Genomic DNA, 117003 nt, shown 5'->3' on the forward strand with positions numbered 1-117003 from the left:
TTTGTGATAGTCCAAAAAAAACTTATTCATATTATTATTGTGTCACAGTATCTAATGTAACCCATCATATACTGTCAATAGGAAGAAAAACTGTGCAGTGCTATGTTTTCTGAGTAATGCAACTAGTGTTGTAGCTGGTAATCTGTATTACAGTTGCTATAGAGCAAAGTATTTTCTATCATATGGAATTAATACTATAGTACTATTTAACCAAACATTTTGTAGAAATTAATGGCAGGATTTTGTCAATTTAAGTTCTAGAATTAAGTTCTAAAACCAAATATCTGGAATTCATTTTTCTCACAGGATTCCATCATACAGTATCTGTGCTGCCACTGGGCTTCACTTTTAGCAAGTATTCATTGGAAGGACAACAAAACTATTTTGAGTAAGGTATAATGAGCATTGCCAGGCAGGAAAAGACATTATACAAAAATATAAGCCTCAGGCTTATGCTATTTATGACATCCTGAGTTTGAAGAAGTGACTTTGCAAATCAAACTGATAAAGTGAGGGAAGGTCATGAAAGCTACATGGATATTGATGCTCATAAAACATAAACCCAGGTTACCAGTGGCATTAAGCAACATCAGTTTCCATTGAAAGATATACTGGACTGAAAATCAGGTCAGTATTTCATGAATTAAAAACTTGAAGAGAACGGCCTGTAAAAGACATGTCAGTTGATCTTGTGAGAAGACATTCAGCTCCAAGTAAAAGAAACCCTAAGGAATTCTTGGGATGTGATACCTTAATTTACAATAAACTTAGATGGTCATGCTTCATGTGTGTGTACAATGCAAAACTCTGAGTGATTGCTGCCGCAACAGCATTACCAGCTGCTGCTGATGACTGTCTCATTTATGCCATACAACAACATGGCAGGCAGGCAGCAGGTCCTGCTATTGCACTCTTTCCTAGTGTGTATATAGTAAAGATCACCTGGCTATAGCACAACTTGTGGTCATCTCTACTTACTTTGGTTTACTTTCTGTTGAGGCAGGTAACTCAGGTCAGAGCAATCTACCATTTGTTTTAACCCTGTCAAAGCATTTCCGAGCTTCAACAAAATTTCAGTAAGTATCCCATATCAGTTTCTGGTCAGGGTTCAGGTCAATATTCTGAGTAGGACCCAGTTTCCTGTGCAATCTGGGATGTCTTTGAAGATGAGCAAAGTCCTGGCATCAGAATATTCCAATGAGCCATGCTGAACTTTTGATTCTTAGCCCCTCCTCTCCTCCTTGGCTGGCTGTGTTGCACCATTGTCTGTCTTTAGGAATAATGCATCAAGCATTATTATTATAACCCTTAATACATCAATGGCTCTTGCAATACAGTATATTTTGTTTTCTCTTGATAAGATCTAATGCTCAACTAGTGTTTATATATTTTATGCTATGACTAATATGCCATTTTACAGAAGCAGGCACAGAAAAGTGAAGTAACACAAGCAATATTATTTTTATTAGGCTCTTCATACCATGCCACTTATATCACAGCAGTAAGTTGTTTTCTTGCTCTGAAAACCTTACTGTCTTCTTGCAATATGTCACAACAGGCAGGATTATAAAAAGCTATTTAAAAAAAAAAAAGCCAGATAAGGTCCTAGAACTGTATGAACTCGTGATTTATGCAACTCCTGCATATTTCCCCAAAACTGCTTTTGTAACTCAGTAGCAGAACTTTGTAAAGAGCATACTCAAAAGCATCACTGTATACAGTCAACACAAATGCTTGAGCCTTCTTAGATATGAACCTTGTTATTTACAAATGGATAAGATGTATGTAAGCTATACCTGTTCTGTTACCCTGTACAGGGACCAAGGAGACACACCTTCCCTCTTGGTTGTATTCAAGCCTCAAAGTGACAAAATGACAAGAATTCAACCATGCAGGCTGCATCCAGCCTCATGCCTTTAGCTTCAAAGGGAACAGGGAATAGTTACTAGAGCTGCTCTTAAAAACTAGTGACAATATCCTCTACTGTGCATAAACCTTTATGTCCACAGAGAATGAAGAATGATAAATGCACCTTTCCTGCTATGGCTGTTTGTGCCAGCAGGATGCCTAATGTGTAAATAAAGGTAGAACTTGCACGTGGCATAGATATTTAATTCTTTGGAACGCAGACACTTTTTTCTGGATTTACTCTAATGTTTATTTAGTTACCTAGGTAATTGTAAAGGTTGAAAATCATGTACCTCAGGATGGTATGTAAGTAGATGGATAGGCAGCAGCTGGTTGGGAGTTTTGAGGATTTTTATTTTTGCAGTTAGATGTATGGGTGCAGTTTGGTGGCTTTTAGTGTTTAAATCCTTTAGTTTATCCAGTGAAAGGTCTGTTAGTAATAAACAGTACTTGACTCCAAACTTGACACTTCCCATAATCACTGGAGGGAGATACATCCATTTGTGCCTGTCTGGGTTACTGTAGAGTTGGATCTGCTTGGTTTACATATTTACTTGTGATCATGGATACAAATGGCCACACACATCACAGTTAAAGAGCCGGGCACACTGATATTTCAATCCTTTGCAGAAAGAACTGGGACCTGATGCACAATGTAAATGCAAAGCTCTAGTGGCAGGGCTCTGACAAGCTAAATGCTCTATCAAACAGTTTTCACGTAGAATTAGCAACAAAGACATGTTCAAGGAAGTACAGATTCTAAAGGTAATTGTTTCCATTCAAGACACTGATGCTTGAAAAATTATATACTTAAGATCATAAATCAGATAATCTATGTTCATGCTTAGCAGAGTATTTTTATGATAGCTTTAAACATATCTTAGTTCCATGTTGGAATTATAGCAAGTGCAGGAAACAGGCAGAATTACTCAAAGCTAATTGGATTAAATTGATCCTAAATACAAAAACACTACAAAGTTTAAGCAGTATTTAGTCCCTCGAGTAATACAACATGGTTTTTTTATAAATCAAGCTGATGAGGAGGAGTTGCTCCATTTTGTACTACTCAGCATCCCATGATTGTATCAGCTCTGATTTCAGTTACAGCAGCAAATTTCAAACTGCATGAAAAATTACAGTCCCCTTGTTCTGTGTTTTTAATAGACTCGATGTTCAGTCTAGAAATGACATTGCATACAAATCAAGGGAAACATCTTCTCATCATGCTGTGACAAGTAACAAAAAAAAACATGCAGAAGTCCATTTGAAAGCAAAAAATCTTGCCATATAATTGAGGAAGATACAAAAGGTAATCACATGTCAACTCTCTTTCTGAGATATACAGGCTCTGCCCAGAATTACAAAGATGGCTGCATCAAAACAGCTTCTGCCTTAACATTCTGCACACAATAATTCCAGTTCAGACTTGAAGTTTTGCTGCTGGTTTCTATGCACCCAGCTCATGGCAAGGGATTAAATCCCATTTCTGTCAGCTGATGACTCATTGACTCCTACTCATTGATAACTCTTACTACCTTATAGGTTTTGCTCTTGTCTTAAAATACTCTGTCCAACATCCACATTGTCTGTCAGATCGGAGCATGGGAAGAATTTTTTCCTCATGTAACTATTTACCAATTTGACTAATCCAGCTAAGAGATTTCTAGCTGTCTGCATAACTATACATTGGGTAGCTTTGACTTCATGCAAACCCATAGACTACAATGAGTAATGACTGTTTACCATAGCATAATCCAAGTTGAAAATTACTGCAGGTGGTCACTTATTCCAGTCTTCTGCTAAGGTTAGTTTAACAGTTCAGGATGGAATATGCTTCCATATTTCTTAGCACTGACCTGGTTGATCTCCTTTTTACACTTGCTGCTTTTTTTTCTGTCCATTCCTTATTACGGGCTTCTTGGGCGTATCTAATTCTTGGTATCTCAGTAATCACTGTAGAATGTCTCTGGGTCCAGAGGCTGAAATAAGTTTATGGTTTGTAGGTTTTGTGCACAAAGACTAAAAATACCACAGATGTGAAAAATCATGACCCTGACTTTAGCAGAACAATTGACAATACTACCTATTTACATGTAGCTTGGCTTCATCCTGACCTGGATTCCACTTATGTATTTTCAGTGAGCTTTCACTGTTTAGTTGGAATTTCAGTTTCCTTTCTGTTGATGATGCCAATGAGTGGGACAGGTATCTGACATTTAGTTTTATTGTAACTGGAAACTGAAAGCCTCTATGCATGTGCTTATTTATTTGGATGTATACCCATTTTGAAAAGACATGGTTTCTACAAATGTGTTTTCATGACTGTTCTGGCCTTTTGAATCCCATATTTTGCAATAAAATTACCAAGGAGCTGCTGAAGCAAAAGTGATGATCTGGAACAACTCCAGTAATCCAGCTGTCTCATACCATCACAGCATGCAGTTTTAGCATTGCAGAGCTTTGCAGCTGACAGCAGCAGGAATTGCAAAGTCAGCCAGATTTGTTTCCATGTGGAACACTGACTGTTTCTCTATTTGCTTAAAAACAGTGCTCAGCCTCATCTCAATGTGTTGAGAATTTAATCCATTATACAATATGTTTCATTTGTCGTCATCCCTTGGTAAGTTACTGCCTTCACTTACCAGAATCATTGTTCTGTGTCCTTACTTCCAGAGGCAATGGCTATTTCCAAGCCTATACACCAGGTTTTTTCATGTGAATTAAATGTGCTGAAAAATTAGTGTTACCTAACAGACTGTGAGAGTTGATAAAGCACAAAGACATATATATTTACATATCTCTGTTCCACCGTTTTGTCGGCTGTGCATAAAAAAACTTACTAATACTGAAAAATTGAGAGAGTCTTTTCTAATGCAACTTTTAGCAGCCTGTAGTGCTGAAAATGTAAGTCTGGGTTTCTACCACAGCCATGGTAGAGATATGAACTTAGCTGAACCCCATGTCAGTCTATGTGGAGTTTCAGCTGAGTTACTGATCTATTAGAGCAGCCACATACACATCAGCCCAGTCTCCTCAATGTCTGTACCATCTCAATGACATGAATGACTTGTGTACCATAGGAGCTACTCTGTATTATAACCTTCCTTTGCCTGTTCTTCCAAAACTCAGGCAGTAATGGGTTCCTGTTCACAACTCAGCTATGGCATCACCAGTTGCTTTTTATGCCTACAGGTAATAATTTTTGTGTGGTATCAGTATACCCGTCTGCAATATTTTCTGCTTGCTAGATAGAATTATGTCTGCAGTTCAACATCAGTGAGCCCTTGGAGATTTCAGTCTGCATGGTAGATAAAGGCAAATGGTCATATTCTTCCACTGATGCAGTTACTGAATTATGCTGGCAGCTTAGAATCAGTGACTTCACTTCTTTTTTGAAGTTGCTGTTTAGGAAGCCATAAATAACAGGGTTGACACAGGTGGAAGCCATAGCTACCAGGTGGCACAATGAGAAGATCAGATTGTGGTAGCAAGGCAAAATGATTTTGTAATTCCAGTCCACAATGGTGTTGAAAACATGCAGTGGTAGCCAGCAAAGAGCAAAAGCAGCAACCATGGATGCTAACAATATATTTATCCTTCTCAGCTGAACTGCTCGGTTGCTGTATTCACTCTTCTCAAACATGTCCTTTCTCTTCTGCAGACGTAAGTAGATACGCAGGTAGCAAAGTATAATGAAGAAAAGTGGGATGCAATATTGCAAAAGCAGTAAAGTGGTGGTGTAGATTAGTCTGTGTTGCTCAGAAGGCCACGAGTCAATGCATATGGCCTTGTCAGTAGAAAAATTCATGATGTGTGAGAGCTGCTTATACAAATCATTAGACAAGATGGATGTGGTCAAAAAAGGTAGGGACATGAGACATGCTAAAGTCCAAATTACTCCAATTCCTAGATAGGCTTGGGAGATGCTTGGCCTCCAACCAGTCGGGTTTATGATGAGCTGGTGTCTTTCCAGAGCAATAAGAACAAGAGAGAGAATTGATACTGTCACAGATGTACACTGAGTGAAAGAGGTCATTTTGCACATGACTTCTCCAAATATCCAGTAGTCCATCATGGTGTAAACAACAGTGAAAGGCAGACAGACAAGACACATAAACAAGTCTGAAATAATTAAGTTGGAAATTAGGATGTTGGTGACGTTGGCCTTTTCCTTCTGCCTGGCAATGACAGCAACCAAACAGATGTTTCCCACAATACCTAGGACAGTCTCCAAGCTGTAAGAGGTGGCCAGAAAGACAGTAAGGTCAGTGATGTTCCTACACTGATTAGAAATATGCATGGGGAAGCTTCGGTTTGAGCTCCAGTTCTTACTGTTCAGGAAAGGAAAGCCATCGTTAACAGCCCTTGTCTTATTCATCGTGAATCCTAAAAATGTGGTAGTCAAATAGAATCTGAGTCTTCTGGAGCCAGTCTAAGAAAGATTTTTCTCTGTTCTGTTTGGCTATGGAAATCTAGGTATATCTGCAAAGGAAAGGAAAGAAATATTGCTTAGTTATGTTACAAGAAATTAGTCAAAAGGGTACGGGGAGAGGCAGGGAAGTAAATGCCAAGGAATCTGTGTATATTTTCATCTCCCTTTTGTATAGTTTATTAGACTATAAAATGGAGCTTTTGGCTAAACGGTGGTGTGGAAGTCTGTGTAACTCTGAATTATGGCTGTGTTTACTCATTGTGAGGTTGTCCTATGGATTTAAGAACATCTTCATAGTTTAACTCAGTGCAGTTTTATGAACCTCACTGACGCAGTAAAGTGATGATTCAAGAAAGCTTGATCAAAACACACTTAGGGATAAAAATTTGTGTAATTATGCTTTTGTAAGATTCTGATCCAAAACTGAGGAAAAGACACACTGTGGAGCTGCACTTCAATTGAGCTAAACATCAATGTGAAAAGTAAGGCGTATTAGGTACATAAAGTCAGCACTAAAATATCTTACATAAATTAATCTGTGAAATACATTTGTGATTGCAGCTGGAACCAAAATTTGGTTGAGACAATCACCAAGCAAAAATTCAGGCTTATATTCTCAGGAGAGATAAGACAGGACAATTTTGAAAAAGTCTAAAAGAAGTCAAAATAGTTTCAACATTTTTCAGCTTCTACATAGTTGTGATAGGTCACAGGAAACACAGTCCAAATTCCCTGCTTCCCACTTGTAGATAAACTCATGTGGCATGAAGCATTGCTGTCTCCCTCAGGGTGACTAAAGTGGCCATCACAGGGTTTACCAGAAATATAGTCCAATCTCCTGATTTTGGCTTCAAGAGTGGTTCCTTTTGACTACATCTCTTAATTTCTTATGAGAAGCTTCTTATTGATTCCTCATCAGCCTAATTTTGCTTTTTTTAACCAACAGAATTCAAGTGTTATAATAGTATGTGCCATCTCCTGGGTACTCTTCTTGCACAGGCAGATGGGTCTGCTTCTTAGCCACTGCTGCAAGCCCTGAGCTGGGATTTTCAATGAGGTCTTAGGGACCTGAGCCCACGGAGTTAGTTTGGGTTACACTATTTTGAAAATCTCAGCCATAGGGCTGCATGAACTCTACCAGATGGCTCCTTGGAGGCTGTCATGATCCCCTTAGCAGAGTCTGCTTTATAATCCTGACCCTGGAGTCCAAATCCTCTATGTCCAGGAATCAAAGAAAAAATCTGACTCTGCTGGGAGTTCTCAGGCCAGAGGCAGTTCCATGCTGTGCAAAGACTTGTAATGCGAAAAGTAAACAAATATTCAGGGAAGGACGTGATTTACCCACTGCATGACCATTTCCTCAGCAATAAAACACCACTCAAGATTATGGAGTTGTGAAAAAGCTTCTGAGCTTTAGAAAAATAAGTGGTCAAGATATTAATACATAAACAAAACGGTGTAGTGAGCTTATTGTTTTGAGTAGCATTTACTGCTGAGCAACTGCATACATACAGGTAACCAACACTGTCAAAAAAAGTGCCTACCATCCCACAATTTTTTGTTTGCCTTGTCTTTCTCTGTAGGAATTGTGTGCTTCTTGAGACATTGCCTCTCAGGAACTAACACATGCAATATGGTATGGTCAATAAAAATGGCTTGAGATGTATTTTCTGCTTGATGAGCAAAAATTATTACAGTTAATTCTTTTGTTGCTTTGATAGACCTGCTGATTTATCTATCTGCATCTACCCGTATCTGTCACCTATCTGTATCTATCATCTGAGACAGTCAAGACAGTCACAGAAGTAAGATACAGTAACCTTTTCTTTCTTCTGTTCTCTCATTTCTTTAGAAGTTTAAATCTTAATTAAAGAGGGCAAAGGTAATTTTCTGAATTGTCTATTTAAGAATGCTTCTTTCTGTCAACTCACTTTTATGTTGTTATTCAACCCATGTGAACAGATTGCTGCTTCTTTTAGTTCCAGAAAATAAACCAATCGTGATACGTGAATTGCAAGATCATATTTGGGGGTGTAGGGTGATTTGTTTCAACATAAAATGGATATAGAATAAAAAGCCATTGACCTGTCCCTCATCTGTTAGTGATTGCTGGCCAGTGGAGACACTGCATATAAAATAAAGGGATTGGCAGCCAGCAATATTATGAGGTACCAGTCAAAGGAGCTCAGTCTTGGCATTTGGACGGGACAAACAGACTCTGCTGTAAATGAATACGTGAGTTTTTTACTACAGTCCTAGCCTAGTGTCCTTAGCTACAGTATCCTTGACAACAAACACATGGTTCTCTTTGTTCCTTGAAAAATATGTGCTGAGTTATTACAAACATCCGTGCCCCATAGAGTAAGCCCTCTCCAGGGTCCCAGACACCTCTGGACATGCTAAGGTGTTAGTGAGGGGAGCTGATGGTGTGTTGAAGCCAAAAAAGAAATTAGTGGAGCTGTCTGAAAACCAGAAACCAGACGCCACAACTTTAAGGAGCCCATTCCCAAGAGAAATGCCAAAGGCAGAGCATGGCTGTGCATCTGTCAAAAGTGGCAAACATGGTGGGGTAAAGAGCTTCTCTCAAAGTGCTGCAATCCACTTTGATGGATTAGGAACTCTTTTTTTAACACTTTGCATTCTGTGGTGTCTCCCACAAGGTGACTGTCACGTGCTTCCTGGACATTCATTGTCCTAGTTCCACCCAGAGATAAATAAGGAATAGTCACCCTCTTATCACAGGTAAGGGGACTGAGAAACGGAGGTGAGACATGAGTTGTCCAGTGTCTCAAGGGAACCTGTGGTGCACTGTGCAGGGCTTAAATCTGCTTTCCAAGCTGATGTCTTGGGAAGTCTGTATCACCTAGGTCCATAGCTTTCCATATATCTTATTCCAGCAACCATAATGTAAAAAGCAGTTCTAGAAAAATAAATGTTGTGGTGATCTTATACTTACATATTACATCATGGTATCCTTGGATGGCAGATACTCAAGGTCAGTCCCTGCCAAATGCTGTGTTATCTCAGTGTTTGGCTGCCTTTCAGTTTGGTGTAAATTAAGAGCCAGTAATAAACAATGTGTACGTGTTCTGTTTAAACAAATGTGACTTAATAGACTGAATCACCAATACAGTGAGGAAAAGTGTTAGTCCCCTAGCTGTATTGAAGGTTGGTCAAATACTTATGGACTAAGAGAAACAGCTTTTGTCTCCAGAAAGTGAAGCAATGCTTTACTCAACTTGTAGGAGTAAGAGGCATCCCTTCTAAATCAGTTTGCAGAAGGAGCCAGGGGGAAAGTTGGATCAGTTTTCTTTGCTTGTTTATTTTTAAAATGGAAAGAGGAATCCTGTTTGGAACCCTTCATGAACTTCAGGAAAGGGGTCAGTAACAAAAGCTAGCATTCTTGAAACGCAAGGGTTTTCTTTAATGGATGCAGCATGAGATAGTTTCTCTAAAAAGTCTGTCACAAAAGTCTTCAGCAAATTAACAGGATACAAAAGGAAAAAGAGAAGGAGGTTTCAGGTTTAATCTTAGTGTAAGTTAAATCCCTCATTTACATCTTTTATAGACATCCCTCCCTCTCCTGTGTGTGTTGGAAGTAAGGAAGTAGAGTAGGCAAGGTATGAAAGGTTTGTTGTGCTGAACAACACAACCTTATAAATTAACAAATGCCACTCAGGTTGCCTAAAAAAAACAACCAAACAACAACAAAAAAGAAACAACAATTATTGCTAGTCAGCTTGAAAGTCTTGCCCCAGAGGGCTATCCTTTGTTTCCTGGAAAAACTCCTCAAAGGAAAGGGAATTCTGCAGAGATGGGTAAGGGAAGGAAATTAAACCCTCAGTGGGTAATGGGTTTCATGGAGACTGCTAGACAATAAGTGGCCCCAAGTAGCTAATGGATGACTGCTGTTTTGAGACATCTCTGGAAGTGGAAGCATCCTATGAAACGTCAATAAAATCTGGGGTTGGTCATTCTTGCAAAGCTAACCCTGTCATCAAAAAACAGTTTCCATAGTTGTAATGGACAGCGTGGATCAATTTGCACATTAGACATAAGTAGAAGAAAAAAATGTTTGTAGTCTTTGTCTTAATTATCTGGGTTTTAGAAGCATTTGCTGATATGGCTCAGAATTTAAGCAGTTGCTCAAGCTATGTTTGCTGTTTTCAGTCCATAAGTCTTCTGGAGAGAAGCAGTTCTTAAAGACAGACTTGAAATTATTGTATTACTTATTTAAAGAGTAAATTATCTGGAGAAAAGCAACTGTTGTCTGCCTCTTACAAACTAGAAATAAATGAGCAGTGGAAAGTTTTAACAGAACTCTGAAATTCATATTGAAGATACTAATTGAGGTGGTGGTAACTGACTAACAGTAGAACTCTTTTTTTTTTGTTGGCAGTGACATTACCTCTGTAAAATAGATTTGTCCTGTTTAAACTTTTATCTTGGAGAAAGGTTAAAAATCAGTTGATTATCCTTACAGATTCCCAGGAAGGTACCATTTAACTAGAACAGGAAACCTGTCACTGAGTAAGCACAGACATCCCACAGCAGTATTAAATCCATAAGGGATTTTGTACAACAAAATTTATTGCTGTACTCAGTGTTGTAAAAATACTGAGAATTACTATGCTAGGTCATTGAAAAAGCTATATATGTTAAGCATTTCTAAGTCCTACATAATTAGGGTATAGAACAAGTTGTGTCTATTTATACATTACCAGTCTATAACATGGGCACATGGTATAAGTTCCCAGAAAAGTGAGTATTTCCCCTCTCCTCTCGCATTTGCATGTTTTCAGAAGTGTAAAACTTTTAAGGGGTATGAACTTATATTACAAACTGGCCTTCTTTGATTTTGCAGAAATCAGGAAAGTTTTATAACCTGACTTTTTGTTTTCTGGTTAAATTCATAATAACCTTACCAAAGACACAGAGACAGCTTCCAAAGGTAGGATGGGGCTAGCAGGTCAGCAGACTGGAGAACCATAGTTAGTCCCTGATCCTCTAAAGATAAAAGGCCATAGTGACTTGTCCTGTAGCCAAGAGGAAAAAAAAATATATTTTTTTTTACAAAGGTAATATTTATCAAAGGAGATGGAGAATCCATAAATGATTGTAACAGGCTCCTTAGCAGACAGCCAGTTAGGATTTCTGGAGAATGACATGAGGTATAGGACAGAAACTCCATGGGTTGGTTGAGGAGCAAGAAGTCACGAGGACTAGGAGATCAGAAGTGTTTTCCAGTAACCAGTGGTCACCAGGAAGGCTTTTTCTCACACTGCAAGGGGGATAGGAAGCACACCTGGATCCCAAAGATTCCCCAAGAAGTTGCCATCTCCTTCTTGCATCCTTAAAGCTTGCAAAGCTCTGCTCCGTAGATACAAGGGTTGGGCTTTTCAGGACAAGTAAGATTGTATCCATTTGTCAAAAATAGTCACGTGCTTGGTGGAAAATGCTGGTTCAGTGTACCCACACTCTGTGAACGTATGATGAAATTGAGAGATGTCACTTCTAATGTTGTTTTTTTTTTTTCTGAATCAGATGGAGAAGGGAGAACTCAAATAATCATTGGGCTCCATAGAGTTAAACACCGGGTTGGATATTGTGATGTCCTGCACAGTGGTTCAAGCTCTTTGCTTTTGGAGACTGATCACATTTTTCTGCTTTCCAGTGAAACAAAATATTGCATTCATACCAAAATAATATTTTTTTAATCTGAAAATGCCTTCTTTTCATAAAGAAAATCCAGTCTTTCACAACTATATGTTTAATATTTTGGTTCAGGCACTCACTGATCAAAGCAACTGTTTGTACAGCCCTAATCAAAGCTGAATAGTAAACAGTAAAGGCCTCTCTTGTTTTTATAACCCTTTTTTCTAAACTATTACAATTAATAATTATATTAATGTTTGTTATGGTGGTATTAAAAAAACTGATTAAGAATAGGTCCTTCTGTGGATGATGCTGTGCAGGTCTAGAGAAGCAGACAAGTCTCTCTCTTGACAGACCTTAAAAAGTATACAAAGAGAACAGAGTATTTATTACTGTTTTTCCTTGCCTTGTGACTGGATTCAAAGTGCATTGATTATAGTGGACTTTGAATCAGGTTGACTTAATATTTTTGCCCTTGTTTTTGTATTGCTCTAAAACAATAAATAAATCCATGGGTTTTTTTTTAACTGAAGGGCAATGCAAGAATTCTGTGCTCTTAAGAATCTGATATCTTTAAATCCATGGCTTGTCTTGAATTTAAATTTCATGTCCTTGTCCATTTCAGTGGATCAATTTTAGAAGTTAAATGCTAATACTTTTATCTCCTGCTTATCTTAATATTCATATGAATGAAGAATCATATTTGAACTGCTTCTGATCCATATTTTCATGTTCGTCTAAAATATGTTTCTTTAAATTATATTAATGTAGCAACTACTCAGTAACTCTCCCTTAAGGATTTCTGATATATAACTTTTGCCTTGGATCTTAGGTTACCTTTTAGGTGAATCCTTACTTAACATTTTCTGACCAGAAATCAGTCGGTTATCAGAGGAAATCAGAGAAAGATTTGAGCAGAAATGGTATTAGCAGTGATGGCATCAGCTGTTAGTGACTCAAGTGAAAGTTGAATAAAATTTTACAATCAGAAGTGGTAACTTTAATACAGAGATCTGAGCTCTTATCAATCTGACAAACATAATTTCGAAAATTCTTACCTGTTATTGAGAAAACCACTGCTGTTGCCGCATATTTCTCTCTTGGAAGAATGAAGGAATGTTGTAGCAGCAAAGTAAGGTCTCCCGTTTTGTAGCAATCCAAAAATAATCTCTGCTCACTGTTTTTGTAGGTAATTTGGATGGCATCTCCTTCTTCCCCTCTGTACCCCCACCTCCTTCCTTCCCTCCCTTCAGTGTAGCCAATGAAGTCTGCTTCTGCTGTATGGTTATGGTCTGGCTTTGAAGTTCTGGCTCCCTCTGCTGTTATATAAATAGAGAAATTCTAGAGATATTTGAGGGGGATAGTAACTTCAGGAAAAAGCTCTGAAGCACGGCATGCTGCCCCCCCTGTGCTGCACACAAGTGTGGACTCAAGTAGGTGCACACTAAAGCAAAGGGACAAAATACAGGAACAGAACCTAGTCCTGTTCTCCTTGCTGAGGCAAGATTTCAGCTAGGCTCAAGGACAAGTTTGCCTGAAGCGTTTGGAAAGGTTTGCAGTATCAGTTTTCCCAATTTTTCCATTCAATCACAGACTGGTAGTGAAATTTTATTTTTGAAGGATCCAGGCTGCAAGTCCTTAAATTGTGAAGGAGAAGAGATGCACTGTTAGTCGGACAAAGAACCAGGAACCTAAGACCATTGAGAAAGTCTGAAATAGAGGAAAATAAGGATTTGGAAAAGTGCCAGTTTTCATTTATTTTCCCCAGGTCTTTCTCATGAAATACTGAGGCAGAAATCAGAGTTATATTTTTTTCTTTTGCATTGAGAAAATAGATAAATAGAATATTTTCAAGTGCTGTATAAGAATAACCTGATTTTGGTTTTTATTTAAAGTGGGTTTTAAGCAAAGTTCAACTACTTTACTAGTCCAGTGGCTAAGGCTATTTCGGGGCCTGTCTAAAGGTGTGGTAAGTAGTTGTAGCAAATATGTGTTTTCATTTGTAGGTATGTGGTATGTCAACAGAAACCAAAAATTTCTATATCAAAATAAGTACAAGGTCTTATAAACTGTGAAAATAGTATTTCTTTTGTGCTAGATTCTTCTTTTCATTTTTTTCTGATACCAGCTATTATACATATGCCTATGTGCTTCAAGTTTTAGCTGTCATCTTTCATCACTAGAAAAATAATCACAGCAGAAGCAGGAATATTTAGGGTCTTTTTAGGGTATTCTGGCATTTCTCATATTCTATGACATTGAGAAGCATAAAGCTGGAGTCTGTGTAATGAATTATGTAAGCTGGAGAGTTGTACTTAGTTACTGGTCATTTATTCAGGGCATCCCTGATTTACTTATTATTTTATATTACTTATTTTCCCAGCCTTCTTTTCAGGAGCTTTATTTACTAGCTAGTTTCAACCAACACCCTCCATCCAATCATTTCCCTTTTATCCAGATGCCTCAGAAGGAGACAACCCTTTCTGATATGGTTAGGGACGGGGACATGAAGTCTATACTCCAGCTGAGAAGGCATCGGCCCACCCAGATCTTGAGCTTCTTGCCAGCTCCTTAGGAGCCAGAAAAGCTGAAATTATTAATTAAGCTGGTCTGTTCACTTCTGTTTCTTCCTTAATTTATTTATCATCTGTTTATTTGTTCTGCTGTTCAAAGCATTAAAGAAAGGGGAGGAAAGTCACTAGGAAACAGTCCTTTTACTGGGAAATGTTTTGATTTGTGTAGCTGTTCTTCCATCACCCTCATCTTGCAGCATTCCTCAGCCAGCCTTGTCTGCACACCTTCCAAACATACAAAGATATGCTGTGTCACTTTTATTCTTTCAATTCAGACCTCTCGGCAGAGCCTGAAAACTAGCAAATTAGCATCTACTCTCTTTTTAAAGTCAGCAGGGAACAGCTGTAGAACTGTTCCTGAAGGACTACTCAGTGCTTTGTTGCCCAGGGGTCAGGAAATGAACTATCAATATTTTTCTATGGTATCTGGGACTTTCTTCTTGTCGTATTTTTAGGATGAACTGCTGTAGGACAGTTCTGCGTTACGATCCTATTACACACATATTTTTACCACATCCTGTCCAGACCATAGGGTAAAAATGTTCACTATTAAGAATATAATGTGGGAGCAGCACACGGGTGGATCATTCCAACCCTGCACTAGTTTGTGCAGCTGGGACTTACACCCACACAGCAGTCATGCAGTGTAAGTCAATAAATGCTTTGGGGCTGCCATGCAGTAGCTGTCAGGACTGAAGCATAAAGAGGACAATAATGGAGCTAGCTTGGAGAGAGAACAGCTGCAGTGCAACAAAGGTGCAGATGCCTGTTTCCTCATCCAGGTGGGTCTTGTATGCTTATTTCAGCACCTTGCTGAATTTAAAGCCAGTGACTGAAATGGCTGGTTTGAATCTGAACATGTTTAATTTAAATCTCCAATGTGAACTACTGTTTATCTGTGGAGAGCCTATGTGAAGATCCTGACTCAAAAAGCCTTCTGAAAAATGCACAAGTAGTATTTGTATGAGGGTGCATAAGGGTAGAAATTCTTCTATGTGTAGGACACTTGCTGCTGGGAAGCAACATGAAAGTACTGTAGTTCCAGCTATTGCTAGTCTTGTACTGGTCAGACTGGCTGTTTCTGCTCATATTGGTAGGCTTGCATTGACTCTAGAAACCAATGGACCAGCCCATGTTCACTGTGGATTGCGAATGGAGCCAAGAAACTAGCTGGCATGGTATGGGGCTGTCCTAGTACCCACACAGCATGTGCTCCTGTTACAGAAAGACACTGGGGACCTGTCCTGTTTTCTCTGCAGTTTATTAGATAAGACAGTTGGACTCCATGGGGATGATGTGTTTCAAGGGGGTACAGATACATGGGGAAATAATCCTCTCTGTTCTGGCCAGAGAACTCCTTCCTGCAAGTAGGTATGCTGACAGCAAGGTCTCTACCAACAAACATTCATCAGGTGCAACTAAGCATTTCCCTGGAGTGGCAGGATTGTCACAGCTGTGGGATTACAGCTGCACTCTGGATGACTTGAGGGTCTCCTCCAGTGCTTTTGTGTCAGATCTTCAGCCATATCAGCCTTTGCTGATGGAGCCCTGATGTTCTGTCCCTTTCCTTCCTCTGAGCATGGAATTTCAGAGGCCAATTCTCTTACAGCACATTTAGCAAATCTAATTGTGGTCCAGCATCTGGAGTCTTGCTCTCTCTGTTAAGCACTGTTAAGCAGAGAGAAAACAGTGTCCACGAAGAACAGTACTAGGTACTAGATGAAAAAAGTATGGAAAAAATGTACCATGTACATAGTCCATGTGTATGCTAAGCTTAGCAGGTCTCCCTGGCATGCACAAGTTTCATTTTGCTTTATTTTGTCAGAATCTTTACAACTGTCTGAAGCAGAATTGATATTTTAACCATTTTCAGCCTTCTCCAGTTTGTTCATAACCCTCCTCCCATGGGGTGGAGCTATGAAACTGATATATCTCCCCAAGTTCTTCTGAACTGTTTAAATTCTTTTCAAGTCTTTAGGAAAACCCTGTTACTCCTGGCCCCCAAGGCAGGCCCTTATAAATGCATCTAGTGTTTAGGAAGCTGACAGAATGATTCCTCAGCAGCGGAAAGATGTGGACTTTCTGGAGTGGGTACTGAGGAGGGTCATAAAAATGATCAGAGGGATGGAGCACCTCCCCTATGAGGAAAGGCTGAGAGAGTTGGGGTTGTTCAGGCTGGAGAAGGGAAGGCTCTGAGGAGACCTTATAGCAGCCTTCCAGTACTTAGAGGGGGCTTATGAGAAAGACAGGGACAAACTTTTAAGCAGGGCCTGTATTGATAGGACAAGGTGTGATGGTTTTAAATTAAAAGAGGGTAGACTCAGACTAGACATAAGGAAGAAATTTTTTACAATGAGGGTGGTGGTACACTGGCACAGGTTGCCCAAAGAGGTGGCAGATGCCCCATCTCTGGAAACATTAAAGGTCAGGCTGGATGGGATTCTGAGGAACCTTGTCTAGTCAAAGATGTTCCTGCTCACTACAGGGGACTTGGACTAGATGACCTTTAAAGATCCCTTCCAATCCAAACTATGATTCTATGATTTTATGATTCTATCTTTGTATCTCCTTATATATATATAACTGGATGAAACCCTCAGCAATTGGAAAAGTGAAGGCCCCTCCAGTGTCTGTTGCTCAAAGGTTGTTGGAAGTCATGTTCAGCTCCACTGATGTCCACTCCATTACTACCAAGAAGGCACAGGTGAATATTGTTAAAGGGACCTCCTACTAGCCACTTCTAACTAAACTTGAGGGCCAAAGTTTTGAGAAGCTACATTTGTATTTATCATTTTACCTGCTTCTCTGAAACAGTTTAATGACTTTCTGGTAGCACCTGGAGCCATAGATGGGTTTTCTTCCAACCACTGGTAAGCTGTTCTCTTTAGTATGTGCAGGTTTTCCACTTGTATGCTCTCTGTACTGCACTTGAAAATAGACCATATGACTATGGTTTTCCACAGTACTACAGCTGAAATATTTCATTGTAATGCACTTGACAAGACAGAGGAAAGGCAGATTAAGAAAGCACCTATGATGTCAGTGTTGAATAAACTGAATGCACTCAAATCATTTATTTGAGCCTTTTAAGCTGTACAGCACTCATTATAATTGCTATTAATATTGTCTAAATATGTTTTATAGGATATTTCTTATATAAACCACTTTCATGAACTTTGTACCAGACACAATGTAGTGCCTGAACTCTACTGGCTAAACATGTTTTACAGTCTAGGTTTTCTGTACAAACAGCTTTCATGGGGTTGTTTGTCAGTGGACTTTGATCCAAACAAGATTATTGCAGGAAATTCAACCCTGATATGGTAGGCTACAGAGCTATTTATATGGCATTTCTTTGCAGCAGGTTGGACATTCAGGCATGAGCTTGCCTTTTTTGTAATGTATGCGTCATCTCCTGGAGACTAAGTTTCCCTGAGCATCTGCACTAATGTATTGACCTACACAGAGCACCAGGGTAGGGGAGGTTTTCAAAGGGCTGTTTTCTGCTTTGTTTCATCCCATTCTTCTAGTACTTGTGTTCTTGAGGGAATGTCAATGAGTGTATTAGCATAATGAATCTGTTTGTCTGGCAACAATTTATATAATACCTGTTACTCTAAAAGCTAGATTATTTCCAAATCAGTAATTAGATTTACAAACATTTACAGACACCATGAGTTATTCTGTTTTCAACAAGACCAACCAGTGACTACTTAGAAGGAAAAGCAGTGTTCTGATGTATGTGAAAATTTATTTAACTCTGGATCCCAACAGGAAAAAAAGTCACAAAGTTATCTGTGATAAAGCTTCATTACAAATGTGCATGTTACAAGACACCTAGTGTCAGAAACAAGATAGTTTTGGCACAATTAAAGCTGTGAAAGTCACAAAGCAAACTCATTCCTCCTGAACCTATGCTGCTTTCCTCTAAAGGAGAGATCCAGAGCATGTTCAACTCCTAGGGCAGGCGCAGAAGAAATTAAACACATCGTGGCATCTTAACCAATGCCATTGTAGACTTTGCAGCTTATGTCAGGATTAGTCTTCTTCACCACACGAACAGAACAGCTTTTCTTGTGGAACAGGCCAACACAGTTCACCCTGTCATAGTACTTGGGAATTGAAACCCTGAAATGGAGAAAAGCAAAGAGAAAATCAGCAGGAACACATGAGATTTAGAGCAGTACATGTGTGTCCTGTTTTGGTAGCAGGAAGGGTGGGCTCTTTGCAGTATGGGAAGGATGTGGAGCAGCTCTGGCCTGATGAGATGCTTGCGGACAGGCCACTGGTCTGGTGCACAGCTGCAGAAGCCCCATTATGTATGTGTGTTGTTGGGTATTCAGGCATCTGGAGACAAGCTGCTGAATAGAAGGAGGAAGAAAATTGAGGCTAAAGGAAGTCATACACCCAGATTGTGTCAGAATCAAAACAAGGACCAGGTGATGAGGAAGAGTTGTATGCTGGGAATACCCTAACTGTGTTTCACCTTGTTTCTTCTCAAAGAAATCTAGGTGATTGCCAGATTATTCTGCTTAGTCACTATTAGAGCTACCTAGGAAACAGGAATTTTGCTCATGGGGATATGAAATTCTAACATACAGTTTCAACAATATTCTTTAAGTCTAAACATTTCAACCAGTTCTTGAATAAGCAAACAAATTTGAACAAACTTACAAGCTACAGCAAATCATTGCAGACATCTTACACCTGCACTGGTAACAATCTTCATTCTTCCACACTGCACCAAACACATAGAGGTTTCTGTTTGAAAGGCACCCTGCATGCACACACCAGAAAATGATAGATAGTAGATCAGTACGAACATGTATCAGTAGACATAGACCACAGTCTTTATGTTTATGGACTAGCAGTCGTGTACTGATTTCCATACAGTCACACTAGGGAAGAATCTAACCCAGTCCTCTGCAAATGAGACACCATGTCTTTGTTCCTGAAGTTTGCATGAATGTATGACATGGCATGATAAAGTCATAGCAACCACATACCAGAGACGAGCTATGCTGCTATGGTGAAAGATTTGAGAAATATCTTAGCTTATGGCTGCAGTAAGATCTTTCTGTCCTTTCTCATATTCAACACACAGGTCTATTATTTCTCCCTCCTCCCAATTATTATTAGACTTCACTTTGCTCTGCTAAACTGAATTTAAACACCAGCTGTCTTGTCTTTGCTTTGATTTTAGTGGCAGGTACCCACTTCAGGCTAGCCAATGCTGCTTGAAGGCACATGGTTTCTTGCCACATGGGCAAGGACTTCAGTTATACATCAGACTAGAGGCTAACTATTGAACTTAATAGAGTCACTCTTTCTGTGTCCAGAGATGCCTCCAGGTGGGTTGATTCCCGAGTAAGCAGCTATTTGGATCATTCCTCAGCAAAGAATGCATTGTACCATTAACACTTTTCCAAGAGGAAAAATAAAAATAAAAAAATAAATAAATGCCACTTTGAATCTCTGAATTAACGCTTCAGGGATGTCTAATATATTTGCCATTCTTACCATACTTGCTTGCTGGTCTAAAGTAACAGTGAGCATCACACAGAGTCCTTGACAAGAGAAGGATCAAGCAAAAAATCGGCAAGAATTTCTAGAAAAGAAAAAAGAATCTTTCTTTAAAATTAGGTGTTTTTTTCAAAGGTCTAGCAGACTGACTTGTACAGAATTAAAGATTAGTCCTACTATTCCAAATAAACTCAGATTAAAAAATACTTTCAGTTTATATACACACAGACACTATAAGCTACTAACTTACCATACTTGCATGGGCTGCTCGCGTTTTGTAGTGAGGAGCTGTGCATATTTATATACAGTGGGGAAACAATGGTCAGTGCAAAGGGAGGTGATGTAAATGTGAGCACCATGGGTGCCAATGGACATTCTAACCTCTTCTGATCATCGATCAGAATGTGGCACCTCAAAAAGTCTTGCACAGGCTTCTTTTGTGCACCGACACACGTTGGCATCATGATCACCATTGTGCTGGTATAAATCTGAAGAAACTCCAGTAGATAGAATATTTATTCCACATCAATATTCATGTCAGTAGAAGGGACTGACCCCCAGAAAGCTGCACCTCCAGAACTGGCAGACCATCAAGGAACAGTGGGGAAAGGGCACATGCTAAGAAAGGCAGGGCACTATTGTTCAGCTGACCCGCTGCAAGGAGATCGCCCCCAACTATGGAACAGGCCATTCATACAGTGCAGTGGTGTGGAGAGTCCACTGTTCTTGGACTGATTTATTATAATTTCAATTATTTTAGGAGACATACATTATTTTGCCCATATTTAGCAACCTGCAGGGACTAGCTGCGGTTTCATATTTTCCAGTTGCTGAAGCAAAGCTGGGCCTGGGGAATAGAAGTAGATCACCATGAGCCAAGAGCACTTTTTTAGGCAACAAAAGTGACATGAGCATTGTCTCAGTCCAGAAATTAACACAACAGTCAAAATTATTGTCCCTCATGGCTCCCTTCCTGACAGCAACAACAGCGATGCTAAGAATTGGGAGTGGCAAAGAAAGAAAAAGTTCAAGTTTTCTTTCACCACATGCATGCCCTGCCTCTAACATAGCTAGAATGGGACACCACCTGTAGTGTTCTTTCTGCAACACTAAAATTAGGACATTCCTTTCAATACACATCTTGCCACAGGTGTTCAGGTCTTTAGGTAGTTAAACCATTGCAACACACAGTATGTGGGACCGCATCTCAAAACCAGCCAGAAAAACTAGCACAGATCCCTGTGGCTGCATCAGGGGCTATTGGGATCCAGTGTTTTCCTGAATTGTTTTAAAAGTTACCAAAGGATTCCCACCATAATGAGTCACACCGGATTCATTAGCATGGCTCTTTCAGCACGCTTGGTTTTATTTAGATGGCTTGACTGGTATAGTTGAACTTCATTAGCTTCCACTGATTGACAAATAGCTGCCCTGGAAGTGGTTTCTGGATAAAAGGGACAGTGGCAGAAGGATTGTGGTCTCCTGAGGGAGATGGAGTAAAGGAAGTGCTGTGGAGGAAGTACTCGCTGTTTGTTGTGACAGATTTTATTTATGTAAGTTGCTTTTTGTTATTTATGTGTACTTAGTGAGAGGCTTCAGAGCTTCTGTTGTAGTTTGCTTTTAACTTGGCAGTACAGCTGTCAAGTTTCATGTTGATGTTGTGATTTTGGTCGATTATGCTCTGTGTGTAGTTCTGCTGTAGGAAACAGTTGTGTTTCATTTGCAAAAATACTACTCTGGTAATCCTTAAATGAATGAACTTCTATTTGAAGGGAACGATTTGCTCAAAATTACTTTCTTCAGAGGCAAGAAGGTGAAAAATCTAATATATCTCTAAAACTCTTATGCCTTTGAGTATACAGTAGGAATTTTTTTAATTGAAGCCATTTGATTAGGCTCTAGTGTAGCTAGAGGCCAGACCCACTTCTCACCTGTCCCTGCAATAACTCTAGACAAATCTTGTGCTGCTTCTTGAAGAGGGATAAACACTAGCATGAATAATACCTTTAAAAAGAGTACAGTCACAGGAATGTAACAAGGAACTTCTGATTTGAGAGGCATGCTGATTCCTAAATTATTCTCTTAAGATTATTAGTTAATTATCCTTTATTCCTCAGAGAGAAGTAATTATTAATAACTTTATAGTTCTTACTGTTTCTCAAGTAGACAAATTTATAAAATATACATATAAAATAGGGAACTGAAGCGTAGAGTGATAAGTCTACTGCTGCCCCAAATGCCTGGGTAGTTCTACCTCCTTAGCCTGAAGTGTATAATAAAGCATGGTGTGGGCATTTTTCCTTAAATATATATGTAAAAAACAAACATATTGGATTGCAGACTCGAGAATGAACAGACCAAGTGTTTATGAAAACCTGTAATATTGAATGATTTGTCTATGGGTTCTGTAGCAGAGCAGAGGCTGAACTTGTCTCTGTTCATGTTCTTGTTGACCTGCTTGGAATACAAGGTTTTTCAGGTCAAATGGGTAATAAAGGAGAAGTTTCTCTGTTTTGCAGATGTAAATGAAGTTACTTTTTGGGACTGCAACATTAAGCAAATGTCCCCTGGGAGTTCCTCTGTTAAGGGAAGGTCAAGTTGTCCTAGCCTTGCTTGCCTAGCTAATGGCTGTGACAGATGAGAAAGCTGAGTAGTTCTGAGACATGGAGACCATAGCAGTTTGCTACTTTCCCTCTGTAACTGCTCACTTAGAGTCTGTTGTGCTGGAAAGGCTTGTAGCCCACCCTACTCTAGACATACAGACTGAAGTCAGCTAACTTCTTTCACTGCCAGTGGGGGTATGGCAACAGCTCAGGTTGAGGTCCGTGAAGCGCTGCCTTTCTCTGTTTACCTTCTTCTTGTGTCTGCCAAGAAAGCTGCCAAAATAAACTGGTCAAGTAATGTAGTGGCTTTATTAAAACAGTGACTCTGTGCCAAGCCAAGGAGGCAATTCTGTCCTGGAAAGCTTTTGCCAATTAGAAGGATTAAAAGTTTTCTGTGGAGATGCCTGTAGTTGGAGGGTCTGAGCTGTGGTCATCCCTCAAGCCAGAGGAGGTGACTGGATGGTGGCTGAAGGTCACCAAGGTTCTGACTAGATTATCAATTCCATAATTTGCCTAAACCTTGCTCACATCAAAACCTTGTCATGATATGAAGAGACCGTTAATGACCATATTTAGAAGACAGTGCCCCTGGGTCACTGCTCGGGGATGGATGAACTGGACTCTGCCGGGCTGGAATAGCAGTGTCTGTCTTCCTGTTAGACAGGAAAAAAACACTGGAAGAGCAGAGTTATTGCCTCTGTTACTATTTTCAGTGTAATCTATCCTGAATGATCATAAAAGAGATTAAATCTAGCCTAGGTTTGTCATTGAAAGCTTGCATGTGCCAGTGATATCAAAGTGCAGATGGCAGAGAAAAACAAGGATAAACATTTTTTCCACTGTCTCTGACCTAGTGAGTGAGAGCTCTGTCTTTTTTCAGCAGTGCAGACCTGCAGATAACTGACCACAGCCACTGCTTGCCTTCATCCAGAGGAGTGTCTTGCTCCATTTCTTGAGGCAGTTTCAAGTAGGCAGTAGGAGAAGCAATAACTAACTGCTCATGAACCTCTGAATTTTTCCCCTCTGATCCCAAAGATAAGAGGAGCCCAAATGCCTGAAGTGTAGTTACTTTTGCAGGAGGCTGGGAGTAGGGTTTGGTGGCTGTAGGTGCAGATGGAGCCAGCCCCATGCTGGCCCTGAAACTGTGTGAACCAGTAACGGCAGGTCTGGGAAGATGTCTTGGCATTCCTCAGCATTTCAGAGCTGAACTGAGCCTTTACCTCCTTGGGTGTGACTTGTTCCACATGTCATAAACAACTACACTGGCACCACTGTAATGTACTCCTAAAATGTCTGGGCTTTGAAGGGCTCCCTTCTAAGCTAATGCAACCAACCCTGATTTCCACTCTCACTCTACTCCTATGTGAGTCTCTTCTACCCTAGCCAAACTTTTGTCCCTCAGATTTACTCTTAAACTAAGTTTCAGCTATCAGCTTGGTGTTAGGCAATGCACTATTTTGGCAAATAACTTCCTGGAACTGCAGTAAGAGGCTAAAATATCTCAACACCATCCATTAGTTTGATAACTCTCAACACCGGTATTTATCAACTTTACTGAACACATAAAGGAGACTGGAAAGTTCTTGTCTCTTGCCTGACTGGAAACCGGCAAGGCCAAACCATTTTGTGTGCTGCATTCTCCTGTGCCGAGTGCAGCCAGAGCTGCATCCTTGGCTCCTTCTGGGGTCTTGAGTAGGTGCACATGGCCCAAACCAAGCTGAGGATGAAACCCCTTCAGGAAAGAAGCTAAAGCAATACAAGGGCTCATTAAAAGTGTTAAAAGTTCTCTGCTAGAGACATATTTCTCTAAGAGGACTGAAAGCTGTTTTGCAGTGACAGAGGGCTGCCAGAAGCTCTAAGGTAGTGATGGAGGTCTACTTGATTACTTGCTGTCACAAGACAACAATCTTCATTAAGGCCAAAGAGACAACAACTGTGCATGAGCTGAAAAAGATGGTGGAGGGAATACTGAAGAGGCACCAGAGGAGCAGCAAGTCTACAGAGATGACCAGCTGCTGGATAATGATTACAGGTCTTTGTTATACTGTGGCTTACGCCAAAGCTTCCTCCCTTATGTTCCTGCCATGGTGGGCTTGACTTTATTTAAACCTGGCAATATCACCTTTGAACTGTTGTGTATTGACCCTTCTCAAGCAGCCCAGAGCTACCTAATATTATAAAGTCACAGGAGTCTGGTAGCCATTCTTGTGAGCAAACCTTGCACTAAAATCAGCATCTCCTGCAGACAGGGTGCTGGTCTTGTCTATGTATCCTACATCCATCCACACCCTTCCAAATATGTCTATCTGACAATGAAGTATTGCAAATCGATTACATGATGTCAGTGTGCTGTAATGCCCAGGCAGCCATCAGAACTTTTTCCTGGAATTCTTCCCTGAAATTAGTGCTTGAGGAGAAAGGTGGCAGTAGCTACATGTGCACCTCCTGAACTTTAAATGGCAATATTCTGCCACTTGTGTTTCCTCTAGCCAATGTCTGTGGCTTTATCAGCTCTGAGCTGCTGTTTTTTTTTGGAGGGGAGGAAGCTCTGCACAGACTAACTATATCATACTATACTAATGGTATACAAGCATTTCTTTCTCTGTCTTCATCTTGACAGTAGTGCTTCTGAAGAGTTTGGTTAGAAATCTTGGGGGTAAAGGGTGCAGAATTAACTTCTAGTCCTGCTTTGAGCAAAATCTTCAGAAAGACCAGAACCTTAAGATCTGAGTGGAGGAAAGGTTAACAAATGGAGCTTATTGCCTCCAAAGTTAAGGGACACTGGACTAATACAATGCACAACACTGAATGTAGAGTTGACATGAAGTACGGTACTGGCATGGACTGCTGAAAACTTCTATCAACGGGGCAAAAATTATTCTTCAAAGTATTAGGAGTTCACTTTCTGGCCTTCTCCATTCTTGAAATGCAAGATAAATGCAGTGGGAAAAGGGAGCTACAGCCAGAAAATGATATAATAAAACTACAGAGAGGTCTGTAAGAAATAAATTGTTTACCATAGCCATGAGATCAATCTTATCAATGCTTTTACTGTTAAGAAAACTTAAGTTACTTCTCTTCCCCAATAGAATTGACTTCAGTACTGTTTTGTTTTTTTTATGAACCAGATTCTCTATTTCAGAGTTAGTATTAGACTTCACTTCTACTCATGATTTCATAAGCAATCACATCTGACTCAAATCACATGGCTGGTCTGCAAAGAAAAAACATTAATTTTTGCTCTGTTAACAATCAGAGGTGCTAATGCATTTAGTTCCTCAATAACACTGTGAAGTAGTGTTACTGATAAGTTTTTGTTCTCCTGTACCTGGGGTAATTCGGGCAGGCCAACCTATGTACAACTACTCAGTCCTGTCCATGAGACCCCATTGGAAATTCCTCACCATACTGGTGAGCAGTTCTAAAATGGTGCTTACATTCTTAAACCTCGCTGGAGCAAACAAATTCAGCTCAAGTCTGTCAGCTGAATCTAGGTTTTTGTGCTCTCTGTAGCTCTGACTTGCCCACCCTCTCCTTCCAGCACAGGGGCACTGTGGCAGAAGCAGGATGCCACCTAGTGACTGTACTGAATTCATCGGAGAGAAAAAAGAAAAACAAACAAAACCTCAGCAACAACAGAAAAATAAAGTCCCAGAGCTGTCATACATGTAGATAAATAAGCTGTGCCAATGCAGCCGGGCTCAATCAAGCTCCTGATGCTACCCACTAGGGTTGCTGAAAAGCTTAAGTCCTCTCTGAAATTCTTGTCTGGCAGTGAGCACCAAGCAGAGAATACTGGCATACTTCTCACACAATTTTGGTCACACTGACTTCCAGACTTCTCCTTGCTGAAAAGAGATATAAGAGTCCCCCATTCAGAAAAGATACTCGGAAGAAAGTAAAGTGGGTTGTTAATGAGGAATATTGGCTGCTCCTAACAGAGGCCAAACCAGATACTGGACTCCTGTGTGCCGTGCTCCCAAATGTCTCTGCCAGCATTCGCAAAGATGTTAGTTTATCTCTTATATAGCTCATTCTTATAATTAGAGAACAATACTTCACGCTATGAATGCATACATTCAACAATCTGCCTTACACATTCGAATATTACAAATACAAAAAAACAACTGAAAAAAAGATAATTTTGTTAAATTTTCTAGGCTATTACCTCAGGAGTCTGAAGAATTTTTAATGAATGGCTGCACCAAATCAGACCACTGCTTGCCTCTCCTTGACCGTCACCTTTGGTGCACAGGGCAGCATCCCTTTGTTCAGGAGCTGGGCAAAGGCAAGAGAGCACCCAAAAAAATAAGCTTTTGCAGCTCCCAGGAACTTTCTTTCCTGTGTAGGACCTGGGGAGACTAAGGGATAGTGCTGTTAGAAGAGATCAGGCAAGGCCCAAACTAGAAACTGAAAAGGGGAGACAGAGTGCCTCGGGGAGCTATTGTACTCTGATGAGACTGTAATTCGGCTCAGTATAGCACCTCAGGGAAGTTTCTTGTTTCTGTCTCTGGAGATGTGCCCCACATTTGGCAGGCCAGGGCAGCAATGGGAGAAACCTCTGGAATTACAGTGGAGAAAATACTGGAATACTTTGGAGGAGGTTATCACCTTGTGGTGGCAAAGGAGTGCAGTTCCAGTGCTCCATAATGGAGATCTACTTGAAGTATTGACTACGCAAAAACACTGAAGCACTGGAAAAGTGTAAAATGCGTGAGTCAGTGGTTGAGACTTACATATCAAAAGAAAAGAGATGTGAAAAAGGGGTTTTGGGATAGGGAGAAGCTGTAAAGTAACCTGGTCTTGTTGAGTATTTTAGATTCGTTATATGATTTGTATATTCTAGGGTTCCTTTTAAATACCTTTTATAAAAAAAAGCAGTTTGTCCTAAAATAAACCACAGCTTCGCCCAGGGATACAAGCACACAACAATAGCTTTGAACAGAAACATTCAGGCTTTCAAAAGGTGCCAAGGCAAACTGTCCTGCATACCAACAGATGAGTTAACTAAGAGCGAAGTGAACTCATAATGAACTGAATTTATCTAAGTTTTTAAAACTGGCATGAAGCAGAATGTGAACTGCAAATCTCTAGCTTCTTTGGTATGCATAATGTAAATGATATGCACTTCCCTTTTTTATGGTTGTTTAAGCTAGATTTTATTTTTAAGACCGGTGAAAAAATCTTAATGGAAACAAAACATGCATGTACTAAGCCATTATTTTTTAGGTAATAAACACTGTTTCATAGAAAAAACTTCCATGAGATTTATGTCGTGTTCTAGTGTTTAGTTTAGAACACTTGGTAGTTGATACGCTAAGCACTAGCTTTCATTTTTACAGCAAAAATTCCATTTTGGAAATAAAAAACTTGCCTTGAAAGAATGATTAGGGAAAGAGGGACCAGGACAGCCAATCCAAGACTACCTGTCTCTCTATTAGGGCTGGTGGGAGAGCTGTGTGCTACCGGGTGGAGACCTCTAATGTGTCAGGATAATTAAGGAAGCTCTTATGTGAATGTTTCCTTCCCACTATGTAGAGCTAGAGGTGTTATGACCCAAGGATTTGAGTGTGGGAGGATGTGGTCTTTGTTGGGACTGTAGCACCATGTGTTGAAGTACTGAAATGCCAAGACAAAAGTCACTTGGAAAAAGTGGAAAAAACAAAGCAGAGCTTTGTACACTCTGCCTCTGCTTTCTCAGTTTTGAGAGTTTTATCACCCTCCCACAGCTAGACTCCTTGCTGCAGAAGGAAGCCAAGTCCCTGCTGTGCTTCTGGCATTACCAAACTAGATGCAATAGGTAACATCATCTCTTTCCATGTTGAAACTTGGAGAAGACAAGAGAGAATCAGACTGCTTCCTGGGGGATTTTTTAATTAGACATGAAATGAATCTTTCCTACTTCTGCATAGCAGACTGGGTAGATCCACATATCATAACAAGACTTGGCAGATGGTAGAGGAATGTGCTCCGGTGTTTTTAAGATGTGGTTAAATAGTTCTGGATCATGCAGGAGTGCTGGTGAGGCTGACTTTTCTGGGTGCCTAGGTCTATTCAGCCTTTAAAAGGAAAGTAAATACTTGGTCACAGTTTAGTTGAGACTTGGTGTTATCTATGGACAAGCCTTGCAGCTGAACCTGGAAGTCTCTTGCAGACAGAAAGGCATCTGTAGAATGGTTTGGGCTGGAAGGGACCCTTTAAAGAGCATCTAGTTCTTCTTGACAGGGAAACTTTGTTGGTCCTCCCTGTTGTATATTGGGACAGGCTGTAAATCTGAATGCACTACCTGCTGGAAACAGCAATATTCACATCTGAGAACAGATGTAGAGGGTGTGTGGCAGGCAATTTAAAAAATAGTGTAGCCAACTGGGTTCTCTTCCAGGGGAAAGGGAAGCTGAGGTGGAATAAAGCACTGGGTTGTTATACCTAGAGTCCTGTGTTGCTTCCAGGAACACATGTGGTTAAGGCTGAGAGAAGATGAGTTTGCCTTGACCCTGGAGACAGCAAGACCAGGATGAGAAGGTGTGTGTGTGCTCCCATTCCATGCTTGAGATGAGAAACTACAGATGCTCTGACAACCTTTTTCTGTTACAGGGAAATAAAACATGAAAACATAGGATACTCCTAGCCACTTGTGGAAAGAGGCAACCGAACAAACGTACTCATAAAGATATGAAGTGGCACCCCAAGCAAGAGCTTACACCAGCGTGTGTACCCCTCACAGATACTGTTTCTCAATTTGCTGAGTGTCTTCTCTGTCTGAGCTCAGTCCAGGTCAGTCTCTTCATCCAGTCACAATCCTTTCCATTAGCCCATGTAATAACTTGGATTTCTTAATAGTTAATCTGAATAAAAGACCCTTTTTACCCAAAGCCCATGTTGAGGACTGAGTCTGCAGTGCTGTGGATGCAATGGAAGTACAGTGCTGGGTTAGAGTAGGTAGCTGGTGGCTCTTGCAGGCTGCGCAGGCTTCAGGGCACCACATAGGATAACACAAGATCATCATATAAATATAACATTGTCCTAGAAAGGAGTGTGTTCAGAAATATTAACTTGCTTTTTTATTTCTTTCCCGTGTTTTTGAATGTTCATTTTTTAGGTTTCAATCCTCAAATAAAAAAAAATATTTCACAGGAATTTCTGATGCTTAATCTGATTTTATTTTAGCTTTAAGATGCAGCTGTGCACAAGTAACAGAATATACTCCCTGGGACTGAAAAAATTAAAATTAGCAGCTACTGAAAATGCTTTAAAAGGTTGGCTTTAATTTCTGCTCTCAAGGAACAAGTCAGTTCTATCTTCATGGTGAGGCAGAAGGCAGAGAAACCAAGGGAGTGTTTTGTGAGCAGATACTCAATTTTATTAAGTATTAGATTTTATGAGCAGATTTCACTCAACAGCTGCATTTTTCAGTGTCTCTGAATTTATGTGGGAGAATCCTTTAAAAAAAGGGAGGGAATATCCTCCAATACACCATCCTTCTTTGCTAACCCACCCAGCTATGGACTGGGCATTCTTTTGAGTGATCATCTTTCTCCACTACTTTGTAAGTGCAGGCCTCTTGATTGAAAATGCTTTCACACTTCTCTGTATCATAGTCAACTGGTGTTACATAGCTGTCAGTGGAAAAAGATAAAGAAGTGATGAGACAAAGAAGTAAACAACTTCCATTTGAGATGGTATCCATGCTTTTAATGGCAAAAGACTACTGAGGAGGTGTTAAGAAGCAGAAAAGGGAGCCCACACGAAGCTCCCAGCTCAAAAGTTACTTAGCCTGCTGTAGGATTAGAGTTGTTATTTATGGATCTGTTTTACACCCAAACGATATTTGTTGTGTTTATTTGCTATGCAGACGTCGTTGATTTTTCTTCTCAGCCACAATATGGAACATGAATTGCAGGAGTGAGCAGGTGTCACTATAGTCAAAATTGCAAACAGGCCAGCGTATCTTGAGCTGCTTCTCAGAGTAAAGAGGGGCTCTGTGTGGCTTTGGGAAGATTGGGATTAGAGCAGCAGAAAACACTTAAGTAACTACTTAGGTTCTTTCTTGAATCAGTTACTCGCCTGAAATTCTATACCCAAGAAGAATCAAGTCCTTTTTAAAATGAGGTATATTTGTCAGAGGAACTTCTGTCATGCTCAGTTGTGATGGTGTTGGGTTAATGCATCATAACTTTGTGATAGGAAGTGAGAGAATGTCGTGGTCATTTCTCAGGGACCTCTGAGTGCAGTGAAGTGCTTTGTGCTGTATCGTGACAGTGGAGGAAAGCCCCTACTGCTGCTCTTACTCTGAACTCACCTGGAGCAGCAGTTCATTCCGATCTCGTCACAGGTGCAATCATTGCAGTCTGCATCTCTCCAGCTGGAACCAAATTTATGCAGCTCTCCATCTGCGTCACGGCAGCCTGAAAATGCACAAAGCAGCCTTCACTGTCAGACTTGTTGCACTAACAATGCTATGGCTTGCACAAAATGGGTGGGATCTTTGTTAGCTTTTTATATTAACATCCCTGGCAAGCCCAAAGGGTCCCCAACAGAGCAGGACTGATACTATTCTAATGCCTGGAGAAGGGTCTATTGTCTCCCTGTTTGTTCTGCTTCTTGGAGTGATTCATCTTTAAGTACAGGGATCGCAGCACCCAGCAGAAAGACAACTAGACACAGTTGGTCAGAAATAAGAAAAGGTTTGGACTTCCCCCTCCTTAACATCAACTATTGTTGACTTTTCATTTAGAGACTAAATCTGTCTGGAAAGCTTTTCCTAATTCTCAGCTGCAGAAATAAAACCAAACACATATATTTGGATATAAAGTTCCTGTCCAACTGTCACTTTAGACTTTCTAAATGAGTGATCTGGAGTGGTCATGGGATATGAGGACAGGGCAAGGCAGGACAAGAAGGATTTTGGGGTTCTAGGTTGTGTCTTTGCCTATAAATATGTTGTTTCTTTGGCAATACTAACTCATTTTTCTAGTAGTAACACTAGCTTTCCCAGAAGAAAAACTATTTGGGGGCACTCTGTTTTTGTATACTGGCACACATCAGGTTGTCTTGTGCCCAAATAATTGCATGTTTCTTTTGAGTGTGATTTTTCCTTCATCTCCACTCATCTGCAAACCGACAGACTAGCTGTGTTCAGGAAAAGCAGTACCACACTCCAGAGGAACAACCAGTCTGTTAAGAACTTTCCTTGGGATAGGGAAAAAAAAAGGAGTAGGTTCATCGGTGTGCTGAACACTTGCCAATCTGTTCACCCCCATTTCCAGGTGGTTTCTCTCTACTGTTTTTATTTATTCCTAAATTAAGATAAATTGCAGTGATTGGACAAATCAAATCAAGCAGCGTTTGTGGTGGTGCCTTCAAGTTCAAGATAGCTGACTTTTTACCTATGATCTTACCATCAGTCTCTCCTGGCTCCAATGGCTGCAAGAAGCAAGCAGCATTGGACAGTGGCACACTAACAGCAAGAACAAGGAGGCAGACCAAGATGGTTTTCTGAAGAAGAAAGCAGAATTAATATGAATACTTAAGTAGCTATTAAGATGCCTTGCTAATAAATACTACCATTATAAACAGGAAAAAACATTGCTATTTCAAATAAATATCTACTGTCTTTTGCTGTCCAGACACTTTTAACACGCAATTGGGAAGAAGCAGAGGCAGAGCATCTTGTAGAATGGGGGAAAAAAAAGTGTCTTTCCAAGTTGTTAAAATCAAGCATTGCCTGATACAGGACTAGTAGATATTATTTGTGAAAGGAGTAGATTCCTTCCTCCTCCCTGTTCATTTTTCTTGTCCTTGTTTTCTCCATAGGATTGATCACCAACTGCCTTTACCGCTAACCTCACTCACAGTTTTAAAAACTTCTTCACTGGAGTCTGATGAACCCACTGGATGTTTCACCCTAATATTGAAGGATTAGGAACAAGCTGAGGAACTTAAGCTGAAGTTGAACCCCTAAGACCTGGCCTTGCTTTGAGCAGGAATTTGGAAGAAATTGCCTGCAGGTATCCCTTCCAAACTAGATAATTCTGTATTTCATTACCTTTGTCAGCAGCTTTTTCTGAAAACCCAAATTCCTCAATTAGTCTCTTATCCTTCAATACCAGATTTAAATGTTTCAAGGATTTTTACTTGGGATATGAAGTAAGTGCAAGAACTCCAGGCTGGAAGCTGTGATGAATTTAAAATCTTGGCAAGAGTGGGAAAGGTAGATGAGGAATAAACAATGACAAATACACACACAAATATTTATATGTGAGGGTTTTGGACAGAGTAGAACTGGTGACTTATAAAAAGAAGTCATAACTGTGAGATGGAAGGAGCAAAAACCAGCATTTAATTTTTCTAGGAGAGGCTAAAATCCACAGAGCTGCAAGTGAGTGAAAATCAAGATAACGTTTTTGAGTTTAACTAGATATTAGACATTATGCGGACTTTTCACAAAAATGAAGGCCAGTTCTAAGTTGAGACATAACAGAGCTGCTTTCTGCCAGAAAAGAGATTACTTCTAAACATTACACGTAAGTGAAAACAGGTTATAATAAAAAGTCTTAGGTGGAGTCCTGTTAGACATCTCCTGCCATATAAATGCTGATATATTTTACCCAGGGTTCTTACTTGCCAGTGCCTACCTATTTGACTTCTGCTTTCAAAATATAGTTTTTATTTCCTCAGAGTTGTTTAGATCTGAACACTCAGATAAATGCAACAGAATGTCCTTTAAAATCTATAGCAACATACCATAGTCTCTTACAATATAAGATGTAAAGACTCACCATTCTTGCAGAATTATGAGGCTTCCTGTAAGAAGCCCATCTTCTCAGGGAACTTATATAGAGAAGGAATTGATGATAACAGTCCTTGAGCAAACTGAACTTGCATGCATAACTCCAATCACGTTTCTGAAAAATTACCTCATGGGCCAGACATTGCTAAAACCAACCAATTATATAAAGGAAGGTTTGTTTTCCTAAAGGTACTAAAGAAATAGGTGTGGGTTTTGTGCCACACCAGATCTGAAAGGCAGTTATAGTAGGTACTTCAAGAGGAATTCCAAGCCTGTGAGGAATGCTTAGCACTTATTCTGAGAAACCCATTAGAGACTGTGTGGCTGTCACTCACAACAAAATTTGCATGCTTAGTTTGAACCACCTAGCTTTTAAAAGAGGGGAACCTTGAACAATCATTCAGCATTCTTGTTCATCAGTCGAAGAAGAAAGAGGGCTCTTGCAGAAAACTATTGCTGGTTGGAAAGGTTACATGTAGAGCAGGGTTTCTGTGGAGAGTGACTGGCATCTGTAGACTCTTAGAAGAACACAGTAGATAACCATTTTCTTATTTATTTTTTCATCATGTAGAAGAACCAGTAACTCACTGTCAAATTTTCTTCCTTAATCCTTGTAGCCAGTCCTTTTTCTGTAGAGGCTGTACATGTCTGGGGCAGGCACTGTTTACAAATGCTTAGCACAGTAATTTTATAGTAAAGGAGTCAAGTACATCCTTTGGTTAACTTTGATCTAGTTGGCTCAGATATTTCAAACTGTAGCCCTGGTAGGTGAAGGAGTTTTCCTGTTATTATGAGTGCTGCACAGTTTGCAATACCTAAACTAACTTCTCTGCCTGCCTTATTGGGTGGATTTGAGGTTGAACTCCAAGCTGAGGTGGCTTTTCTATGTTTTCTGTCCAAATGCCAGAGAGCTAACTCAGGAAGTCCATGGGAGAAGGCCAGCATGATTGCAATATCAGTCACAGTGAGATCATGACTTGCAGGGACAGCCTTAGCTAGCTTTCAACTGGATAGGTTGCATGAATAGCCACCACAGTGTGGACAGAGAGCTTTTCTGTAAATCCCTTTTGGTTTTTCATTCGGTTACTGAATCTTTCATGGTTTGGGATACTGTCAGTCTTTCAGAAGAGGTATTTCAGAGCATATGTACTGTCCTGGTTTTGGCTGGGATAGAGTAAATTTTATTCCTACTAGCTAGTAGTGTTCTGTGTTTTGGATTTAGTATGAGAATAATTTTGATAACATGCTGATGTTTTCCTTGTCGCTAAGCACCAAGTCAAGGACTTTTCAGCCTTGTCAGTGAGAAGGCTAGAGGTGCACAAGAAGCTGGAAAGGGAGCACAGCCAGGACACCTGAACCCAACTGACCAAAATGATATTTCATACCATACAACACCATACTCAGTTTATAGACCGAGGGAGTTGGATGGAGGGCAGCAGTCTCTGCCTGGGAACTGGTTGCTCATTGGTCAGTGGGTTGTGAGCAATTTCATTGTGCATCACTTGTTTTGTATAATCTACTAATACCAATAGTATTTTCTCTTCTGGCCTATTGAAATGTTTTTATCTCAACTCAAAAATCTACTCTCTCTATTTTTTTTATTATTGTTTTCCCCAATTCTCTCCCCCATCCCAGTAGAGTAGGGGAGTGAGCAAACAGCTGTGTTGTGTTTAGCTGCCTGCTGGATTAGATCACAACATGCATTTTTCTATTAAAAGGGCAAAAAAGGTTCAGCAGGGTAAGTAAATACTAGGCCAAAGCCACTTCAGTGTTGGTTGCAGTGAAGATGAGAAGAACTCACATGCTTTCCTACAATGTCCTGCTCCTATACTGCCTCACCTAGCTGATTTATATTTATGGGATGGCTAAGGATGGGTCTTAGCTTTGCATGTTTGCTGTTTGTAAACTTTATGTGCTGAGAAATAACTATTTCACCTCAGCTGAAAATACTGTGGGAAGTACCACAGAGTCTGCTCAAGACATTTGTCCATCACTGCCCTCAAAGGTAATCTAGAGCAAGTATTCCAGTATAGTTTGGAAGAAATTATATTGTCTTAATTATGTTAGTAACACTGGGCTATTTAAGTTTCTTCTTCTTGCATGTTGTGGAGTTTGCATACAAAATTTTGCTTGACAGGCACCATGCAGCATGTGAAAAAAGTCACCAGAAACCAGCAGTTTCTGATGCTGGTGTAGTGGAGTGAAATTTGTGGTATTTGTCACAGCCAAAATCCTGACAACTTGCTGCTTTGGTGCCAAGTAATAGAGTATAACCTTGTCGCCCAACTCCAAAAAACAAAAATCCAACCAATGCACTAGTGTGTTCTCTCTCTCAACTTTTCAGGCAAGCAGATCTCCCATTACAGAGTCCACCCTATTTTCTAGGTGCAAGCTATACCAGGAATGGAGAGAAGCTTTCTTTGGAAGGCAGCAGGGAGCTACCTCTTTAAGCCTGGGCAGTGTCTAAGGACAGAGAAGAAGCTCTTTGTGTGATCTGTGAACCCAGGGGACCTTGAAAATACACTGAAATCAGAACTCCAAACTCAATGTGCATAGTCCATTCATATATTGATTACTGAGGTAATCTGTGGCCCATATGATGTTGCATTTCTTCTTCATGTTGTTTTAGTAGAGGATAATCTGTGCCACTTGTGTGGGGAACAGGTATCTCCAACAGACATTCTCTGTTGAAATCTCATGTTGTCTTCCCAACCAGTGTATTTCTTACTAAAAACATTCTAAGAATATCAGTGCTCTGCCCAGTTCTGTGCCTTCTTTCCCCTTATGCTGATTAACAGAATGTTGGTTCTTCCTAAGGTGGGGAAAAATCTTGGGGACTTTACAGAAGATTTACCTCACTATTTTACTCAGCCATTCTTCAGCTGGGATTTCTGGTTGTATCTCACTGGTGACCACAGAGATAATGAGAGCAATTCAAGATTATCAGCCTTGTTTTTTCTGTATCTTTCAGTGCTAGACAATCAACAGAGAGAAATATGGCATTATTTCAGAGCACTAATATTATTTAAAAAAACCCAAACCAACAAACTAGTAGATATCTATGTAAAGTGTTATTCTGTGATTGATGTAAAGCTAGAGGAGAGGCACTAGAAAGAAAGTGGTTCTGGAACCTTGCTTCTTAATCCAGCATTTCAATTCTCTTTTCCCGTTCTTGAGAGGGATCAGCTTTCTGGATGAGAGAGAAATTGCAGGACTTCTTAAGGAAGGTAAGTTCATGTATCCAGCCATCCAGTAGGTTGACTACGACTGCCATTGAGAGGGGAAGGCAAGAGGAAGCATGAGGCTTGTCAGCTCAGATATAAGTAAACACAATTTTCAGATAAATTTGTCTTGACCTTAAGAAACGACAATGCCATGTATAACTTACGTTGCTTTTACCGTTGTTAAACAAAGTCTGCCACATTTGCATGTGAGAAAGGACAACTGTTTTAAGGAAAGGCACAAGCAAACAACACTAAAATATACAATGCCATGTTGACAGAGAAACATATTGTAAGTGCAGAAGAAGGAAGTTTTGTCTTGGTGAGAACATTTTTGTTGGCTCTGAGGTTTTCATACACCCACAAACCTCAAAGTCTGTGCCCTCAAATCTCCCCTGGTATAATTAGCAAATAATTGTGTTAAATTTACAGGCAAGGAGCACAGATGGTGTGCATGAATTGCCCCAGGTAACATGTGGCACAGCAGAAATTTGAATTGAGGTCTCAATTTAAGCTGGGAGGCCCAAGCTCTAGACAACAATGCCATTTCCCCTCTGATCTGAATATACCAGTCTCCTTTCACAGGTAGTAGAATCCCTATCGCTGGGGCAAATTTCAGTTTTAATTCAATGCAATTTCAGTGGGATAAGAAATATTTTCCCCCCTGTTTAGTTCTGCAGATAAGCAAAGATCCCTCTTATTAAAATGTAAATGCATTTTTTAAAAATGCATCTTAATTCCTCAGCTAGTCTGGAGAATCCTACCAGGATTTTACCAGGATCCCCAGATGAAGGATCAGTGTTACACAAGGGACACAGAGACAAACAAGAAGATCTAAAGAACCAATCATGAAAGTCAGGCTGTGTTTGCAAGAAGGAGACTTCTATCTCTGCAGTGTGGGTAGCACTGAGGGAAATAGCCACAGATACTATAGCAGCAAGGACGAAAGTCCGGAGGCAGAGAAGCGAAATGGATAGGGGTTATAGAGTGAGCCAAAAAGAGATCCCTAATTATGGGAAGTGTAATATTTCCTATGCTTTTAACTTTCAACTCAAACCACATTGTAACAAAATGACCCTAGAAAGCTTCAGTGAACCAGAAAATGACAGAAAATTTTATTCCAGAAGTGAAAAAACACAGTTATTCCAAACCCATCTTGTCATCTCAACCTTGCAGCTGGTCAAGAAAATGAAGATTATAAGTCTATGAAAAAGTAAAGACTTCTTGCTGGAGATGTGACTTACAGAGTAAGCTATAGGAAGGATTGCAGGTGGGAGTGTTGCTGCGGAACTTTTTGAAATTTGCTCTGGCTCTGTGGAACTTGCATGGTGCAACAGTGGACTCTGCTCTGGATCCAGGGACACTGAAGGCATGCCTCCCCTTCTCAACCGGACAGCTGAGAGAAAATATAAAAAAAAGCTCATGGGTTGAGAGAAGGACAGGGAAAGATTATTTGCCTATTACAGTTGTGGGCCAGACAGGCTTGACTTGATGAAATGCTAGATTTCTTGGTTCAGTCACTCATGCTTTTACTGATACTGTCAGCAAATCCAAAATCTTCTTGCAATGAGGAAGGTGTCTTCATCTGCAAGAAAACTTGACACCTAGATACTACAGAAACTCTTGGGACTCTAGGAGGTAATAAGGCCCCAAATTATAAATAAATAAATAAAGTTCCAAATAAGGTAATATGTAAAATGAAATTCTATTTAATTTAAAAGCGAACTAAGATCTGTAAATAACTTAAAATATGAACTCTTACTGAGGAACTACTAATATGAAGAACATAATATGACCTTACAATATGATAAACCAACTTTCATAAGTTTTAGAAGAAAAATGAAGCCTTAATTTGTAAGACTGTGATAGGGAAAAACTTGGAATTCTGAAATAATTCCAGTATCACATGGCACAGTTCTAGACTACAACAAACTGGCTGTTAGTCTTGATGTGTGCACTCCTCTGTGGTTTGAATTAAAAAATAGTCCATGAGGAAACTTCAAGACACTTTTGTTAGCCATGCAAATGTTTATTCTTAAAACTAGGGTTTAAAAAAAATAAATATGCCAACCAATTTTCTCAACAAACAGCTCTGTGAGCTGCTCAGGTAGGAAGTCTTTAGATCTCCATGCTGAAAATATTACTTCCCGAAAAAGCTGCAGCTGTTTATTCTATAAATTAAAACATTCCCTCAGATACCAGTTAGTTTCTGTTCTGTGCAATTTTGACACAAACTGGCAGAAAAGGAGAAAAGTAATTCAGGACAATTTTCAAAACTGTTCCGTTCCTCCAGGATATGAAAACTTTTTGGAGAAAACTTATCTTAGGACCTTAAGCAATGTGAGAACACTCATTTCCACATGCTGTTTAGAGGAATGACATGATTAAATCAGTGAATGCAAGTCAGATTTTTAGAAGTCATATGCAAATGTTGATACTGGAAAAAGCTGAAGTGACTCCAATTCTGGCTGGTCACATTTTATTTTTTTTCAGTTTTGCAGGAACTAATTGTACGGTCACACAGAGTTATTGACTGATATCCAGCCTGCAGTTCTGAAAACTTTAAAAGGAGAAGTATGAAATACCAGTGCTTGCAAAACACTTGGATTTTTTTCCCAAAAGGAGGTATCTTAAGTGAAGCCATAAGAAAGTTTAAAACAATCGTCATAGGCAAATTACCAAAAACAAAGCCAGAGAAAACATACCACGTTAAATCCTTCTGATTTTACTGATGGTTTGCAGAGCTTGACGTGGGTCATCTTGAACAGCAAGTATTCAGCTGAATAAACATAGGCTGACAATTGATTTTGAGCCAAGCGAGGATCCCTGCTCTAAGAATGCTTTAGCGTAACTTCTTACTGTTACAAGACAACAGACTTGTTGTGATTATGGAGCATCATTAAACAGTCCACTTGTCCTGGAAGTTGTGTTTCTTTTCAAACCACACATCAGTTGACTGCTGTGGCTTCTTGCTACTCAGTTCTGTAGTAAAGAGGCGATTTAGAAGTTGCATTTTGTAGGGCATTGCTGCCTGGTCCCTATATGTAGCCAGAGTTAAGATATTACCAATTGCCAGGTGGGAGATTCAGTTTTGAAACCCATCACTGAACTTCTCAGCAATTGTAGGGAATTTTTATACTGAAGAGACAGAAGGTATCTGCCTTGCAGTACAGTGTGTGCAGACTTCCAGGAGTGGGGCCTGGAGAAGGACACCTGGCAGTAGGTCAGAGTGGGCACTGGAGAGGAACAGTCACTGCTATTGGGTGATGCCATGGCTGAAAAGAAGGGGGAGGAAGGAGAAAAAAGACTATGGTCTTCCAACTTCGCTCTTTTTTCAGAGGTCCTAGATGTTAACAGCATGGGTCTTGCCAAAACTCCTGCAGCAGTTCAAGCGTGTCCTGTGTGCCCTGAGTAGTATGCCCATAGTACAGCATCTCTCAAACAGTGCATGTCCCCCAAGTGGTAATTGCTTTCAACACTTGGTGAGCTAAAATGTCCGCTCTGACCCTTGGCTAGAATAGAACATGCAAAGTGGGAAAGCAGCTTGTGCCAGGATACTTGTGTACAGCATGTCAGAGTGGCGAGGTGAGTGCATTCCTTTCTCAAAGAAGATGACATTGCCCCTTGTTATTACATAAAATGAACCACCCCTATGAAGCAATTCTGGATTATTCATCTGGATTTATTGTCTTCAAAAAAGCTCAGTGGTACCAATGTTAAGTATTGACAGAAATGAGATGTATCTGATTATTCATCTTGTATACTGAATTAGAATAAGTAGATTAGAAGTAAGCTGCTGGAGTACTCTCTCTTACAAGATCCCCTATGTCTTCAAGCTTCACCGCGATGACAAAGCATCTGTAGGAAGGGGAGGAACTCCACAGTGCCGAGAGGTTAGGAGCAGGTGGGTTGTTAGCCCACACGAGAATAGACAACACACTCCTCTGAGGGGTCACTCTTCTGCACCACTTCATAGTCACAGCTTTTCTTGTTAAATATGACTTTGCAGTTCACTTCGTCAAAACCAACAGGAGTATGAAAGCTGTCATTGGCAGAGAGAAAGCAAGTGTTAGACTGAGAGCAATAAAAGATTTGCTGGTTCAGTGGTTATAGCTTGAATTGATGCTGAGTGATATATTTCTGGAGCTGTGGCTAAGACCAAACTAGCTAGCTTGACTGCCACCCAGCTACAGCTTCCTGGGCCTCAAAGATGCCTCGCTGCATTGCACAGTGCAGATGTACCAGCATGCTCAGCACTACCATAGGGATTTATAGCACAGCACTCTTGGCATGTCTTATCTCTTTTCCATTAATTTTTCATTATTGCCAGTTTGCTTAGAATGTCACAGGGGTTTCCTGATACATTGAGTGTCACCTGAGCAAAGGTGATGATCATAATCAAGCTGTTTTGGTCCTTTGAGAAGGCAGGTTAAGAGGAAAGGAGGATGTTGGAGATAGGTACTTCAGAGCAGTGCCTTGTTACCCTAGGGTCAGCATATTCACTGGAGAAAAGCAACTCCAGAAAGGGATTCAAGTCATTATAAGCCCTTTCGAGGAGCTTCACTTAAGTGCTCTGTAGAATAAACTTCTTTCTACCCCCACTTTCCCTGCTAAGGAAAAACTTAACTACAGGGTAAGAGGGGGTTCCAAGTTCCTCAGAATTACAGGCAAGCACCAGCTGGATGTGTCTGGAAGGGTCTGTGTCCACTCTAGTCAGCAGAAAGTGAACAAAGGTAAAGGATCCAAGTGATCAAGAGCTATCTCTGGCTGTCCCTAGCTCTGTGACATGGGCAAGGAAGGCCCTCTTGTGCTCCCCAGCAAAAGGAAGCTGTGGTCTTCCTATAGGCAATGATGCTTCTTAGGAAGTCCAAACTTACAGGGAGCAGCAACGCATTGCATGTGGGCTGCAGCTGCATCTGAAGCAATTTTCTGTCCTTGCAATCTCTCCAAAGGGGTAGAGTTTTCCTTCCAGGATACAGCCTGCATAAGACAGCAGGAAAAAAAAAAAAAAAGTTCTTTAAGCCTCCACATGAAGTAATTCTTCAACTTTCCACCCGTAAGTTTCTGAAAACTTTTTTCTTGGCAATAGTAAAGTAGAAGTAATTTTGTTCTCCAGGTCATTACCTGGACTAATTTGAGAGCCTGAACTTGTTTCTTCTTCACTGGTTAGAGATGTTTTCAGTGTGAAAAATCTGGGATGAAACTGAGCAACCAAACAGTGGGTTTGACACTGAACTTTAGTCAGAACTACTCTCAATTGCTGCATCAGCTCCATGTGCTGCAATAGCCACAGCAACCTACCACCAACAGCAATAATATTGCTGCAACCATACCCAGTCCAGGAGGAAACTTTGTTTTTCCCTGTATTTGGTAGGTTAGGGTTGGAACCTATCTGTCTCTTTCTGACATATCCTCCCTCCCTTGTATTTTGAGCCCTTACTTGCAGCTCCACACAGAGCTGAGCTGCCACAGAAAAATCGAGTGAAAGGGCATTCCCTGTTCTTACCTTCTTTGGCCTCCCCTGGCTTGGACAGTTTAGAAAAGCAGTATGCATCACCCAGTGTCACTGTGATGCCCATTGCAACGAGGAAAGCCAGAAAGCTCTTCTGTAAAAGAGACACGGAACCCATGGCATGAGTTTAATTCCACTTTTATTATCTCTGTTCTCAAAAGCTAAGTCACTGAACCTGAAGCAAAAATTAGAGATGACCTTATGTGTCTCTGAAAATGTTGGAAAAGGGCACTCCACGTATTTCACCGAGTTAATGACTTTCCTTTAGGTTAGAAGAGACAATGCTATGATACAAATGTGTCAGCAGTGTCACTCCCTGCCAAATTCCAGTCTCTAGAAATCACAGAAAGCTTCAATAATATTATATACTTGAAAGCCCTGCTAGACTCTTATTAGTGCTTTATTTACTGATCTTGAGGCAGATTTAACTTTCTCCAGTAAATCACTGTCTGTAGAGCACCCCATTGCTTCACTTATGGGTACAGCAATTTCTCCAAATTTCACAGTGCAGTGGAGATGTTCCAGGAAGTTTTTTGAAACAAGTGGCTGGGTAGAGAAGAGAGGCACAAATTAGTAACTTAGGGCAAAATCCCAATGCTGTACATTCTGAATAGCAGTGCATGAGCCATCTTGTTAAACCATGCACACGTGGGTATGGACATGTCACAGCAGACACTTTTGTCTAGTGGTGGCAAGAGCTAAACATCTGTAAGACTTCTTCAGAGATCCTGCTAGGACCTGCTGAACAACCCAGACTTTTTAAAAAAGACTGTGTAACTTTGTAATGGCAGTTATATTGTGGTGGAGGGGCTAGAGAGGTATGAGAGAGCACGCGGTTATTTTGATGGGCTGCTCGTCCTGGGTAACTTAAGACAAATGTTTAGGAATGGCCAAATACTGAGAAGCAATGGAGGACATTATTTAAATTCTCTTGATAGCACCCATAGGTTAACATGAAATGACTGTAAAATGAGTACACCTTTCCAGGTTATTGTTCTGAACTCCAAAGACTCTTGAAACACATGTTTAAAATAGCAGTGAGAGGTGTTGGTTTTGTTGTTTGTTTGGCTGTTTTTTTTTTTCTAGGCAGCTCTGCTCTCCACCTTGGGTTACTTGAATCATGAATGTCAAAAAGACACTGAAAGGTCCTGAACTTATGCAGGTAGTAAACTGTGGGAATCTCTTCTCTTTCCCGTGGAAAAAACTTGCTATTTTTATCCTTGATGTGCTGCTTTCTTAGAGGGCTGAGGGACATTTTTCTTTATAGAAAAGACTAAAATTCTTCTTTCACTGGGCTCTCTTCTGTTATCTTGCTATTCCTAGAAAGGCTAGTCAGGTGAACTTGTGCATACTCCTGTCTCTAAAGACCACAGTTCTGACCCTTCCACTAAACAGAAAGGGAAATCTGTGGTGTCTAATCACTGTCTGAACTGGCTTTATGCTGGGCTAACCAAAGGATACATCAGCTAAGCAACATATTTAGCAGTGAAGGGCCCACACCTAAGTAGGTTGAGTGCAGAGAGTAACCAACAGGTTAAAAAGCACTGCCAGAAATAGTATTCTTTACTGGAAATGGCAAAGATTATTAGTGTTACACTGAAGCCATAGAGCTGTTAGTTAAACATCGGAGTTGTGTTGTTCTGGGTGGCCTGTAAGGCACTTCAAGGTTGGTTTTGGTTTTGTTTGTTTGTTTTCTTCTTTTTTGCTCTCTTAAAAAGGGGATGTCACCCAACATTCTGTAGAACAGAATCTTTCAAACTGGATGTGGTGGCCTTTGAAAGTAATTAATTAATGTAGAATGAGATATCAGATAATTTTATTCAGCTTAGTCTCATCTGAATATAGACAAGCCCTCAGGAAAGCTTAGGCAGAGAAAGAAATAGATTATAATTTCTCCCTTTATTTGCAAATCTACATACATTACAGAAACTCCTGCCACTTCTGTCAAACTAATGCCATTCCTGAAATTCTCATCAAAGGTAGTAATTTATGTCTGTACCTTTGGGGATTATGTAAGCATAAATTAGAGGAAAAATGGGCCACAGGGCTTTGTCTATCTACTTAGCATTACCTAACTGTTGATTCAGACTTTGCAAACACATTTGGAGGCTTGAACAGATTAAACAGGACACAACTCAATAAACCAAAAGAGAAATGCAGACAAAATACACTGTGTATTACACTTTTCATTGTAAAGAAACTATATTTTTAAATGTATTTTGCATATATAGATTTTAAAAGCATGGTCCTAAATGCTTACAACATTCTGAATATTTTCATAAACATTTCTGAGAAAAGGGTAACAGCAAGGGAAAGACCAAGAGATATGTGTTCTGTTTCTTGAAAAGAATTACCAAACAAAGAACAAAATTCACAGTAATCTTCACAAAGGTGTCTTTATTTGCATCTTGAAGGTTTTTTAATAGAATATATATCCTCCTTTAAAATGTAACTAGGTGATTCTCCCAAGTATCCTTCTTTTGCAGTTTTAAGCAAGTAGCTATCCTAATTTTTAAGAAAATCTAAACCTTTAACTTACCATTGTGGAATGCTTGGCTTCCAAAGAGCTCCAAGTCTCCAGAACTCTGCTAATGGTTCATGTGGAATCTGAGAGCAAATGTTTTATGATGCCTCTACATTGAGCAATTTAAGTATACGGGGAAAAAAAGCTTGCTCAACTCAAATGCAGTTATATTTACTTTTATGAAGAAATCATTGAAATTTCACCAGCTGGCAATGAGAAAATATTTGCTTCTGTAGAGCACTGACCTGGGTAGAAGGTTGAACTGGGAACTTGGCAATCCTTTGAATCATTATGATAAGAAGAAATGCCTTTTTGATTAAATACAAATATTGCTAGCTAAGCTGTAGGCAGTATTGTACAGCCAGGTGATTTGTAGCTGCAGCAGCTGCGTGCTGACCATTTATACTAACTGTGGGCTTGGATATGCTTGGAGTAGGGAACTAGGTATTAACAGCTTAGGGAGCTTTTGCATACTTACATTTAATGCTGTGGTGCACTGTAAGATAATTGAAGGTACTTGGTCATTACCAGTACTAAAGCCTCTTAACATTGAGATCTTAGTCAAAGTTGGATCACATTGCAACATTTCTTTCTCCTCAACTAAAATAAGGATTTTCTTGCAAAGCAAAAGCCTGCTGTTGTTCCTGTTCAGGCTTTGACCTGAATAACTATGATAGAGTATGTGATCACTTTTATATGTGCAAAATACTTTCGCAAGAAGTGGTAAAGTTCTGAGCAGTAATTAAAACAATGCTTTCTCTTGCTCCTGCAACCTTGTCTTAGAATGAACTAACAGACCTTGGCCATACCTATATTTGAGAAAGAGATTCTTTTTACAGATGCTGGCAAGCAATTTGAAACTTGTTCCTATAGGAATAGACTCATTTACCACCAGCTACAAAAAATTTGGTATATGATTTTAAGATTACCTTTAGAAACCTTGGACAAATACATCAAATAAAATCTGGCTGTACTACAAGCTAAGTGATTCTGGGTGATTTTTTTTTTTTTAAGTATATTTAAACACAGAGTTGAAAATACTTTGGAATGGTGAAATGGTGGCAAGAAAAATTGCCATCAATTTCCTCTTATGCACTATGCATTTCTGAGTATTAATAATAATTAATTTGGATTTTGGATGTATTCAGTCCAAAGAATTCAGCAGGAGCACAAAAAAAAAAAAATTAAGTACATAGCATGACATAATTCCATGACCTTCTTGGAGGAGATGCTGCAGTTGGAAGTCTGTGCAGGTCTGATAATCCTTTAGTAAGAAATACATAATTCATGAAAAGTTACTAAGTGTTCAATTTTACAGACTTGTACAGCTGACTTTTTTTACTTGTCCTGTGATATAATTACTTGTGCTGGTTTTGGTTGGGACAGAGTTAATTTTCTTCATAGTAGCTGGTATGGGGCTATGCTTTGGATTAGTGCTGGAAACTGTTGAAAATGCAGAGACGTTTTCCTTACTGCTGAGCAGTGTTTACACAGAGTCAAGGCCTTTTCTACTTCTCACACCACCCGTGTGCAGGCTGGAGGTATGCAAAGAGTTGGGAGGGCACACAGCCAGAACAGCTGACCCCAACTGACCAAAAGGGTATTTCATACTATTTGGCATCATGCTCAGCCTATAAAGCTGGGAGAACAAGAAGAAAGGGGAGGATATTCAGAGTCACGGCATTTGTGTTCCCAAGTAACCATTAAGTGTGATGGAGTCCTGCTTTCCTGAAGAGGGCTGAACATGTGACTTCAGACGGGAAGCAGTGAAAGACTTTCTTATTTTGCTTTGCTTGCATGTATGGCTTTTACTATACCTATTCAACTTTCGTTATCTCAACCCATGAGTTTTGTCATATTACTCTTCTGTTCTCTCCCCCATTCTACTGGGGGAGAGTGAGCAAGCAGCTGCATGGTTCTTAGTTGACAGCTGGGGTTAAACCACAACATCACTACATGTTTTAAAACTTTCACATAACGAAAATCATGCCTATGTCATTGAGACAATTCAATACATTTCCTTTTTCATCCTTTGCTTATGGCAAAATAGGTAGAACCACTTTATTATCAAACTCTTCTTCTCGGCTGTGCTTACAGTGTCCAGTGCGCTTATAACTTCTCTCAGGTGAGGACAGTGCTTTTGGCCTTCAGTTGTGTAGCAGTTTTCCTTTCATTCTTCTAACCCATTCCTGAACAGTCTTCAATCTGACAGTATCTCATTTCAAACCTCAGTATAGAACAAGGCTTGAAAGCTTTTAAGTGTTATGGAAATTACTCCAGACACTATAAAGAACATAATGCCTTTCCTGTATAGATATCCAAGGTTCATATCTGCCATCTTTGGCACCATATTGATTTAGATACAAAACATTTACTTTCCATCCCTGTTGTTAATATAGAGTTTGGTTTGGAGTTTCTAAAAATTATTATTTCTACACAATTTTAAAAAATAAAACTCTAAAGCATGGATTAAATAAGCACAGTTTATTTCACCATCAAGATGACCATCAGTTTGTCACACTAAGTATTGTTTGCAAACTCTGTCAGCAGTGATTTTATATTTTCTCCCACATCACTTTACATAAAAGGTTTCATGGAAGTGTAGAGAAACTACACATGATGTGCACCCATATATGGCTTGCACCAGTTTTACAGCATTCCATTCACATGCCATGTCCAGGCTTTTCTATCCCCAGGTCACCCTGGGCTTGACAGGAAATTTTATGCCAGTTCTTTTGTGTTTTTTGATAGACAGCTCAAAGCAAGACTGGTTTTGTTTTCAAAGCACCTGTTGGGCAGTACATCTATTCTTATGCCAATGAGTTTTTTATAAAGATGCAAGTCCTGCCAGCAACACTGCTGATTGTCTGCTAATAGGCTGACAATCCTCTGAGTGCTTATCAGAAAGTGTAGTGATAGGACAAAAGGTAATGGTTCTCAATGGAAATAGGATAGATTTAGACAATATATTAGGAAGAAATTATTTAGCATGAGGGTGGTGAGAAACTGGAACAGGTTGCCCAGGGAGGCTGTGAAAGCCCCATGTCTGCAAGTGTTCAAGGCCAGGTTGGGTGGGGCTTTGAGCAACCTGACCTAGAGGAAGGTCTCCCTGCCCATGCAGGCAGGGTTGGAGCTAGATGATCTTTAAGGTCCTTTCCAATGCAAACTATTCTATGATTCCATAAAAAAAGCCTTCCCTTTCAGATCCTGCACAGCCAGAGAGCAGAGGTCCTTGTGATGAATTAATACTCACTGAAAGAACAAGTATTTGGTGAAGTTCACTTCTGTTTCCATAGAAAACAATTATATCATGCAGATAAATACTTGCACGTAAGTCGTGCAGACAACTAAAGCCCACATACATTGCAAATATATTTTTTATAAGTTTGAAGCCTACTGAGGACAGTTGAAAAACTCTCATGAACTTCTGCAGCCTTCAGATTAAATTTTAGGGCTTGGGTCAAGCAAAGAATTGAAGTACAACCTTAGCTTTAGCCATGTGACAAGTTCCATTGTCTCCACTGGAGCCACTCCTTGCTCTCAAGTTTTTCTTGGTGAAAGGCTTTGCTGGCTCTACCCTGGAACATAAATTCACAGTCATTCTGGCTCATAGTTTATCAACTATGGCACACCCATTGATAGGAGAAGTTTAGTTTGTTGACCTGTTTACAAAAATGGGAGGGTAGCACTATTTATTTAGTCCTGTGAGTTCCATATTTCAAAGTTTTGCTGAAGACTAAAGTAGAAAACTATGGGACTGTGATTCGGGAGCTGGTTTTTTGGGGTTTTTTTTCATCCTAATACTAACTTGATGCATGACTTTCAGTGGCTCCCTTAAGTGTGTTTCAGAGCTTATTACATGTCTGCAGAAGAAGGTAATAAGGTTTCAAGTTTCAGAGCTTATTACCCTACTGTAGAAGACTGAAAAATCCAGAGATAGAACTTGAGTCGCCTTCCCTACTTCCTCACACACTAGGCCTTCCTAACCCACACCAGGGGAACTCCGGGTAATGACCATCCTCCAAGACCATGATTTTACCATAAGATGGACTTTTGGGATCAAAGAAGGATCAAACCCATGTGGGGGAAGCCATAAGCCAACAAAGTCATGTGTGTCCAAGTCCAGGTTCTTTTAGAGGATTACCAATTCTGCTCTGACTTTTTTTACCTCCTTTAGGGTTTCTGAACTGAGTTTAGCAGTCTGGTTATTTTTTCCTGCTTGTACAACACCTTACTGCAGTAAGTCATTTGACTCGGTGCATGTCAAGGTCTTCTAGGTGATGTGGATAGTCATAGTCTGCTTGTTTCTGAAATACAGGTTATAATCAGTTATTTTAAAGAAAAGCTGGTGTCAAATGCCCTGAAATTAATAAATACACTGGTAGACAAGTGGTGTGTTTCATTGTTGCATTAACCAGAAATGAATCCCAGGAAGAAAGGAAAGTGTCTCTGAGGGCTTTAGGCTCCTGTGCAGGTCCAGTGACAGTACATGTGTACTTATTTCTAACATAGACGCTCCATTCTATACTGAGTGCCAGAGACTGAGGCATCTTCAAGGCCTGACTTCACCCATCACCCCCAAGTCCTTTTGCAGCCTGTAGATAACACAGATGCTGGGACTATGTCCTGAGGGCTGGGGAGTTCTGGAAATTGCAGGACTTGGAACACCCCACCTCTCCCCACTACCCCTATCTGTACCAAGCCTTACAACACAACCTGTGCATGAGAATGAGGAGTGGCAGAAAAAAAATGAAGAACAATGCACAAACTGTGTTTGGGGTTTTTTTATGTGTGTCATATAGAAGCTTATCTTTCAATTGTAACCTGACTTTTTATTTTGTTTGCATCCTGTTCTAAAGTTATAAAAGCATATTTACCTTGTTAGCTATTGAGAAAGCTGGCTGTGGTATTCTCTTTCATTTTTTACCTGGTAAATATTTGGGAGTTTAAGCAAGTGCTGCTTCTGTATAAGTTTTTGTTAGCACCTCTAGTGTGAGGCAACAGAAAGCAGTAATTCTGCAAAAGTTTTTACCCACAGGAAAAAAAGACACAGGCTAGCTACATGGCATATCATTACTTAGATTATCAAGAAGAGAGAATTACATTACATTAGAGTTAGATTGAATGTGATGTCAAGATCCTTCAGTGTGTGCAAGAGTATAAAGATAATAGAGGGCTGGAGCACATCTCCTGTGAAGACATGCTGGGAGAATTGGGGCTGTTCAGCCTGGGGAAGAGAAGGCTCCAGTGAGACCTTTTAGCAGCCTTCCAGTGCCTGAAGGGGCTACAGGAAAGCTGTACAGGGACTTTTTACAAGGGCATGGAGTGATAGGACAAGGAAGAACTGTTTCAAGCTGAATAAAGGGTAGATTTAGATTAGATGTAAGGAAGAAATTATGCACTGTGATGGTGGTGAGACACTGGAACAGGCTGCCCAGGGAGGCTGAGGATGCCCCATCCCTGGAAGGCTTCAAGGGCAAGTTGGACGGGGCTTTGAGCAACCTGATCTAATGGGAGGTGTCCCTGCCCATGTAGGGGGGTTGGAAGTAGATGATCTTAAGGTCCCTTCCAACTCTAGCCATTCTATGGAATACTGGATTTCCTCCCTTGCTTTGAAATTGGTTCTTGTGCTAGTGTTCACAGATGTTTCATTGTGGACATAACAAGCTTTGAGGCTAACACAACCTATTCTTAAACTGCTGGATTAAGGATTCCCAGGGCACTCTTTGGTCCGAGTAACTCCAGCTCTTTGTAGTACCCTCCCACCACTTTTTGCCCCCATTTCATGTCTTGTTTTCAAAGGAAGCTTAGAGATCTAAGCCAGGAGAAAGCCACTATCAACAAAGGACTTGTTCAATTTTGTTCTACATTTATGTGAAGATGGAAGATAACTAAGGACATTGTTTTCTGGGTTGTTGTGGGTTTTTTTTTAATGTTGCAGAGGAAGGAAAACATTAAAAGCCTTGGAGAATAATTTCAGATTAATCCCATCTGTTTTGTTTTGTTTTAAATCTTGCTCAACACTGTTGTGAAACTAGCCTAGGCTACTAGTCTTCTCCTTGTACGTTGTTAGTTTCCACTTTATTATCAGTATATTAAAATTCCTTAAATTCTACCAGGATTGAAGGCCTGAGCCAGTTTGGTAATGGTATCTTGTTGTAGAATGGCAGAAAAATAGAATCATAAGGAATACGATAGTTTGCTTTTACAAGTTCTTATGTCCCTAAATCTAGTAATACCCTTCAAGTACCTGGATGTAGCCACTAACATAAACAGTGAGAACTTGGGAGACTTGCTTGTTTTTTCTTCTTTAAATTGAGAACTCGAGTAAGAAGTGAATTGGTTCCTCATAAGGTCTTCTAGGGTATCACAGTAGTCACGTACAATAAATAGATAAACTCCATGTGCAAATAGACTCCAAACTCCGTGTATCCAGGGCTGATCTAAATTGACCATTTCCAAGTAATTCTTGATTTACCAGCGGGACGAACAGATGATTTTATTGCCATTTCCTTTCTGGCTAAATTCACTTGTGATTAAGACCACACGGAATAGAGTTATGACGAAGTTTTTTAAGCCACTGGAAAAAGACTACTCAGCCAGAGAAGCGGGAAGCCCGGCGTGCGGGACCGCTGCCAGCCCCGCCCCTCCGCCGCGGCCCCCCCGGGGCTGCCCCGCCGCTCCCGCAGCCGCGCGGGCCCGACTCGCCCCGCCCCCGGCTCTGCCCCGCCCCGCAGCCCCGCCCCGCAGCCCCGCCCCGCAGCCCCGCCCCGCAGCCCCGCCCCGCAGCCCCGCCCCGCAGCCCCGCCCCGCAGCCCCGCCCCGCAGCCCCGCCCCGCAGCCCCGCCCCGCTCCCAGCAGGCCCCGCGCCGCCCCCGCCCCGCACGCGGGTCACGCCCCGAGCGCGCACACGCGCCTGCGCGGCCCCGCCCGGCCCCGCGCGCGGTGCAGCCGCGCCCCCTGCCGGCCCGCACGTGCACCGGCGGGGCGGGGCCCGGCGGGCGGTCACGTGCCGGCGCTCAGCTGACGGCGGCGCGCGGGGCTGCGGGCAGGGTGAGTGCGGGGCCGGGTGAGTGCGGGGCGGGGGCGGGGGCGGGACCGGGACCGGGACCGGGACCGGGACCCGCCTCGGCGGCGCTTCCTGGCTCACGCAGCTTCTCCCGCAGATGAACGGGGCCCCGCGGGACGCGGCGGAGGAGGCGCCGGTGTGGGAGCGGCCCTGGTCGCTGGAGGAGATCCGTAAGGGCAGCCAGAGCTGGTCCTTGGCCTCGGACGCCGGGGTGAGCGCTGCGGCCGGGACCGGGACCGGGACCGAGCGGTCGCTCCAGCCGCGGTCTCTCCGGGCTCCCCTGCGGGGCCTGGGGGTATCGGGCGGGGCCGTGCGAGCAGCGGTGCTGCCGCCCGCCTGCCTCGGGAGCGGCGCTCCGGGCTGCAGCCGCTCGGTGCCCGCGGCTGGGCCGTGGGGAGGGCGGTCCCGGCTGGGGCGGGGCAGCGGGCAGGCTCTGCCCCGGCTTTAACCCTCCCGTGCGGGAGAGGAACGTCAAGCGAGGAGCTGGCCCGAAAGGTAGCGCAGAACGAAGCGGAAACGGTAGGGTGAGACTTGGTCCTGGGTCTGTATGGGAGTGTTTTAGCCTAAACTGTGTTTATTTTGATGTTCAGTTGAAGTAGATGATCGAAAAAGGATGCTGACTGTTGCTCTCCTCTGTTGTAAACAGCTTCTACAATTTCTGCAAGAGTTTTCACAGCAAACCATTTCCAGGACTCATGAAATCAAAAAGCAAGTAGATGGGTTGATTAATGAAACGAAAGCCACTGACTGCCGCCTTCACAATGTCTTCAATGACTTTCTCATGTTGTCCAATACACAGTTCATAGAGAATGTGAGTGTGCTCTTCAGCAGAATCCAGCTCGTGCTTCAAACACTGCTGCTGTCCCTTACTGTGATGTGGGAACTGGTTCAACTTTTTAGCAAGTCTGATACTAATTTACGTATGGTGTAGCTTTTAGTAACTTTCAGTTAAACTGTGTCCTAATTCCTTTGTGCGTGATTTACTTTCCAGTATTTGCAGATTCCCTTTTGCCTTTTCTGAGGTACTTTTCTATCTTGTTTATATGTCCCCTGGAGATCAGACTTTTGTTTTTAGGACTGTGAATGAGTTGGGATCTCTGGGTTTATCGTTACAGGTAACATGAATGTAGCATTTGCGTGTACTAGGCTGTCTACATATGAGAAATGTCACATGGTGCTATAAATTTGCCCGGTGGTGTTATTTTATGCTTAAAGCAGTTGGTATTAAAGGTGTTGGCCTGCAGGCAGTTATCTGTTATAGTTGGTCATGTTGAGTGTATTTGTTGCTTAGTGTTCCCACTTTATGAATATTGCTGTTTTAGAAAGGTGAAAGCTGGACTTGAAAGCCTGTTAAAACCTAGTATCTGCAGGAGCATGTGTGTAATTCAGATGCAGAGCTTTAGTCTTTCAGATTTGTGGAGAGTTTTTTAGTATTGTGAGATTTATTGGGTATTTTGTTTTGATCAGCATTGTTCTTAGGCCACATATGTCTCATCTGAAGCTGTGAAGCTGTTACTGTCCTCTGCCATCATCTTTTGAAGGTGATGGAAAGATGGGTTTGTGGTGGCAGCGGTGGCTTCTATTTTCTGAGGTGTGATGTCTTTTCTGGCCTGCCTTTGCTGTTCAGTGCAATTATTCTACTGAGAACACTTTGTACCAAATGTCTTAAATCTTGTGTGCTTGAAGCTGTTTGTTCCCAAATTTGAGTGCAAAGAATTAGGTCCTCATTTCTAGGTCTCAATTTAGTTAGACATCTGTCTCTTCCTAGGGAATAACTGCACCTGTGTTTGAGAGATTTGGATTTAGGTTTGCAGATTCAAGGGAGACTTTTTATTCCCCTGTGCCCCCTTGTAGCTGAGTGCTGAAAGAGCTGGATGGGAGGGGTCATCAGAACAAACTGAAGGAGGGATGTGAGCCTCTTATTTAAGTACTTGAGAAGGGTAAACATGAAAAAAATAAAAGTTGCTCAATAACAGAGAACCAAACAAAAATAGACAAACCAGAAGTAAATTTAGCTTTCTAGAGTAAGCCACCATCCGTGGCTTATTTTTTAACATGTGGAATGAATTAATATGTAATTCGTTACACGTTGACAATGTATTTTATTTTGTCGGTGGTGACTGTGGCTTAGCCCCTGTGGCAGTATATTGTTCTTAATTTAATTAATTTTGCTTGACTTTTTAGAGAGTATATGATGAAGAAGTGGAAGAGCCTATTCCCAAAGCTGACGCTGGAGACAAAACAGAGCAGGTAGTTAGCTTAAGCTGCCTTGAGCACTGACAGCATGTTTGTAGCTGTTGTTACCTTCTCACTTTCAAACTTATTTTGTGGACATTTGCAGCTTATAAACCAAACCGTTCCCTTTCTCCTTGAAGTCTCTGTTTAATAGTGTACATCAGTCATACAGTTGATGGTAACAATGGAGGCTACCACAGTGTATGACAATCTCTCAGGGCCTCCCCAAGCTCAATACTATGTCCAGGTGACAAGACTTATGCATTGGATTTTAAATAGCTGTGCATGTTTTTTCAGCAAGAGAACCAAGGCCTCGGGCCTTCTTACTGGGTTCAGAGGTGTAGTGAATTAGTGAAGGAGAATATGACTGCCATTCCCAGGCATAAAAACTCGGGGAACGTTTTGTATGTCTTAAAGTCTCTATGAATTATACCATAAATGTTCCCTTCATGGGCTGGGAGCACAAATAAGTTTGTACTGTGCCGGTGTAGATGTTTAGAGCATCTCTCTTTCTGGGAGTGATAAAGATTAATTAGTTCAAGGAAAAAAAAAGGGTTCTGAAGGTCTTTTTGTTACATGTAGTGAAAAGCCTTTCATTGTACTAATCTGAAGTTAAAATTTTGCACGCATGTTGCAGTGAGATTGTGTTGTTCTATTACTAAAGGAAAAGACACGGGAACAGAAAGAAGCTGATCTGATCCCCAAAATTCAGGAAGCAGTGAACTATGGATTGCAAGTTCTGGACAGTGCATTTGAGCAGCTGGACATCAAAGCAGGCAACTCTGACTCTGAAGAGGAAGAAAGTAACGAAAGGATGGAACTGATACTTGAGCCAAAGGTAAGGAGGACACCTGTTCTTGCTGGGAGCATGGGTTTGTGTTTGGCTTTGTTGAACTTGCACTTTGCTTCAATTGACAGTATCACCACATGAATATAAAATTCATATTTGTTACCTAAGAAGGGGATTTGATTACTACATCTGAAACAGAAGTTTTCCTTGGTGAGCTGTTCCTTGTGTAGACTGCTTGTCTTGCAGTTGTGTTAGCATTAAGGCATGACACCCTAAAGGGAGTTCAATGGCAGTGAACTCAGAAAGGGAAGCCTCAATTTTGGGTGAAGTGGGACCTTTAAATTTCATGCTTTTCAGGTGGTTTTTACTCTCCCAATAATTAAGAACCCTAGGTGCAGGGTTTGGGGTAAGACGGGTGTCTGCAAGTCTTTGTGAGGATATTTTTCTGTTAGATGACACACAGAAAACAAGTTGGAACTGCAGAAGTAGCCCTGTTCTTTGAGTGTTAAAAAGGAATAACCATCAGCTGGTCCACCCAATTGCATGCTGACTTGAAGCATGTGTCTGTCTGGTGGGACTCTCTTGAGACACGCTTGTATCTTCCTTGACTTAAAACAAGGGGTGTAAGATGCCTGTCTTTGTCAGCAATGTAGGAGTGTTCCTAGATGTCAGAAAGACCTCATGTTGTCTCTTCCCAGGATCTCTATATTGACAGGCCTTTACCATACTTGATTGGCTCTCAGCAGTTTATGGAACAAGATGATGTTGGCCTTGGAGATCTCTCTAGTGAAGGTACGTGCTGGCATGACCTATGCTAGTAACTAGTTCCTAATCTGAGACTGGTCTTTTTTAACTCACAGCTTGAATACTCAGTAACTTTTCAGTAACTTGTGCCCTGTGTATTAGAAATGCAAAGTGCTAAAATTTCAGCAGCCTTCAGAGCTCTTCCAAACCAATCTCTTTTCCCTCTGATTTTTATTTCTTTTTACAAAGCCTTTAAAGTTGCTGTCAATATGTCTGACTGCATTGTTCTATGTACAGATGTCATGTCTGATTTTAACTCTTCTGTTTTCATTTAAAACAGAAGGATCAGTAGGTAGCGATCGTGGAAGTGTAATTGATAGTGAAGAGAAGGAGGAAGAGGTAAGTGACAGAGTACCAGCCACTTTGCCCAAGCATTCCTGAGTCCTTGACTGTGTGTAAGGCCATTAGCTACCTTGCTTTTTTCATGTGAATTCTCAAGATAGTACTGCACAGTGTCTGTTCCCTGTGTTAGTTGTGGTAAATGTGCTTTTCCTTAGTATTCTTCTGCAGTAGTTCTCCCTATGGCTTTTTAGAGGAGCAATAAAGTGGTATTTGCTCTAACTGCTGTTTTAGTAGATTACCTCAAACTGAAGTGTTTTATTGCATTACGATTTCACTGTGTGGAGCAAATAAGATTCTTAGCAAGAATTGCCCTTATGGAGGACAAATCTTTTGTAAATTACAGTCACAAAGAATGTGATGGAGACTAACAGGAGCAAGTTTAACAATCAAGCAGGTGTCAGTAATGCACCTCCAGGATTTGCCTTGTAAATCTGTTGCATTGGACTCTCAATTTCTGATGTTTTCTCTGCCTTGGCTGGAATGACTCTGCTTTGTAACAATGCTAAGGAGAAACCCCTTTTTTCCTGAGGAGTTTGTTTTTGAAACCTTTGGTCAACTGAAGTTAACCCCCCTCTGAGTTACTCAAATGCACTGTTAGATGGAGCTTGCTGTCTTTGCTAAATTCCTGATGTTCTAATGAGCTCTGTTCATAAAAGTCAACAGTGAGGAAACAATTCCTTGCTCATGTCACAGTGAGGAGATTTGGATGTCCAACAGTAAGCAATTCCAGAGCTTCTGAGCCTTCTCTTGACCTGTGGGCAAAAATAATGTGTGATACTTGTCTCTGGGTCTCTTGTGTTCCAGGAGTCAGATGATGAATATGGAAACCCTAGTGAAGATGACCAAAAGACGGTAAGGTTCTACACCCTGGTGCAACTTGAAAGACTTTCCACTTGTGACACAACAAGGATGCAAGAAAGAAGAGATAAGAGCTCTAGAGAATTAACTATTAAAAACTTTGTTAAAGTCTTATTTGTATAACTTTGTATGGGAAGGTTATCCTGGTCAGTTGGCATTATGTTGTGAAATGGAGCCTGGGTTGGGCTTAAAGATGTGCTTGCAAGTCATGGTTAGATGCAAAGTATTTACAGCATGGCATTGCCTGATGTGTGTTTTCCTCAGGACTAACTTTGGAGGCATGAGAGTTCAAATAATATACCCTAGGATAAATGAAGTTCCTGTAGGATTATTTGGTCTGTAATTAAAATCCTTAACTTGCTGTGCAGGAGGTAATGAAAGTGCATTTTGGGTATGACATGACATCAAAGATATTAACAGTATTAAGTGTTTGAAAGGTATTTCCATTTGGATAATGAGTGAAAAAGGAAAAGAATGTTTACATTTAAAAATTCAAGCCTCTTTTTTTTTTTTTGGTTGGTAATAGGTGGTAGCAGGAAAAGGAATCTTATCTGTGTTTAGATGTGCCACTGCAAAAGAGATTTACTCTGGAGATCTCAATTTGAAATTATTTAATGCCAAAAGAACAATGTTTCAAGAAGTAATTCTTTAATTTATGAATTCATAAAGCAATGTTACAAAACCACTCAGCTACATAGTTACATAGGGGAACTTTGTATGCCTGATTTATTTTGAGATGAGGGAGTGCCTTGGTTGATTCCTGTTTTAGTGCACTTTTGGGCCCTTCTCAGTGTGAGCCCCAGATCAAAATTCACTTAATCTTTTTAATCCTCTTATTGACATGACTGAAGCCAAGATTTGGGTATGTATTGTCTGTCATTCTCCTATCCACCTTAGGAATAGCTCAAGACAACATAAGTTTTTACTAGCTGATCACAGTGTTTCTGAGTTAAGTGTAAATACTAGGTCTTTAGTGGAGATGAGTTTGTGAACAAAGGAAGCAGCATGGCCAAAGGAATTCAGGCTTGTGTATAGTAGAGGTGCACCACTGTGAGGACAGACGTGGTGTTCTCAATTGTGTCTCTGGTCTGGAAATGTTGGGTAACACAGCACAGGGGTGTACTAGAGAACACAGCAACTTCCTTGGAGATAGAGGCACTCCTTCCTTTCCAAAGCTGTGAAGTACCCCAGACTCACTGAATGTTTCTCTCCTTTCAGTAAGCGTGCTTTGAGTATTTTACCTAAGCAGATGTAATTTTGTGCCTGTTTTTTATGCCAACTTCAGGAGAACACAACAGGGTATTATTGTTTTTTAGAGAACAGCACAGATGAGTGATGAAGATGATTATGGTGGCTGTGACCTCTTTGACTCTGAAAAAGAGGAAGATGAGGATGGAGACTTAGATGAAAGTGCAAGACGTGTAAGTAACTGTTACCTCCCTGGAGGGAGAGATTTTATTTCTTTCATGAAAAATCTATCCTTACAGGGATTATAGTCATAGCTCTTAGTTACCTGTAGAGAGGGCCTTTAAGAATCCTGAGTGGTCTTTCAAAATGCTTGTTCAGGCTTCATTCTTTTAAACTAAGGAAGTCCTGCACCCTAAGCTGGAATCAAAGCTGTCTTTGAAGGTCATTTAGAACTTACTTGTTCCTTTTCTGTGTGGTAAATGCTTCTCACTTGTCCTACAGCCAAAATGAGGTAACATTAAAAATTATGTATCATAAGGACTAGAAATGGCTATTTTTTCACTAGATGCACACAATGTCTGAATTGCTTTCTTAGTAGAAAGCTGCATTGCCTGTTTTGGGGGCTTCAATTGAAGTTTAGACAGTATATTTTACAAGTGAGGCTGTAGAATACTGTGTTTATAATTGCAATTGCATCAAGTTGGTAACAGCATTGTGTATGAGAAATATGCTGTTATTTGTCCCTGCCCCTCAGAAAATGAAGAGACCAACATCCTTTGCAGATGAGCTGGCAGCCCGAATCAAAAGAGAAGTACTGGTCAAACAGGACAAAGATTGTTCATGTAAGTTAACTTTTTAGTTTTGATAAGTGCTTGTGAGATCGTGGGGGACTTGTGAGAAAGCTGAACATGGGGTTCTTTGAAACAGAAGTTTCACAGATATGTTATTTAAATATGCATTAGGTGAAAGCCCAGCAAGAGGAATTAAATACATTATTTTGTGTTCTGATAAAGTTTTTGACCATAACTTACAGGAATTGATTGGAATCAACTGAGTGTTGTAGTGGAAAGCACGTTGCTTTCAGGTGAGACAGGTCACACTCCAAACACATAGAGAAGGTTTTGTCTTCAATCTGATTCTCCCTTTGCTTGTAAAATCGTGTGTTTGACCAAATGTTTTTCTCTGCTGTTTCAGAGAAGTATGTGGAAGCTACAGTAAAGCATTTGACACTGTCTCCCACAGCATCCTTGTAGATAAGTTGATCAGGTATGGGTTTGGAGATCAGGTAGTGAGATGGATCAAGAACTGGTTGAAAGGAAGGAGTCAGACAGTTGTAGTCAATGAGGCAGAATCTGGTTGGAGGTGTGTGACCAGTGGAGTCCCTCAGGGGTCGGTACTGGGACCGGTGTTGTTCAACATCTTCATCAACGACCTGGATGAGGGTATAGAATGTACCCTCAGCAAGTTTGCTGATGACACTAAGCTGGGAGGAGTGGCTGACACACCAGAAGGCTGTGCTGCCATTCAGAGGGACTTAGACAGGCTGGAGAGTTGGGCGGGGAGAAACATGATGAAGTTCAACAAGGGCAAGTGTAGAGTTCTGCATTTGGGGAAGAAAAACACCATGCACCAGTACAGGTTGGGGGCTGACCTGCTGGAGAGCAGTGTAGGAGAAAGGGACCTGGGAATCCTGGTAGACAGGAGGATGACCATGAGCCAGCAATGTGCCCTTGTGGCCAAGAAGGCCAACGGCATCCTGGGGTGCATTAGAAAGGGTGTGGTTAGTAGGTCAAGAGAGGTTCTCCTACCTCTTTATTCTGCATTGGTGAGGCCGCATCTGGAGTATTGTGTCCAGTTCTGGGCCCCTCAGTTCAAGAAGGACAGGCAACTGCTGGAAAGAGCCCAGCGCAGAGCTACAAAGATGATTAAGGGAGTAGAACATCTCCCTTATGAGGAGAGGCTGAGGGAGCTGGGTCTCTTTAGCTTGGAGAAAAGGAGACTGAGGGGTGACCTCATTAATGTTTACAAATACGTAAGGGGTGAGTGTCAGGGAGATGGAGTTAGGCTTTTCTCAGTGATGACCAGTGATAGGACAAGGGGTAATGGGTGTAAATTGGAGCATAGGAGGTTCAAGGTGAATATACGAAAAAATTTTTTTACTGTGAGAGTGACAGAGCACTGGAACAGGCTGCCCAGGGAGGTTGTGGAGTCTCCTTCACTGGAGACATTCAAAACCCACCTGGATGCGTTCTTGTGTGATGTGCTCTAGGTGACCCTGCTCTAGCAGGGGAGGTTGGACTAGATGATCTTTCGAGGTCCCTTCCAACCCCTAAGATTCTATGATTCTATGATTCTACTGGTAACTGTAGCCTTTCTGTGAGCTCTACAGTGGAAAATCCCTCAAGCACTAGATTTTTGTTTTCAGGAGATGTAGGCTGATTTTTTTTCTCCTCTTTGTGACTTAAATATGCTGTGTTTTGAAGAACTTCTGCTTGCTACTATTTTCAGTGAATATTTTAGACTAAATACTGCATTTGCTTCTGCATTGCTTTCAGGGGGAAAGACCTCTCTCAAGTCGTTACTCTTGCAGCAAAGCAGCAGTTGAAAATAGTTGACTAAAGTTGAGGTGGTAGGTTCTTGTGAGCCTCCTTTTGACCTGTAATTCTGAGAGTGTGAACAGACAAGAACAGCATCCGTGTGTTCTTGTGTCGTTCAAACGGTCAAGCTAGGTCTGTGGGTGTCAGAGTGTAAAACCTACCAGGTTACCTTGTTCAGTTATAGTGAAATCTTCTGTTTATTCAAATAACCTTGAGATGGTAAAGCCAGAGGGAATAAAGCTCTGGCTTTGCCCTAGGTAACTGAATCAAGGATAGTATGTCTGTAATCGTTTGCGATGCTTGAAGGTTCTGCGTGCTCTGTGTGGGACCTGGAATGCTGTGTTGCTCTGGCATCTTGGGTGACACTAGTCTGTGTGTGAGTAACTGTGTTGAACCCAAAAAACAATACTGTTAAAATTTTAAGTGCCAGCTTTAGAACGTGCTAAAATAAAGTTGTTTCAGTGGGCTAATTCACATGAAAATGTGTGCACCATCTCGGTTAGATTATTTTTTTAGATTCTCTTTATCATAGATTTATCACAGGCTGCGGGTAAATATGGATCGTTTTATTTATGTTTTGAAATTTTCTTCTTAAAGCTGTGTCACCAGAGATTGAAACAAGGAAAATCCCAAAAGAGAAGAAAGAAGTGAAAGTTCCATCGGATGGTAGTATTTCCTCCTCTCGTTTTTGAATTGTGGGCTGGAACATAAAACACCTCTTAGGAAACTGCAGCATCTACTGTATAATTGGGGTGGGATATCAGTGAGCACCCTTCAGCATGAGTGTGTACACAAATCTAAGTTGTGATGTGCATGTAAAACAGGGCTAGAAACAGGCATAGTGAGAGTTTCTCCTTAAATATGGTCTTGTGGAGGAACCGTATACAATCCAAGCTGACTACAGCAGCTTCTGTCTATGTGTCATGTTTATGAGACAATCAAACCAGTTTTTATTTTCATTCTCTCTTTAATTCCCTTTTCTGAAACTTGGTTAATTGTGCTACATCTTTTGGCTTTTGTGCTTTCTAGATGAAGATGACGACATCTTCAAGCCTCCTAAGTTGACTGATGAAGACTTCACACCTTTTGGGTCTAGGGGTGGCCTCTTCAGTGGTGGAACAGGTCTTTTTAATGATGAAGAGGTGAGAATACTAGTGAGAGTAGAAATGGAGTGTGTGTGTTCCCCTTTAAAAACAAAATAAAAGGTTATGACAAATTCTCACCTCTGGAAGTCAAGGAGGGGAAATATTTTGTTGCTTGGTAGCATTCAAGCATAGCTTTCCAGTGGAGAAAGAACTACACAAGTGAGGTAAGTCATGTTCCTCTTGGCACAAAGCCTTCCCTTCTGCAGTAGTGCTGCTAGACATGCGTGGTCCTATCGTGACATTAGACAGGTTCTAATTCCAGCAGAGGTTACTCAGCAACTACCTCACTTTTTCTCTGTGGAGATAAACTAAATGCCATGCTGTTTTCCTATTTTAAAACAGAACATTTCTATTAAAATGCCTGTCAGAACACAAAATTTTGTCAATCTTGCTTTCTCCCTGGGTGTGGGAGAGGTTTGAGAAGAAAGAGAATGTTATATCCTTTCCATTCTATCTTCACAGACTATATCTGGACAGCTTGCTGTTGGGTTTCCCTGTCTCCATGCCATTAAAAGTTCCCTATTGCCATTATGTGGTGTTCTTTCATCTAGCTATTATACAATTCCCAGTTTACCTGCACTGGAAATAAAAGTTTGCCTTAAGCTTGCTCTTGTGCTATGTCTCCATAGTTGACTTGATGAAGGAATGGCACAAAGTGCGTTTCTGACCTTATTTTCATATCATTTTTTCATGTGAAGGGAGAGAAAAACCTGATATCAGGGATACTTAAGAATCTGAGGATGCAGTGGTGTAAAACAAATTATTGCCTCTGGTTTAATCATGCAGCTGATATTAATAACAGTCAAACATAGTCCAGCACAGTAGCCAAACTTGCCTTTGCAGGATATTATGTTCCTCTTTGGAACTAGAACAAAAGTCAGGTGTTCCTTGGAGCTGAGGAGGCTGTTAGACTGAAATTTGGAAGGAGAATTCATGTATAGCTGACCTCAAGCTTACCCTGCCAATCTGCTAGAATACAGCCAACATGCATCAGATGGGTATTGTGTGAAGGCAAGAGCACAGTTCTGTGCAGTGCTTTCCACTCAAGTGTAGCCTTTAAGGATAAAATACTAACGTGCTTCCATTTTAAGTGACAGCCAACAGCTTTAAAAAAATAAAAATCTGATAGTGCAAGCCAGCTTTGTGTAGGTGTGAATTCCCATGAACCTATTATTAGAGCTTCTTGGTTACTTACTGCTGTGACTATTTTCCTCATCCTGTAGGCACAGGGCAGCTAAGCAGATTTGTCTCTGAGTGTTGCCTGCCTGCATATACCTGTTCTTAGTTTTCTGTTACCTGAAAGTTAAATAATCTAGGAAGGGTAACTTATCTTAGCTAGTGCAATGGAGGAGACCTTACTGTCCTAGAAGGCAGTCACAGTAGGTCAGCAGGCAAATAGTGACTGACAAACGTGCACTAACTCTGATGTTCCTACTGCTGCCCTGCACTCCCCTACTCTTTCTCTACTCTTTCTGAAGTATTGCTGCCTTCTTTCTGGAAAGCTCTTTGAGCCTCCAGGAGCGCAGCGTCCAATAACCAGCTTTGTCTAAGAGGGAGGCTTTCAAGAAATTAAGTGGTCTGTATTCTGAAAGTATCCTGGAAGCTGGGACAAGGATCAACACAACCTGGACACAGAGACTTTTTTGGAAGTGTACTGCAGTGCTTTTGAGCAAATAACATGTATCTCTGCACCATATTGGTGTCTTAGAGTGACCTTACCAGCAATATAAATAACTCATTTTAACCATGTGAAGTTTAGAAGTATTTTGCTTATCCTGACCCAATGATCTTAAAGGTCTTTTCAAACCAAAGTGATTCTTTAATTCTAAGTCTTCCTTCTAACCTTCCTGTGTTAATTTTAAAAGTAAAGTGTAGAAGACTGTAACCATGACCTGAACAGGTGTAGATGAATTAGTGTAAGCCTTTGGAGATGTGCAAATAAAAGATAATTCCTTTTCCATGGTAAATAGACTGATAAACAGTGTAAATTAAATTTTAGAAGACAGAAAGTTATACTTCTGAATGTATGCCCTCAAGTTTATGCTTGAGTATCTAGATTTCAGTCTGTGTGTGCAGACATCCTTTTGGGAAGGGAGTGGTGGTTACCTCCTCTGTCTTGGCTTAAAAGTGGATCTGTCTTTTGCTACAAAAAACAAATTTATCACTTCACCCCCTTTGCATTTTCATCTGCAGAGTGATCTTTTTGCTGAAGCCCCAAAAGTAGAAGAATCCGAAAGAAAGGAGGGAGTTCCAGTAAGTGAAGGTATGAACCAGTTGTTGCCTCCTGTACTATACTGTAATTTATTACTGCTAGTGGCTAGACTGTTTTGCTTCCAAAGTAGAAAGTCTGGAGTCAAAATCATTGGCAAGTCTTTTCTCCTTCCCATTCTTAATAGACAGCAGCTGTGTTTTCCTGGAATTTTAAATGTGTTTGTTCGCTATGATCTCTTATACACACCCACTTTCCTGGAGCTGAATGGATGTCCTTACTGATGTTGGCAAAGCTCTCTGCATGCGCTTGGTTCCTGCTGCAGAAGAGTACTTTGCAGGACCCACTTGAGGGTTTGAGTGGAGTGCAGATTTCTTCTTGCAGTTTAATGCACATGAGTTTCCCAGTTAGCTGCATATCCAGACTCTTAAGGGGTCTGAGCACACGTTCTGTACTGTAACAACTTTTACTAAAACATTGTATTTGATGAATTTTCATATATGGGTTGAGAGACTAAGTCATTTTGTTTTGAGAGCATGGTAATAGAAGTGGTTTTGAGTGTGTGAATGTGAATTCTTATAAATCACACTGTGTGTAAATGTCATGTTTATAAGCTTCATTTTAGTAGAACTGTTCTGTGCAGTTTTAGTGGAGCAAAAATAGCTAGATATATATGTCTGCAAAACATAAAACCAGAAGTTCAAGGAGAACGTCTAAAGAGTTATGAGCTGTTAAGAAAAAAGAAAAAGGGAGCTCAGAAGACCTTTCACATTCCTGTTTCTATGGTAGTGCTCTGAAAGCTTTGACAGCTTAAAACTAGTGCATCCATTTGTATTGTACTTCCTATGATTTCAGTGTCCTCTACAAAGTCCTTAAAGAAAGTTCCTGCAGGTGCAGTATCTCTGTTCCCAGGTATGATTCATTCAGTAGCAAATTGCTTCATGCAGAAAATGCTCATTTTCTTTAAAACCCATTGGGGAGGTTTTAAAGAGAACTATCCACATTCAGCAGCACTGCATTGCTTGATCATGTGCTTAATGATAAATACAGGTGCTTCTACCATGCTAAGCCTAAACTGCAGCACGCTTTATGGATAATCAAGATTCTGTAGGCTCTCTGAAGGTAGATTTTTTTGATGGCAGATACTAGCAGCTGTCAGCTTCCAGTGTTGTGCTGTGCACTTTTAAGGATGTGTCTTACTTTATCTGGTATTATACAGTTTAAGGCTGCAGTGCATGAAGTCACATCTTCCCAATATACTCTTAGAAGGAAGTGCGTTTTGATTTTGCAGATTTGATCATATTCCTTCAGGTTAGTAGAACAGTTTAAACATCAAGTTCCTGTATTTTTGTAGCAGAGGTAAGTAAGACCAATCTTGTTTCTCTGGTTTTGATAAGGAGGATCTGCATACTTGGGGAAGGACCAGATCTGTAACTCAGAGCTAGGAAAAAAAGGGAATTATACTAAGAACCCTGTTCCATTTTAGACTTCAAGCTGGGCAATGAAAAGAAACATATGTCACCAGCCTCTTTGAATCAACTGACTTTTGTTTCTGTCTCTGTGTAGGGTCTTCATCTGATTAAGTTACCTTAATTTCAAGTTCTGCCCTTTTTTAAGAAAGGCCTATTTTAAGACTGTGGCTTCAGTTAACTGAGCCCTCAGTCAGTATGATTTTTAGAGTAGGATGTGTACAAACAGCCTATTTACTCCAGTATCAAAGATATACATCAACAATGGTCATTTTACATAATTAGAAGAGTTGGTATCAAAGTTTTAAATGGCATATTGAGGTTTTCTTTATCCTTCAACTTTCTTGGAAGTACTGTTGTAAAAGCAGTGAATTTCCCATCATTCTAACAGTGTCCTGTTCTAGTTCATTAGGGATTAATATGAAGCATTTATTCAAAGTCTTCAGTTGCTCCCTCTCAGTAACTTGTAGACAGGCTAAAGTCACTAGAGAAAAAAACAAGATTGAGGCTTCTTTCCTATTCAGAAGCACTTGATGAACACATTTCCAGTGAACAGTTTGTGTAGGAACCTGGGGATGTTTTATAACCTATCAAACTTTGTGGCTGTATTCCTGTCAATCCTGTGGCACTTCTATTTTGGTGATACACTGTTTTTATAATAAACTGATGCTGTGCTAGTCAAAATTAATGCAGTCTGCTGACTTTTAACCAACTCACAGTTGTTCTACTTTCTGCCAAATTGTCAATAAAAGTTTATTCCTCCCCCCCACGCCCCCACTGTTTCCAAGCATCTATATATAAAAAGCAAAAAGACAGGCTTAGAACCAATCTGCCGGTTTTTACCAAAAAAAACCAAACCTGCTGAGTCTTCTAGCTTTAACATGGAACCTGGCTCCTGTTCCTAGGAGAGATAAGCAGGTTTGAGAAAGAAGTGATTGCAGTGAGAGTGTCGGGCCATCTGTCTGTTACTTGGCTTTATCAGGAAGTTTCTGGCTAATGCTTTGATGTGGCGTTGTTGCAGGAGTGCATTAAAAGTTGCTGTGACAGAAGCTCTGTCTGGCTTCACTTAAAATGGCACAAGTTGAGCTTATTGGTAACTCTGGCAATGATATCTGTGTTTTTTGGGCTTTTTTTTTTTCCCATTTGACCTGTAGGAGGAAGTGATGTATTTAGTTCTACGGTAATTGTGGAAAAAAAGAAATCTGCACCAGAAAGCACAGAGAAAACTAAACAGCCTGGGAAAGTTGTTCTGTTTGATGATGATGATGATGAGTTCTTTGTGAGAGCAACTAAAAAGCCTTCAGAATCAGGTACCTCTATATTAAACATTGAAGGTCACAAAAATTCAAACTGCTGGGTTTGGTGGGTTTTTTTTTGTAGTTATTTTCATTTCTTTTCCTCACAGTGATGTGGGAATGGTTTATTTGTATAGGCTTTTCACTGACTTTCCTCTCTTAGCATGCTGCTTTTACTGTTAGGGCAATATCTAGGCTTGGATCAGGGAAATGGTACAGACTTTATTCACACAGCCTTGAATCCCTCTGCCCAACATTCCCTATTGGCAGGCTCTATTGGCATTTAGATGTGCCAAGGCAATACAGAACACTGCCTTTAGAGGTGCCAACTGACTCTGTCCCAGCACTTGTTGACTGCACTGTCTGTCACCAGTGTGCTCGGGCAAGTGGTGTTTCACTTTGAGAGCTTCTGTAGCTTTTTCTTTTAAAGACTTCTGATGCAGGTAATTTTTAAAAAGGGAGCATGGTGTCTTTTGAGACTTTGGTATGTTCTCTTTTTCAGTAGTGGCTGTTCTGTTCTCAACATTCACTGTTTGGTTTATCTCTTAATGCAGTCAAGTCCTCAGCTGACCTATTTGATGATGATGATGATGATGATGAAGGTGATTTGTTCAAGAAAAAACCTTCTATTCCTCCTGTGGTTGCTGGCACAACTAAAGAAATGGAAAGCTGGAGGGAACCAGTAGTGGGAAAAAAGGTAATAATACATAAATGGATCATATGGGCAAGGTTTTAGGAAAAAGTTAAGACTGCTGCTGAAGTAGTCTTTTCATGTGTGCCACTACAAAAGTGTTATATTTGTGAAACAGAACTGGGTTTATAGGGTCTTGCATGACCCAAGTGCTTCAAGGGTCTGTAAATGCCTCTGGCTCTGTAACTTTGGGTTTATTTGAGAGTTGTTTTTTTTTATTTGGTTGATTTTTGTGTGTGTGTGGGCAGTGATTGGAAGAGTGTCTGTGGTCAAGATCATCCAGTGTCATGGATCTCGTAACACTTGTCTTTCCTGGAAGAGGGGATGAGAACTGATTCAGCAGCACCCTTCTTGCTCTTTCAGGAAGTGAGGGTTTTTTTATACTACAGGATTGCTGACAGTAGTGCTTGGGTCTGGAATCATTCTGAGTTTAATGACAATATAGCTGGTGGCAGGCTGGAGCTGTGCTATGTTAATGCAGGAAATGGTGGCTGACAAAAACTGTCCTCTTCCTTTAGGAAACACAGCTTCTTAAAATAAAAATTTTCATTTAAATTATGAGGAGGCCTGGCATGAGTTACTACATAGATTTTTCTGCTGAGAAGAATGGTGGTGGGAGGGGAGACCTGTGTTAAGACCTGCAAGGCACTCATGCATAGCTCTGGCTGCATGCAAGGAACTTGCTGAGCACATGAGTTTTGGACTTCAGCCCATGGGTGACAAGTGTGTTCTGTCCCTTGAACTGCTAGAATGCTACCAGCAGCATGCCTCTTCATAAGGGTCCGATGACTTGTCTGCCCTTTCTGAATCTAAATGGGTGTTGATGCAGTTTCTTTATTTGTTTTAAAGAGTCAACCATCTTCAAGTGAGGACTTCAAGCCTTTACCTGAAATGCCTCCAAGAAAAGAGAGGGGCCTCTTCTCTGATGAAGAGGATTCTGAAGTGAGTATCTCTAATCCTACAGAATCCCTACAGAAATCCTTGGGATCTGAGTCACCATGACTTCAGTACACTTGTATCTGGGACTCCTGATTTATCTGTAGGACTGGGAACTCTGACATCCATGCATCTACTTCCAGCCATCCTAAAAGTTCCTTCTTGTTCCAAGAGTGAAATCTCTGGGAACATTTTCCCTGTCTTCAGAGAGTTCAACTTATGTGGTACATTTGGGTGTAGATTGAAAGCCTGAAGAGGAGAAAGATCAAGAGCAGGAATCATGAAAGACCTGCATGTTTAATCTTGTGTCCTCTGCTTTCAGGTAGCAGTTAATCTGCAAAACTGAGGGCCCTGTGGAGTTGCAGGTGATTAGTACATCTGAGTAAGACAGTCTTTCCCCGCTTCACAGGCACACTAAACACTGTTGAGAAAAGGAAAAACATCAGTGTTCCATTTAGAGTTCTTCAATGTGTAGCATTGCTTTGCATAGTGATGTTTCTTTGGTTTGCACAGGACTTGTTTCCATCGAGTAAAACTGTAAAGTCCAAAGCTACATGTCTTCCCACCAGCAAGTCCATGGTGAAAGCTCCACTCTCTTTGTTTGATGATGATGAAGAGGTAAGTACTGCCTGTATAGGTGAACCCTCCTGCACAGCCTGTTGCAAATGCAGCAGGAAATATTCAGAATTTTACCACACTAAGCTTGTAAATGGAGCAGTGAATTAGAACACTAAGTCAATCTTGCGTCATCTAGCAGTTCTGAGCATGTGGACAGCATTATGGAGGAGAATGGTGACAGGAACTCTTACAAGCTCTTGGTGTCTTTTCAGTATTTTGCAGTCAGTGCATGTCATCTTTGGACCTAAACATGAAGGACGTTGTCTCTCTGATTGATAGGACTAGAGAACACTGAGCAATAGAACGGATATGAGCTTCAAGAAGCTGTTTTTAATCTGGCCTGTGATACCTAGTCACGTGGATGATTTCTTCCTTCTCTTGTTGATCAGGTCTTTTTTTTGCACTTTGCAGTATGTAAGAATTGTGGCTGCTTGTGTAGAAACTGAGATCAGAGAACAGTATGTGGAAGAAACTTAATATTGAATTGATTTTTTTATCTTTTTCATCCTCTTCTCCCTCCCTCTCACCCTCCAAAGAGCTTGCAATCTGGGCCTGCAGCCTTCATGCTGCTATAGTCTTAACCTCAGATAAAGAGGAGGCCTACTTAGGGCCGTAAGATGAGAGACTTCCACAAACTCAAGGGTTTCCTCTTCAAGAGAGGCCTGCTTCCAACTCACCTTTCTGAATAGGGGTTTTTCAGAAGCAACTGTCAGGATAGTGAACAATTTTGTAAAATGGTAACTGGTACCTGCCCTGAAGGTTGTGTTATGGAGCTGAAGTTCAAGTTGAGTGGAGAAGTGTTAGGTGGTGAAGTCAACATATGCTTTTGTATATTCTGGTGCCTATATAATTATCTGCATTAGTGTCTTAAGGTGAAAAGTCTTGCTTCTTGCCCAGTGGTAGTGGTTCAGCTTGCTTATTACCTGTCCTCTCAGAATAGGATTCATTCTCTTATTTCATTATGTAGTGCCCCATGCATTAGCTATTGTGCAACAGAATTGCTATGTGATGATTTTTGACTGCTGGTCAAGCCTTGTGCTGGAGAATCTGTGAGTCAAAACCAACCTGTGTGCTTAGAAGTTTCTGGTCTATTAAATGCTGTTGCGTGTAGTATTCCCTGTACCAGACTACTGTATCACACTTGAAATTGTCTTCAAAAAGGATTCACAAAACACCTTTTTTCTGTCCTACTCAAAAGTGGCTGGCAACAGTCTCATGTATGCTGATGATTTCTCAGTAAGCTTTTCATTGTGGCATTGACTTTTGATTGTTTTTATATATATATTGTTTAATATTTTAAGGACCTCTTTGGTGTGATACCTGCAAAGAAGCAACAGGAAAAACCCCTGGAAGAGAAAGCAAAACAGTCAGAGCCAATCAAGAATGCCTCCAGCTTATTGTTCAGCAGTGATGAGGAGGTACTGAAGAGTAAGATTTGGTTGAAAGGGGTTACTGGGCTTTATGATGGGCAGAGCATAAAACTGTTAAGATGAGAACCACAGTCAAACTCTGCTGTATCCACGTGCTATGCCTGCCCCAATCCTGTGACTTGTTTGCAGCTGAGGAATTATTCTTGGCACAAATAATCATAGGCTCTGTCTTATTGGCACAAATTATCTCAGGATCTAGGTAACAGAAGTCATGTAAAAGTGAAAATCAAGTGTTTTCAATGTAATTTATACAAAGATCGATAGCAAATGGAGGCTGACTTAAAAATACTAAAAGGGGAAAAATAAGTTTGCTCTTACTGCTTAAATTTCTGTCAGGAAAGTTTAGCAGTTCTAGGTATATATGTGTGGAGAGGAGTTTTTTGGGTTGGGGTATTTTGTGTGTGGTGGTATTTCATGTTTTTTTTTTATTGGGTTTTGGTGGGTTACTTTTGTTTGTTGCTGATTGTGGGTTTTTTAAAAATCTATGAATGGGAAAAATTAAACACAAAATACCTAGGCTTCTAAGAGAGCATCCCTCTCCCAGGAATGGTGTAGATGTTGTAATTCATCTTAAATGAAAGCCAGAGACACTAAGTAAATTAAAAATTTGTTTGGAAAGTCTCTGAACTAACTGACATAAATAGGATCCAGACTTTTCTTAGCCTTCCCACTCTCCAAAATTACTCTTTTGTGTAGACTTGATTTTTATTACTTATTCTGTAATTGCTTGTTTAGTGGATACTAGTAATATTTTCAGATGCATTTTTATCTTAATGTAGAATAAACCCAGTTTGTACTTCAACATGCCTGTAGTCACTTTCATAAAGGGGATGAACAGAGGTGAGAAACAGGGAAAGCCACTGGAAATGCTCTGAATGAGACATGCAAGCCAGGAAACTCTCCTGCCCCAGAAATGTTTCCTTCTAATGTAGATTTTTGAGTTGTTCATTTTGTAGGCTTGATTAATGCTATTTCCAGAGTGGAAGAAAAAAAAAAGTACTGTGGTTCAAAGTTGAGGAAAAAAAAGAAGTGCAGCATCATGCACTCTAGTAATGAGGTGTCTGGGGTGTGGGTGTTTGTTTTTCTTGTTTTGTTTTTTCCCCCCCCCAACACATCAAACTTGCTATTAATTTAAGTGGCTCAAATCTGGTTCTACTGGGTGACCTTACTTCCATGACTGCAGTTTACACTGACCTCAGATGTCAAGAGCAACTACAATAGTAAAATGTGTTTATCCTGTTTCATTGAGCAAGTGCTGTATGCCAGAAGGTGTCCAGGCCCTTTGCAGAGCCTGGGCAACATCAGATTACAGTGGCTAGCACAAAGGCAGGAAAATAATCTAGTAGAGAGATGGAAGGACTGCCAAGATCCTGAAGTGTTTCTGCTCATAGAGAAGATGGGAAAGTGGTTTTGACCAAGACAAAAGAAAACTTAAGTATTCCTTATTTTTAAGGAACACTGGAATGTCTCCAAGCCAGCTAAACACCCTTCTGAAGATGACCGAAAAGAGGACCCTGCAAAATCAGCTGGCACTGTCCGTCAGGCTGAAGCTCTGAAGAAGACGAGCCTCTTTGAGGAAGAGGATGAGGAAGATTTATTTAAAATCACTAAAGAGAGGTGACAGTCCCACAAGGGGGTTGGGAGGGGAGCATTTTTTCAGAACAGCCCACTAGCACGCTCTAAACTGGATGGACCCAGACATAGTGCAAACCTTGTCTCTTGCTACTGCTGCTGAGGACAAAGTAGAGTGGGAATGGGCAGGACTGGGCTCTTTTACCTTATTTATATTTGTCATGGTGAATCATTCTTGCCACTTCAACTGGGCTCTCCATTTCCATACCTGCAATATAAAATCCTCTTTTTATTTTGATTTCTGCAGAAAGCTTTGCAGACAAAAAAGGGGGGATGGCAGAATTTCTGAGACACTGAGGAAGCTGAATCCTGTATCTGGGACCACTTCCTGCAAATGATGGTCCTAAGTAATACTTTTAAACAGATAAGTGAAACTTTGGCACTAAATTTTCCACTTTCTCCTCTCACTGTAGCCAAAGAAAGCCACAGAAGGTATCGTTGTTGTTTGAAGATGATGCTATTAATGAAGAATCTCTCTTCAACTCCCAATCAACACCACTTCCTTCTGCTGCTAAGGCTGCAGTGGTAAGTCCTTTTTCTTTTACAACTAACATAAAACAGTCTTTTTATAGTCCCATCATCCTTGTTAGGTACTGAATGTATGTCTAACTTGTTTTACACAATGGTAGTTCTAGCAAACTGGGACTGGGAACAGGGCAGATTGAACTCTTACATATAAAACTTCTTACTACCATCAGCTTAATAGAGATTTCAAAATTTTCTTGACCACTAACTCTAAAATTTGTTTGGCTTATGGTAAAAGTCCTTCCTGAGGGTGTTTTGAGAGCTCTCAACCATAAAATATTGTTAAAAGCATCAGGCAGCTTACTGCTGACTGTGAAGCTAGAGGTTCACCCTTTCTTTCAACTTAACCCAAGCTGGTTCAAATGTGTCTACATGCTTCTTTCTTACTGGCCCTCTGTTAAGGGTGCTTATGCTATCTTCTATCTTATGAGCTTAGCCCATAGTGATTGTGCTTTGAAATTGAGAGTAGGAGTTGCAAAAGCTTAATGCACATTATCTGCAGAGGGAATTCCTGTACATGTGTGTGTGCCATCTCCCCTCCTTGCCTTTCTGCTTACCAGAAAACGGTTGTCATGGCCCATAGAGACAACAGGCTTGAGAGCAGGAGAAACAAGCAAGCCACAGTCTAGCTGCTGGCAGTCACATGAAATGGTGCACCAACCAGACAAGATTCCCAGGGCATCTGTTCTAAGCTTACAGCTGCTTCTTGGCACTCTTCAACCAGACTCAAGAGTCTATAATACTAGAAATTGAGTGTCACAAACCATGTCTCATGGGAGGAAAGCAGAAATAAAGCATGTTGCCAGTGTCCTAGACCCCTTCAGAAGGCAAAGTGAGACTCTGATATCTCTCAGTAATGTATGCTGCTTGCATACAATTTTGTGTCACCAGCATTCTCTTAAATTTTCAGCAGAAAGTAGAACCAGCACAAGCACCACCTTTCTTTAATAAAGAAGAACAGGTGGAAAAGGAAGGTATGCCTGATAAAGCAGCAAAGTCTAACCAGGTAGAAGATACACTGTGGTGTTCAGAAGAGCCTGAAGCAGTTCCTGTGTCTAGAGGAACAGATCTTGCTGGACAGCACACAAACGAAAAAGTGAGATTTTCTTACACTAATCTGAAATTTGATAGAGGTTCAGTTTAAAAATAAGCAAAAAACCCAACAACCCTGAAAAACAAAAAAACCTCAACAATCCAACAGGGCGTCTCCAGGACAGAATTACTTATCTGGATTGGCTCTTCTCTTACCAAGGAAAGAGTAACTTTGTCTACATTTAGCAGAATAGCTTGTCAGCCAAACAACAAATTGATTAAATGTCATTTAAAAGCTCTTTCCAAACTGGTGTACATAAGATAATTGTTTGAGGCTTTTTGTTGGAGGGGTGGAATCTGTTTAATTTTTCCTCCAGAGTGGGTTGGGTAATCTTTATTCACATGAACAGACTTCCTTTAAAAATGTAGTGTATGCTGACATGTAAGCTTTGCTTCAAGCTCAGTAATTTTGTTTCAACATACTGGCAAAGTTATAAATGGTGTTGGTAGCTGTAGCTTTCAGGATTGTGAATTTTTCCTGGGTTAATACTGTTACAAAACACTATTATTGAGTGTATTATTAAAGAAGTTTCAGCAGAACTTAATCTTGGGCATGGTCTTCCTGAGTAATTGTTGGGGAATTATGAGCTGATGAATTTCCAGATGAGTTATCATGTTTTGCACTTTCCTGAGCGCATTCAAGGTTTGGGTAGTGCTGCCCACTCCAAAGAATCCCAAGAGAACTAGGTACCTTGGAGATAATGGTGAAGCTGCTTAATGTAGCCTTGTGGCACCAGATGCCACCTGACATAAGGATGAAGAGGAAACCTTATGCAGGATGCCACTTATCAACAGCACTGCAGTGCAGGTTACAGGTGTAAACTTGTGTGTTGCTATTTTGTCTACTTAGGAAAAATGGGTTGGATGTAGTGGGTTGCAGAACTCTGACCATTGCTGGCAACTGAACCAAGAAATAGAAATCTTAGTGGGGTTTTGTTTTTGTTTTTTCCAAACCTGAACTAAATAGCAAGCAGATGTATTAATACATTTTTTTTTTTCTGTTGGAGCCTTTTGCAGCAAAATCCTCAGAGCCAGCCAGCAGTTCAGATCGTCTTGCAACATCACCACCAGCTCTGCAGAAAGATGTCAAGACCCAAGCTAAGAAAGTGTTAAGCTTGTTTGAGGAGGAGGAAGAGGAGAGACTGGAAGATGATGATGACATCAGAAATGCACAGAAAGAAATTGTTGTGGTGAGTCTAGGGAAGTTCTTGAACACTAGGAATTAGGGAGTATTTCTACCTCTAGTATTACAGGCAAGATCTTGTTCTCTCTTCATGTCATGGCGGCTAATCTTTCTTTTTTTAAACTTCCAGATTCTTGGGTGAGAAATTATTCCTCCTCTTCCTCAGGATCCTGAATCCCTTTGTAATTTTTCCATCTGACTAACTCAAAGGCATTTTGCTAAATGCTAGTATGAAAAGATGTTTTGTAAAGAAGTTCTGTCCAGATGTTGTGGAGCAGCTACTTGATGTCTGCTGTACGAAACTGATTCCCCAGTTAACTGATTCCCTGACCTCAAGATCAGAGGTACTAGGAAGTAGAGGGATGTGGAATTTGAAGCCTTGTTCCTTATCCTCTTATTTTCTTTATTAATCTTTTAATGTTGCAATGTGCTTGATGGATATATGCTTGCAGACTGAGCTTCAGCAAAAATCTTAATTCCATGTTTAATTCTGTTTTTCAAGAATGTTTGTTAACTTTTTTAAAAGTTACTATATTATTGCTGTCTGGCTTTCCTGATACAGCATATACCATCAAGAGGTAGACTTTGAAGCTTCAGCAGCAATATTCTTGAATCAATGACAATATTTCTACTTGTGTCAGATGTACCAATGTTTTTTCTGTAAACCTGAAGTAATGTTAAAAAGTACATACTGTATACAATGGTATACCACAAGGTTTTGTCATCTTAGTGCAACCATGTAAAATAAGTTGTCAGCCCTAATGGCTATACACACTTTATTCAGAAGTCCCAGGAGCTGAATGAAATTTATGGCTCTTTGAGAAAAATCCCTGTTCATAGCTGCTTTGTTGTGAATGTATCTTATGTGTGTTTGTTTTTATTTTTTGGATGAGCACATTGTGAGATGGTTGCAAAAAGCCACATCTGTCATATGAATTTGGGAAGACACAAATCCTTCCAAATCTTTTCTTCCAGGCAGTTGACTGTCAGTGTATAACAGTGTATTAAGTGATTCAGGTGCTGAAATGTATATTAATGCAGAAGTCAGAATAGGTAATTAAAGAACTTAATCTTTTTAATAGGCAAATCTGAAAGGTGCTACTATTTTCCTTGCCTATGTCAGTTTAATACGTGTTTCATGTGTGGATACTTCTACATGTGCATTAGGTTTTCATGTATCTGGGCACAAACAGTAGTTCTAGGGCTTTAAAAATGTGATCTGTTTTTTGATAAAAAATGAAAGCTGGTGCACAGAGAGACTGAGAATGGAGCAGTAATAAAAATCGTAGGACAGGGTGTATGGACCAAAACTGGTGTACAGGAAATTAGCTTTAATAAGCAGCCCCTTGGGGCTCCTGGAAACTTGGACTGGAAAGAGGAGAATTATGACAACTGCTCCTGCTGCTTGTATTTGAGTCTGACGTTACACTAACAGACATTAAGTCATGCTCTTAAGAGGCATCCTTTCATTTGTCTAGGTCCTGAAGAGGTAACTTGGTGGTGAAACATAGATACCGGCCTTTACCTGCACTTCAGTGGGGCTTTTGCCTTTTGAAAGTCAAACCTGGATGCATACAGTGACCATGATCGTAGAAATCATTGGGTTTGGTGTCCAAGCAGCTGATAATGTTTGGTTTGCCAGATAGTGGAGGGCTGATAAGGTGATAAATTTGGCCGTCAACCTTCCCCCCACCAGCAAGTTTGAAACTACAAGTTCTTGCCAGAGCAGACCATATGTTCTGTCTTTGTGGGGGATGCTGGCTTTAACAGAACTGGGAATCTAGCAAAAATAATAATAGCTTTATAGGCATTTAACTCTGGGGGATTGTTTTATTTTATTCTTTGAAAAGGTACCTTAGGAAGATAATTAAACGTTCTCTTCTTACCGCTTCTCTGTCTTGCACCCTCAGCTGAAAAATTCAAGGCATAAATGTCTTACTGAAATATAAACCTTATTGTACACTCATGATAACATACTTTAAACCTTTGTTTTTGTTTTTTCTTTCTAAGGAGGCTTTACAGGTAAATAGTAGCAGCTGGATCTCAAGTCAGCAGACACATACATTTTGGTTAATGTCTTCTCATCAAATTGAACTATGAAGACAAATATTTACATTTTAAGTTTTGCAGATTTGGTCCAAGTAAAATATACAACTGGCAGTTAAAGTTGAATTTGTGTTACCAGGGTTGCAGTGTAGCCTCAGGTGAATTTTAACCTGCCTGATCACTAGGCAAATAACCTCCTTAAGGGTGGAGTTTCTAACTCTGTGGACCTTACCCCTCTCCTTCCAGACTTCTGAGAAAAGTACTCGGCCCAAAAGCACTGGAGTCTTTCAAGATGAAGAGCTCCTTTTCAGTCATAAACTTCAGAAAGACAATGATCCAGATGTTGACCTCTTTGCCAGCCCAAAGAAGTCGATGGTAAGTTCAAAATCCTCCTCTGAACCCACTATTTTAAAACAGTGTTTGAAGTGTGCAGCCTACCAGTGTTTCTTTTTTGAACACAGTGTAGAAGTTACTGGTTTCCAGGAAGGACCAAGTTCTAGTATCGGTTCAGGCATCATGGGCCAAAGGAGATGTGCTTTTGATCTGTGACACATCTTTTCTTTATCCTTTGTCTCTGCAGTCTGCAAACCGTATCCTGAAGCCATCATCTGGAGGAGGACTTTTTGGGGATGATGATGAAGATGATCTCTTCAGTACCACTAAAACAAGCCTTTCGGTATCTGTTCCTCTGCTGTAAATGGCTCATATAAAAGACGTTGGAAAGAAGTCCATGGAAGAGTTATTTTTTTTCCATATGTATTCCTACGAGAAGCCAAGTGACTTTTTTCAGAGCATTTTGAGAGAGTAGAAATGGCCATTGTGACACTGAAGACATAGGGAACAAAGAGATGCCTTATGTCTCCCAAAGCAGAGACGAGAGGATTAGATTCTTCTTGTGTACCACTGGGACTGGCTTAGGTGTAAGAGAAGACACCTGAGCAGAAATCAGAGTAGCAGCATTTGTATTGTGTAATTGTTTTACTTGCTAATACTACTTCCCTATAGTTCATACATGACTGATTTATGTAATTAAAGTCTCTGCAGATTGGTTTGATTTAAGGTAATGAATGTGGCATTAGAGAGTGAGCAGCTGCAGTAATGAATGAGACTGCATAACAGGTGGTCTGAGGTCAGAGACCTAACATGCATTCTAAACTGCTGCTCTAAAGGTATTTAGCTTAATTAAATTGAAGCCAACTTTTACTTTAGTCTATTTTCATGTCTATAGCTGGGAGTTAAGCTAGAAAACTGGCAATAGTTCCTGGAAACTATCTGAGGACCGTGGAAGGGGTGGCCTTAAGTAATTAGTGTTTGGCAGCTATATATGGAGCCTGTATGCTTGAAAACATAAAAATAGTATTTCTAAGCTAGATTTGTGGTTTTATTTTCCCTGCTGTCCTGTGCATGAGGAAATATGTATGTACTTGTAAGTTTATAGAAACTTGTTATTTATGGTTAGCATGGACAGCAAAGGTTGAAGTAGACTAAAGGAAGGGGGAGTGGAAGGCCCTTGTCATTGCAGAGCCAAAAGGCAATGACTACTATATGTTGCACAGTCAAGAGATATGGCTAGTTTTATTTTCAGATAGAAGCAAGATTTTTGAATGCTTTACTTGTTTTGTTTTTTTTCTTGATCTGCAGACCATGCTTTTTACTTGATTCATGTTGACTTGTGTTCTTAATGGTTTCAGAAAATAGCTGTGAAGAAAACACTTGAGGCCACTACTGGCCCTTCCTTGGAGAGCAGTAACCTTTCAGAAAATGCTGTAAGTGCCAAACAAGATGAAGCTCTGAAGGCAGTAACTACAGAGGCAAGTACTTAAATCTCATGCCGTAAACAGCATGTAAAGAAAAACAAGTTTCATTTTATTTTAAATAAGTTGCTTTAAATGATCAAAACAAATGGCTCGATTCACTGGCTGCAAAGCAGCAACACATGGCCAAATTTGTCTGCACCAAACAGGTACACTGTTACCAGCAAGAAGTCTAAATTATGTTGATAGTTTTATTCATTGCCCACACACTTGTAAGGGCAAAGTACAAGGCAGTGAGGAACTACTTGCTTCCAGTTGGATTGAAAATGGGTTGTTGTTCTTTCTTCTCTGAAGTGTCAATGTCTGTTGGAGTGAATGTGATCTTTATGTCAAGGTAGGCTATCTGAGAAAGTAGATCATGGCATGCAGCACAAATCTGTGGCTGTTGAGGATCTCACCTTGGAGACTTTATGATGAGCAAACAAGACTCCTACTCTTGTCCTTAATCTTGCAGAACCAGAACTTGCAGATCTTGCCTCTCTGGGAGAGTCAGTCTGGAGCTGAATTCTGGCTTGTGCCTCACCAGATCTGCTTTTTGGATTTCCATCTGTAGGAGATTAGAGTGTTGTTTTTTCTCCCTGGGCGGAGGAACACAGAGCAAATCTGTAGTAATTAGCCTGTCTTACCTTATGGTGAAGTATTCCTTGAAAAGTAGACTCACAGTCATCCTTTTTTTGTAGTTACTGACAGCCTGGTATAGAAAAGTTCTCAGCTTGTCTGAGGTTCAGCTGAATGCCACATACATTTGGGTGAATGATCTCCTCAAACACTAGGATTCCTCTGTCATGCTAGCAAGACTCCCAAACCAGTGTCCTAACGCTTACAAACCCTCAGTTGCTTTAATGTGACTGAAGGAGCTCTGACTGCCTGGTCATACAATATCAGTATGACAGACCATGGTAGGCTACAAACATTTGGAGAGCAAGCCCAGGAAAGAGCACCTTAGCTGATTTGGTTCATCCCTGAGTCCTAAAATTGATCCAAGTCTTAAGACCAAACAGCTTCTCTTGCTCTTTTGGTCTAGTCTTGTTTCTGGCACTGTTGGCCCACTTTCTATAGCAGGGCACTCAGTTCTCCAAAGCTGTTTTCCTTGCAGGCTCTGAGGTACAATTTTGTAGCCCTTCTGGCTTCCATGTGGACTTCATTGGAGGCTGTGGCCCTATTGCAACCAGTCACAAAGAGAAAACTTAGTTATATCATGATCTGGCAACAGGGCTTCAGAGGGTCTTAGGGGAGGTAATAAGCAAGCAAGGAGGGAGGGTGGCTGTTGCAGTTTGATTTGTCTGTTGTGTGTGACCTGGAGCAGGTGGAAGTTGTTCTGTTAGTATGGCACAGTATAATTTGTGTAGAAGAATGGTGGAATTAAATGTGATAATGAAGATGGGGCTATTGCTTGTGGAGAACTGAAGCTGAAAATTGAATGACTGTAACTCTAGCAGTAGAATGTGAAGATAACAAGGTGTCTTCAGAATGAATTGGTAAGGAGTGAGCTTTCTCTAGATGTATTAAAATGCAAACTATGGTCTGGTTGATAACAAATTGTCCACTTGTTTAATACAGTGTAATTTTGTGCAGAAATCTACAGGTCCTGTTTCCATTAAAACCAAAGAGCCCTCATCTCGGATTGGAAAGCTACAAGTAAATTAACTTTACTGACATACTGACTTTCAAAAAAAAAAAGAAAAATCTCCCTTGCCTGACTGATGGCTTTCCCTGAAACAAAATCTTTTTACTTCCTTACCTTACTCTTGGCAGTTTATATGTTGTTGGTTTTTGTTTTTTTTTTTTCCAGATTCCATATTTTCTACTACTTTTTCTGCATTGCATGTTTAATATTATTTCCCCCTCCCATTTCTGAGCAACACTATTTTCTCTGTTTGGGGGAGAGGGTGGGATCCTCTTTGACCTGCTATTCTTCTAAGCACTATTTTAATTATGGTCAGAGACTCTTAGGGATATGCTCAGAGACTCTTAGGGGTTTGGAGTTTTTGTTAGGTCCCTCTTCTGACATGAAATGACTAATAATTGTCTATCTCACAGTATTGCTCTTAATGTCAGAACTGTTGTTATCCTGGGACAGGATACTGAGCTACATAGGTGTTTCATCTGACATAATGTGGCCATGCTATTCCTGAAGCTCCTGCACAGAAAAATAGTATTGAGCACTCCACAGACTTAGTGAGACAGAGGATGTGGGAAACACAGATGTGCACAGGTGTGAGAAAGAAAGGCCAGGCACTTTTAGAAGTAGAACTTGAATGTCCACATACACTAATTCTTGCTGCTTCTCTAGAGTCGTGCTTGCTCTTGAGCAGTGTTAATATAATCTCTTTTTGTGTGTAAGTTTTTGTTTTCTCTATTTTGTAGGCTAACTTAGTTATTAACCCTGCAGCCTTACTACCTGGTGCAATGCCTAAGGTCTCCAATGTAAAGTCATCCTCACCAGTTCTGGACACTCCATTGTATGAGCCCAAGGATGTACAGAACAGTGAAGCCTTCTCTGCTGCAAGAAACAATGAAGAACTAGGTGTTAGCTTTGATCAGCCTATGCAAGCGGATACCTTGCACAGTGCCAATAAGGTAACCTTGGTATTTAAAAAGATAGAAAGGGAACTTAAAACACAGTCTGTCCTTGTGCAAGGATTGGTGTTTTGGCATGGAAGTTCTGCTAATAGTGCAGTCTTTCTGAATCTAAGTGGAGGTGTGGACATCTAATCCCTTCTCACTTCTGTGAACCACTGAAGAGAAAGTCAAGCTGACTACATTCTTATCTTTATAAGGTGCTTATCCATATAGCTAATCCTGTGCCTTTTTAAGGTATATGTGTACATTCCCCAAGTACAGTGGTTTTCCCTATAGATTAAAGGTGTTTTAGCATAGTATCTTGTCTGAGGAGATGCCAACCTGAAAATCGTTAAAAAATGCATCTCTCTAGGTTAACTATAAAAAAATGTTAATGGAAAGCTGCTGTGGCAAGATATCAAAAACACACCACAGATGCAGGTTGACCTTTACCTCCTCTGTGAATAAAAATGTCATGTTGTCCTGAACTGTCACTCCCAATTCTTTTTCAAACAAACCCCTTGTTTTTTAAAGAAAAAAAACAACACTCAAAACCCAAACAAAAAAGTGTTACAGCTTTTGACATGGCTGATCTCTGCCTCCTGACTCACTGGTGTTTTATTCCTACCTTTTACTTTATAGACTGCAAAATGCATATTCTAATTAAAGATTTAGTGGTTCTTAAAAGAAACCAAAACAACAAAACTTGAACCAAGTAGTTAAGATTTGGACAGGTTGCTTATTGTTTTATCTTTCTCATGGGTTTCCTGAGGGCAGCGATTTGAATGAGGTGACTAATGATCTTAACTTTGATTATTTCTTTCCTTAATGCCACTGGAGCTGTTCATTACTAGATGAGCAGCAAAGATGACTTGGGAAGATGCAGCAGCTGTCACCACAATGGCTGACATGACCCCTTAGTGTCAAATGGGTTTGAAGCTTGTACATCAGACTAATGCATTACCATGTAGGCATAGTTGTTTCCAATAGCAACATGTCTTGCACAACAGACAAAATCCTCTGCCATGGTACTCTTAAATAGATAGACTTGCAAAAGAATAGCATTCCTGTAGTTGTGCACAGTCAACCTTGAAAGTTCATTTTGGCATAGTGATGATGCATGTCTGTTTACAGAAGTAATTTGAGAAGAAGCACCTCAGTAACTATATAGTGAATGGGGTTTTTTGTGCCTCAAAATGCATGTTTGAATTTTGGCATGTTATTGCTTCCTGGACCCTTCAAGTTTGGGTTTAAGTTATAAGTATATGTAGCCAAATGCACTGTTTTTTTCCAAAGACTGGAATAAAGCAACCTGCCCAGCATTCTGGCTGTCCTTTCAAAGAACAGTGCATGGTGCAGAGATCAGTTTATTTCAGGTGCATGCCCTTCCATCCTAATTTTCCTGGTTTTCAGACATGCTCTGATCAGTACAGCCCCACACTCTAAAGACAGAAGTTCTGTAATGGTTCTGACAGAAGCACATGACTCCTTTAGGCTGTGTTACAGCATATCCATCCAAATTGTCCCTTTGCTCCAACACAACAACTAACAAAAGGAAAGAGGAAGTTGTACTGATCTGTTTCCTACATGTGTGAATACTCCTGTCCATGTGGGGTGATGGTAGAAACTATAATGGAGACTTGCAGGGGCCCTCCTTTAAAAGAAGCAGAGGAATGAACTGCAGCAGACTATGCATAAAATGGAATTAAATGGGAAACATAATTAGTCATGATTTGGACAGACTAACTGCACTGCAGAAGCCCCTGGATTAGCAAGCCATCAGACTGACTGAAGCATTACCTAAAGCTGAGGGGCTACAGTGGCTTGCTGGCCTGTGTTGTGACACTCAGGAGTGCTGTTGCTTTTGTATCCCAATTCTACCTGCTGTGGAATGACCAGGGAGCAGCAAACCAAAAGTCTTGGGTTATTTTTCTGAACCTTGCTGCAAAATGCTCTAAGCTTGAATGACCCACTTGTCCATTTTCATTTCTGAAAAATGGGGCAAATGGATGATGCTGAGCTGATGATACGTGGTTCCTGCTGCTTCTCTCTATAAATCAGTCTATGTTCAGCACTCCTTGTTCAAGATCCTCAACTGAGCATTTGTTTAAATGTCCATGTAGCTGTTTGAGTTACTTAAACCATAGCTGTGAGCAGAACTTTTAGTTAATTCAGTTTCAGTGTGCCAGTATGAAATGTACAATGAATGTTAACTGCAGTGCTGTGAAGGCACAAGGAATCCTGTGAAGTGTGTTGTTTTTTTCCTTCTGTATAACCCTGCTCTGCTTTTACTACTTTCTTGCAGACCAGGATCAAGGTTACAGGAAAACGAAGACCTCCTAGCAGAATGGCCCGCCGTCTAGCTGTGCAAGAGTCTGAAGGGAGTGAGGAGGTGGACAGTGCTAGAGAATCACAAATCTCTCTACCAAAACAGACATCATCAGCAGTGAACATAAAGGAGCCTCTTGCTGCTGAAGCAGAGTCCAAGGAAAATGGCTTTCTCTCTGGCTTGTTGCTTCCAGCTCGTGGCAATGTTTCACCTGTTGGAACAAACTCACTTCTTCCACCAGAACCCAAAGATCAAGGTGATGATCTGTTTGAATCAGAAGACCTTTTTGCAAGCAACTCAACTTCCAGACCAGCCACACAATCGAAGTTAAAGGAGGGAATGCCAGACAGTGTGGCTAACAAACCCATCAAGGGCAGGGAGAAAAAGCCCGATCTGTCTGCTCTGGCTGATCAGGACAGCAACGATCTTTTCCAGGCTGTACAGCAAAAATCTTCAACAAAAAGTAGCCCTATACCTTTTTTGGAGGAAGAGGAAGACTCTCTCTTCACTGGCCAGAAAACTGGAAAAAAGGAGTTGAAATCTGCTAGCCGACAAGCTGTTGACCCTACTGCCCAAGATATCTTTGAGGTAATGGTTGAGCCTGCCATCTTGGTCTCTATCATTCCCAGAACTTGTGCAGAACCTTCTGCTTAGACACAGGCTGCTTAATGGTGGCTGCTGAGTAGGATGGGATGTGCAGGATAGGTAGTGAACTCAATCATGCTACTGGGCAAGAAAAGCCCTTTTTTGGATATTCACCCCCTTGTTAGCAAGAGTGGATTAGAAGGCACGTCAGTGAATGTGCTGTGAAAACAGACCTGTAATTATGACCTTTTTTAGTGTAATTAAGTATTTGGTTCTTACCTGTCAACTATATGTTCAGTGCACAGCAGCTCAAATAACTCTTTTAAAAAAGGAAAAAAGTTGGCAGGCTTGGCAGCTGATACATGCCTCTGTGCTGTACTTGGGCTGTGCACAATCTCACATTAAGGCACTTCTGCCAAGTCCTCCTTTAGGAGAAGGGACTTGGACTTCTCAGGTTGGAGAAGCCCAAGGCTGTTGGTCTTGTAAATATATCAGCTGCTGTGTACAGATAACTGTTCTCTGGAAGTGTACTGTGTATTGATGATCTCTCTATGCTTTGTTCCAAGGATGATATATTTGCTACTGAGGCAATTAAACCAATGAACAAAGCAAAAGAGAAAATGCCAGAGACTAACTTGTTTGACGATAATATTGATATTTTTGCGGATCTCACCATAAAACCAAAAGACAAGAAGACCAAGAAAAAAGTGGAACAAAAATCCATATTTGATGATGATATGGGTAAGTGTCTAATGTCTTGCTGCTAATCTCATAATACTGTCCTGAGTTGCATTCAGTGGAGATGTTTTAGAACCCTTTGCTTTCTTTTAACTTTCCAACTTCTCTGAAATCTCTGTTCATCTCTGGATTTTAACCTTGGATGAGAACTGCCTAGATTTGTAGAAGTCAGCATGGCATTTAAATGGTTTAGGAGAGTGTATAATGTTCTTCTAAATAAAAGATTAGCTTAATTCCTGTAGAGATTTTCATACCTATGGGAATTAGAACATCTTTCTTGTCTGGAATAAGAGACTAATCTCATGTTGTTACGGCTCTAGGAGATACATTCTCTGTTTCAATTTGCACAGCTCTTTGTATCGTACTTTCAGATAAATCACCAATATGAAGGAATTAGCATCTCCTCCCACCCCACCCCCACTATTGTGTTGACTACCCCGGGGCTCATAAGATTTTGTTTATATCCATTTATACCCAGAAAAAAAGCATGCAAATATTGAACCTGGGAGAAGAAGTTTGCCCTGGATAATTTGTTGAAAAAAGCTGCATATAGTAATGTGAAATAATGCAAATCATACTCCTTTCTTGTTCTCCATTAGCAGAGGCATCAAGTAATTTGATCCCTGACTGTGTCTTTTTGTTCTCGGGCTCTTCATGTTTACAGCTCTTGTTTGGGATTGCATGTATTTCTTTTCCTCTAAGAAAAAAATTACTTCCCCTTTAGCTGTGATTCCTTCTAGTTTTCTTTCATTCTAACCTATTCAAATTGAATCTGACTTACCACTGTTTTGCTTGGACTACTGGTAAGCATTCCAGCCTGATGGAATGACCTGGCTGAAATCCGTAGATGTGTTAGAAGACTTGCCAGAGAATGAACATCTTGAGATTTCAAAACCTTCTCAATTGATACGAAAAATAAGACTTGAACGTTTGCAGGCACAATATTTGAAATATGTATTGGATTATTAAATTATCTTATTTTAATAATTTACTTTTTATTTCTTCATGTAGCCAATAGCAAATGAAAGAACTTCTAAAACAGCTACCACTTCTGAATATTTCAACATAAAAATCTGGACCTCATGTTAAAAAAAAAAAAACACACACAAAAAAAAACCAACAAAAAAACCCCCACAACACAGTTGTAGAGTGCCCCTTGAAATTATCTTGGAAAATGAGCCACAACAGAACCTGCCCTTTACACTCCACCTTTTGACATCTACTCCAGTGCTAGAGCTTGTTGCTTCATGTCACATCTGATCTTGATACCTATAGCATCAGATGTCTGAAGGTGAGGAAGCCCTGGTTGGCTAGTAAAGTGGTACAGCTGGCACATGCCTATGCTTCAGGTTAAGGGTTGGCTTCAGTGAACATGGTAAGTGCTTTATCAGAGCTGTACATTATCATCTCAGGAGAATTTTTTTCTGCTGCAAAAAAAACAGTAAGTGGATGCCATTTTGTGGGGGGTGGAAGCCGTAAGCTGCTTTCCTTCTTTGTCCCACCAGAGCTTCTAGTCACTATTTACTACATTTGTGTTAGGCTCGTGATGACAGAATTAGGCAAACTCGTTCTCGGGTCTTTATCCTCCTAGCCTCCTCAATGACCTTTTTGTTTCTGACACAAATATCTTGATGTCATCTCTGCCTGTCTGGAAGAGTCTGCAAAGGGATGACTGAACTTTCTTATGCATTGACAAATACTGTTTTCCATGACCAAAACTTTGCTCTTCCTTAAGCCTTGTTATAAAATGCGAGTGGTACCTCTGCTGATGGCATTGACCATATTTCCCCTCTGCTGTGAAGCTAATCCATGTGATAGTTTCTTGCTTTGGAGAGATGCCAGTAGGGGATTACTTAGTTTTACTGCCTTTCTAAACTGCTTGTGTGCTGAAATGCTGTCCTGGATTATTTCTGTGTAATCCCTATGATCAGCACAGTTACAGGCATGTGTTGGAGTGGAAGAAATAGGGAGAAGAGAAAGGCAAGTGCATTGTGATAGGCCAGTCTGTGCTTGGTCTCTGCTCAAGATTAGTATACATGCTGAAGGCTGAAATACTAGTTTTTATACTCTGGACCAGTAAGTAAATGGCCATTAACCTCTGTATAAGACTTGTGTTTTCTTAATAGGGATTCAAGACCAGTTATGTGCTACTTAGTCTGGCCTTGTGAATAACTAGTGATCTGTGTATCTCAGTCTTGTAACGATGTCAGTTCAGGACTGTAGACAAACTTTCTGAGTATTTGGTAGAATGCAGTTGTAGCTGTCTGCCTCTGTGTCTTAGTTGTGCTCCATTCTCAAGTGATTTATGCTGTGTTCTTATTGTGCTGTAGATTAAAGACTCTCCTATGTCTAGTGGATGTCGCAAGAGTAGTCACTAGGAAGTACCTTCTCTTCCTCTTGTGATTTTTTTGGCAACAAACTTGCTGCTCTTGGATCTCTCAGGTTCCTCAGACATAGTGTTCTACATAAGATGGATGTTATCTGGCATTTGCATGATGAAATTTATTGTGGAGGTTTAATTTATTAGTATTTCTCAAATGCTTATGAGAGCTTGAACTTGTTCTAAAATACAAGTATTATTCTGCTCTACTGAGAAGAATATTCTTAATTTGACTTAACTGCTAACAGCTCCCACATATGTCCTTACAAATGCATCTAGAATTGCGAGCAGCAGGAAAGCATTTGTTTATCACAGAATGTCCTTGGCAGTCACTGCTGTGTGCTGGAGACTTATGTACAATGTTACTTCTGTTTGGCAGTCACTTCACATTAAAATCTATCTTTTCTTTTTTTTTTTTTTCCCTTTAGATGATATCTTCTCTAGCAGCCAAGCCAAGATACCCACTCCCAAAAGCAGATCTTCTCTAGCAGCCTCGGAAGCAAAATCTGAAAGCAAGCCACTAAGCACATTTGATGACCCACTGAATGCCTTTGGAGGCCAGTAGCCAAGGGGGGTTTGCTGCAGAGAGGAGGCCTTCCTTATGCCCTATCCAGTACTAATACCCTGGATTCTCTAATCCAGTAGAGCTGAAGTGAAAGGGCTGTGGATATTTAAATGAGATTACCTATTTAAAATGGTTAGTATACTCTTGTGCTGGGTCTAATTTTGCTAAATTATATATTTTTAAAAAAAAGACAGTAACCACCTGCTATCTTGTTTCCATGGTGCCCAGATGAGTATAGCCTGTGCAATACCTGCAATGAAGTAATCTATTACAAAGTATAGTTTGTTTTATTGAAGAGATCTATAGAGAAAATAATTGAGAAATAGTAAATGGAGTATGTTAAACCAGATCTGCTTGTATGTCTTACTTTCTTCTTTACTGCTTGCTAAGGAAGTCAGCATCATGACTTGAAAACAACCAAAACCCCTACCATGCCTGATCTGGGTCAGCTGCCAATGTATCAAGGTAACATTAGAGTAAGGCTGCGTTCTGTTATCAGGTACAGCTTCTCTATGTAATCAAGCAGTTAACAAATCTTAGCGCAGGACTTGACACCAGGTAGAGATATTTCATATTGGCAGCTGATGTGGCCTATAAAAACAACAATGGTTATTATAACTTCTGTGCCAGAATGAGTGTTACAGTTTAGCAGAAATAAAATTTAACATTGTCTTCTGTTCAAGTTGTAAGCCACTAAATGAGATTTTTTTACCTGCCTGGATTTGCCAGTTTTGTAAATTATCCTTTCCAGGAAGTCCATATGAATTGAACATGCTTGGTCACTCGTAGGTTAATGAGTCTATGTGCATACCTTAATTCAGAAACTCCCTTGTGCCCAAAGTCTTACTTGCCTGCTTTCCTTTCTTATCTGTAACCACTGTAGGCTGTTTACAGGAGGTTGCTGTTTTGTGGAATCCCTTTAACTGTCTGATACGTTTGGCTAAACCTTCTTGCTTCCTGTATTTTCTAAATTGCCCTTCTGCATCTGATGGTCAATCATACTTGATGACCAATTTTAGACACTTGCCCTCCTGCATGCATGCAAGCACAGCAAATGCATAAATGCAGGAAGATCAAACGTTTATCTAATTTCACCAGTGACTGCCTGCAATTCTGACTTTAAAGCTAGATGCAGTTTTTATTATAACTACTTTATCTTCTACTCTTAAGACTGTTATGTGAATTTAAACCATGTGCTCAGAGGACTTCTTTGAAGGCAATTTCCTCTTTCACTGAAGCCCTTGTTCTGAGACATGTGCTTCAGTCTCTTGTTTCTCAACTTGGATTTACTTTATCAGACACAGTAAATACTACAGCTAAAGCATCTAGCACTAATGAGGGTAAAGCAGAAGGAAGGTTGGAAGGGATAAAGGAGAAACATCATGTATTGCATTGCGCCATAGGTGGGCCTGGCAATGATTAATGTTAAGTGGGGGGTAAGCTGGGAGTAGCAGCTTGGGAAAGAATGTGGGAGCTATTCGCAAATGGGTGTCTACAGTGAGAGCATTTGCACTTTATTTATAGGCATTACATCTGCTGCATATGCCTCATACACAATTTGCACTGCTTCTTTACTCTTCCGTGTTTTGAAGGGCTTAAAACACATACTGGGGGAAAGAGGAATAAGATTGTGAATTCTTCTATTTCTTTTCTGCATCCTCCTTTCTTCTTGGCCCTTCACATTAATAACTTGTATTAGCATTGCAAAGAGTGCTGTTCAAAAGCCAAGAACCCCAGGGGCCAAAAGAAAGAAAGGAAAAAAAAAAAAGGTCCTGCCTTAAAGTGTTTGTGAAACTTTAATGTGAGAGCTCAGTCAAGAAAAGCTCTTGACAGACACTTGCATGGTAGTGTAGATCAAAACCTTTTCCTTCCCCCCAGTCTTTCTAAAGTGGCACAGGATGCATGATCGTCAACTCCCTGTAACAGACTGCAAATCTTGGTCAAGGCACTTCACTTTTGGGAGGGCTTGGTTGGTGTGGTGGCCTTTTAAAGTTACTCTTGGCCTGCTGTGTCTTTTTTTGCAAATTTGATCAACCATGGCTGCTTTTCTGGGAAGGGCAGGAATGTAGACTTGCTCAGTGTTCTCTGTGCAAGGGCTCCTATACCTGCTACATACACAGGAAAAACCCTACAGTATTTGTTCTGAAAGTGTAACTGGACCTGAAACCTAACGGCTAGAGGCAAGGTAGCTCTTGCATAATTTAAAACCTAAATGGAAAGTAAAGCGGTTAATGTAATTAGCACCTCCTAATAAGCTAAGCTTGTTTCCTCTAGTGTTATGCCAGAAGGCAGTGATCATCTGTGAGAACTGCTCCTGGAGCCTGGTCTGGCCATCTTATGTTGAAGCCTGAGCAGAGTCGAGCGCAGGAGTAAAGGTGTCCAAGAGCAGTGCTTGTCTCCCTGCTCTGGCCTGTGTCCGAGGTGGGGCCTGTGCAGGCTGGGGTCACCCCTCGTGCTCTCACTGGGCCCAGCACTGCCCTGGTACGAGTTAGCAAACCCTGGGCCCCGCTAGGCTTGAGTTTGAGGTATAAATGATGTTTTTGCAAGTCTTCCCTGAGGAAGACGTGTCAGTCTGACCTCGGTACCAGGGAAGGTCATGGAGCAGATCATCTTGAGTGTCATTAGGAGCTATATAGAGGACAAGCAGGGGATCAGGCCCAGTCAGCATGGGTTTATGAAAGGCAGGTCCTGCCTGATGAACCTGATCTCCTTCTATGACATGATTACTGGATGAGGGAAAGGCTGTGGATATTGCCGATCTAGACCTCCAAAAAGCATTTGGCGCTGTTCCCCATAGAACTCTCATAAAAAAACTGGCTGCTCATGGCCTGGAATGAGCACATGGTCTGTTGGATCAAACACTGGCTGGATGGTCAGGCCCGAAGAGTGGTGGTCAGTGGAGTCAAATCCAGCTGGGGCTGGTGCTCCTCAGGGCTCCATGTTGGGACCGTTTCTGTTTAACATCTTTTTTGGTGTTGATAAGGACACAGAGTGTATCATCGGTAACTTCGCAGATGACACCAAGCTAGGCAGGAGTGTTGATCTGCATGAGGATAGGGAGGTTCCCAGAGAGACTTGGATAGATTGCATCATTGGGCTGATGTTAATGGTCTGGGCTTCAACAAGGGCAAGTGCTGGGTCCTGCTCTTGGGCCACAACAACCCCAGGCAACGTTCCAGGCTTGGGGAAGTGTGGCTGGAAAGTGTCTGGCAGAAAAGGACCTGGGGGTTCTAATGGACAAGTGGCAGAATATGAGCCAGCAGTGTGCCCAGGTGGCCAAGAAAGCCAATGGCATCCTGGCTTGTATTAGAAATAGTGTGACCAGTGAAGCAGAGAGGTGATTGTCCCCCTGTACTCAGCACTGGTGAGGCCACACCTGGAGTGTTGTGTCCAGTTTTGGGCACCTCAATTCAAGAGAGATATGGAGTATGTACTCACTGGAGTGAGTACAGAGGAGGGCAATGAAGCTGGTGAAGGGCCTAGAGAATAAATCTTATGAACACTTGAAGGAGCTGGGAATGTTTAGTTTGAGAAAGAGGAGGCTGAGGGGAGACCTCATCAGTCTCTACAACTGCCTGAAAGGTCATTGTGGAGAGGTTGGTGCTGGTCTCTTCTCACAGGGCGTTAGCAACAGAACAAGAGCGAATGGCTTCAAGCTGCAACAGGGTGGGTTTAGACTGGACATGAGGATAAAAGTTTCACAGAAAGAGTGGTCAGACACTGGAATAGGCTGCCCAGGGAGGTGATGGAGTCACCATCCCTGGGGTGTTGAAGGGTCGTTCGGATGTCGGGTTGGTGAATCTGGTTTAGGGGAGAAGTTTGTAGAGGTGACGGTTGGACTCGGTGATCTTTGTCAACCTGAATGGTCCTATGATCCTAGGAAAGACCAAGAGCGCCCCTGCAGCGCCAGGGCTGGGGGAGCCGCGGGGGGCCCGGCTGAGAGGCTGGGGGAGCCGCGGGGGGCCCGGCTGAGAGGCCGCGGGGCCGCCACCCGCCCTGCCGCCATTAAACTACACGTCCCAGGAGCCACCGCGGCCTCCCGGGGGGCTGTCACGTGGCCGCCGTTGTCAGCGGCGGGGGCTGCATCCGGGCCCTTTCCCGCGCACGTCCTAACGACCACAACAAGCGGGCGCGGCGCCGCAGGCCCCGCCCCCAGGCGCCGGGAGCCCCGCCCCCCGAGCGAGCTGATTGGGCGAGCGGCGGGAGCGCGGGCGCCCCATTGGCGGGCGGCGGGGCGGGCGGGGATGTCACAGAGGCCCGGTGGGCGCGGGGGCTGCCGGGGCGCGGGCGGCTCCCGGCTTGGGCGGCTCTGCGGCGGCGGCTGCCGCTCCATGAGCCCCGCTGGGGCTGGCCGGCTCCTGCAGGGCGCGGTGAGCGGGGCTGCACGGTGGGAGAGGAGCCTCGTTTTCCCCCGAGCGGGCCCGGCGGCGGCGGCAGGTGAGATGATCCCCCTCCCTCCCGTCGCGGAGCGGCTCGGCAGTTTCCGGGCCCTCGGGAGCGCTGCTCCCTCGGAGGCCCTGCGGCGGGAGCGCCGGCCGGGCGGGGGGAGAAGGGCAGCGCTTAAACCCCTTCCCTGCCTCGGCGGCGTGAGGCGCATCTCTGGAAGGAGGGAGGGAGGGAGGGAGGCGCCCCCGCGGGCGGGCTGCGGGCACGGCTGGCACGGGCGGCGGGGCTCGCGTCCTGCCCGGCGTGCGAGGCGGCGGGACGTGCGCAGCTGCTCTCGCTCCTTTGTTTGCGGGCGCTCTGCTGGCCTGGGGCCGCCCTGCCGCCCCGGTGCGGGGGGCAGCGCTGAGCGGGGCTGGGCCGGCCGGGCGGGAGCGCGGGGCTGGGCCGGGGGCAAAGCAGCCGTCCTCTCTGCCTTCCCTGAGCCCCTGCTTTTGTGTCTTTCTGAAGTTGTTCTCCATCTCTGACCCCGCTGAGGGCTCAGCCCTTGTCAGGAGGCTTAGGGCATTAATACCGCAGGTCGGGTTGTCACGTTACTCGTGGAAACGAAATAAAAAGATAGGGAGTAGGACCTGGAATGCTGACTGAAACTAGAATCCTGAAGCTACACCGTTACTCGTATCGTTTGTGATTATCTCTTGCACGATGTAGATACTGTTTTACTGCATTGTAATACCTATTTTATTGTTCAAGAATAAAATTAACCTCTCTTTAACAGCTGCGTTCAGATGTTGTTAGAACTATGCTTGTTTACTTTATAGGTGAAAAATTCCAAACATGAACAGCAATGTACCACACCTGTCCTCAAAGCTGACTTGGCTAGAAGTGGAATGTAGTTTCCTGACAGATCTTCTTACAAAGAAGTTGTAAACCCTTTGTAATGGCCAACAAGAAAGAGCCTCCTTTTTTCAATGAAGATAATATGGGACCGTTTCACTACAAGCTTCCTTTTTATGAAACTATGGAGCTCTTCATTGAAACGCTCACAGGAACATGCTTTGAACTGCGAGTTTCCCCCTTTGAAACAGTTATTTCTGTGAAAGCTAAAATTCAAAGACTGGAAGGTACTATTCTCTCTTATTTCAGTGTAAATGTTGTCACTTTAGAGGAAGTATTTTATAAATTCTGATTGCCAAAATCAAACCAGTTATCTTAAATTACTTGTTCCGTAATAAATATCAGCTAGGCACTCAGTATATAGCTTAGGTTTAATTGAAAATGGATTATTTTCTCTTCCTTTTCTGTCAGTTCACGGTTTAGGCTTCACTGGGAATGATATTTTTTCTCTGTTTTTTTTCTATATATGATTATTAAAACAAATCTTAAAGTCTGTGGTAAATCCTTAATTGTTTTGATACTATATGTGATGAAAGGACTGTGTTGAAAGGGTTCTTTGACGTAAGTTGTTAACTAGCAAGGTTATAAACTTGAGTCTTGTAGTATGTCTCTATTGCAACTGTCAGAGCACAATTCAAGCTAGGTGCTATGGCTGTTGTTTCTTATGTTAGTCAGTTTATGGTTTGTTTATGATACTGCAGTCACAACAGCAACTGCAGTGCAGGCAAACCCCAAAGACGGCTTGAAGTTACTGATTTGAGTTTTGTTCAGGTGAGTGATCTTTTGTTGGTATAGGTCTGGCTGAGCAATGCTTTGTCTCAAAGTGATGAACTTGGCATGTCATACAAAGCGAAAAATCTCAAAGGAGATAAGTTATCTCACCCCTTTCCCTCTACAGTGGGAATGATCCTGCATTAAATAATGTGATTTGAAATATGTGTGTATACATACTTCAGCTGCTTTGCAGCATTGCATCTTCTTTCTCACTCTGGAGGAGTAAAAGTACTGAGTAGCTGCACAAGCTGAGAGTACTGTATTGGAGTTGCTATTTTTAAGAAAAGGGATCCTCTCTTTCCCCAATATACCTGTACATGTTTTTCATACTTCTGTCTGTGTGGAACTGACCCTCTGGAAGATGTAGTATGATGCTTCAGACTTGAATCTAAGATACACTTTCCTCCTGTTGCAGAAATCTGTACTAATGGATGGAAAAAAATTGTAGCCGGCACAAGTCTTAAAACACAGAAGCATTGTAACAATAGGGGTGACTTTTTGCTGGTAAGGTTACTTAGTAGAAGCTCTACCATGCAGATATCTAGAGTTTACATCAATGTAACTTATGTTAGTGGAGCTCTGTGGATATGCTTTTGTTTCCTGTGGGCATGGCCGTAATTAGTTACAAGTCAGAGAATGTGTTGAGATGCTCCTGGAATCTAGAAGTGAAACAAGAAAAGGGTTTTTCTTCTCTGTGATTGAATGTATGTGTAGGAGAGATGCAAACAGATACGTGATGGAATGCTGACTAGGAGGAGGAGCATAGGCAATAGAATACAGAAGGTGGGCTATCTGGACATTATAGATGGAGTGAGCTGTAAAGGATGCATGAAGAGACCAGTGGGACAAGTGAGGAAGAGGAATTTTGATTTCTTGTGGTCCAAAACAGGAGATAGCAAATAGACATTTTTTAATCTGAATTATCCCTAGAGCTTATTATTGTAGGCTGGGTGTGCCTAGCTTACTAAAGTATTAGAATTTCTTATCAGAAGAACAGCTCAGTAATAATGTTACAATTTTGCTTATTCCGAATTTTTTTCACATGTAGTTCATAGGATGATAAGGTACTTAATGGCTTAGGTACCTACTGTATAGACTTAATGAAATTTATTTTTTAATAATTAAAACATGGAAAAGTTCATTGTTACTTATCGCTGAATTGTTAGAAGTCAGTTGAAATATCTTGATACTCCATTTGAAATATCTATAATATCCTGATTAATATAATTTATGGGAGGCAGAGTGAAAACAGATTGATCAGCTTTCATGGAGTGTGAACCTCTCTCATTTAAGCTGTACTTCTGGTTGGAGAAGGCTTCCTACACTGCTGGGAGAATATGTAAAGTCCCTAGTATGCATATTGTTTTTGTGGACTCATTTGGGTGTTGAGGATGGTGGCGTGTATGCATACAAAAAGGAAAGTAAAATTTTCTGAGATCTCCAAGAACAAAATCTAGAATCATATCAGAAGTTAACAAATTAGTTCAAATGTCATCAGTGTCTCTAGTTGTAAGGGGCTAATAATAAAACTAAATCAGGACAAACTGATCTTTGTGAACAAATGGAATATCGGTACTGTAGACTGTACTGTAATAAGAAAGGACAACATGGATGGCATGTTAGGAATTTAGTATTCTTCTGGTACTGTTTGTCATTCTTGGTGCCTGTTTAATGATCTGGTATGGAAAGGGTTTGTTTAGACAGCTGTAGTAGACATTGGTACCTTACTAAGAGCTCCAGCTCCCCAGCTTTCTATTTCCAGTTTGTTTTAGTCAGTAAAAAATACAGGTAAAATTTATTGATGAATTCTAATGCATTTAAAATTTCAGTGCAAGTCTACTTATAAACTGAAGTTAAAGATCCAATGTCTGTTTGAACCAGATCCTCAATTATGTTCCATTGGAAGTAAGCACTTGGTATAAAAAAATATTATATTTGTTACAATACTGACTTTGGAGCCACCTAGGGTAAATTGCTGCTATTCTCAATTCATTGAATGAGCTTTTTAAAATGATATGCTGGAGAAGAAATAGCTTCCATCATCTGGTGGAGGCTTAAAAGCTAGAATACATACAGCCGGTAGCATAGCATTGTGTTGCCAGCAGTGCTACCTATTCCATTGGTTTTACTTGTTTATTATGTATTTGAAAGCAAGATCATGTGTCGAGGCACATGGACAGGGTGATACTGAAGTTTCAGGGTGACATGAAAGACTGAGGCTTAAACACATGAATGGTACTTTAAAACAGCAGAATTTCATTGAAAGAGTAAATAGCTGGGGTGGGATTTTTTGGGGTGTTGCTGTGGTGGTTGATTGATTGGTGGGTGGTTGATTGGTTGTTTTTAACTGAGATGATCTCTTCTTATGCCCTCCATTACACAAGTCTTTGTAGCTGCTGGGCTTGGCAAATTCTAGTATTCTTCTTTTGGAAACACCAAGTAGTGTATTGAATTTTATAGAAGGAAAATTCAGATAGTGTATTCCTAGTAGTGGTTTATTCTTGCGTCTGTTAAAGAACCATAGATAATACCTGTAAAGATGTTTGTTCAGCAAGATAGGATTGAGTCTCTAGAGAGGTGGTGGTGTTTGGAATTTGGTGTTGGTATTATTTTTTTTTATTATTATTTTTTTTTTAATCTTGTGGGAATTAATTTGCATTCTACCATATGGAGTGTTAAGGCCTTCATTTATGTAGCTAGCTTTAAAATAAAAAAAACCCACAACGGTGATGGTTTGTTCATTAACTGCAACTGAATTTTATGATCTGTGTATGTGGAAACATCTACCTTTTTAGATGAAAATTTACGTGTTCTTGTTTTATTGTAAAGGAGAAAAACACAAACTAGCTTGCAGACTACAGCTTAATTTGGGATGCTTGTGTTCAGCAAGGAATGACAGATGCAACAATTATGTGTGTGTATTCTCAGTTCATCATGAGAGCTGTTATTTTTCCTTGGTCTTTTTGCTGCCATTTTGCTGCATATGTACAGCAGCTTCACTTTAAGTGAAAGGACCTGGGTGAATATCAAGCATACTTCTTCTGGATTTTTTATTTCTTTATTCTATGACTTCAGATTATGTCATAATGATATTTACTACTGTTTGCATTAGAGGAGATACCCATGCTTGTCTCAGGACCAGAGTAAGTGGATTGCATAAGTGTGAAGAGTTTTTAACAGAACCAATCTTGCTTTTTTTCCTGTCTTCTACTTTTCCTCTATGTCTTCTGTTTGCTTTGTCACTTGACTGTTTACTGTGCTGATAGAGAGTAGAAGTTCATGAAGCTTTTTTTGAGTTTATGCATTGTATGAACTGGGATTACATTCTTGCAGATGCAAGCCTGTGCCCAGATCATATGGTTAGAGCAGAATCTGGAAGGTGTAAGTAAGGTCACCTTTCTCAGGAAATTTTGTAGGCCTGTATTCAGTTACTGGTGACTCGCTGTTGTTGCAGTCTTTTTGTCAGTCTCTAGGATAAACGGCAGTACTGACCATCGTTTACACTAATGTTAATATCATGCACATGAAAGCTGGAGGCTTTGGCAGTTATGAAAACGGTCCTGCTGCTGTAAGTTGGGAAGCTTTGTACCTCTTCATTAGTGTAGCTATTTTGTGAAGGAAAATAAGACTGTTGGCCCAGCCTTTCTGTAAGCAGCAACAAAAAGTAAATGTTAAAGAAACTTTCGAGCAATTCCAGTGTTGGATGAAAGGTAAATATGCTATTTGAACTTAGACTTGGAAATGTTTGTGGTGTTTTTAAACGTTATAAAATATAATATTAAACATAAATAATCTTCTACCCACAACATAAAATCAAGTTTGTTCTGAAATCTACAGAGGTGTTTTTTTTCTGGGTCAGGCTTGACCACTTCAGTTTTTCTGGTGAGCCTACTTAGCATACCAGAAGTAAGAATAAAGGAGTGAAGCTTAAGGGTGTATCTGATATGCTGATTCAGAAACAAGATAGAGTACCTACCTTTCACCCCTCCCCATCCCCCATTTTAGTAGGTCAGGTTGTCAGTGCGTCTGCAGGCTCTTCAGTCCTGCTATAGCATCACCTAGCTAGCCCACTTCTACTGGAGTGTTTGTTGAGATTTACCTTATTGCCCTACTTTTTTCTCAGTACTGATTTAGAGCAGTGCAGTGATACAGTCACATGCTGCTTAGGGAGAGGGGTTAGTGGAGGGGTATCTTGCATGTCTTGTTGCAGATTTTACGTGCTGATCTCTTGTGCAAGTGTACTCAAGAAAGTCTTACTGTAATCCAGAAAAGGGGACAGCTGATGCATATTTTCCTGCACCTGAACCTATAAAGTACATACCATTTCCTCTGTGTATAAACACAGAAATCTTAGAAAGCAATATAAAAGGGAATTGGTAATAAAGACTTGACTGTTTCCTATTACAGCAGAGTATAGTCTTTTCATCTGTTCATTTCATCAAAAATACATTGTCATTGTTAAATGAACAAAAACATGTTTCACTGCAGGACTGCCAGTTGCAAGCCAGCCTTTTTAACAAATACTCAGTTTATCAAAGTAATTGGAAATTGCTCCTTCGAGGCTGCTGAAAGCATAACAAATGCAGACAGTAATGACTGTTTGTAATCTGAAGACTGCAAAACAACACAGAAAATAACTTCACTGTGGACTCCCTGTTGTTGCCAGCTTGTTCTTGTTTTGCTTATGCTTCAGACTGGAAATATAAACAATAACCAGCTATTAAATAGCTGGCAATGTAGTAACAATTGTGTTAGTCTACTATATGAATATATTCCCTTAATAAATGTCTTGTGGACTTCAGAGGACAAAAGCTTCACGTTAAATGCCATCCAAGTGAAGTAAAGTTGTTGGTCAGTCACTAAAGAGAATGTTTAGATGTGAACTGTGGTGAGAAAAGGAAATTGTCCTCTTCTCTAAAACTTGAATAGTGACAATGACAGTTCCTCCGAAGTGCACTCCCTTTGCTGTTCTGGGATGTCCACTTAGCATGTCTCCTATTTGCCTATTGAATCTACTTGGACTTTCACCAGAGTCTCCTTTTTCTTCTTCCTGGTGATGGGTGTTGGTAGCTTTTTGCCCCTTCCAGCTAGGAAAGGGCTACTTAACTGACCTTTTGTCACAGCTTGCTAAGCAGTCATGCAAGCCTTGGGAAGCTGAGATGTTTTTGGAAGCCACCTGAACACTCTGGTCTTTGTGTTCCCCTCTTGCCAGATGTATTTTGGGAAGTCTCACTGTGTAGCATGGCTACTTGCATCTCCTTTTAAGTATCTGAACATGTCACAGAATGGTAGGGATTGGAAGGGGCTTCTGAAGAACATCTAGTCCAGCTGCCCTGCTAGAGCAGGATCAAGTAGAGTAGATCACACAGGAACAGCTCCAGACAGGCTTTGAATGTCTCCAGAGATGGAGACTCCACAACCTCTCTGGGCAGCCTGTTCCAGTGCTCTGTTATGCTCACAGTAAAGAAGTTTTCCCTTATGTTTACATTTAACGTAAGGTTGAGGTTTAATGCTGTTAACATGCAATAATGATGTTAACGATGTTTAACGTGCAATTAATAGAAGTATAAGATAATGTTACTTCAATGTAACCTTTTGGAAAATACAGCTTTTGCTTTTTAGTATGAGGAGCAGTGTTTGAACCTTTTTATAAAAAATAGCTAGTAGCCTCTATAGATTTTAATTTTATACACAGTGAGATCTTAGTTACTTGAATTTCCCAAGATAAATTGAACAATAGTGCTCCTTTTGGTTGCTGAAGGGAAGCGTTTGTTGTTTGGGGTTTTTTTTAAAGACAAAAAAGACATTTCTTCATCTTCCTACTAGCCTTATCTCTTTTTTGTTTGTTTATTTGTGATCTGAAATGTCTCATCCTTTCATATCTGTCCAATTTTGTACTCTAGCCAAAATATGGAACGTGGCAGCATTGTAGTAAAAATGTGGGAGGACCTCAGTTTTTACCTGCTCATACTTACTATCTTTTGTTACTTCTGTATCCAAATGACTGACTATTCAGGCAAAAAGAAACAAACTTAATAGTTGTACAAAACACAGATTTTTAATAAAGAACACATACTCAGCGTGCTTACTTTCTTTTAACAAAAAATAATTAAAATCTGTCACAGAACTTGAGTTGAAAATGAGTATTACTGGATATAAGTAATAAAATGTTTTGATGGTCTAAAAGAACACCCACAACAAAAGAAGTGTTTCTAGTATGAAGTTTGACTAACTGCTGTGGTACGATATTGTACTTGTGAACTTTCAGGTTCCAAACCAAGCAGTGATAAAAACACACATACAGTTGTCATTACTGTAACAGAGCTGCCACCAGTTACCTTAACGCAATCTTGTCTTTACTATGAGTAGTACAGAATATCAGTCTGTGATTAAGTTATCAAGCAGTTCTGTAGTTAAAGTTTTAGGCTATTTTGGTTTTTTTTTCTGTGAGTAGATAAAAAGCTGTGAGGTACAGATAACAGGAAAAAACACTCCCTCATCTGATGACTGGAAAAGAGCAAGTATTCAATAAGCCTGAAGCAATTTAGTACTTTATAGACTTTTGTTGAGCCAAAAGATTGAACTCTGAGTGTGAGCACAAGTCTGCTGAAAACCTTACATTTTTTCTTAATACCTGTTTGGGAGGTAGCATATCATGACTAAAGTCAGCTAAAGCTGCCTGTCCTTGTTCTACTTCCTTTCTTCATTCCCCTCTTGTCTTTCTTGCCTCTCTTCCGTTACACCCACGCTTTTCAAAAAGTAAAATAAGACTCCTCCAAAGCCCTTGCATGAAGCTCCAATTTTACTACTCTTTTCTTTTTGTTTTTGTTCAGGTATTCCTGTCTCTCAACAGCACTTAATTTGGAATAATACAGAACTGAAAGATGACTATTGTTTAAATTATTATAAGTAAGTATAGAATAAAATTGCACTGATATTTCAAAATTATTGTTAGCATAGGCAATAGAGAATGCTACAAAAAAATTTGTTGGTTTTTACAGCATTTCAGAAGGCTGCACTCTGAAGTTAGTTCTGGCTATGCGAGGTGGACCTGTTAACACTAGAAGAGGTAGGTGTTAACTCAGTTAAAAATAGTGGTTTTCATGCAACATCTTAAAACTGTAAACAGCTTCTCTTAGCTAAGCATTTAAGATTATCAGACTTCAGTTCCAAATTAATTGGAAAAATAGTTTTTAAAAGGAGGTATTTTTTCCATCTTTTTTCCCTTAGCATACCAAGTCCCACCATCCTTTTGGTTTTGTTTACCCTTAGGTTATCAGGTATCTTTGTATGTATAGAATCGTCAAGTCTTAAAATCAGCAATTCTCACCTACAGACAAAATTATACTATAATATCATTATACGAATAGCTTTTAAAATCTGGTTAGTAACAATCAGCCATTGGTTCAGTCTGATGATAAACTTGGTTGTGTGAATCATCAATTGAGGAATGAAAATGGAGAAATCCCCTTGATAAAACACTCAGCATATCTTCTAGGTTGCGAATTCCCGTTGCAAACTGAGCTGAGCTTTCAAAGGTGGTAGTGGCGATGATGATAATAGTAATAGTATTTATTTTTTTTCTTTTTGTAGTTCCTGTGGAAGACCCTATCCGGGAAATGGCTGAATACATGGATCCCAGTAGAGAGGAGATCTGGGAGAAAGGGCTGTCCAACAAGCAAGTTACCTTCTTAGTATATCGAGAAGGAGATCAGCTGAATTTCTTCCGTGTGGTAGACCGAGGAGATGGTACTTTAACACCATTATCTGAGTCTTTGAGGTAAAGTTGGTTTTAATCTTTATTTTTCAAAAAGAAAATGCTGTATAATTTTCAGCTTTATTTGTTGACATTGTCAAAAGAGTATCTGTTATGTATATGTATAACATTGCAAGAATTTGTTCCGTAAGGGCTACTTAAATGCCATAACTGAGTGACCTAATGATACAGCAGTACTTTCTGGTCTGTGGTCATGCAGACAGTTGTTTGTCACTGTGAATGTCAGCAGAGTGAGATAAAGATGACTTCATGTTTGAGACAATTCTTGCTCTTGAAGCAATTCTAAACATTCCAGCTCCTCCTAAAAAAGAACATTTCATAGGAGAGTAGATTTGGCAATAAAGATACTAAAAACTTAAGTACTTTCTCTTCCATCTTAAAGCATTTGTTTAGTTTTAGAAAAATTTCTCTCTTCCGAGCTAAAACTTTCTTTTTCATATGAATGTGACTTGACCAAATGATTAGTCAGGAAGAAGACAGATTGGTGGTGCAAATCGTGAGAGGATTTGTCTGAACTTTGAGAGAAACTAGGGAGTTTTGGTTTGTGGCTTTTGTTTTTATTATTATTTTAAATATACTGAAAAAATTACCAATAGAGCTAGCCTTTGGACATATTTAGGCCTCAGATTAGCTAATTGTTTAGGTACCAAACTTGTCTCAATGACTGTCACAGAATCAAAGTAGTGTTGTCATCTGCAGAGCGAGTATGTCACTTAGGCTACTATTTTGTACTGTCATAGAATGCCAGGTTGGAAGAGGCTGAAGGATCATCTGGTCCAACCTTTCTAGGTAATACTGTAGTTTATATGAGATGGCTCGGCACCCTGTCAAATTGAGACTTAAAGCTGTCCAATGCGGGGGAATCTATCCCTTCCCTTGGGAAACTATTCCAGTGTTTGACTATCCTTATGGTGAAAAATTTACCTCTTGTGTCCAATTGGAATCTCCCCAGGCGCAGTTTGTGCCCATTACCTGTTGTCTTTTCCATGTGACACCTCGTAAAAAGGGGGTCTCCGTCTTCTTGGCAGTCACCCTTTAAGTACTGGAACGTGGTAACAAGGTCTCCTTTAAGCCTTCTTTTCTCAAGGCTGGACGAATCCAGTTTTCTCAGCCTCTCCTCATATGGCAGGTCCTCCAGTCCCCTGATCATCCTTGTGGCCCTTCTCTGGACCCCTCCCCAGCCTGTCTGCATCTTTTTTTGTAGAGCAGGGACCAAAACTGAATGCAGTACCCCAGGTGTGGTCTCTGAAGTGCTGAGTAGAGTGGAATGATGACTTTATTTCTGCTGGTGATGCCCTTGTTGATGCATCCCAGCATTCTGGTGGCTTTCTTTGCTGCTGCAGCGCACTGTTTTCTTATGTTGTTGCCAGCTGGAGGAGGAGATATTTACTATCACATTCTGGGTATGGTCTGTCAGCCAGTTCCCCACCCACCACACCAGACCCACTTGTCAAGGCCATTACAGGTAAGTTTCTCTAGGAGGAGGCTGTGTACCAGCACTCACTAGCTCCTTTACCCTCCATGGAAGCTTCCCACAGGATCCCTTCCAACTGAGCCCTGTCTGAGCTGAAGTTTGCTCTTCTAAAATCTAAAACCTTTTTTCCTGGAATTAACCTTAACCTTCATTGTACTCAGCAGTATCCCAAACTCCACGACATTGTGATCACTGCAGCCAAGTCTGTCACTGAGATATTACAGAGCAGGTTTTCTTGTTTAGTGGGTAGTAAGTCCAGCTGTGCTCCATTCCTGTTCAGCACATCCAACTTTTGTGTGAGGAAGCAGTCCTCTGCATATTCCAGGAACTTGATCGATGACAGGTGATCTGCAGTGTTGTTCTTCAGCCAATGTCTGGGTAGTTAAAGTCTCCAATAAGGACCAGGTTTTGTTGACCCAAAACTTTCCTGAGCAACCCGAGTATCACTTTATTTGTCACATCATCTTGGTTTGGGGGGGGGTCAGTAACAGATGCCTACTGTAAGGTCAGCCTTGGAGACAATCCCTCTGATTTTGAACCAGAGGCATTCAGTAGGGCTACCACAATTACCATAGTTGGTTTCTATACATTCAAGGTTTTCCTTAACATAGAGTGTGACTCTTCCACCTCTTCTCCCCTGCCTGTCTTTATGAACAGCCTGTAGCCATCTACCACAGTCAGTTGTGTCGTTTGTCCCACCATGTTTCAGGTATTCCTGTGATATCATAACTAGCTGACTGGGCACAGAGCTCCAGTTTCTTGTGTTTATTTCCTAGATTGCATGTGTTAGCATACATGCACTTCAGGTGGCTGGTATTTTGGTTCTCATTTAGCTAGACAGCTAAAGCAAACAGATAATTTTTTATTTATTGTAATTATTAAATGATTATGCTTTTATTAATATACTTTAATGATTTAATACTTTTTATTTAATCTTCAGTAAGCAGATTACTTTATTACCTAAAATTGGTAATATCTATTTTAAAATACTAGATTCTATGTTTACACTGCAGCTTTTGGGTAGGGTTTTATTATCCATCAAAGAACTTAATATTTGAACAACTATAAGAAAGAGTTCCTATTCTGAGGACTAGCTGCATTTTCTCCAAGGCTAAGGCTTGCACTGTTTTAAGTAACTATTCTTGTTCCTGTTTGCAAAGTGAAAGAATAGCTTTGTACTGGGTTTATATTCAGTATGACTCAGTGGGTTCAGAGTGATATTACTCTTAGAAACTTTTACAAGAGATCTGTACTTAAAAACTACAGGCTGAATATCAAGGTTGAATGCCCACATAGTTACACAGAGTAGAAAGACTTAAGTGTTTTATATACAATTACTGGAGGGAAAGAAGAGGAAAGATACAAACATTTTAGATCTGTGATCTTATCTTTCAGCCCCTGCACTCTTTTTCAGTAAACAGCTACATACGGTGTTGTGTCTCAATTTAAAATAAGAAGAACCACCACCTTCATCAGTAAAAACTGAGAACCTTGCTGTTGCATTGGCCTAGATACACTTCTGGAAGGAGGAGCAGACAGATGTAATTCCTTTTCTCACTGATCATCTTCTTATTACCAATGTTTTCACTTTTACCTCTTCAAAGAACATTCAAACTAATCCAATGCTAGGGCTGTGGATGCTTAGTGTAAGTTGATGCAAGAAGTTGTCAGAAGGAGCCTGTACTTCATTTTTTCAGTACAATGGGATCCCTGATAATCTGCCTATGTGTTAAAATTCTTGTGTGTATGGCTTTTTTTTTTTTCCATTTAGAACTAGCATGAACAATTCTATGAAATTCTTAGTACTTCTCAATTAGGTCATCCTAAAGTATAGATTAAATAATAATTTGCTTGAGATTGACTAAATGTAGCAAACCAGAGGAATAAATTACACTCTTGTGGCTCTTGCAAGGCATCTCAGTAAGCCTTTTAAGTGCACCAGCATGTATAAAAGTCTTAATAAGTTCTGCTTAAGAAATGTGCTGTCACTGGTCAAATGAACCAATTAGGTTGGAAGCCACCTGAGTTGAAACACATTCATCTGAAACTGTTTCTCTTCCTCTGTTCTTTCTATGGAAGTTAATTTACTAGCTTTTCTACTAAGGCAGACTGTAATTTGGGGGCAGGGGAAAGAAATGTTCATTTTTGGTTTTTTTATTATGGCTGGATCAGACTTGGTAGGAAACGGAAAATACAAAGGGAGGAGAGAATGGAAGCAAATAAGACATTTTAATTTGATTTTTATAGAGAAAGGCTATGAATCTGAATACCAGTGTTTTCCACACTGATAGTTGAGTGTGTTTATATGTGTGGGTGTACTGGTAACAATATTTTGAGGCACTTGTTTATCAGCTTTCCTCACATCACTTACATATGGAGCAGAATTTAGTGAATATGGTTTAGAAATGCATAATTGGTTTGGGTTTTGTTTTACAGTTCTCCAGATAATTTTATTTTGTCTGTGGTTAAGTTAATGGTTAAAACATGATAAGGTGTAAATACATAGAATGATTGTTGTCTCTGAATTTAAAAGAAAATTCTTGGAGTTGTGGTAGAACACTGGCAGGCTCTGGTGTTAGAAGTGCTTTTAGCAAGGTACTGATCATTGTTGACACGTGCATTTTACAAGCAAGATCTTACTAATTTTGACACCTATGTACAAAATACATTTTAAATTTACTCATTGAAAAATGGGCTAAAAGTATCATCAACTTGTATCATTTTACAATCACATTAAAGGAAAAAACCCCTTTTGTTACTCCTTCTTTTTCTTCTTGTTTCTTTGGCTCACATTTAGTCAGAAAATGCAAGAAAAAGAATAGGAATTCTTTTTGCATAAAAAATGCAAACAAAAAAACAACCAAGCATGTAACACATGCCACTTTTATTTCTATTCTTACCTTGAAGGAGGGGGAGTTCAAAGAATTGTTTTGAATTGGTGACTTAGGTCTTTGAAGAGTTAAAATTCTGAAATTATTCTTTCATGTTGAATCATTCCCAGGAGAGATATGTAATAGGCATGCTTACTGTCCCCATATGGAGCTGTTCAGCTTTTTGTAAGAACTGACTGGACTATTTTGCTGACTCATACTTTGAATTTGCTTCAGTCTTGCTCTTAAAGATCTGTCTGCCACCTGTGCTGCCTTTGGAATTTTGCTGCATTTTAGGAAATTGATTTAGAGAGTCAATGCAAAAATACTGTCTCTTAACTAAGGGCAGCAGAATATTTCCAAGAATCAGGTAAGATGCCAACTATAATTACCAATATTTATTTTTTTACTGACTTTCATATGATCTTTAGATCTTTCTTGGTCTCTTTTGGAGAGTGGAAACTTTATTTAATACTAAGACACTTGTATGAACACGGGGGAATTGCCCAATTGTCACAATTTATAGATGCTGACAGCCTACTGGAAGAATTAAAACTTTCTTTAAAACACACTATATACAGTGTTGAAAATGCATACTTTTGTAATTAATTAGATGCTCCTAGTTGTTCTTTCGCTCTAAAATTTTGGATGTGTCAGTGATTAATTCTTCATAAGAAACAAGTTAGATACTGACTTTAAAACATTGGGTTTTTGCATTCTGTTAGAATATAGAATGGAAAAAGACAATATAATGCTATAAATTTTGAGTGATTACTGAATTAAAATAAATTTTGTTTGGGTCTAGCAATTCTAATCTCTTTGTTTTTTTCCAAATGGGACACTCTTTGGAAACCTAAACTGAACTGTTTGTTTGTTTGTTTGTTTTATTTTGAAAAGGAGAAATAGAATATCACATCCACATGGGTGACCCCTCCATTTCCATTTATGGTGAGAACACCCCTCAGGATGGATAGAAATTTGGACTTTCCTTCCATGCCAGTGTCTGGTTAATTGGAAAACTGATCAGCTTGTTGTCTGAGTCACACTGTTAACAGCTTTGGCCCTACCTTCAGGAGACATTTGTGGAACTGGATATCCCCTCTGTGGGGAAAATATATAGTGAGTGTGAACGAACTGTATATGGTATAACAACTTCCCAGAAGCGTGGCTATGTTCTGATTTCAGCATCATCACTTTATGTGAACATCTAATAAGGAATGCTTGTGTGTTAAAATAAATGGATTTGAAGTGTCTTTGTATACAATTTTACATAATGCTTTGTCAACAGATCAACTACGGATGTGACTTGCTAGTTGTGAGAATATTCTACATTGAAAACAATTAAATTACTTGCTTAGAGGGTGAACACAAACTCTCTTATTTTCAGTGGTGGTTCTGTTTATAACGTGTATGCTGATGATGAAGATGAGACAGAGGCATCACCTTCTGGTCAACAAATTATTGAGAATTCAATTACTATGAATAAAATGAAACTGCTCAAGGCAAAGATGGAGAACATGAATCTGAGTAAAAAGGTGAAGTTGTGATTTCAAATTTTTTATCCTAAAATGGCTTATCCTAAAACAACTTTCCTAATGTTGTTTTTTCTAAAAAGTAGGTCAGATACTTTGCTGTCTTGGGAAGTGAGGTGGTCAAGGGTAGATGATGCTTATCTGTTGCTTTAAGTAAATGCCTTGTATAAATGTTCTGCTATGGGGCATTGGCTTTACTTGGATCTACCTATCTGCATTCAAATAATTCACAACTGATCCTGAATTTATTTGCATACGTGAGGTTTTTTAGGTGTGTGTGGGTTTTGGCTTGGTGGTTTTTTAGTTTTTTGTCTGTTTTTCTTCCAATGCTTTAAGTAACACTGGTTTGCAGTACTGCTCTGGTAAAAATCAGTGTTGCTCTTAAATGAAACTTAGTTAGAAATACTGTAACTGAAAAGCCTATAAAGCTCAATATAAGAATGAGACTACCTAGAAAAGAAAACATTATGTTGGTGTTCATGTCTGTCTTGGTTACCTAGGTGTAAAATGAAGATGATATACTTCCTTTGTTTGTCTTGTTTGAGACCCTAAGCTCTTCTGGATAACTTTGATGGCATTCTGGCTTCCCTCCTGTTTTTCTGATATGTGGCCTATCTACTAAAAAATCTTTTCTGATTATAACCTTCAGTTGTATTATTCAGATGTTGGGGTGAAATCTTGACAGCTAGTAACAGATGAGCGAGTAGAAAGAATGATTTGGTTCTTTTTGCCTGGAAATAATATCTCATTCAGGTCTTTGAATGCAGCCATAATTCAAATACTAATTGTTGTTCTGTGTGATTTTTTTTTAATAGCCTAAGAAGACTGTCAAGGTGAAACCTCGTCCTCCAGTGGCTCCCCGACCATCTAGTGGCTCAGTGACTGCTGCTCGTCACCGCTTCTTAAGAGTACTGCCCCATATCGGACAGTCTTGCCTACCTCCTCCTGGAAATTCATATCCTTCAGAGTCTTCCCAAAATGCACTTTCAGCATTGGCTACTTTGGCCACTGCTGGTAGACCAGTGCCAGCCGCAACTAATGACTTTCTTAAGGAAGATGACACTTGGCAGAGCAACTCTTGGTCTCAGTCAGTTGGTAGCATCAGGTTACCACCAAAAATATCTCGTGTTGAACTTGAAAATGCAAAACTACCTAGAAATAGTATTTTGACTCCGGTTTCATCTCGGCCTGCAAATTCAGAAAAACTATCAGAAAATCTGACCTCAACAAGTGAGGAGGATGCTGTTTTGTTTCCAAACTTAACAAATGTAGAACTGTATGGAACAGAAGAAAAACTTCTACCTGAAACAGATGCTTTTGCTTTGTTAACAGAAGCAAGCACTGCTGAACAGGGTAGCGAGATATATGACATAGGAAAGGTGAACACAGAACTTGGACTGTCTGAGAGGGATGATGAATCTAAGGTTGTAGAACAGCATAGAAAACCCATCGGCAAAGTGCTGAGCACTGCAGCAATGGGGACTGGTCTTCTTAGTACTCGTGAATTAAGTCCACAGAAAAATCTGCTTTTGTCACCTCTTCGATATTCGGCACACGTGGCACATCACAGTTCTCTGAAACCACAAACACAACCCAAATGCTTTGAGGCCAGTAACTTGAGATCTACAGCCTCCCCAAATGTGCTTCGATCATTGGAAGTCCACGGTGTAGCAGACTCCTCTTTTCCTAGGACTACTAGATTTCGTAGCGTGAAAGTAGAGTCACTTGGCAAAAGACCTGATGTAATTACTAAAACAGAGGCTAGGGACATCACAGATGCAGCTAACAAAGAATCCAAAGAACCTGTGAGTTCTGCAAGTAACTTAGGATTTCTGGCTTCACTTGCCCGAAGTGCAAACAGAGAAAGTTTACAGAGTTCCTGTGGGACAGGCAGGTTTCGGACTTCTGGTATTGCACTACCTACAAGCCTTCAGCATTTTCAGGAGGAAAACTTTAGGAAAACTGCTTCTCCAAGTGAAGCTGCCGAGTATATACTTGTGAGTACTAATGCTTCCAAAGAAATTAAAGTTTTCCTGTCTTTTCTGGTACTGATGTTATGAAAACTACTTCGGTGTGTGTGTTTTTTCAGGGGCAGCAGTTGGGGAGGGGAGGTCTACTTTAATCCCTTATAGTCTTAAACTGTTTACTGAATTCCTATTGCTGTCTTAACTGCCTGTTTATCTTAAGTGGGTCCTAAAAGTACTTTTTCATAAAAATTGAAGTTGTCGTTCAGTTCACAACTAAAATGATCAGGTTTTGTAATGATAGAATTACAAGTGTGTGCGTTTGAAGTGTCATCTGACTTTTCCTGCTGCTTGCTAATTGTCATTTATTCTAAAGTTTGCCCTGTGACTGGCACCATATGTGGCTAGCTTCAGATTGCTCATGTACTTTGTTTTGGTGTGTTGTGAAGTATGAGGACACTATGAAATAGTCATATTAAGTAAGGCTTTTTATTGCAGAATTTAAATTTTTTGCACAGAAGTCTTCTTGGATTCTCCATAGGTACATTGTTTGATACAACATTGGTTTCGAGTAAGCTGATAGCAGTCTGCCTAGCTTTTAATTTAATTTCCATCTGCTAGTAATTTCCTTCTGGAAATTTTTTCTTTTTAGTCTGCGCATGGGCTTGGAATGAATGGAAGTATTGCAGCTGTAGGGAAAAGAGTAGGTAAGTAATGTGACTTAATAATTGAAGATGACTTTTTAATCTTTCCTGATAAATGACATATATAGAGGACAAGAATCACTAATCTTTGTAAGGCATATGTCTTTCAGAGTCCTTGCTGTATTGCATTTCTATAGCATGGTATAACTTCTCATATTTTACGTAATTCTTTAACATACATATGTAATCCATATCTTAGGTAGACAGAATTGTGACTCTTTCCTAGCTTTTTTAATACTCAGTGAATCCTGTGTGTCATCTGTAGACATAAACATGACTTTCTGCTCTGAAGTTTCCAAAAGGTCAGTTCTGTGAATACTTTCGTATACTGAAATGGGAGCAAAATGTATCATTAGCATTGCCTTGAGGTCTACAGCCTGAGGCAGACAGATATGACAAAAGAAAAGTGGGGGCAGTAAGGGCATGGATGCTGAAGATTACTGGTATATTGCAGATTGTCTGTTTTTTGTGATGGGCATCATTCTTTCTACCCTAGTCCTGGTGACTGTGGAGTGCTGAATGGTTGACATCTACTGAAAGTGGCTGTGTTGTGCCTAAACATTAATTTCTTTTGTGATTAGTTCTCTTGGGAGGACTGGAATTGCCTAGATTAGTACTTTTTAAACTCCTAAGACAGCTTTTCTTCTTCACATCTTTAACTTGCTTTGCAGGTTGTCTTTCTTTTCCTAAGGTCATACAGAAAGAAGAGTCAGGCACTTATTGCAGGATTTTAAGATCTAGTTATAGATAATGACCTATAAGATAGATCTTCAATTAGCAGTTGCAACAGGAAAAATTATGCATTGTAATTGATGTATAAGCAAAAGCTGCTAAAATGGTGGATTGTGCCTTCATTTCACAGCTGAGGGTCCAGCTTTGAATTGACAGTAATTAATAATCAGGTCTGTCCTTACCTACTCCATGGTGAATGAGATGATACCCATATAGTCACACCTGCATTGTAGGGAAGCCTTCTGTCATCTCTGTCATTTTGAATAGTACTGTGAAGATGACACTCCTCTGGTGTATTGTCTGTCAGACGAGTGTTTTCCAAAAGGTTCCAAACATGAGAGAGACAAAGTTGGTGTCATCATATCATGCAGGCTCTTGAGCACCAGGTGTCTGCTAATGATCTGCTGTATAACTGGCCAAAGGACAGATTTGGTTTGTTATCCAAGGTCTTCATTTACATGTAATTGCTGTAGGGACCATAAATGTGAGGACAGGTGTATTGTTTTTTTCTTTTGAAGTATGGTCCACAGTGGGAGCTGTCGTTTTTTCACAGTGGGCTAACTGATGCTCCTGAAGTAGTATGCTTTTAGATTATGAAATTGATAGCATGGACAAACATTGTGTGGAAGTTTCCATGCTAGGTAGCAATGGGGGATCCATTGGTTGATAGTGGTGACTGCCTGGTGTTACTTTTGAAAGTAGCCTGCTGTATCTCAGCTGAGAAATTACTGTTGGGATTAAAGAAGTGCTGGACAAAAAATACTTCTGAATTCATGAGAACACTTTCTGGGTGTATCCTGACAAGATAGTGGTAGAAGTACTGAAAGAATGTTTCATTCCACTGTCCTAGCATTTGGAAAATTTGCATCAGCAAGTGGTGGATTAAAAGCTTGCTTCTACAGAGGGAAGGACGACACCTTTCCTTTACATGCTTTCCAATTACAGAGCAACAGCCAAGAATTACAGGGCAAAAAGTCAAAGTAAGGTTTTAAGTACAGAAATTTTATAAAAAACTGTGAAGTGTCTTATTAAACCATATAGCTAAAGAGAGGTCTGTAATTTAATAATGCATTTTTCTTGCAATTATACAGTACCAGCAAGATGTTAACATGTTGCAGTATTTATTTGGCAAAATTGAGTTATTAGCTACTGAATATACTAGATGCTAGGTACTTGAATGTCCAGCTGATTTTTCAGAAAGCCATTGTGTGCAGTGCTTTCCCAATCACATTGTGTTTTACTTCACTTTTGGCAAGATCATTAGAAGATGTATTTTATTATTTCTTCTGTAACTTCTTGCCAATGTGAACTTTTAACAGGTATTAAAAATAATTTCAGTCCCACCTTGTGCTGCCTCTTCCAGAAGTGTGGATGGGCTTGAGATGTGGTTTATGTTTTGGCTTTTGGGTTTTTTTCCTTTCTGTTTAGGCAGTGAGGTTCCCACCTGAAGTATCCTAAGAAATGCAAAATTAATCTGGGTTTCAAAAGATAACATTTAACTAGCTTATGATCAAGAATAAGTAAAAAAATGTCTTTGTCTTTCTACCTCCAAAAGCAGGTGAAGGAACCCATCTTCCACCTGTGAATGGCTCAATTCAAGCAAAAAAGAAAATTACAAAGCATTGCTTTCTTTGTGGCAAGAAAACTGGATTGGCAACCAGCTATGAGTGCAGGTAGGCTTATTATATAACCAGCTTTTGTTTAAAATTAATAGCTGGGTTAACCAAAATGTTTTCAGCTCTGCATGGTATTCCTTAAGCATAGCAAATAAAAAGACAACCTTCATGAAAAATGCAACTCTCAGTTCAGGAACTAATAAAATTCAGGAATGCTGTACCTGCACTGCTGCTGAGGTGTATGCTCTTCTAGGAAAATTAAGAAATGGGAGGTTATCAGAATGCAAGATACCAGGAAATGAAGAGCATTATTACAAAAGAAGAAAGATAACATTTTTTACTAGTGTGGAGAGAACTTGCTACAGATTTGTTTTGTAAAGTTTCTCAATAGTATTTATATTGTTAGCAACTTGAGGAAAAACTGATTTTGTTGCAACTTTTCAGACAGTCTCCCTCAAATGTTACAACACAGCTGCACATTTTGTGACTTTATACTAATTTATATTTGACACCTTTTTTATTTCTGGGTGTTCTGTTTCTTGTAAGACTTCGGTCACCTTTGAGCATTTACAGAACCTCAAAAGCAGAATGCCAGATTATGACTTGCAGACAATGTAATGGTGCTTGATGGCAATCATTGGAAACTTACAAATACAACAAAAAACCTCACCTGTTCTATCTGTTGATCTAGATTCTCAAAGTATTGGTTCCCACAAAATATTATTATTTTGATATCATTTCCCATGAACTAGTCAAGGTTGGAAACTGCAGTACAATGAGGACTACTTTTGAAGCTGATCTTGGTTCATGCCAATCAAAATCAAAACGACCAAGACTTCTGCCATTGGGGAATTGTATTGGGGAGTTTATGGTTGTTGAACTGCCTCTTACTGTCTCTTCAGTCTTTGATTTTGAAAGTTTTGGACTCTGCACACTTTATTGCTGAGCAAATAGCTGCAAGCTCTTCTAGGAGTAACTAAGCAGGTTGCTTAAAGTTAAAAATAAAGCACAGAAAAATGGGGGGAAATTGCACATCTCCAAGAATAGCATTTGTTCTAATTTCAAAAGGAGCAACCATATAACCTTTTACTAGAATGGAACGTGAACCAAATGAAGAATACAGTCATAGGAGAACTGGTGATTATGTGAGCAAGAACCAAAGAAAAGCAAATTTCTTACCAGGCACACAAAGCCTCAGGAATAACTACAGAGTTTATTACAAACCCTGATAGATAAATAGAGGATTCTAATCTAATAGTGAAACATTAAATTGGACAAGTAATGCTTCATCCATTTCACAAGAATTCTGATTTTGAATGATGTAATTGTTTTACAGTCAAGAAGCAACTTTATCAAATAATAGGGCAACAGGACACTAATATCAGTTTCCCCTTAACACACTCATTCAGATTAAATCAAACATCCAGAATATACTTTTATCCAGTTAGGAGTCTGAGCTGCTGAACTGTCACATCTAAAGGCAAAAATCTAATCCTAAGTTACTGAAATTGCAACTGATATTGAAAAGATGCACCTTTATCCAGTCATATAAGGTGTAATGTTCCCTATACATAGTCTGTCTGATGTCTTTACAGTTGACTAAAACTGTATTTATTAATCTCAGATTACTAATTTGAGTTTATGCCAGGCAGAAGCTGTGCAGAACTAAACATTTATTTTGGTGCTTTGAATGATGTGGTGTTTTTGAATTTAAATGCAGTATGGGGATTCCACCTTGTTTTAGTTTCATGGTTTTGTCCTCTGAATTCTACCAACTGATGTTGTTTAATGTCTTTAAAAAGAAACAAAAATCTCAAAAGCCCATCATACTGAATTGGTAAGTGTGTTTGATCCGTGATGGTTGGTTCCAGGAGTACTGATCCTGCTTAGCTTCCCAGCTGAAGAGACTGAGTCAAAACTGCATCACCGAGGGTCAAAAATGTAATTTTGATTACCCTACCAGTTAATGTAGCCAGTCAAGAATGATCAGAATTCAAGCAGTTATGTCAAATGAACAAGACATGATTAGGCCAAGGCCCCCAACATGTCACAGAGTTAAAAGCTTCTAAAAGCTTCTAACTTCTAATATTCTTGATCCTTCAGATGTGGAAACAACTTCTGTGCAACGCACCGCTATGCAGAGACTCACACCTGCACCTATGACTATAAGAGTGCAGGGCGAAGGTATTTGCAGGAGACCAATCCCGTCGTTAGTGCACCAAAGCTTCCCAAAATCTAACACAGATATGCTGCATGTGGCTGTTCTGCCATTGAAGAATTGTATTGAATTGAGAGAAGCACTTGCTTAAACTGCATAATTTTGTCATGCTCCCTATCTAAAGATTTGCCAAGTAACAAAAGCACATGAAGATGCATCCTGTTGAAGAATAATGTGAACACTACTGCGGTTAAAACTTTTCTTCTTTAATGAATGAAAAGTTAAAGATTAGTTTTTAAAAATTTAAACTATGATTTAACTGTTACTGCACGTCTTGTGTTGTGTTTTATATTTTGAAAAGCTATTTCACTAGACAAGTCTTTAAAAGATGCACTTTACTAACTTTATTTACTGTATAACCAGACTTGAGGGGGTGTTGTAATGAGGGGTGTCATGTAATGTCTTCTGTACTCCTGCATTTTTTGTCCATTGTGTGATATCTTCTAAGTTATTTCACTAGAAAGATTCTCCTCCCTCCCCTTTCCTCAAACAGCCGTTTTTGAGATTTTTAAGGGGGTAGTGTGTTCCACCCCTCTGTTCCATTCAGATTGGCATTCATACACTATGTATCTGTTCTGAAAATTACATATCATGTTAATCACATTTTCTTGAAGTAATAGTGTTTATAGGACAGGTTTGGTTTTAAATAGAAAATTCCCCCTTTATTGCCATTAAATATAAGGAACAATTTATTTTCATGTTTTTGTAATCCTAGATTTTTTTAAGACTTCATAACTTGGTTTGTTAAGATGTTGAATGCTGTTACTGGAAGAAGTTCTAATAAATATTAAATTTTATTCTGGCTTATGCTCTTTTAAATACGCAAAATAACTTTTCTTACCTTACCACATGCTCCTAAATTAAAAGTGGGGCTTTGTTCTGAGAGGGAGGAGGTGGGTTTTGTTGTTTGTTTGGTTTTTTTTCTGAGAAGCACTGGCTGATCTCTGTTCCTATTGAAGTCACTGACAAAATTCCCACAAACTTCATTAGGAATAGAGTGACTGACAGTGTGTGCTTTAAATAAAACTCATAACGTCTTGCAGATGTACTAGCAAAAGCAAACTGGGTGTTAAACAAATTACGTCTATTAGCCTGCAGCTTTTCTCCCCTCCAGCTGGTGCTGTACAAAGGCAGTTTAGTACTTGCATGAGGCATCTAATGAGCATGCAGCTAGTGTAGAAAGTGGTGTTGGAGGAATATACCTACTGAAAGCCTTTCCTCTTTCATTTCTTCAATGTGTCTAAATCTTTTTATAAGCTTATGTTGCTTGAAGTGTTCTAGGATAAACATATTAATAAAACTACAACAAGCCACCAAAACAAACCCGTCCACATTGCAACTAGACAATTCAATGTCATGGTCCCTGTCTTACTGGGGTCCTCAGCTACTTAGTTGATTGTGGTATTAAGAGGATTTATGCTGCATTCCAGTCAAACAGTAGCAGCTGATGAGCATGGCAATCAAAAGCTGGGCCAAGAAAAGAAAGAGGATAACTGAAAAGAAGAGAAGAAAGTTGAAGAATTCTCATCCTTGGAGGAAATCCATTTAATGTAGTCCACTTGAAACTTCTTAAATCTGAAGTTTTCAAAGAGTGATGACCTCTGAACAAAACTTTCAAAATCTTTCTTCTGGACAGGGATAAGGTAAAATGGTAGTTCTGTGTGTGCCCTCTAGGCTTATTTCTTCTTACTGGACATAGTTGCACCTGGTATGAAGAACACATTGTTACCAAGCAGTGCTAGGTACCGTCAACATGCCTGTAGTTTTTATTTCATCTCCAGCATGGGACAGTATTTTATATTGATGGAAAAGAATAAGGAATAGGGCAAATGTACTAGTGTTTGCCCAGCAGTTACTTGTTTACTGCTGAGCAGCTTTCAAAGATATTGGTCTTTTTATAGGTACAGTAGAGATTTGTTAGGTAGGTTAAAATAATACTGGCTGTCTTCACTTAACCTGGTTTTGCACAAGTATAATTTTCAGGAAATTACTTGGCAGTAATTTTAGTAAGGTTACATAACTGATGTGTGTGGCAGGAAATCTTGGAATCAAATCTCAGTTGCAACTCCCTTTCTGCATATGCAAAATGAAATGCACAACAATACTTCTCGGAAAATGCAATGTAATAATAATTAATTTATGTAGTTTCTCATGGTTTTTATTATACTTCATTTTGATTCTACCTAATGCATTTG

General features: G+C 40.4%; 6 protein-coding genes across 16 annotated transcripts; 3 read left to right on the forward strand and 3 right to left on the reverse strand.

Moving 5' to 3' along the window:
* Positions 1 to 1442: 1442 nt before the first annotated feature.
* Positions 1443 to 13205, reverse strand: NPY4R2 (neuropeptide Y receptor Y4-2). 2 transcript variants are annotated; one of them, XM_051619842.1, is made up of 2 exons: positions 13054 to 13205; positions 1443 to 6390 (listed from the first exon to the last, which is right to left on the reverse strand). In XM_051619842.1, exon 2 carries the CDS (start codon positions 6284 to 6286, stop codon positions 5153 to 5155), a length of 1134 nt encoding a protein of 377 aa, XP_051475802.1. In that variant the 5' UTR covers positions 6287 to 6390; positions 13054 to 13205; the 3' UTR covers positions 1443 to 5152. The 2 variants fall into 2 exon arrangements, with proteins under 2 accessions (XP_051475802.1, XP_051475801.1); XM_051619841.1 differs by lacking the exon at positions 13054 to 13205 and adding an exon at positions 11266 to 11333.
* An 11355-nt stretch (positions 13206 to 24560) lies between these two features.
* ELOB (elongin B) lies at positions 24561 to 24921 on the forward strand. Its single transcript, XM_051619229.1, is given in 3 exon segments — positions 24561 to 24669; positions 24672 to 24833; positions 24836 to 24921. Coding segments are annotated over 3 exon segments (357 nt in total).
* Positions 24922 to 29852: 4931 nt separating this feature from the next.
* LOC127384505 (beta-microseminoprotein-like) lies at positions 29853 to 40276 on the reverse strand. Its single transcript, XM_051619030.1, has 5 exons — positions 39410 to 40276; positions 37949 to 38100; positions 32093 to 32189; positions 30994 to 31099; positions 29853 to 30310 (listed from the first exon to the last, which is right to left on the reverse strand). The coding sequence occupies exons 2-5, from the start codon at positions 38075 to 38077 to the stop codon at positions 30181 to 30183; spliced, it is 462 nt and encodes a 153-aa protein (XP_051474990.1). The 5' UTR covers positions 38078 to 38100; positions 39410 to 40276; the 3' UTR covers positions 29853 to 30180.
* Positions 40277 to 40365: 89 nt separating this feature from the next.
* LOC127384506 (beta-microseminoprotein-like) lies at positions 40366 to 44873 on the reverse strand. Its single transcript, XM_051619032.1, has 4 exons — positions 44756 to 44873; positions 42211 to 42310; positions 41582 to 41684; positions 40366 to 40746 (listed from the first exon to the last, which is right to left on the reverse strand). The coding sequence occupies exons 1-4, from the start codon at positions 44756 to 44758 to the stop codon at positions 40617 to 40619; spliced, it is 336 nt and encodes a 111-aa protein (XP_051474992.1). The 5' UTR covers positions 44759 to 44873; the 3' UTR covers positions 40366 to 40616.
* A 6835-nt stretch (positions 44874 to 51708) lies between these two features.
* Positions 51709 to 88216, forward strand: LOC127383670 (WASH complex subunit 2-like). 8 transcript variants are annotated; one of them, XM_051616915.1, is made up of 31 exons: positions 51709 to 51793; positions 51907 to 52020; positions 52456 to 52620; positions 53994 to 54059; positions 54709 to 54882; positions 55533 to 55626; positions 55919 to 55977; positions 56785 to 56832; positions 58155 to 58259; positions 58781 to 58868; positions 61221 to 61289; positions 61653 to 61765; positions 63962 to 64031; positions 64833 to 64889; positions 66601 to 66756; positions 67296 to 67438; positions 68282 to 68374; positions 68882 to 68986; positions 70288 to 70404; positions 71870 to 72033; positions 72462 to 72573; positions 73484 to 73669; positions 74670 to 74855; positions 77141 to 77269; positions 77475 to 77570; positions 78586 to 78705; positions 80284 to 80346; positions 81076 to 81288; positions 83576 to 84187; positions 84751 to 84925; positions 87731 to 88216. In XM_051616915.1, exons 2-31 carry the CDS (start codon positions 51907 to 51909, stop codon positions 87865 to 87867), a joined length of 4029 nt encoding a protein of 1342 aa, XP_051472875.1. In that variant the 5' UTR covers positions 51709 to 51793; the 3' UTR covers positions 87868 to 88216. The 8 variants fall into 8 exon arrangements, with proteins under 8 accessions (XP_051472875.1, XP_051472874.1, XP_051472877.1 ...); XM_051616914.1 differs by lacking the exon at positions 51709 to 51793 and having other exon boundaries at positions 51891 to 52020; XM_051616917.1 differs by lacking the exon at positions 51709 to 51793 and having other exon boundaries at positions 51891 to 52020; positions 74673 to 74855.
* A 3930-nt stretch (positions 88217 to 92146) lies between these two features.
* Positions 92147 to 115605, forward strand: ZFAND4 (zinc finger AN1-type containing 4). 3 transcript variants are annotated; one of them, XM_051619650.1, is made up of 10 exons: positions 92148 to 92304; positions 93072 to 93374; positions 100755 to 100830; positions 100923 to 100990; positions 101515 to 101701; positions 107430 to 107577; positions 108390 to 109571; positions 110191 to 110245; positions 112530 to 112647; positions 114694 to 115605. In XM_051619650.1, the coding sequence occupies exons 2-10, from the start codon at positions 93191 to 93193 to the stop codon at positions 114827 to 114829; spliced, it is 2154 nt and encodes a 717-aa protein (XP_051475610.1). In that variant the 5' UTR covers positions 92148 to 92304; positions 93072 to 93190; the 3' UTR covers positions 114830 to 115605. The 3 variants fall into 3 exon arrangements, with proteins under 3 accessions (XP_051475611.1, XP_051475612.1, XP_051475610.1); XM_051619651.1 differs by lacking the exons at positions 100755 to 100830; positions 100923 to 100990 and having other exon boundaries at positions 92147 to 92304; XM_051619652.1 differs by lacking the exons at positions 110191 to 110245; positions 114694 to 115605 and having other exon boundaries at positions 92147 to 92304; positions 112530 to 112641.
* Positions 115606 to 117003: the final 1398 nt, after the last annotated feature.

This window comes from Apus apus, chromosome 4 (assembly GCF_020740795.1).
Source record: "Apus apus isolate bApuApu2 chromosome 4, bApuApu2.pri.cur, whole genome shotgun sequence".
NCBI classification, from domain to species: domain Eukaryota; kingdom Metazoa; phylum Chordata; class Aves; order Apodiformes; family Apodidae; genus Apus; species Apus apus.

Coding starts and splice junctions, on each gene's coding strand:
- LOC127384505 (XM_051619030.1), bottom strand. CDS start 38,077: ATGCCTTCAGTGTCCCTGGATCCAGAGCAGAGTCCACTGTTGCACCAT. Junction 32,190..37,948: donor TCCTTCCTATAGCTTACTCT/GTAAGTCACATC, acceptor TTTCTTCTTCAG/AAAACCATCTTGGTCTGCCT. Junction 31,100..32,092: donor GGAGCCAGGAGAGACTGATG/GTAAGATCATAG, acceptor GTGCATTTTCAG/GCTGCCGTGACGCAGATGGA.
- LOC127383670 (XM_051616915.1), top strand. CDS start 51,907: ATGAACGGGGCCCCGCGGGACGCGGCGGAGGAGGCGCCGGTGTGGGAG. Junction 55,978..56,784: donor GTGAAGAGAAGGAGGAAGAG/GTAAGTGACAGA, acceptor CTTGTGTTCCAG/GAGTCAGATGATGAATATGG. Junction 81,289..83,575: donor CCTTGCACAGTGCCAATAAG/GTAACCTTGGTA, acceptor ACTTTCTTGCAG/ACCAGGATCAAGGTTACAGG.
- NPY4R2 (XM_051619842.1), bottom strand. CDS start 6,286: ATGAATAAGACAAGGGCTGTTAACGATGGCTTTCCTTTCCTGAACAGT.
- LOC127384506 (XM_051619032.1), bottom strand. Junction 41,685..42,210: donor GCCAGGGGAGGCCAAAGAAG/GTAAGAACAGGG, acceptor TGTCTTATGCAG/GCTGTATCCTGGAAGGAAAA. Junction 40,747..41,581: donor GCAATGCGTTGCTGCTCCCT/GTAAGTTTGGAC, acceptor TGCCAATGACAG/CTTTCATACTCCTGTTGGTT.
- ZFAND4 (XM_051619650.1), top strand. CDS start 93,191: ATGGCCAACAAGAAAGAGCCTCCTTTTTTCAATGAAGATAATATGGGA. Junction 100,831..100,922: donor TATTGTTTAAATTATTATAA/GTAAGTATAGAA, acceptor TGGTTTTTACAG/CATTTCAGAAGGCTGCACTC. Junction 112,648..114,693: donor GCAACCAGCTATGAGTGCAG/GTAGGCTTATTA, acceptor TTGATCCTTCAG/ATGTGGAAACAACTTCTGTG.